A 134,866-nucleotide genomic window follows, 5' to 3' on the forward strand; every position below is an offset into this window, starting at 1 on the left:
TTTTCCTGACTTGCTAGTAGAATGAGACATCCAGTGGTTAGCTACAACACAGAGAAATGAGATGTTTTATTTCCCCCAACATTGCTTACTTGGGGCTTCAAAATAAAATACTTATCAGAGTTACAGGGTTGTGTGTGTGTGTGTGTGTGTGTGTGTGTGTGTGTTTTAGCTCCCTTTCCTAACCTATTTTTGTTTTGTTCTTTCCTCATTTGTGTCCCCAAGATATAGAGAACCATTGGGAATACATTTATTTACTTCACAGTGGTTTTTTTTCTGTTTTTCTTTTTTTTTTTAACTTTTTGTGAATGTTTTCACATCTTCTCCCATTGGATTTTGTCAATCTTACAGATTCTGTTAACTGTGACAATAAACAAAGTCTGAAACTCAATTTTGTCTACTCTCAATGGAACATCAATTTGTGTTCTAATTAGATTTTATTCCACGTAGTATTCTTCTGCATGTTTTACAAAATCATATTATAACCTTTCACTTAGATGTACTCTTCCTTTAAATTTAGAACAATTTTTTAAATTAAAGAAGATGGAAACTATTTTGAATATAAGACAAGTCCAAAAGTTGCTAAACCTACAATTAGGTAATTGTGAGCACAATTAGCTACCAGCTGTTCATTCTAAAGTAACAAGAATTTGCCTGTGTCACTAATTATTTATACATAAAATTTTGCACTTTTGCATTTTGGTAGTTAATTAAATCATGCAGTTAAACTATGCATGATAATTGGGCATGAAAGAACAAAATGCAAATAGAAAAAACTTAGAAAAAATAGACCTCATGAAGAATATATTTTCTAGCCACATAAGAGGAGGAATCTATTGAGTAGTCATCTGAAGGGCCTTTTTAATGGAACTAGTTTTGCAGTTAAGGTGAGAGATTTGTTGAGAACTCTTTACGCCTATGGTACATACCCTGGCATTCTCTAGGAATTCCTGGAGGTCACAGGGCAGATTTGGGGCTCTCTGAATACTCATATGTTTTTCTCTGCCTGCCAAAACCTCCCCCTTTCTGCTTCAAATTAGAGCAGTCTCTGGGAAGTGACTTGTCATCTCTTCTAATACCCCTTTCCTCATCTAGCTATAGGTGCCAGGCACTGGAGATATAGTAGCAAACAAAACAAAGTCCCTGCCTTCATGGAACTGACCTAGAGGGAGGAGACAGAACAAATACACAAGTAAGTGCATGCAGTTGTAGATGATGATAAGTCCTATTACAATAAGGTATACAGAATGGAATAGACTGAGACTTGAAACCTACTTTAGTGATTGTCAGGAAAGACCTCTTTGAGGAGGTGATGTTCGATTAAAGAACTGAAGGAAGGGAGGTAGTGAGTCTTGCAGATGTTTTGGGGGAAGAAATTTCTAAATGTAAAAAGCAAAGGGTAAAGCCCCCAGAATGAAAACATACTTGATTCAGTGACCAGAAAGAATACTAGTGTGGTCAGAGCAGAGAGGGTGAAGGGGAGAGAGAGTAGGATGAGTCCGAAAGGGCAGCATGGAGCAGATCATGGAGGGTCTTGTAGGCTACAGTAAGAACTTATTTTGAATTTTACCCTGAAATTATTGGAAAGTCAAGGGAGAGTTTTGAACTATAAAAACAAATAACCAAATTAATTTTTTATGGGACCAGACACCTAGCCCCACCCAACTACAAGGGAAGTTTGGTTCCAAAGTTCTGGTGACAGGGAAAAAGCATGTTTAACATGTCTTATCCTTTGGATTAGTTATAACTGCTCTGCTATGGCATAACAAATTACTCCAAAACTTAATGGCCTAACACATTTATTATCTCACAGTTTTCATGGATCAGGTGTTCTGGCATGGCTTAGATGCATTCTCTGCTATAGATTCCCTACCAAGACTATCTCAATCAAGGTGTTAGCTGGGGCTACAGTCTAATATAAAGGCTCAACTGAGGAAAGATCCTCTTCCAAGATCACTCACATGGTAGGGACCAAAATTCCATTCCTTCCAGATTGTTTGAGTGAAGCCTGAGTTCCTCATAACCTGTTGACTAGATGCATCTCTTGGTTACTTGCCATCTCACAACATGGTAGTAAGTGCAATGGCGAGAGATAGTACCAATGAGAAAGAGAAAGAGAGAGAGAGAGAGAAAAGAGCTAGCAAGATGAAATTCACAAATCACAGGTTTTTAAAAAAAGTTTTTAATGTCTACTTATTTTTGAGAGAGAGAGAGAGACAGAGACAGAGACAGAGTGTGAGTGCGGGAGGAACAGAGAGGGAGAGACAGAATCCTAAGCAGGCTCCAGGCTCTGAGCTGTCAGCACAGAGCTCCAGGCAGGGCTGGATCCCACAAACCAGGAGATCATGACCTGAGCCAAAGTTGGACATTTAACTGTTGACTGAGCAACCCAGGTGCCCCAAGTCACAGTCTTTTGTAATCTAATCATGTGTCATCCCATAACTTCTGCCATATTCTATTGGATATAAGGAAGTTCCTAGGCCCAGCCCATACTCAAAGGGGAGAAGATTACATGAAATCATGAATACCAGGAAGTGAGGAGCATCGAAATTCATGTCAGAAGTTGTCTACCACTTCCTCTACTTGCAAGAGGCTCTGATTGGCCTACAGGATCTGCAGGGTGGTTCAGACCAAGGTCAAACCCAGGCCCAGCATGTGAATGGGAGCAAGTCAAAGGAGAAGATAATATGCTCAAAAGATCTACAACATCCAGGAAGATTAGCAGCCAGAGAAAAGGAGGCAGATACCCCTGGCAGAAGATTGAGTTAATCACCCTCTTCTGGGCACATTCTTATCATAAGTCCATACAAAGCCCTGCTTATAGTTTTATTTATTTATCTATTTCATGTATTCATGCATCCATTCATTCTTTCTTTTTTTAAATAACAGATTTATCATTAATATAATTCACATACCACAAGCTCACTCGTTTAAAGCACATAATTCAATGGTTTTAATATACTCACAGAGTTGCATAACCATCACTATAATCTACGTTTAGAACATTTTCATCACTCAAAAAAGAAATTCCATACCCATTATCAACGAGGTACCATCTCCCCCTACCTGTAGCACTAAATAATCATTAATTTACTTTCTTTCTCTGTGGCTTTGCCTCTTCTAGATATTCATATAAATAGAATCATACAGTATTTGTCCTTTTGTGTCTGGCTTATTTCACTTAGCATAATGTTGTCAAAGTTCATTCAGGTTGTAGCATGAATCAGTACTTTATTTTTATGGCTAAATAATATTACATTGTATGGATATACAATAACTTTGTTTATTCATCAGCTGATGGGCATTTAGATTGTTTCCACCTTTTTAGCTATTATGAATAATGCTGCTATGAACATGTGTATAAGTTAAAATTTTATATGTATGTGTATGAATACACATATACATACACAAATACCTACATACAAACATATATACAAAAGCAAAATAGCCAGGTCACTGTGTAGACTTAATTTAACTGAGTAGTGCTGGACTGTTCTCCAAATGGCTGGCCCCGTCTATGCTACCACAGCAAAGCATGAAGATTCCTGTAATACCTCAGTTCTGCCAACACTTGGTAATCTATAGCTTCCTAATTTTTCCAGGCCAACAGGTGTAAGCTGATATCACATAGATGTTTTAATTTGCATTAATTAATGACTTGGAGCATTTCATATGCTTGCTTTTTGGGTTTCATTTTTAATAAATGTTTTGTTCATTTATCCTTTGCCCATTTTTCTTTTAGGCTTTGCATATTTTTTGTGATACTTTTAAAATATTAATTTTTGTTGGCTTTAGATATTGTACTTTTTTCTCCCATCTCACCATCTGTCTTTAATTTTATCGATGGTGCCTTTCATTAAACAGAAATCTTTAATTTGAATGTAATCAAATGTATTAATTTTCACTTGACATCTTTAGGTTTAGAGAAAACAAATATTTTCTTCTATAAGAAATTCTTCCCTACTCCAAGATAAAAAACATTTTTGTAATTTCCTTTTTGATGTTATTATTGTTTCCTTTCATAATGATTCCTGAAACCATTGGGAATCCACCTCCATACAGATTGTTAGATGGGAACCTAGTTTGATTTTTCTTCCATAATGAGACAATTTTTCCAGCACCAGCCACCAAATCATTTATCCTTTCCTATAATCTGTGGCATCACTTTTTATCATATTTTGTGATCCCATATATACCCGAGACTCCCTCTGAACTCTATTTTGTTCCATGGTCTACTTAACTTTTTTTTATGGTCTACTTAAATTTAATAGTATCTCTAGTACAAATTTAGCTTGACTTTGTACGCATTCACCTTGGTTATTTTCTTCAGTGCTAGAAAAGTAATAACTCTCCTCAAAACAAAAAAGAAAAAGCCAAGCTTGCAAGACAAATCTAAGGAGTGGCTTACCTGTTGGATTTGGTATAGGTAGCACCTTTTCGTGATAATTAGCTACACCATGAAGAGCATTGACTTCAGTGTTCCATTAAGTGCCAAGGGCTCATTGCAAGTTGAAAGCTCAGTTCAGTTTCCAACAGTCTCCTTACCTTTCTTCATTCTATTTTTTAAAGTTTATTTATTTATTTTTGAGAGAGAGAGAGAGAGAGAGAGAGAGAGAGAGAGAGTGAGCGGAGGAAGGGCACAGAGAGAGGAAGAGAGAGGATCCCAAGCAGGCCCCACACTGTCAGCACAGAGCCTGATGTGGGGCTTGAACTCACAAACCATAAGATCATGACCTGAGCTGAAATCAAGAGTCGGATGCTCAACAAAGTGAGCCACCCAGGAGCCCACTTTTCTTCATTCTAAAAAGTTTGTGGCAATTCCTTGTCCCATGAGACAGCCAGGAACTTATGCCATAAATTGCTGTAAATCAAGAACTTCGATGAACTTGTAACGAATCCAATAGGCAGCAGACTTTCTCAAATAGCTTAATTAATGATGCTTATTGTTAATTTACCCTAGTATCCTGTTAGCTATCCACAGAGATTTCTATTATCCAATATCAGTAGTGAAAATGAGGCACAATTTACTCAAAAGACATGGGGTTGGAATATATAATTACCTCCAGGTTGTATTCAAATACAGTATTAACATTTATTCATAATGTAATTATTTCTTATATCCTCTAGTTAGCCACTGACCAGTTAGCCATTATGGCTAGTTATCAACTGTGTTTTATAGTGATTTTTCTGTCACGTTTAAAATAATCATAAGGATGTACACATATTTTACTCAAATATTTGCTCTCCAGCCATGAAGCCCATCCTTGGTTTGAGCTAAGTGTGGCATGTGATTGTGTGCAACCACGGTACAAGGAGCTGTTTGTGGCCAAGCAGGTTGGTACATTGCCTTTGCATGGATTCTCATAATTATCAATTTCCTCTCCTTCCTCTCCCTTTCATTTCTGACATAGACACGAGCTCTCACACCTAGATTCTTCTTTTCTTACATCAAATTTTTAATTGATATATAATTTACATATCTCAAAAATTTGCCCTTTAGAAGAGTACAATTCAGTGGTTTAACAGTGTATTCACAAGATTGTACAAACATCACACAACCTGGAATTATGTAATTCCAGAACATTTCATCACCCCCCCCCAAAAGAAACCCTATCCCCTTTAGTAGGCATTGCCCCCATTCTCCCTCCCCCCACCTCCTGGAACCACTAATCTGCTTTCTGAATCTCTGGATTTGCCTATTCTGGATATTTCATTCTAAATGGAATCTTTTTTATTATGGTTAAACACATGTAACATAAAACTTTCTATCTTAACCATTTTAAAGTATACAGTTCAATAATATTAAGTACATTCACATTGCTGTGCAACAAATCTCCAGAATTCTTTTCATCTTGCAAAACTGAAATTCTGTCCCCATAGAGGATGACTTTCTTTTTAAATTTTTTTTAATGTTTATTTATTTTTGAGGGGGTGGTGGGGAAGGGCAGAGAGAGAGAGGGAGGCAGAGAATCTGAAACATGCCCCAGGCTCTGAGCTGTCAGCACAGAGCCCGATGAAGGGCTCAAACTCAGGAACAGTGAAACCATGACCTGAGCTGAAGTCGACGTCTAACCGACTGAGCCACCCAGGCACCCCTAGATGATGACTTTCCATTTCCTCTTTCCTCTAGCTCCTGGCATTCTATTCTACTTTCTGTCTCTATGAATCTGACAACTCTAGGTACTCATATAGGTGGAATCATACAGCATATGTCTCTTAGTGACCAGATTATTGCATTTAGCATAATGTTTTCAAGCTTCATCCCTACTGTATCATCAGTCAATACTCCACTCATTTTTATGGCTGAGTAATATTCCACGGCATGGATAGACTATATTTTATTTATCCAGCCACCATTTAATTGACAGTTGGGTTATTTCCACTTTTTGGCTATTATGAAGAATGCTATATAAGCATTTCTGTATAATTTTTGATGTGGACATATATTTTCAATTCTTCTGGGGACACACCTAGGAGTGAAATTGCTGAGTCCTGTGGTAACTCTATGTTTAACCTTTAAGGAACTGCCAGACTGTTTTCCAATGTGGCTGTACTACTCTGCTTTCTCACCAGCAGTGTATGAGGGTTCCAATTCCTTCACATCCTCAACGCTACTTATTATCTGTCATTTTGATAGCCATATTAGGGAGTTTCAGCAAGAATTCCCAACGCACTGCCTAACCTCATCATTTCTTGTCTGACCTGAGGCAGAGGGAGCCAGATAAGAGGGGACTGTAGCTATTCCTAGGGTATACTGAGAAGAAGGCCAGTGATTGGATTGATTTTGAAAAAAAAAGGACTATTTGTTTTCTATATTTTTTAACCCAAATTCATTCTGAACCTTCAGTTTTGGGTTGATCAAAATAATCAGGTGACTAGACTGCTTGAATAAACAATGTATGGTGGGCTGGGTGGAGCCAGCTCACCCCGAGTTTGAATCCTGGTTCTGTCTCTCTGGACTAGTTATTTCACTTTTCTGGGTCTGTCTCTTCTGTAAAATGAGGTACAATCACAATCAGATGAAATGTATGTAAAAGAATCTACACACTTCTAGTGCAGAATAGGTACACAGTAAATCATCATTTATTTGTTCTTTGATTCTTAGGAACCTGTTTTTGAAATCAATTTTTACTAAAATATCCTTTGATTTCAGCCCTTGGGCATTCCTTGTTGAGGTATGCTGGCTTTTCATGACAGATATCATAGACAAAGTGAACACTCAGGTGGCTTTTCTGGGAAGGTCATTTGATTGATTTTTTTTAAGGAAGGATATTAAAGCCCTACACATTTCAGTGTTTTTGAAGCTTCATAGTCTGAGACAAACTGCGTACCTTAAGTTATTACTGTTGTCATGGCAAGTAGTGTTTGCTTTCCATAGCAACTGAAGCTACAGATAATTATACAAATACTGGGAAAAAAATGGCCAGAGAACAAAACCATGTCTTGCTCATAGTCTTTGGGTAAAGATGTTTTCTAGTATAAAAGCAACTTAAGGTTCTGTGCTGTGGGGGCCAAGGGCAGGTTGCCCAAAATGTACTACAACGGTATACTGATTATTTTGAATTGGAGCTACTTGTGAAGCAACTGGTGCGAAGACACTCACACACTCCTCTGTCCCCCTGAAAGCAGGAAACACATTTCTCATATGAAAAATACCGCCCCTGTACTAGGAAGTAAGAAGACATCTTTACCAGACATAGAGACTTTTTGTGGGTGCAAAATACATGTGGGCATGATACGGTGGGTACAGCCAGGCTTTCTCACCTGGGCACAACTGATCTCTTGCTCTAAGATTCTAGACAATCCTTCCCAAAGGAAGGATTCCTTCCCAAGGAAGCCACTGGGCTTCATTGTCCTTAATTAGAAAATGAGGGGCTTGGGCCAAACCATCGATAAGGATCCACTTGGCTATGCCAGCATCACTAAGGCAAAACCCTCAGCAAGTTCCATGTTGCTACCCTACTCCCATCCTTGTGAGAGACCCTTAGGGGTTCGCTCACAGTCTGTAGGTTGGAGAGCATAGGTAATTTCAGTGTTCCAAACTTACTCCTGCTAAGTTGAGAATAGAAGCATAAAGGAATAGGCATTTAGGCCCTCTGGGAATGTATTTTAACAATTGGTTTTTCTTTTTAGTTAATTATCTCCCAGAAAAAAAAATTATCTTTTTTTCTGGGTTTCAATGCCAGACCATGTCTCTTCCACAGTTTGTTACATTAAAATTTTTAGTAAAAGCTATAGCAAGGTTCTAATTGTTGTGCAGTGAGGAGAGAAGAGCAGCCATTACGATGGGGGGGGGTGGTATTAGAGGCCTTGAGAATGGGAGCAGGTTTTCCTCAACAGCCAATAAGTGCTTGTGGCATGGAGCAGACAGCATTCCCACTGCGGGAATGGAATGGTGTGGCATGAACTTTTTTAGAGATCATGTTGGCTGCTGGGTGGAGAACAGTTTGGAGGGGATAAGACTGAGAGTGGGAAGGACTTGAGTGAGGAGTGCAGGCCAGGACTGATGGGGATGTGGACTAAAAGGGTGGAACCTTGCAGAATTCACTGGTTGTTTTTTTTTTTTTTTTTTAGTAGGCTTCATGTCCAACACAGAGACCAATGTGAGGCTTGAACTCACAACACTCAGATCAAGACCTGAGCTGAGATCAAGAGTCAGTCGCTTAACTGACTGAGCCACCCAGGTGCCCCTCACTGATTTTTTTTATTTTTTTTAATTCAAGATGGATTAAAATAGCACTGCTTAAATTCCCTTCATGTATTTATCATTGAATTTTCCCACAAGTAAAACAGATCATACCTCATTAAAGTATACCACAATATATTAGTATCATACCAGGAAAAATGGGGGACTTTTAATGGAAACTGAAATCACACATTGATCCATGTATTCCAGATGTAGTGAAATATTACATTTTTGCAAAATGGTATCTGACTGAACCAGGGATGAACAAAGGTGTGGGTGTTCTTATAAGCCAGGAGTGGCTTGATGTCGATTTTGTGCGAATGTGTTCTCTTTTCCCTCAAGAGATGTAAAAATGGGATACTTATCTCCTTTGAGTATGAAGCAAACAACCAGCAGTTTGATGCCCACATAGAGATAAAACCTTACATCATTTGTTTTTTTGTTTTGTTTTGTTTTTGTCATCCAAGGAATTCCTTTGGAAATTTCCATGGAATTTTGGGGGCTTGCTGTAGAGACTACTCATGGCTGTCCTTTCTTTGCAGAGGAATGCCTAGTCTCTGATACTGGCAGGTCCCCTGTGAGAAAAACCAGAGGTAAAGCAAAACCAGAAGAAGCTCAGGTAGAAGTCTCCCAAATCCTGCATGCTGTGTTCCAAAGGGATGGACATCTGGAAGCCCTGCCCACCTTTGGTGAGTATTTTATTGTTCTTCCTGATGGTAATTACAGCCCCACTGACCAGGGCCTTCTTCTTGCCTGGCTCTGTGCCGGGCAAGTTGCATGCATCATCCCATCAAATCCTCCCCCCTATATGAGCAGGTACTATTTATTACTGGTCCCATTGGTGAGAGGACACGGTGGCTTCAGAGAAGTTAATTACAGTCTCCAAGACTAGCCAGGATTTATACTTAAGCCCAAACTCTTCCTGCTTTGCTCTGCTGCTGCTAATCTTTCTGCTTTTGGGGGCGAGTCATGGTTGTTTCTGAGGAAGATTGGTTGATCATTATTAGGATTAATGCTTTTAGTAATCCCTCTGTTTTGAATGTTGTCTTTGACAACTCAATACTAATTGTATAATCAAAGTTAATTAATGCTGATGATATGCTCTACAAATGACAAGTAATACATACCTACATGCTGTCCTTACCCCCTTGCATGTAATCTGGCACTAAAAGAATTGATTTGTTTTAGGATGAGAAGAACATGACAGTCGGAAGATGGGACTTGGCTCTTCTGCCCCTGATGCAACATTGTGCTTTAGGATTTAGGGAATTGTTATGTAAATACCTACCTTACTAAACAACTTTCTGTTTTACCATTTCCTGGTTATTTCAGATGTCTTGCCAAGGTGAAGCTTTTAAGCTTCATAATTAGAGTTTGTGGTGCCTGAAGGCTGTACTGTAGCTACAAATCCAAACGGTCTATTTAAAATGCACTTTGGGAAGACTCATGATGTTTTAAAATGAGTCCCTCTTGAAAATGAGTTTAGGAGCTTCTTTCTAAACTCTGTAAAAGTTTAGGATTTTAACTTTTTTTTTTTTTAATGGAAGTATAGTGGACACACGATGCTATGTTAGTTTCAGGGGTACTAGAATTTTAACTTTAATTTTATAGTGGGGAAAGAATATATCCAAAGACTCCCCTCATAGTGATGCACTGCCCCAGCATTTATTAAGATATGATTGACAAATTTAAAAAAGACATATTTGAAGTGTACAACATGCTGTTTTGATATATTTTTACATCATACATATACATATATTTTATGCAATGATCGAGTAGTCAGTTTAGAAATCCAAAACGTTGCATTGGAGAGGGAAAGTTCTGGAGCCCTTTCTGTGGCATGTCCTTCTTGTTTTGAGGGACAAAGTTTGTCACTATTATGAAAAAAAGTTTAATATTAATGATGTGACATTAATATTTACTTTGTTCATCCCATACTGTATGCTGGATTAGAACTAAAGTTGGTTTTTAATCTTTCAACTAATTGAAGGTCTTTTTTTTTTTTAATTTTTTTTCAACGTTTTTATTTATTTTTGGGACAGAGAGAGACAGAGCATGAACGGGGGAGGGGCAGAGAGAGAGGGAGACACAGAATCGGAAACAGGCTCCAGGCTCTGAGCCATCAGCCCAGAGCCTGACGCGGGCCTCGAACTCCCGGACCGCGAGATCGTGACCTGGCTGAAGTCGGACGCTTAACCGACTGCGCCACCCAGGCGCCCCCCTAATTGAAGGTCTTTTTAACTTGTCATAAAATTGGCCAGCTTGAGAAAACAACATGTCATGTTAAATCTCCTTTCTCAATTCTGTGATGGGTGGCTGAGGGAAGTGGTGGAATTGCCTTCTCTGAGAATCTTTAAAACAGACTTGAGAAGTCCAATTGCATGGCGCAGGGCAACCCTGCAAAGCCCTGGTGGATGTCTCTGTGGGAAAGGCTGGCCAGGAGGGCAGACTGGGAAGTATGAAAGAAAGCTGTCTTGCAGTTGGGATCACTGTCATGCTTAAAAAGATGACAAGTCAAGGAGAACGCCTACAGTTGTCCTCCCTTTCACCTCTGGGGCTCCAAGCATCACTGAAGCTGCCCCTGTTGAGTAGCATTGACCCGGCAGGACTTCATGCTCAGCTTGATACTCAACTTGCTCCTCAACCATGGATGAAATTTTGGTTCCCCTCAGGCTATAAGGGCCCTTTTGATTAGCAGGAGATCTGAGCTTCTTTAGCTCCACTATGGAGCCCAGATTGGACCCAAAAGACCCCCATCTCTGGGCTCCACAGACCTCAGCAGGTGCTGCTCGCCAGTGCCCTATGCTGAAGCGGAACCTTGGCGGTCGGAAGCCAGGAGCCGAGCGGAAGGAGCTTCCTGCATCCCAGTTCCGGAGGCGTTCTACGCAACCCCAATAGCTTAAGTCAAAGCGGAAATGCACTTGCCCCTTCTTCCCCCGCTAGGTACTCTGGGAGCATAGCCGGTTTAGGTGTTTCATCATCTGAGGAATCTGAGGCTGCTCTTCGTTGACCAACCCTCACGGCTTTCCGTGAGGGCTGGAGGCCAAGGAGGAGCTTCCAGGCTCTCATCTGGCCCCTGCCAGCTCCTCCGCGCCCCTGGGCCCCGGGCACTGGCTCCTCAAAGTGGACGCCTCTGAGAGGGAAGAAGGTGAACGCAGGCTGGTGAGGGCTTCTGTGAGGTAACAGGCCTTCGGTGGCCCGCTGCCATTTTCTTATCACCGCGGGCTTGCTGCCATTTTCTTATCACCGCGGGCTCGCTGCCATTTTCTCATCACTGCAGGCTCGCTGTCATTTTCTCATCACCGCGGGTTCAGAAAGATGTCTTCTAGAACACCCTGGGAGGGATGCCTGGTTGGGAGGATGGTTGGGTGCACAGGTGGTTTGCTGGTGTTTTGAGGCCTCCATAGGGATACCATCGCAGGTAGCACTGCAGGAGGCATTCTTTGACTCTTCTTTGAAAATTCTAGAAAGTTCCCAGTATCAGCCTAAACCTCAGAAACAGATTTGTGAGGAAAGTGAGCAAGTAACAAAGCCAGAGGCTGTCCAAGGCACATTAGCACAATTGAGGGGAGAAGGAAAGCAAGAGATTTACCTGGCTTTAGTAGGCTGAGCAGCTGATGAACTGTGACACTGCAGACTTTTCCAAGTTTGAAGGCCATGTTGCAATAGTGGATTTTTAAAGGATCCACTTGAGGTATCATTTGGTTTTGTGTTTAAAAGATAAGGAGTTTGCATTAGGACTCCTATCTGAGCCCATCCAGACTGAGCATAGAACTCTCAGCTACTCCAGAAAATCCATCTTTTAAGATGGAATAATGCCAACGTAAAAGCTGAACCCCCTGTATGAATCTAAAAAGCTGTAGTATGTATAACTGAAGCCTAGATAAATATAAATAAATGCCCCTACAGCAATAAGTAAATAGGACCCCCCAAAGTAAATAAAGTAAACAGGAACAAATTAAAGTGAACAACTCAGGTTGAGGAGAAGCTTTTATGGTTGGCAGAACAACATGTGTTAAAATAGTTCTATTGTGTTTAAATTGATGTTTCTGAAACTGTTCTTTCTTTGACAAATATAGCCAAATTGGGTGTGAGAGGGAAGGGAACTCTAGCAGTTTTGAATAATTTTTCTATCAATAAAAGGAAGAATAGCATGTTCTGCATTGCATTAGGGGTGGAGGCTGCTGTAGCTTTTAAGTCTCCTATGAATTAAGGAAATGGAATTTTTATTTAATAACCAACCAGATGAACTAAGTGTATTGCTAGAGAAACTCAATGAATTATTTTATCAGTGGTCCCAAATTTTACTTTGTGACCGACACTTACTACCTTCATTCTATAAAGTCAAATTTTGCTTGTAAATAGTGGCACCGTTTATAACTCTGAAAGTAAAGCTACCATGAAGCCATGTGATAGGGGTTTGAAAGTAGAAATATCCAAAAGAAAAAAAGTGGCCATGAGATGTGATCAATTCTTAAATCAATTCTTTATATCAAATTCTAAAACATGAATGTGTAAATACCGTTGCACGTGGGAAGCACAGTTAACGCACCAAGTGACTCAGAGGTTTTGAGCAAACTAGAAGCTAGTATTTTTAAGATTTCAAGGAATTTTGCTCTTTCCCAGGTGGAAACAAAACGTGAAAGATAAGAGAATAGATAGCTGTAAATCTGGCAAGGCCAGGAGAAAGAAATGAGGAAAAAAAGGACAGGGCAAGGTCTGTATGGTCCCTGCTGTTCCTCTGGGGGTATAGTCGTCAGTAGATTACTATTTTCTCTGACCCCACACATGAAGAAGGAATCTTAAAGCAAGAATAATGTTAATTATACTAATTAAGGGAATTTTGAATTATTATTTTTTGACTTATTTTTTTAAAGAAATAAGAGGATCAATTTTTTATATAGTGACTAACCCCTCAGAGAAGTATGTTTTTTCCTTTTCTAATTTAAAATGGCAGATGAGGAGCGCTGGAGTTCTCATTACTTGATACTGGGAAAACAGTGTGAGCAAGCAGGCCAGTGAATCATCCATGGCTCTGGCTTGGTTGGCTGAGGTCATTACATTTGTAATGGATTAAAATGCAGATAGCTCTTTATTTATATAGCTCAGTGGCTTGAAGTGTGGTTTGCTGTGACAGGGGACCTTGGGTGACGGGTGAGGCCATTACAGATGGTGGTGTTTGCAGGGAGGAACACTTGGGTTTTCTCATGTTGGCTGGTTATTTTACTACTAAATGGTTCTCTTTTGGGTCCTTACCTTGTGAATGTTGTTATTTATATCAGGAAAATATATTTTTAAGCAGTTCTGAGAAAGGTTTTTATGTATGGTGTATCTCCATAGGTAAATAAAATAGTACGGTAATAAATTTCTCCTTGTTCTTCATAATGGAATGAACTCCTGTTTTGATCCTATGTATTCTCTCCTATTTTGAGGTTAGTTGCTTGACTCTGAATATCAGGGCAGAGGGTGATTCTCAGGCTGAAAGCCCATCCCAGGCGATGACAGAACTTCTTAACAGAGTCCTTCTCTTACCCAGAGCTGCACCTGTATAAGGGAGAAAATGTAATTTCTGGAGGAATAATAAATTCCTCCTGTTTTATAAAATTAAGCATTTAATTCTGCAGTCAAATAGGTAGCCAATTTATTTTACTCACTCCAAAAGGTATTCACAATGATCACATTCAGAAACAAATACTGCCAACTGAAGTGCTTGCTCTAAAAAATAAAATAGTCCAGTTGTGTCTGAAGTACATAGCTTTGTTTTTGCTTATTTCTCTGTATGTTCCAAAAGAAAGGGGAGCATTGAGGTGTGACTACACCAAGGCATCGAAAGGTGATTTTTTCCATTAAACTCCAGGGAATAGCTGGAAAGCATTTGACTCATGACTTTGAATGTACGTGGACCAAAATGGACAGATTGGAGAGGTTTGGGCTTAGTGATGAGAAGGCCTGGGTACCTCTGCCCCAACATCAGTCAGTCATTGCATAGAGAAATCTATGCCTCTGAGTATGAGGAGCATGGCCTGGCACTTTTGGGGAGGGGAGAGAATTGGACCCTTCTATCTGCCAGGAGCAGGTATAGGATCTCCTCCCCCTCCCCCAACCAAGCCAGGACCATTGTGTGCAAATTGGTTTTCAAATCAATTCACAGGTACCCAGATTCTTGAATGATTAGAATGAATTGGACAAAAAAAATGTTCCTACTCCTCTTAAATTAACTGAAAGCTGTTTAGGTTAATGTAATTATGTTGTGGGGAAAGCACTTGGTTAATGGTGGTAAAACAAAAAAAAAAATTGTGATAAAAGTACAGCTTAACTCTTCTGGTTTTAGCCTCAATTAAAATGTCATTCAACACGCTCACATTCTTGGAATTGGGAACTGGTGAAAAGCTGATGGAGTAAGACACAGGTACTGCTTTCAGAGATCCCATAGGCTAGTGAGGAGATTATATCACAAAGTGCTTGTATTATGCTTGAATATGTGACAGCATCCTTGGAACAAGAGAGGAGGGAGTGACTGACTTCCCCTGGGGGGCCAATTGGACCTTAGCACATCTTTCTCAAAGAAGAGGATTTAGATTAGGCTTTGAAGGATGAATTCCATATCCTTAGAAAGAGAAGCAGAGGGAAGGGCATAGATGAACAAAATCAAGGAGGACTGAAGAAGCATGGTATGTTCCAAAGCAGGAGGTGGCCAAGTGAGGGTGGTTGTTCTGAAGCCATAGAAGGAGGGTTGGGGAACCACAATCAGGTGGGTCAGTTTGAAGAGTTGTCTTTCATTTCTTGGACAGTAGGGAACAATGACAGGATTTTAACAAAGAGTATGATTCTAGATACTGTGGGGTGACCTGATCAGGTGGAGGCTGATGGTGCAGGTGGCAAAAGAATTCACTCAAGGAAGAACAAAGGAGATAGCAGTTTAGTGAATACAGTGCAAGGGGGCAGCCGACAGGACAGCAAAGGAGAGATTATGTACCAGGAGGCAGTGGTGGGGGTCGTAGTGAAGGTGGGGAGGTGAGGAGGTATGAGAAAGTATGGAGTTTTCCTTTTTTGGTACTTGTGCCTGGTTGTAAGTAGCCCATTAGTCAGTTAGGGCTTATGGGTATTTTGAGGTGGATCACCTGATGGGCCTGTTTGCATTCAGCCTACTGGTCACCGAGGGCCCTTTTACCTTACTCCAGTTTCCATTGTTCAAGCCTGTTGCCTAAAAGTGACCTTTACAGATAGTACATCTGATTCAGAGATAGACCATCGGGACTTTCTGTGATGGATTGGATTTGGGTGAGGGTTATGCAGAGCAGGCTGCTAAGAATGACTACACAGCTTTCTGTCTTATATGACTAGTTCCACTTACTGAGATGGGGAGTGCCGAAGCACGAGCAGTTTGGGCAAATTTAGAACCTGAGTGTGAGGTATTATTGATGGAACATCTAGGAAGCAAGCATCCAGGGTCAGAGCTCAAGGGAACCGTCTGGGCTGGAAATAAAGACCCAGAGTCATGGAGGTTTCCCTTTGGCAGAGGCTTCTGTGGACTATTGGCACCTCTTTATGGCTCTGGTGTGGGGAAATTGAGGCATGCCTTCCCACTCCAGCCATAAAAAGCTGCTCTGTCCCCTGTCATGCCCATGTAACTTATGCTGGATCTGAATGTTGATAAGAGCAAGCTATGTGTGACAAAGGTTCCCACTGGGTTTTCAAGGTGATGATCCCAGAACATCAGTCCCTTGAAAGACAAGAGTTAAATAGTTCTCAGGTTTTTTTAAATAGGGTATGTAAACTGCCTTTGAAGTAGGCCTCCCAGTTCACACTCTGCAGAGAAACTACCTTTTCCCTTTGTCCTTTATCAAGAGTGTAAGATCTCTATAAGGCTTTTCCCAAACACTGCATCAACATTAAATTGACTTACAAATGTTGTTTATGAGGAATAGAATATTGTTCTTATTATTTGATGCGCATTTGTGGAGTATGTGTCCTGACTTGAGTTTAGCTAATGTCACACTAGGGAAGGATGCTTTGGAGGTTGATGAGTTTTTCTTCTGATTCTATTTCTCACAATTAAGCACACTGTTTAAGTAACAGGTTGTTCTTTGATTATAGAGTGTTCATGGCCACTAATACATGTACCTCTGGGTACATAATAAGTTGTACCTCTGGGAGGACAGGGAGCTAAGGGTCAGCGTTTTATATGCTAATACCTGAGATCAAAGCACACTAGATATTACTCAAATCAAACTAATATTTAGCTTTGGAAATTAAAGCATAAATTCATGAATTTGATTAGTATTCTCTCTGCATTGATATTTAACCATAATATATGTATGCACACAGTCTTCCAAGATTTTTTCTTTTTTGACCATGTTCATTTTACTTGCTGCAGTATTTCTTGAATTCATGAATTCAAAAATTCAAAAGCAATAGCGTTTTTCAGGAGAAAGCCATCCAAGAGGTATTGTACTCTCAGTGTATCTTTATGCTACTTGTATCCTTGTTTAAGTGAACTTTAACTTTCAAGGTTAAGGCGAACCTTATCATTTGGAGCACTCACCAAATACATGGGTGTGCAGTGCAACTTAGACTTTTCATGGAACTTGCCCTCCATTATGGTATCTGATCTTCCTGAAAGGACCTTATGGGGTCAGGAATTCAGGGCTTAGCACCATTTCACAGGTGATCAGAGAGGCCATATGACTTGCTTAAAGTCACATGGCTAGCACAGAACCGGGACTAGGTCCCAAGCATTCTGACTTCAAAAATACCATTGATTTCCACTCGTTTTGCAACCTCCCCTAGTCAAGCCATTGGATTAATAATTTTTAGGGGCGCCTGGGTGGCGCAGTCGGTTAAGCGTCCGACTTCAGCCAGGTCACGATCTCGCGGTCCGTGAGTTCGAGCCCCGCGTCGGGCTCTGGGCTGATGGCTCAGAGCCTGGAGCCTGTTTCCGATTCTGTGTCTCCCTCTCTCTCTGCCCCTCCCCCGTTCATGCTCTGTCTCTCTCTGTCCCAAAAATAAATAAACGTTGAAAAAAAAATAATTTTTAAAGTGTGAATTAAAGCAAGTATTTTTTTTTTAGCTTGCTAGCCTCTAACTTAAGGTATCCCATTTAGGAGAATGAACTTGTAAGTCAGCTGTTTCCTCATAGGAAGCAATAAGTGTCTCCCTTAATATTGGTGAAAAGTTGTGGAAGCTTCACTGTCCTCCTCAGGATGTGTCAAACCTACTTTGAAACATTCATGGGTACTCTGCAGATAAGACTTCATAAAGGCTGCTTACTGTTTGCCTTTTCTAGTATGAGCTCCATTTGCATTGATCTCAAGAAACCTAGGTGTGAGCTGTGCTGTATGGTGTGGACCACACAGTGCTTGGAAATGAGAAAGCTGATTTATTTATTTATTTATTTATTTATTTATTTATTTATTTATTTATTTTAAATATATGAAATTTATTGTCCAATTGGTTTCCATACAACACCCAGTGCTCATCCCAAAAGATGCCCTCTTCAATACCCATCACCCACCCTCCCCTCCCTCCCACCCCCCACAGCCCTCAGTTTGTTCTCAGGAAATGAGAAAGCTTTAAAGTAACAGGCAGGACTTTGGGAAATTGAGATGTTTGCACTAAACGATTACACTTTGAGGTGAAATTCACAAACAAAGTCAATCAATGTGAAAAATCTGGAAATTCAGTGAAAGCTGTTTCATCTTTCTCTATATTCCATAACAAACAAGTTGGAACCTTTGGTAGGAAGTTCCAACATATGTGATCACAGAAAGCATTTGAAGTATATCAAACAGATAGGCTTTTGTAGTTTTCAGTAAGGGCATTTGCAGAGCCTCACTTTAATGTGGCTGTGTCTTAACCATCAGCATTAAGAAAAGGAACTGGGCGGGAGTGGGGGCTGGGAGTGAGGTTTGCAGGAGGGGCCTTTGGCATTGGTGAAGCCAAGAGTCAGCAACAATTAGGGATATCATTTAAGTGAGTAGGTCTGCAATCTTTCATTCGGGAAATGGAGGGTTTCTTTGGCCCCTCTTCTAATTTGAGAACCATGTGGCTAACAAATTGGGAAACTTTTTACCAAAATGGTGTGTGTGTGTGTGTGTGTGTGTGTATAATATACATATTTACATATGTATATTATATATACTTTATATATTTATATAAATATATATTTGATCATTCATGTGATATTGGCACATAATTCATATATTAATCTTAAATTATTTTTGTTGCATGTGGGTTTTCATTCATGGAAATGGCCCCCTTAAAAAATTATTCAACAGATTCTTGGAGACAACTTCCCTATTTTTTTTGATAAGGCAGTCTAAGGTCTATGGAAGAGTGGAATAAGGTTGAGGAGAACTGGAGGTTAGGTTGGGAAATACCTTAAGATAAGGGGGTTAAAATAAGTTAGGAGAAACCATCTAACTTCTAAAGGGCTTGTTCCTTAGTTGGAAAATAGGGATCAGTTAGACTTGCCTTGGGAAAAAACTGTATTTACAGAGTTCTCACAGTTACATAAAAAAGATTGGGAAGAAATCATACAAAATGGCAATATTTGTCCCGGGGTGGTAGAATTGTGTTTGCATAGTTTGTTCCATTTTGTAAATTTAATACTCTTAAAAATAAGAGAAATAAACTGAATTTCTTTTTAAAAAGGAAATCTCAGAAGGAACAAGAAGGCTGGCTCTTTCTCAGCATTCTAATGGGAAATGATTATAGTGTTCTACAAAGCTAGTGAAGGGGCTACATGTGACGAAAGGTTTTGGATGTCTTTTGGAAGGATTGTAGGGAAGGACTTTGCTGGTGCTTCTGGATCCCATAGCTCCTTTCTGATGTGAAGGTGGCCTGGGGAACTTTGTCTTGAGTGGTGAACACCCAGCATGCAGCCAGGAGCACTAGCAGTGGGCACTCCGTTATAGAGCACCTTTTGGGTCTGGGGCTAACAATTGTCCTGCCTCTTATTCAGTAAGCTGTGGGGCTTGTGGGCTGCCAGCTGCCTTGGCTTTACCAAAAGGAGGCTGTTCATTCGTTCTTTTACTGTGGATTGTCAGCTGAATAAAGCAGCCTACCACAGCCTCTGGAACAAAAGCTCTCCATTAGGATTACACTGCCAGGTTGGAGAATGGCCTTTTCAACACTGTATAGCCTCACATAGGGCCTGTGCTCAGCTAACCACCTTTATGCAAATCCATTTTCTTTGTCCAAACCCCCCCCCCCTCCGTGACAGAGACCAGCTAAGCCTTTCTGGGCAGATAGGCTTTGTGCAGGGCTGGGTGGGAGATCTCCCAGGTTAGGTGCTCCTAGGAAAAAAAGCTAATTGAAATGGTTTTGTAAATGCCATTGCTAATACATTGACCACTGGCAAAAACTTCTTATGATTAAGATACTGACAAAGAACAAATTATTCCTCAAGTGGAACAGATTAAAGTGGCATAGAGTTTGGCAGTGCTGAAATTGTTGTTCTTTGACGTTATGCAAAATATATTATGTCTTTATCTCTTGTTTCTAGTTCTCTTCGTTCCTTTTCTGATCCTGGCCTTCCTTGTTTTTGTCTGGAGTAAAGAAGCTACTGCTTACTCCCTCCATCTTTCTAGTTGAATATTTTTGAGATTTTATCTTCTCCTTAAATCACTTCCTTAGGGCACTCCAATGATTAGTCAGATTTTAAATACTCTCTCCAGACATGTCTTGTAGAATTGTGGACTCTCCCAAGCTGGAAGAGATCTCTAAGTCATCTGTCCAAATATCTCTCATGTCTGTGTGGTCAAATTGATCATTCTTGTCAAAAAGAAGTGGGTTTTCTTGCATGTTTCATTGATGCCTAAACCTGCAAGAGAACCTGGTGAATTTTCTCTCTAGACTCTTCTCTAACCCAGTTTCCCTTTAGTAAAAGACAACTCTGACCTTGTGACCTTCAACCACTCCAACCTGCACTGCCCCCAGGCCCATTATGATAGATAGTATCACATCTTCCTCTTAGCTTACCCTTTGTCCCTTCTCTTATTAGTCTGCCTCTGCTAAAGTATGTCTGAAATCCACCCTTTTGCAATTTTCTTCTCTTCCTTCCACAACTGCCTTCTAAACTCCAGCTTTTCCTCAGTCTGCCTGCTTGAGTCCCCTGCATCATCTCACTTAGAGTTGATTTGATCTTGGTAGTCACTTTCTCAGAAATTTGCAGTAGTGTCCAGCTATCTTACAAATTAAATAAAAATGTTAATGTCTTCAGGTAGACAACCCAGCCTGTCTGATCACATTGATTTTCTCGTTTGATTCTTAGACTCTTCAGCATTCCAACTACTTAATTTTTAGAGAATTCTTTTGACAGTTATGTAGCTCTTCTTTGAAATAATAATAATTGTGATTTTCTGTAGTTCTTTTAGCTTTAAGGGCTGATAACAGCAACAGCAGCAGTAGCAGTGACACTAACTGGCACAGTGCCTTGCCCATAGTGGATAACTATTTGGGACCTGAACAACTGAGCAAATAAATGGAAGCACTGGAAATCACTGTAGACACCCTGATTTGCCCAGAAACTAGAAGTGTAGGACTCAGATATCTGAAAACACAATTCTTGCTCCCTTGGTAGCTTCCTATGTAGTCAAGTAGAATGGACCTTACCAAATATGGACTAAGAATGGCCTAAAATATTCCAATATAATCTGTAAGTAATACTTTCATGTTCTTGTCTCAAATTTGGTATTTCTGTAATTTTATGTATGTTAATCTTCCAGTTTAGAAAGTTCTGCTATGAAGTGTTCCAGTATCATATTCTTTGTTTTCTTTCACCAGTTGGCTGTTTTATCTTATTTTTATGAGAGAGAGAGAGAGAGAGAGAGAGAGAGAGAGAGAGAATCCCAAGCAGATCCCAAGCAGGTTCCATGAGTGTGGAGCCTGCCACGGGGCTCTATCCCATGACCCTGAGATCATGATCTGAGCTGAAATCAAGAGTTAGACTCTCAACTGACTGAGCCACCTAGGCGCCCCACCTATTAGATTCTTAATTAAAGGATTCACTAAGACCTCTTTCAATGGTTCACTTAAAATATACTTTTATGTAAAGAGAGGGCTCCACATATGAAGTCATCTCTCCTACTTTCTTTCCTACGTATTTTTCTATATCCTTAGTCATACTTTTCTTGAACTCTAGGGTCTCTGGAGAAAGAGCAAGCTCTTGCCACAATCCTCACCCAGCTGAATGTGATTTATTATTCACAGTTTTACAGGCTAGGTTCAGACAGCCATGAGTTGTTGAGAGGAACTAATCCTGTTCCCCCATGGAGGGGAGAGACTGGCAACACATGACTTTCATACAGTGCCAACTAGGGCAGGTGCCATCAGGGGTACTGGAGAGAGGATCAGAAAATCAGTCTTGGAGAAGGTGCTTTGGGGAATGTGTCTTTGAAAGATAGATGCGGCTTCAATCAGTGAAGACACAGGGAAGGGCATTCCAGGAAGGGAGACTGTCGTTGAGCAAAGGGTGGGTGTCAGGCAATGAAGAGCGTGTGTCTGGGTAGTGGCAAGTACTTCCTGGCACTCAGAAGATGTAAATAGTGGTGTGGCTCATGGTTCCTTCAGTGCATGCTTTTAGCACTTCTACTCTGTGCCAGATGCTGGGTACAGGGAGGAGTGAGACCAGATTCTAGCCTTGTGCTCATACTCCAGTGTTGGGGGGGACCAACAAGAGCTCAAATAGCAATTAGGCACCCTAGAAAGTGGCCAGTGCCCTGAGAGAGTAGTGGACAGTGAACTCCTTGGGGCTCATGGAGGAGGAATCTGAGAAGAACATGCATAAGAGAGCATTCTACATGATTCTGGGAAAATGATATCTTTTTGGATCCAAACTTATATATCCAGATATCCAGATGCCTTCAAGTCTCATAAAGGCTGTGGAGTATGTTTGCCAAACATCAGAAACAGATTTCTATTTTGGGAACATACTGTTTGGCTGCAGCGTTGGTACTGCCCAAATGGTGCAAGGATTGTGTGTCCCTCAGAGAAGGTGGGAATACTGCTTGCTTAACATGAAGCAAGTCCATAACACCAGTTAGAAGAAATCCTTGAACATCAACACTTCATTATCTATGAACCAAGTTAAGAATTACACGTAATTTTTTTTTAATTGTACACGAAGGAGAGTTTGCATAGAAACAAATCTTAATATCACCTCTAGAGGTCATATCAGGGTCACTGGACGAGATAGCATCAGAAAGCTCAGTCCCTTTGGTCAAGCAGGCTGCCATGGTGATTGAAGAGGGCTGGAATTAGGAGGAAGGAAATTTTACTTTATGTGGAAGCTAGAAACAGTTTAAGAACCTTCTTGAGTGAGGAACAATCCTACTTTCTCCACCCCAAAGCATTGTTATGAGAATCATAACACTGTATGGAAAAGTCAGTTCTAACCTGGAAAGTCTTGGTAGTTGAAAAAGGCTCTCTGTATTTTAAAAGTGCAGTTACATAATAATTGACTTCCCTTGTGTTGCTAGAAGGACTATTTTTGATCTAGAAACATTTCTTTCTTTGCAGGTCATCTGGATAGACCATCCACTGTCCATAAACAACATCCATCAGTTTCTTCACTTCTTGTTCTTGGGTAAGAAAACAGTTTTTATCTTTTAGACTTTTCTTTTTAGACTTACCTTTTATATTTTACAGTGCACTTGTAATCCAGTGGAAGTAAGAGTCCTCTGTGCTTTGAAACTGATCTGCAAGTCATAAGTGATTGGGAAAAAATCTAAGTAATGAGTTGCATTTTTAAATAATAATAACACCTGAATTAATCAATAATTCATACAATCAAGACATGCTCAGTCAGGATTAAAGCACAGGTCAAGATGTAACATCATGTAATCACAGTGGATGCTTTTTTTGTTTTCATATGGAATGCTTCACGAATTTTCATGTCACCCTTGTACAGGGGACATGCTAATCTCTGTAATTGTTCCAGTTTTAGCATATGTGTTGCTGAAGTAAGCACCACAGTCCAATTCTTAACACTAGTGAATTGAATGCATGTGAAATTGGATAGCACAAAAAAAATCTGTTTATAGATGTCCTTGATTTTCACCAGCTACAGATTTAAACTCAACTCATATTTTATCTTAAGAGATTCTACTTGGTCACTCTAAATGTAGCACTCTACCCATTTCCCTGAGAGAATTGTAAAGTGAAGTGAAGGAAAGAAAATATATTTTTGGTTTTGATAAATTGTAGGTTTTAGATTGAGGGGTGTGTGTGTGTGTGTCTGTGTGTGTGTGTGTGTGTGTGTGTGCGCTCACACATATGCACATGCAAACTCAGTTGGAGAACAAATACAAACAGAACTGAACTTGAATGTTAATTTTTTTGCATCTGATTTTATATTTATATAGGTATGTATATGATCATATTCTCTCATAAATGAAAACTCAACCTACATATTTTCCTTGCGCTGTGTGATTATATAAAATAAAATGTAATATATATTTATTGCAATGAATGTAATTTGGTGTTTAGGTTCTCTGGGAACTTTGATACTTCTGTAATGAAAAAGTGAACAGATATAGAAAGTCTATTTATAAATCTTAGAATGTAACCATTATACTCATTCTCACCCATTTATTTCAGAAGGGGTATTTCCCCAGGCATGCAGATGGTTAGTTCCACAAATATATTTTCAAAAATTGCATGGAACTTACATGTCTCATATGCCAAATTGTTCATTTTATAAAAACATCCCAATAGAAACACAAATTGTCCTTTGGAGTCTTGAAATTCCACAATGGAAATATTTCCTTAGTATAGGAATTCCACTGTGGTGGTACACCTGGTGAACAGATTTTACCTTGTTTCTGGCTTCAAAATTACGTAGATGTTAGAGATTAAGGGCATATTAATTTGTGGCTCATACTGTTTGCATGAAAGAGAACATTTTCTTAATAGGTAATTCTGAGAGTGACACATTTGTAATGAATAATAATTGTGATTCTTGTTTTTTTCCTGTTAGAAGAACGTCTTTTCTGTTTTCCTTCTTTAAAATTTCAGCTTTATTGAAATATATTTGACCTATAAAAATTATGGAGTGCTTCGTGAAGTTGGCTGTCATCCTTGCATAAGGGCCATGCCAATCCTCTCTGTATCAGTTCAATTTTACTGTGTGTGCTGCCAAAGTGAGCACTGCTTTCCACTCTTCTTTAAGAGAAAGGTTAGGTGTGAGCCCTTTATCCCTAGACTTGTGCCCAGGTTTTTGGGCAGGCTGTGTTGGGGACATTTGGGGGAGAATTTCAGACTAAAACCCATGAACCAGCTAGAAATGACCTCTGTAGTTAACCACATTCGTTTTCCCCTGGACCCTTCATAACAGTTTGGGGGGGGGGTGGATCCCAGACTGTTATTTATATCCCAGATATCATTCAACATTTATTGTTAAGTTTTCAAAGTTTCCTTTCTGTCATTTGTAAGCTAAAATGCATCTTGTCATTGAAGGTGCTTGAGGATGGAAAGTAAAGCAAACCAAAGACTCAGTGAAGTCATCTTGGCGATTCCCAGTGCTCCTAAAACCTATGGAAAGCCCTGAGATGTCTTGTAGTAAAAAAATCAGTTTCACTATATTTAACTCAGCATTTTCCAAATGTACACAACCAAGTAACACTTCATTTTTGTATTTGCTTCATACTTATTAACATCCTTTGGTGTTGTGTTCTGTGGGAGCAATGACCTTTATAGGAAGGTCTGGGTTACTCGTATTAGGCCATTTAACAGATGTGAGCAATGGCATCTGAACCTTGTATTCTTGAACTCCCCAGGAATAAGATTTACTTGCCATCTCTAAGCAAGAAGATTAGTAGCAATTAATTGCAACTTCAAACTTCCTAGGACAACTGGCCATGAATGTTTGCATTGATTTAGGATCCAGCAGGTTTGAAAGTAACAAAAACTCCTGTGGTATCTCTAGTAGGTTCAGAAACTGGGCTTCTAGGCTTAGCACTTTCTCTGCTTCAGAGGTGATAGAAAAATATGACCAGCCCCTAAAACAAAGAATGACATTTGTTGGCACAGTCCCCTCTACTCTTAGGTGCTATTGCACAGGGATGACAGTTGCCAGAGATTTCTCCTCCTCTCCCTCTGCACTGCATGGCTTAAAGAGGGTTGACTTTGGTAATCATGTCCATGTCCTTGGGAGAGGAAGTGTGGGGAACAGCATCACACCTGTGACAACAAAGAGTTTATTTCCCTCCCAAGGAAGCTTGGAGGATATGTTACTTCAGAGAAGAGTTAAAGAAAAGAGTTTCAGAATACATTATTTGATTTTTTTTTTCTTTTTGAAGAATCATCTATTGAGCCATTAGGGTCACAGACTAAATCCAATTCCATGTTTCTGAGAACCCATCTTTTTCCATGGTAGAAAATTGAGTTTGCATGTGGTTTGACAAATTCACTTTTCTTTAAAGAAACAGTAAAAAGTAATCTTCCCATTCTGCAAAAATTTTGAAATCCTTGGTATCAGGTTTCAGTTAGTTTTCTTTTCAATGAATATGATTGGAATTTTATTTAATATATAATTTTAAAAGGTCACTGTTTTTATAGCATATAAGGTAGATCTAACATGGATAGTTTCATAGCAAATATTTATTTTATGAGCCAGTAAAGGCTCACAATTAAAAACCTTGAAAGTTTGGGGTGCCTGAGTGGCTCAGTCAGGCATCCAGCTCTTGATTTCAGTTCAGGTCGTGATCTCATGGAACTGAGATCGAGCCCCATCCTGGGATTCTCTGGATTCTTTCTTTCCCTCTCCCTCTGCTCCTCTGCCTGCACACACACACTTTCTCTCTCTCTCTCTCTCTCTCTCTCTGTCTTTCTGTCTGTCTCTCTATCAAAAAAAAAAGAAAAAAAAAGAAAGAAACTTGAAAGTTCAACATAAGCCTCTTACTTAGGTGTGTTGTATCTTGGTCATTTTAATAACATTTTTGAATTAGTGGAGTGACTAGATTAACCTTTAGTTTCTGTAAGTTCTAATATAACGTGCAATGAAATTTTATCCCTACATGACTAATAATGAAGAGTAAAGCATTATGCAGATCTATAGAATCTAAGTCAAATGATAAGTTATTACTCAGCTTTTGTAAGTAGCAAAAGAATAACTCTGTAGGAACCCCACAAACCTCAGATGTTTTTGGGAAGGAGGCATATGAAATAATCATGAGAGTAGCATAGGGATAATCTTGATTTGATTCTAAAATTTTACATAATAATTTGCAAATTCCAGTGTTTTAGCCAATATTAAAGCACGGTTACTTCATTTATTTATTTACACATTCAGTAACAATTTTGGGGCAAAAATGAGGATGGGAGGTCAAGAGGAGATGTGCAGACAAGAAGGAGCTTCTTAGCAGCCCAGTTTAGGAGCAAGAGTGGCAGCCTGGCAGCCTGGCAGCCTGACCTGTCTCCAAGAAGTGCCTGCTTATGGCTCTGCCTATCCCTATATTCCCAGGACCCAGATACAATCCCAACGAACCTGGGTGCTGAGTCATGAAGCATGCAAAGTTGCTTCCTTGCACCGGAATTCAGGCATCTAGGACCTCTAGACATATGTGGCCATTATTCTGGGACTAGTGGTTCCTTGCACAGAAAAAGAACAGAAAGGAGGAAGGAAGGAAGAAAGGAAAGGAAGGGAAGGGGAAGGAAGGGGAAAGAGAAGGGGAAGGGAAGAGAAAGGGAAGGGAAAGGAAAGAAAAGGAAAGTAAAGAAAAGAAAAGAGAAAAGAAAGGGAGGAAGGAAGGGAAGGATCTAAGGTAGGGAGTGAGGAAGGGAGGGAGGGAGGAAGAAAAAAGAAGAAAGAAAGAAAAACAAAGAAAGAAAAAAGAAGGAAAGAAAGAACAAGCTTATCTTCTAGAGTCTTGGAGACTATACTTTAGTGCTTTACATTATTTTAATTGTTAGACACGATTATACACATGGATTTTCCTCAATGGAAATTGAAGTTCTCTTGAAATATAATGGATCAAAATAGTTTTTTTTGATAATGATTTGTTTTTTCTTCTGTAGGAGTTTCAGGTCTGCTTTCTCAGTGGCTCTCAGAATGATTGCCCAAGCTTTCACTAGCTAGGGAACCGTGAGCTTCACTATGGCAGAGCTCAGGAGGTTGCATTTATGAAAAAGTATGATTACTTTAACCCAGATGTTCCCTGCTACCTATAACATCAGATTCCAGCTTCTGTGCCTCTGTTCCTGTGTTCTCTCTGTGCCCCTAATCTCTGTTCCTTCTCCTCAGCTTCCAAAGCACTTTATGTGAATTTAAATTTCAGCAGTTTCAACCTTGTATTCTTAGTTATCTATTTACAAGTCCGGTCTCTCAAAGAGCAGTCCATATCAACTTAATCTCTTTATCCCCCAGGGTCTGCCATAGAGTCCTCACTTTGAAAATGTTGGGGCGCCTGGGTGGAGCAGTCGGTTAAGCGTCCGACTTCAGCCAGGTCACGATCTCGCGATCTCGCGGTCCGCGGTCCGGGAGTTCGAGCCCCGTGTCAGGCTCTGGGCTGATGGCTCAGAGCCTAGAGCCTGTTTCCGATTCTGTGTCTCCCTCTCTCTCTGCCCCTCCCCCGTTCATGCTCTGTCTCTCTCTGTCCCAAAAATAAATAAACGTTGAAAAAAAAAATGTCTAACAAATGTCTAATGAATAAATGGGATTTAACTTGTACACAGCCCTTCAGGAAAGATGTGTTGTCTGATGAGGGGAAGCATTCCTTTACTTCCACTATTGAGTGTCTACCTTTTCCTAAGAGTTATATGGGAAAGAGAACCAGGATATTGGGATATAGGAGTTTCTCCTGTTGCCCTTCCCCATTAACACCTTTCTTATACTCCTTCCTTTACAGATAAACTATCAATTACGCTTCGTGAGTTTCTCGTTCTTAATTTTTGGTAAATTCTTGGGTTGATTCTTTTACAAGTAAACCAATATTGGAATACAGGGGCTAAGTAAGGGGAGAGAAAAAGAACAGGGTAGAGGAAGAATGTGTCCATTGACTAAGCCTGGAAGGAGAGGCAATGCACAGCCAGCTCTGTTAGCTCAGTTTTCTGCAGTATCAACGAGTAGTTGGCATAGATAGGACAGAGTTATGATGTGTGAAGGATAGACAGGGAAACTTTTCTGTGTAAATAGCTGACTAGGAGATTTCTCAACAATGTGTTCTTGGGTCTTGAGTGAATCTAAGAGTATTAGCCTTGGTTTGATGCCATCATCCAGTTGGATAATGACAGCAAAAAAACATGCAGGGGGGCTTTGGGAGAACTCTTGAGTGGGAAAGAAGTGTAGCAGAGGCTTGGAACCCATCATCTCCAACCACTGGAGGGAGCCGAGGGAGGAAGGAGTAGATGGAACGCACTGCAAGATTCTTGCTGTTTACAAAGACTGAGTACTGCTGCACTTCAGCCTTGATGCTGTCTAGAGTCTTGAAGTTCACCAGGCTGTCACTCTTTGCTATAGACCAGAGATTCTCAAATACTCAAATCTTGTGTCTCACAAATCATTGTCAAGGGACTGGGCTCTCACCTAGATAGAAACCAAACTCCCCTATGTTTTTCAGCAAAGGACATTGATGTGTTTAGACAGTTTGTCAGCATATTTATGATTTTTGGTGAGTTTCAAGGACATGATCATTTGCAGAAAGGTATTGGACATAAATGTGATTGCTACATAACTTCAAAGTAACTTGTTGATAGGCTGGGAAACCAAAATTAGGAGAAACATGAGATGTTCGTGATTACTCCTAGTTGGCTAGAAGGTCATGGGTGGAGGATGGAGTGTGGGAGGGTGGGAGGAGGGTAGGTGGGAGATGACATGTGACATTTGCAGATGGACAAGAGTGTTGAAAGAGGGCCCATGCCAAGTCCCTAAGAGGCAGTGCATTAGTGAATGAATGCTCAAGCACTGCCACTGACTGTCAGGGTGGTCTTGGAAAAGTTAGCTAACCTATCCAAACTCCATTTTCCTCATGTGTAAAATGGGGAAGATAATAATAGAGCCTTGGATGTAGCAAGTGTTTAATAAATGTCACCTAATATTATTACTGTGTTCAACTTTTTTGAAAAATTTTCAGTTGTCGTACTGCTATAAAGCTAAATTCAGTAGATATGGCTGAGTCTGGGCCCCATCCCAAAGGAACTTTATTGCTTAAATATAAAAATAACATTGTAAGGAGGTTGTTTTCATCTTCTGGGAACTCTTATAGCAAGAGGCCTGAAGACAGATTCTCAGCAAGTTCTATCCCAGTCTCTGTGATTTCAAAGAGAAGAGATAGAAACAAACTCTTGGTAATTAAATTGAAAAGTTTGCAACATTTTTCAGTTCTGTGTGTTCCTTGGGAGTTCAGACTGTCTTAACATGATGAAATCCTTTTTTAATTGAAGGGTTATAACTATTGGTCTAAATGCCTCTTCCTTTATTGACTGTCAACTACATGAGGGCAGAGACTGTACCATCCTTGTCCCTGGACTCCCACGTTCAACATTGCCAAGCCTGGCACAAAGTAGGCGCTCCATGAATGCAAATAAGTGCAGTGCTTTAGCTTTTCAAGTTAAGGTGCTTTCGTATATCCGAGTCCTAAAAGAATTCAGACTAAGTCTAAGGGAAATCAAAGGAAGATCTAAAAGAGATAGGATAAAAATCTACTGGTGCTTCCCTGTTAGTTCTTGCTAGATTTAAAAAAAAATGTCAATTAGGAGAATATTATACATTTCATGGATTATTAGAAAATCAAGGTTGGTGTAGAGTGGCATATATAGAAATGTAGGGATTATGAGCAATACTTTTAAAAGTACAAACTTTATAAGATGACTAAGTTTGGAGATATAATATACAGTAATGTCAGTGTCGTTAAGAGTACTGCATTTTGTACTTGAAATTTGCTGAGAGTAGATCTTAAGTGTTCTCACCACACAAAAACGATAATTAGGTGAGTTGATAAATGTGTTAATTAACTTGATCGTGGTAATCATTTCACAGTGTATGATGTATATCAGGTCATCATTTTGTGCACTTTAAGTCAAACTAATGTTGAACTTGAGTGGAGATAACCCTGGACAATTAAAGAAGGTGTGGAACTGAACTTTAGCCATTAGATATGAGAGACTTGGAATCCATTTATCTTGTTTAAATGCTTCCATAGGCTATTACCCATCCTCTGACCCTTTGAAATAGCTTAAAATATGATAGGGTTGGTAAACCGTATACAAAATTTGCTTTGGACATTGGCCAGGCTGGATTTCTCTGAAAACATTTCTGCTCTAAAATCCTAGGACTCTTAAGGACCACATCCTTTTGATTTTTGGCATTCTAAATTCCCATTTCCTTTCTTCTATCATCTGGGTGTATAGGACCATATTCTGCCATTGTGAACTTTGCAAAGAGAAAGGAGAGCTGTGAAGGTGAAGCAGTTGGCACTAGCTCTGTCACAAGAGATAACATGAATTCTCTCTATCATCTTTTGTGCTTATACACATTTAATTGGATTAAACAAATATCCAGTAATTTGTACATATAGAGACAGAAAATCTGCCCTGAGGAAGCTTACGTTCTAATGCACACAGGGCACAATGTATGTATGTATGTATGTATGTATGTATGTATGTATGTATGTATTTTTATTTGTTTATTTTTCAGAGAGACAGAGACAGCACAAGGGAGGAAAGGGCAGAGAGAGAGGGAGACACAGAATCTGAAGCAGGCTGCAGGCTCCAAGCTGTCAATATAGAGCCCGATGCAGGGCTTGAACCCATGAACCATGAGATCATGACCTGAGCCAAAGTTGGATGCTTAACTGACTGAGCCATGCAGGCACCCTGGCACAGTTTATATAGGGGTCTTTGAAGGAAAGACTTAGGGGGAAATCTGGGAAGACTTCTTGGAAACAGTGACCGAAGGATGGAAGGCAGTCTAGTGTAGTTTTTATTTTTTTTATTTTTTGTTTTAATATTTTTATTGTTTTAAATTTATTTGAGAGAGAGAGACAGAGACAGAGACAGAGAGTGTGCAGGGAAGGGGAAGAGAGAGAAGGAGAGAGAGAATCTCAAGCAGGATCTGCGCTGTCAACTCAGAGCCTGATGTGGGGCTAAGACTCATGAACCGTGAGATCATGACCTGAATGGAAATCAGGTGGTGAACACTTAACCAACTGAGCCACCCAGGCACCCCTAAGTATAGTTTTTAACTCCCAACAACAGACTCCTTATATTCAAATCTCAGATGGATCACCTGCTAGCTGGGTGATCTTGGGCCACCCTACTGTGCCTCAGTTTCTTGATAAACTGAGATGACAACATCAGAGCCTACCTCATAGAGCTGATGTGAGAATTGAATAAGTTACTTGTTGGAGAGATCAGGGCCACTTTGTAAGTCTGGGATATTGGGAGATCAAAGGGAGAACTTCAGGAAGAGAGGCAAGATTAGGTTGGTGTATTGGATTGTATCGGCCACTACGTGAGGATGGTCCGAAGCAGAGTAAGAGTGGAGACTGATGAGAACAGGGTGGTTGCAGGAACTGAACTGAAGGGCCTGAGTCTGAGAGGTCTGACATGGAGGAAAGGCAGGAGCAGGCAAATGTGAGCCACAGTGCAGAGGTGGGCTCCAGAGTCAGGCCACGGATGCTGATCAGATGGGCCCAAACGAGAGCAGACAAGGAAGAGAGAGGTATGAAAGGTAATAACTTGACAACTTTTGTTTGTAGGAATAGAGTGTTGATGCTCATGCTTGAGGAGTATTGACATATAACTGGGTAAAGATGAAGAATTTGACTTTATACTCCTTTTAAATGGTTGTTGTACAATATGGTAGAAACTTAATTCTGGAGAACTTCTGTTGTTGAAACCAAGGGAAATAAATGTTGGGTTTTCTTCATAAATAAGGAAAGGAAAAGAACAAACATTAAATGCCTCCCTGTTGCTGATCACCCAAATTCTTGCATAGCCTTGGGATTCTGAATGGGACAGGCTTGTGGAAGGGACATTCAGTTTGATCCCCGACTAGGAAGCAGATTACTTAGGGGATTCATGTATAACCCAGGCAAAGGTGGGAGACAAGATGTAGAAGATTGCACCTGAGTGGGTAGCTAGATAGCTCAGAAGTTTCCCATTTATTCATATGCTGTCGTCCATATCAATTGGGCTTCCAAAATAGTTTAGAGATCTGTCAGAGTAATCATCTCAGAGTTTAATAACAGAGAAAGAAAGTGGGTAGTGGAACAAGACAGGGCAAACTCATTTTCCCTGAGGTTTGAAAAGAAGTACAGAGGAGATGATGAAACAAATGTTTACAGACTGATTCAAATCCCAGTTCTGTCAGGTACTAGCTATGTAACCTCAGAGAAGTTATTTAAACCCTAATTGAAAAAAATTTTTCCAGTATTATTGACTCATATGGAATTTAAGAAACAAAACAAAGGGAAAAAAAACCTCAAAATGGACTCTTAAATACAGAGAACAAACTGATGGTTGCCAGAGGGGAGTAGGGGGATGTGAAATAGATAAAGGGGATCAAGACTCCACTTATCTTGATGAGCACTGAGAAATGTATAGAATTATTGAATCATTATATTGTACAACTGATGCTAATAGAATTTCAATAAAAAACAATGGAGAGAACTTGGTCATTAGGTAAAAAAAAAAAAGTTTTTTTGAGATATAATTGACACATAACCATGTTTAAGTTTAAGGTGCACAACATAATGATTTATGTATATATTGCAAAACGATTACCACAATAAGTTAACATCCATCACATTACATAGTCACAATTTTTTTCTTTGTACTGACAACTTTTAAGATCTACTCTCATGGCACCTTTTAAATATACAATACAGTATTGTTAATTTTAGCTACCAGGCTGTAAATTACACCTCCAGAGCTCATTTATTTTATAACTGGAAGTTTGTACCTTTTGACCATCTTCTCCCATATCCCCCACCCCCATCCACAACCTATAGAAACCACCAATCTGTTCTCTGTTGCTATGTGGTATATATTTTTAAGATTCCACATGTAAGTGAGATCATACACTATTTGTCTTTCTCTGTCTTTTTAAATTTTTAAAAACTATTTATTTTTGAGAGAGAGGGAGAGAATGAGAGAGAGTGCAAACAGGGGGTGGGGGGCAGAAAGAGAGGGAGACAGAATCTGAGGCAGGCTCCAGGTTCTGAGCTGTCAGCACAGAGCTCTATGTGGGGCTCAAACTCAAGAACCGTGAGATCATGACCTGAGCCAAAGTCAGAAGCTTAACCGACTGAGCCACCCAGGCTCCCCTCTCTGTCTCAATTCATTTAGCATAATGCTCTCAAGTTCCATCTATGTTGTTGCAAGTGGCAGAATGTCCCTCCTTTTTATGACTTGGTATTCCATGTGAGAAATGGAAGTAATAGCACCTGTCACATGGTGCTATTGTGAGGATTAAATGGTAGTTTTTGCAATACACAGAACCTAGCATGTATGTACTAAATTCCATAAATCTTGGTGATTATGGCTCCATCTCTGCTGCCACTGTCCCACTGCAAGTCTTCAACGTCTACCGGCTGAACTCAGGTCTTCTAACCCCATGCTTCTCAAAGGTTAGTGTGTGTAGGCATTACCAGAGGTCTTGTAGCATGAGGATTCTGATTCAGCAGATCTGGAGCAGCTTGAGAATTTGCTTTCAGGCAAGACCAACCATGCTGGGGGTGGGGGGCACACTTTAAAATGCAGAAGTCTAATTGGCATCCCTTCTTTCAGCCTCAACTTCTTTGTAATCATCTAACTCATTCCCAGGGTGATCTTTGTAAAATACCAATGTCGATTATGTCTTTACAAAATATCAATTCAAGTAATAGCACTTCCAAGTGTTCCCACAGGATACTAGGGTAGATCAAATTCATACTTCTCCTCAGCCTATTACTCAAAACTCTTTGCTTCTGGCCCCAACTACTTTCCTAGTGCTCTTGGTTTCACTTACACTGTGTTGCTTGCCGAGCAAGCCTGGCACTTTATTTTTGGTTTTGTTTTGCATTTTTTTATTGTGGTAGTAGAATACACATAACATAAAATTTATCATTTTAACCATTTTTAAAGCATGCAGCCGAGTGGCGTTAAATGCATTTTACATTGCTGTGCAGCTATCGCCACTCTCCATCTCCACAGCCTTTCCATCATCCCCAAATGAAACTCTGTACCTGTTAAACGGTACCTCCCATTTCTCCTCCCCCCAGCCCCTGGTAACCACCATTTGGCTTTCTGTTTCTTATCATACTTTGCTGTCCATTATTTCAGTGAATCTTCACAACAGCCCTGTGAAGTGGTGCTATTATTATTCCCATTTTGTAGATGAGGAAACTGGGGCCCAGAAAGGTCAAGGTAATTTGCCTGGGTTCACATGCTAGGCATCAGTGAGAACAGTTTGATGTCACTATACCATGATGTTTCACCTTGGTACCTTTACTCAGACTCTGTTTTCTGCCTGTGATGTCCTCTCCTCTCCATTTAGCAGTTGAGGTCTTTTGGATCCATTCCATAATTGTCTCAGATGCCTTCTGTGAAGCTTCTAGCCCAGTAGTGATAATTCCCTTGCCTTGAATCCATGGATTTATGTAGATGTCAGTCTTTCCCATAAACCTATGCACTGCCAAGGTATAGTGGGCACAGGGATTGAATGAATTGCTGAAATTTCAGAAATGGCAGGATCATGGAAAGGTTTTATAGAACATCAAGAAACTTAATTGGAATAAGATTAGAAATTTAATGGATTGCTGATTTCTTTCAGGAACATGTTTAGTTTTTCCAGCACCATATAAAAACTGGAAATATCCTGCAGGAATGTTGAAGAATGTACGAAACTTTTGCTTCTTAGTATTGCCTCAGACTAAGAGAACATACAGAATTCGTAAAACTGTAAAACCAATAAGAGATACACTTGTAGATCCAACTTTGTTTTTCTAGATTGGGGTTTGACTGCCTGCCTTCCTTCCTTCCTTCCTTCCTTCCTTCCTTCCTTCCTTCCTTTCCTTCCCTCTTTCCCTCACCGCCCCCCCCCCCCACCTCTTTCTCTCTTTCTCTCTTTCTTTCCCTCTCTGATTTTTAGGAACAGAATTAGCAGGATGAGAGTTGTTTGGCAACCTTTGGCTGTTCATCAGCATTTTGCCAAGTAGGACTCAGTGTTTGTTTATTTATTTTTTTGGTTAACTTATTCATTCACCAAACATTTATTCAGCATATATATTCTTCCAGGAACAGGTTGGGGTGCTGAGAATGCAACAGTAAGCACAAATAACCTGACCCTGTCCTCAGAAGGGACCACAGAAGGGACACAAAATGAACATCTGCTTTGGTCTAGGAACGAGCGGACATTTTACTTGTGGAGGTGTATATGCTCCTATGTAAATAGGCTCATTTTCTCCAGTGCCTGGCTTCCCCACCACCTCATCCAGACCAAGGCCCATGACTGTGCATTGAGAGCTTGCTGAAAGAACTCAGGTTTGAGAAAGAAAAGTCACCCTGATCCTGTTTCTGGGTCTCTTTTGGAGCATGAGTTTGCCACTTGCCCTTTCCTGGCTTATTTGGTATGGTATTTGGCACCCATATTACATAATCCAGTTGAGATTAATTTCCATTCTTAATTTTATCCATTGGAAAATCATGTTCCCTTAAGATGGATGAGTAACTGATGAAATATAGTCTTATGAGATGTAATTTCTGAAGAAAGTTTTGATTGAAAATAAATTGGAAAATTCCACTGACTTGGTTGATATATTTATGCCATACACATTTGACATCATTACTGTCTACATGAAAATTGTAAATATTTCATTCTTTCTCACTGATTAAATATCTTTAATAAACCTTATATGAGTAAGAGACAATGACTTCATTCAAATTTATGAAGCATGCCATCATGCATTTTCCCCTATACACTTAAAAAAAAATCCCCAGAATCATATTGATATTTGAAAGACCACTTTACTTGAGCAATTGTTTATTTAAAAATGTGTGTGTGTGTGTGTGTGTGTGTGTGTGTGTGTGTGTCAGTCTGTATAAAGGAAGAGTTGGTCCCTGATAATGCACAGCAAATTTTATAACTACAAATATATGGCATGATTATCTTCCACAATGGTATTTTAAATACTCTGAGGTTTTTATTTTAAATAAACAAATATTGTAACCAGAGTAATACCCTAAGATGGATTCACTGTTACATTCTGCTTTTCTTCAGACCCTATCTGGTTTTCTTTAGAATTCCACATAAACATTTTAAATGATGTTTACGTGAGCCAAACACTTTCTGGCCATTATTGGTCTGTGAAGGCTGCAAGGATTTCCTTCTCTGTCAGTGGGGCCAGGCTAACTGACAGATAGATTGGTGGGGCTGAAGCAGGGGGTGGGGGGCAAATTTATCAGCAGAGCACAGTTAGGGCTGTGGTGAGCTAGGACTAAATCTGCTGACTGGCTCATTAGGCCTCCTGGTGATGGCCTGTGATTAGGCAGCCCTACAGAGAAGGGAGTTGTTCCTTGGTTACGGAGCACTAACTAGTTAACCTCAGCCTCTTCAGATGTGGCAGGGTGAAGATGTGCTCTGTTTCTTGCTAGACCTCTCTCTTTATGAAAGAGAATATTTTTCATGATTGCATTTGTTATCACCAGAAACTACTGCTGGCATTTTCAACTGAATTCTCCCCATTTATGCTGGAACCCCTATTTGTCTATTGCTCTTTCTGTGGCACTTTTAGTAGCCCTGCTCTTTGCCCTTTTCAGATTTATTCCAGTCCCTTGACTGCTGTACTTTTTCTTGTTGAACCTCCCCTATTTCTGCCTGCAACTTCTTACTCAATCTTTACATTAGGGCCCAACATTTCAAGCACTTTCTCTGGCCAATATCAGTGCATCTTTTCTTCCTTGGTGCTCAGGAAAACTCTAAGCAGAGATCAATCTGACCATTCCCCTCCTCCATTCCTGCGTGTGGGCTGTTTGTTGCTTTGGAGAAAATCTTGCTTCCGTGCAGCTTAGTACCACTATAGAGTCATGCTCTGCCACCACATGTTGTTCATGATAAGGATACACATTAAGTGGCACCATAGCCTGACTCCGTCACTGGGCTGAAACACCACTTACTCACGACATGTTAGATTTATCCATCTGGCCCACTGCATGGTGATTGACCTCCTCAGGGTTCTCTCTTGTCTCAAGTGGCATCAAGAAACCTCTGCATGGCCAGTTGTTTGCCCTTGATTCACTCCCTGAGAAGACTGCATCTCCCTCACAGTCCTTTAGATTGTATACTGCTAGTAATACTAACATCTCTAATTAAAACTAAAATTTATTGGGTGGCTACTATGTGCTAGACACAGTGCTAGCCACTTTTATGTCCATTAGCTTAATTATCACAGAAACCTTGGCATGTAGGTATGATAATTCAGACTTTACAGTTGAGATGATTGATAGACATAAGGGTTAAAGAACTCACCGATGCCACACAACTATAAAGGGATAGAGTTGGGATTTGAACCCAAGTCCAGTTGATTCGAAGCCCACACTCTTCACTGTTCAGCACTGGCTCTATATTATTTTTGAGAGGTGTTTCTTAATTTTGAATGTTACACATATAGCAAACTTAAGAAATGCAAAAAGCTGGAAAAAATAAAATAATTTAAATAAAAATAGTTTTAATCACACATTATTCCATCACTCAGAGACACTTCTGAATGTTTTCTTTTCCGAGTCCTGTTTTCTACACCACATTTTATTTGTTCGTGTATGTATCATATTTTACATGGTTGGGATAATATAACATATACTATTTTATGACCTTCTTTTTCACCAATAACAAGTATTTTTTCATAATACAGATTCACTACAAAATGCTTTTCAGTGGCCTCTGCACTGATTAAAAACACATAAAAAATCCACCAGGGAATGTTGCAAATGCTGATACTTTCCATGAAATAAGAAATGTAATTTTAGGAGAAAGGATAAAGAAAGCTGGACTCCTAGTGGTGGGCCAATGCAACAAGTGTAGACATTTCACATGGAGCTTCATTAAAATTCAGCTTTATAAATCCTCAAGCACAACAAGCAAAGGTGGATGAGTCCAAGTATTTATCTGAAATTGTGGAGATTTATTGGAAAGGTCATCATCAGCCCTAAGATATGTAAGTAAATCCCTTGAATTACATTGCTATAGTCTTTATTCTGGTTTGCATCCAAAGAAAGTCATGACCTTGCTACTCAGCCTTATTTTCTCCCTTCCACAGCTGCATAGTGTAATCACTATGAGCCTAGCTTGAGTCCTCGAGTTGGTCTCAGGATGTGTTCGCTTTGATTCTAATAAGATTAAACCTTTAGTGGCATTTAGTCCTGATCTGTTTCTACTGGGAGCTGATGGCGCATGTTATGCATGTCACACAGGCCCCAGATATGGCCCCTGCAAAATGTTCCAAGAATATTAGCAGCAGGAGCCCAGATGTGATCAGCAAGTCCCTTGTCTCCAGAGAAGACTGATATTGCCATGGAAGAGTCTGGTAACTTATTTGGCTCTGGCAGTTTAAAGACTGAGAGATAAAGTAGAGATTCCTTCAACTGTGGATCTTATCCCAAATGAACACTGATAACCTGTGTCATCACAATTTTCACACTAGGAAGTATCTGCATAAATGATTCTCAACTACAGAGAGCAAATGATTAATTACAGAAATTAGTTCATGGTATATTCCCATTATCCATCGATTCAGTGTGTTTTCTTGTGAACTAAAAGAAAAAGTATGTGTATGTGCATGTACACACACACACATACACCCACTCCATGGTAGAAATTTCAAAATTATAATGCTTCTTTTGTCATAAACCAGATTTTAATTTATGCATAGAGCTGTTCCTTAATGGGTGTCTTTTGTCTCATTATTCCATACCTGTGTTTTGCACCATTATTCATTTACTGAAATACTATAGCTTTATAGTAAGCCTCAGTGTCTAGTAGGACACATCCTTTTACACTGTTGTTGTTCTTCAAGATTATTGTGGGTCTTTCTGATTCATTGCTTTCCATAGGAATTTTGTAATAAACTTGTCAAGTTATATAGAAAAGCAAACTTAAGCAAAAAATCTACTGAACTTTGATCAGAATTACATTAGTTTGTAGATTAGTTGGGGAGATCTGATATTTTTATGATATTGGGACTTCCTGTCCAGGGATATGGCATATCTTTCCATTTATTTAGGTCTTATTTTGTCTGCTTTAACAAAGACATTTTCTGTATAGTGTTTTAGTACCTTTTTGTTAAATTAACTACTGAGCACTGTATAGTTTCTTTTCTTTTTTTTAATTTTTTAATCTTTATTTTTATTTTTGAGAGAGGGACAGAGTGTGAGCAGGGGAGGAGCAGAGAGAGAGGGAGACACAGAATCTGAAGCAGGCTCCAGGCCCTGAGCTGTCAGCACAGAGCCCGACACGGAGCTCGAACTCATGAACTGTGAGATCATTACCTGAGCTGAAATCGGACGCTCAACCAACTGAGCCACCCAGGCGCTCCTCTTTTCTTTTTTTTAAGCAGGGTAATAGTTTTTAAAAATATTTTTATTATTGAAGTATACTTGATATACAATGTTATATTCGTCAAGTGCACAACATAGTGATTTGACATTTATATACATTATGAAATTCTCACCACAGTAAGTGTACTCCCCATCTGTCACCATACAAGGATATTACAATATTATTGACTATATTACATATGCTGTAGTTTTCATCTCCATGATTTATTCATTTTATAACTGGAAATTGGTACCTCTTCATCCCCTTCACCTATTTTACCCATCCCCTACCCCCTCTCCTCTGGCAACCACAAGTTTTATGATTTCTATATGAGGAAACCTATAAATTTATTTAAAAACATGAAAAATGATTTGTGTAATTAAGGAGATATAACTTTTCTTGGAAATACATAATACCATAAGTATGTATAATGCAATTTTAATAAATTACAATCCGATTATTGAAGTTTGGGGAATTAAAACACAATTTTCATAATCATTCAGTTATAGAAATGTCTAATTTCCTTTGTTTAGATCTTTTTCAAAGGTTTCTTCTGTGACCCACAAATTATTTACAAGTATGTTATTTAGGGGCGCCTGGGTTGCTCAGTCGGTTAAGCATCCAACTTCGGCTCAGGTCATGATCTCACAGTCTGTGAGTTCGAGCTCCGCGTCGGGCTCTGTGCTGACAGCTTGGAGCCTGGAGCCTGCTTCAGATTCTGTGTCTTCCTCTCTCTGACCCTCCACCATTCATGCTCTGTCTCTCTCTCTCTGTCTCAAAAATAAATAAACATTAAAAAAATTAAAAAAAAAAGAAGTATGTTATTTAACTTCCAAGTGTTCAGGGGTTTTCCTGAGATTTTTTTATTTATTATTGATTTATAATTTATTTATTTATTTATTAATGTTTCTTTATTTTTTGAGAGAGAGCAAGCTGGGGAGGGGCAGAGAGAGAGAGAAAGAGAGAGAGAGAGAGAGAGAGAGAGAGAGAGAGAGAAAGAATCCCTAGCAGGTTGTGTACTGTCAGAGCCTCATGCAAGACTCGAACTCACAAACCGTGAGATCATCACCTGAGCTAAAACCAAGAGTCAGAAGCTTAATTGACTGAACCACTCAGGTGCCCCTTGATTTCTAATTTAATTCTGTTTTGATAAGAGAACATAATCTGTATGGTTTTAATGCTTTAAACTTAGTTAAACTGGTTTTATGACCCAGCATATTTTGGATCTTTATAAGCGTTATACATAGAAATGTACATTCTATAGTTGCTAGGCGTCATGTTCTGTAAACATATGGGGCCAAGTTTGTTGGCACTATGGTAAGTCTTTGACACTCTTACTTATTTTCTGTTTACTTTCTCTATTGATTACTGGTAGAGAAGTATTGAACTCACCAACTATAATTGTGGATTTATTTCTTATTTCAGTTCTTACTCTATTTTGAAGCTTTGTAATTAGGTGCATATCTATTTAGGATTCTTAATGTTTCCTTGTTTGACTCCTTTATCATTGTGAAATGTCCCTCTTTTTCCTTAGTACTATTCCTTACCTAAAGTCTTGTCTGATATTAATTAGCCATTCAAGCTTTTTGTCATTGGGATTACATAGTATATGCTTCTATTCTTTTACTTGTAACCTAGCTGTGTCTTTATAACTAAGGTATCTTGTAGACACTAGAATAGTTGACCCTTGAACAATACTGGTTTGAACTGCATCAGTCCACTTATGTGGATTTTTTTAAAAAAAAAATACAGTACAGGACTATAAATGTATGTTCTCTTCCTTATGATTTTTTTAAAACATTTTCTTTTCTCTAGCTTACTTTATTATAAGAATGTAATATGTAAAACATATAACGTCCAAAATATGTGTTAATCAATTCTGTATGCTATCAGTAAGGCTTCCAGTCAACAGTAGTTAAGTTTTAGGGGAGTCAGAAGTTAAATGTGCATTTTCAACTGTGTGTGTGTGGGGGGGGTCAGTGCCCTAACCCCCCATATTGTTCAAGGGTAGTTTGGCCTTACTTTTCTATCCAACTTTAGCAGTCCCAGACTTTATATTTGTGTAAAATTAATATAATTATTTTTATGGTTAAGTTTAAGTCTACCTTCTTGCTATATGTTTTCTGTTTTTCCCATTTGATCTTCATTCTCTTTGTCTTCTTTTTCTGCTTTTTTTTTGATTAAATGAGTATTGAATTAGTATTCCATTTTCTCTCTTGATTTATAATTTGTATCACATGTGCATTTTATTTGTTGCTCTAGGCAGTTTGTAGTATACATCTTTAATTTATTACTGTGTGCTGTGAACTGATACTGTGCCACTTCACATATCATGTAAGAACCTGACAATAATACATTGTTATTCTCTAATCTCCTGTCTTTTGCGTTGCTATTCTCATAGGTTTGACTTCTACTTATATTATAACATTGAATTTTATTTGAATTATCTTGGCAATAGAGATGAAAAAAGTTCTTTTGTATTTATCTACATATATATTACTGCCAGTGCTTTTCATGTATTCATGTAAATCTGAGTTTCCATCTGGTATCCTTTTCCTTTTACCTGAAGTACTTCCTTTAACATATCTGGTAGTGCTAGTATATTGGCCTTGACTTCTTTCAGATTTTGTTAATCTAAAGATGTCTTTATTTTACCCTCAGTTTATTTGAAGGGTGTATCTTTGTTGGATATAAAATTCTAGTTTGATTCCAACTCCCCCGAGCACTTTAAAGATGTTTCACTTTCTTGCTTGAGTTGTTTGGTAAGAAGTCAGGCAGAGGTCATTCTTTTTTCTCTTATATTAAATGTGTTTTTTATTTCTGTTTGCTTTTAAGATTTTCTCTTTATAATTGTTTTTCAGCAGTTTGTTTATGATATGCCTTGGTGAGTTTTCTGTTGTGTTTATATTCTTGGATTCATTGAGCTTCTTGAATAAATGAGTTTATATTTTCATCCAGTATGGAAAAACATGGCCATTCAAATTTTTTTGCCTCCCCCTTCTGGGAATTCAGTTACATATATTTTAGATTTTCTGATATTATCCCACAGTGAGTTTCTGTGCATTTTCTCAGTCTTTTTTCTCCACTCTGCTGGATAAAACTCCAGAGTCTTCCAGCCATGTGTAAGCTGTGATTGTTTAGTTTTGAATTCACCGGATTTGTTCTTTCCCTGGTAGTTGTTCCTTGACTGGTCTTTTAGAGTGTTACCTTGCACAGGCACAGGTTAAGTATTCAGCCAAAGATTCAAGAGAACCTATATTCAGATTTCTGGAATTTGTTTGTCTCACCATAACTTTTCTCTTTCTAGTATTCTGCTTTACAAATTCCACCATCTTGGCTTTGGTAAGATTACTGTACTCTCCTTGGGATTGTGCTTCCAGAACTGTGGTCTGGAAGTATCTTTAGGTAGAAACTTGGGATTATTGTAGGGTTCATCTCATTTTTGCTCTTACCTCAGGGATCACAGGCATGTGTTGCCTGCTGTCCAGTGTTTCCAAATAGGTATTTCCTCTAATTTGTCCAGTTTCTTGGTTGTTCATGGGCTCTTCCCATATCAGTTATTCCATGGCCATAAGCAGTAGCCCCTATAAATTTTTGTTTCTATTGTATCGTAAAAAAATATTTTCTAAAGGTGGTTGCTGCTATATAGGAACAAAATTAACTTTTACATATTAATCTGGTATACAGCAATCTTTCTGAACTATTTTATTATTTTCATAAATTGCAGAATCTCTTAAATTTTCTATGTAGATAATCATAGTGTTCATGAATGAGGACTTTTATTTTTCCTTTCCAAGAGTTACTCATTTTATTTCTTTTTCTTACCTTAATGCATTGGTTAGTACCTTTAGCACTATATGTTAAGTGTCTTAGTAGCCGCATTTATTTTTTTCCTGAATCTAAAAAATTTCTTTAATGCTCCACCTTTAAGTATGATCTTTGTATGTTTTTGGTTTTTTCCCTTTATCAGGTTAAGGAAGCTTCTGTCTATACCTAGTATGTTAAAAATATTTACGTCTGACTCTTGATCTCAGCTCCGGTCATGATCTCATGGGTTTGTGGGTTCAGGCCCCACATTGGGCTCTGTGCTAACAGCACAGCACAGATCCTGCCTGGGATTCTGTTTCTCCCTCTTTCTGCCTCTTTCCCACTTGTGCTCTCTCTAGCTCTCTCAAAATAAATAAACTTTTAACAAATACTTTTAAAAATTATATATATATATATATTGAATGATATCAAATGAGTTTTCTGCATCGACCAAGATGATCTTATTCATTTTTTCTTTTTGTCTGATATGTTGAATTATATTTTTCTAATGTGAAATTATCTTAGTATTTCTAGAATTAGCCCAAATTTTAAAATACTCTCTTTGTTTGGGTTTGATAATTTTAAGTAGTATTTTTCTTCTTTATCATAAATAAAATTAGCTTATAAAATATCCCCTTTTGATGCTGCCTTTTTCTGGCTTGGTATAAAGAAGTACTAGGATTATAAAATGAGTCGGATGAGTGACTTTTCTGTCTGTTTTCTGGAATAATTTGCATGAAATATGAGATACCCATTATTTAAGTGTTTATAAGTGTCAGTTTGTGAAACCATTGGGACTGTTTGTTTATATTAGGTTAGATTGTTTTTCTGTGAATAGATTTTTAATTATTACATTAATTTATTTACATTTATATGATTTCTTCACATTTTCTTTGTATTATTAAATAGGTTTAATAGGTGAAAATACATTTTTTCTAGAAAATACTCCATTTCATATCTGTTTTCAAATTTATGGACATAGAATTGATCATACTGCTTTTTATCATCTCAAGTTCATACATATGCACTTTTCATTCCAGAATGTGTCTTCTCTTTTATTTCTTGATCGATCTGGTATAACAATGTTTTTTTTATTGTCTTTTTTTTAAGAAACAGATTTTTTTTACCTGTTCTAGTATATCCTTTTATCATGTTGTTTTCTCATCTTACCTTTATTATTTCCTTATATTCCCTTTATTTGGCTTTACTCTTTTTTTACAATTTGCTTTGTTGACTACTTAGCTCATTTATTTTCATTTTTTTCTCATGAGCATTTAAGGATATAAATTCTTTGGTGTTGCTTTACCTGCATTTTACAGTTTTTAATATGTAGTATTTTATAATACTTAAGTTCTAAATATTTTCTGATTTCCAGAGCTATTTAGGAAATTTTGTTTTTGTTGTTGCTATTGTTTTAAATATACAGATCTACAGGGTTTATATTATCTTTTTGTTCTTGATTTCTAATTAAATGGCATTGGGGGGGAGCATATGGTTCTTTGGTGTTTGTTGATCTGTTTTATGGCCTAGAATGACCTAGCTATCTTTCATGTTCTGAAATTTCACTATGATGTTTCTAGATGTGGTTTTATTTTAATTTATCTAGATTGGATGACATTTTCCATTTTGGAAAAATTTTAGCTATTATCTCTTTACTGACTTTCTCTCATTCTTGCTATTCTCTTCATCTGGAACTGAGATCTATATTAGGCCTTCCCATTCTCTCTTGCATGTTTCATAACCTCTTGTTTCATATTTTCACTTTACTGTCTCTCTGTAAAGGCAATATGATAAATTTCTTCATATCTGTATTCTGTTTACTAATTTTCTCATCCGGTTTTTCATAATACATGATTAATCCTTTTGAAATGAATTCCATTGAATATGATTTTATTTATTGAAACTCACTTTTGTTCTTTTTCATGTCTACCTGGCTTTTCTCATATTTTCACTTCCATCTATTTTGTTTTTCATATTTCTAAACACAATTATTTTTTATAATGGCTTTCAGATCTTTTAATGATTTGAAGTTCTTGGAGGTCTCATACTGCTTGGGTGTGGGTCCTAATTCTGGTAAATGGTGGATTGTTTCCTTATACATCTTCCCATTCTGGATGGTGAGCTCATCTTCAGTGGTGCCTTATCTGTGGAGATTTGGTAGAACTTGGCTTTAGAGAGTATCTGTCCAAAATGGGTTTGCTTTTCCATTCTCCTGGAACCCTATTAAGTCTAACGGCACCCTTTTTTTTCCTACCCAAGAGAACATGCTGAGATAGCCAAACTTCCTTCTTTTCTTCCTTTGCTGCCGAGAGAGCTTTTTAAATTAAACTGTAGTCTCTGAGAGTCATGCCTATGTGTAGGGAGAAGTTGGTGGGTTTTAGTTTCAATGATCTGCTTGAATTCTCCTTTACCTAGCAGGGCCTTAATACTCGAGGTCTTTTGTTGCATGGCTATGCTTCTCTGACCTCACAATAGCACAGGTTGGTATACTAACCAGCTTTGGTTTTCAGCGTCTTCTCACTGTGTTACTCCTAAGCTTTCCTTACTTTCTTGAGAGATTTTAAAGGATGTTTGTTATATTTTAGCTGCTACTTCTTACTTAACAGACATGTATTTGAATGTCATTGACTTCTACTCTGAGATTTTGACCTTGAGGTGATATGTGAGTCTAATTATACAATTCAAAGCAGAGGACTTTGGTGATTTCAGTGCCACTTTTATATGCCCAGGATTTCTGTGATAGCAGCAATAAATGCAGATTTTGTCTATTGTGGCATGGTATTGTATATAGATGTGAAACCTAACCCACATCAATCTTTGTTTCATTAAGTGTTCTTCAGGTTAATAGAAGTTAAAAGAATTTTAAGGGTATGGAATTAAGCTTACAGATACTTACTTTTGGATTCAGTTGTGTAACTTCACAGAATGTTTTTGTAACTTTTTTAAATATATTCATTTGTAATGTTATTGTGACATTCATTGGGGATCAGACAATAAAGCAAATCTTCAACATATACATAACATATGAGAGGGTTATTGGTACTTAATGAAATTCTATCTTTAAAAGAAATAGGCATTCCTTAAGGGAAAGGTGCTATGCAATAGAGAATTTTGATTAGTCTTATTGCTTTATTGTGATTCATCATAGACTGATTTCTTAGTAAAATGTTGTTCCACTTTGATTTCAGAGTTCTTTGTTACATCACTGAATAATGGATGAGTCTGAGAGAGAAAAAGAGAAGAGGTATGAATTCATAACCGACTGATATTTCTGTCAAAGCCCTCTCCCCTGTCTTCTGTTCCTATTTCACATCTAGCAAAATCCTACTTCCTCGGGGGAAGCCTGACTCAGGGAAATTTGGTATCTCCAGTGGGTTTTCCATAACCCATAGCCCCAACTCTGTTATAATACTAAGTGGATTACCTATGTAATGCATAGGTAAAGCAAATATTCCTTGAAAACCTCCCTCTTCAAACTGTGTCCTCCACCTTACACAGTGGTTGCCCAGAGCTGACACTACATAAATGATTTACACTCCCTGATAGGTTTAGAAGCCTGTTTTGGGTCCATGGCTTGCCTAGAGCTTAAATTCATACATGTTTGGAAAGATAAATTACCTTATTTTTCCAATTCAAGCATCTAAAATAAATTCCAGTGCACTGATCAAAAAGTTTTTGTCCAAATTTTTCAGTATGATCTGTTTTTCAAAGGTAAAAAACAATCTCAATTAGCATTTTATTGCTCAGCCTTCTCTCTGAGAAGGAGCAATGGTTTTGCAAGAGCCTCTTGAGTAATTACAGATCATTTAGAGATATTTTTCTTTAATGAGAAGTACTCTTGTAAAAGCAGGTAAGAATATATGGTGGAACAAAGGTCCACCATTTAAATTCAAGTTAATTTGGATTGAATTTATTTTATATAATTCATAGGTCACCATGCCAGACACTGTGCTGGGCTTTGCTATGGAAGACACTGAGACAGATCTGGTCCCTACTCTCATGGGCCTCACAGTCTAAATGAAATTGGCTTTCATTTCCTCATTTTTTTTAATTTATTTTATTTTTTATTTAAAAAATATTTTTTAATGTTTATTTATTCTTGAGACAGAGACAGAGCGTGAACAGGGGAGGGACAGAGAGAGAGGGAGGCGTAGAATCTGAAACAGGCTCCAGGTTCTGATCTGTCAGCACAGAGCCCAACAGGGGGCTTGAACCCACAAACTGTGAGATCATGACCTGAGCCAAAGTCAGACACTTAACTGACTGAGCCACCCAGGCGCCCCTCATTTCCTAATTTTAATATTGGCAGTTATTGTTGTCATATGAATGATCAATGGACTGGAGTTTTGCTCAGATGTTGACATTAACAACTCCCTTTCTCTCTTCTTATTTCTCCTCCATCCATTGTTCCACCATCTGAATTCTTAGACCTACCCTTACCATTAACAACCTTGACTGTTTTTTGTCACTTAAGGATGTATCTAATGTATCTGAAAATAAAAAGAAGGACTGGTACAATTCCTTTTTCAGAGAACTGAATGCCATAATTCAAGCTCATGGATATCCTGTAAAAGGAGACAGATGTAAAACATCACAGTGCACTACTGACCCTTCACAGAAGAAGGAAGGTTTGGTCTGAGCACCCTAACCCATTCGTATAGCTTTTTGATTAGCCATATTGAAAACTAGTTGTGGGTGGGACAGCTGGATCTCTTCCTTTACTTCAAACATCTTTGGGAGAGATTAATGAATAGAGTATCTCCAGAAACACCTTCTTTTTAAAAAAAAGTTTACTTATTTTGAGAGAGGGCGTGAGTGGGGGAGGGCCAGAGAGAGAAAGGGAGAGAGAGAATCCCAACCAGGCTGAGGAGTCCAACTTGGGGCTTGAACTCACGAACCGTGAGATCATGATCTGAGCCAAAATCAAGAGTTGGATGCTTAACTGACTGAGCCACCCAGGCACCCCCCTGAAGCATCTTCTAATACACAGATACTTAGTTTCTCTTCATTCATAAGTTTATTAATAGCCAATGCTGAAAATGTTATTAAGGTTCGTGGAAAAGTAGAATAAAGAAATGAGAATTAATAGAAGTATACCAGGCAATAATAATGCAGATTTATGTATCTTAGGCAATTGAAGCATATTGTAAATGTGGCTAAGGGGAACATGGCCCTGATGGTATAAAATAGTACCTATGATACCTAAGTAGGCTTAATTCAAAACATCTGAACAGGTTATACCCATATGCATATAATCATACTATAAAAATATCTTACCTTAAAAAAATATTTTCTTGACCCCATGATACTTCTGTTACTCTGTTTCTGTGTCCTCTTCACAGTACAACTTTTTGAAATGACTATAAGACCTTGTCCCCGCATCTTCATCCTTCATTCTTTTCCTCAATCCACTCACTGAGGCTGCAGCTCTCACAACTCCACTACAGCTACTTTTGTCAGGGATAACAGTGACCTGCACATTGCTGATTGTTTGGCCCTTAACTCTCCTCATCTTCCGTGGCCTTTCAAAAACATTGGACAGGCGTCCACTCCTTTCTTCTTGAAGTACTTTTTTCTTGGCTTCCAGGATAACACACTCACTTCGTTTTTCTCTTAGCTCATCTGCTGCTCCTTCCCGTTTTTTCTTTCTACTTTTCTACTTCCCCTTTCAACTTCTGAACACTGGTGTGGCCTAGAACTCAGTCCTTGGACCTTTTTTCTTCTATGTCTACACTCATTTCCTGGGTAATCTCATCCAGTATCCTAACTGGAAGTGCTACCTGGATGTCAGTGACCTCTGCTTTATAAGTCTATCTCTAGCCCTGACCTACCTGAACTCCATACTCGAGAATCATACACGTTATTAAATCAGCAAGAGTTTCCCATGTGATTTCTTCACTTGGATATCTAATAGAAAGGTTATTATGGTCATAAAGGAACTTGTGGTCCTTCTCCACTTCATTGCCTCTCACACCCACCTACCCCCTCCCGGTTCTCCTTATTCCAGTAACTGGTACCACCAGTCATTCTTCCAGTGGCTCAAGCTAAAAATCTATAAATCATTCTTGTGTCCTCTATTTCTTCCACCTCCTCACCCAATCCATCAGCAAGTCCTTTTGGTTTTGCCTCTAAAATATATCTCAAATTTATTCACTTCTCCCCATTTCCATAGCCTTGGTATACCAACTTAATCCAGGCCACCATCATCTGTTACTTTTGTAGAAGCTTTCTGACTAGACTCTGCTTCCACTCTTGTTCCCCAATTTGATCTATTTTGCACAAACAGCCATAGTAGTCTTTTAAAAACGTATGTCACCCTCCTGCTTGAAAGTATTTCATATTCCATTCAGAGTAATGCTAACTCCTTAACATATACCCTACATGATTTGGCCCTGCCTTTCAGAATTCATTTCCTACTACTCTATCCTTTGGTCACCCTACTGTAGCCACTTTCGCCTCCTGTCTGTAATTTAAATAGGACAAATTCTTTCATGCTTCACTTAACTTACTGCTTCCTCTGCTCAGGATGCTTTGCTCCCAGGTTTTGCTGTGGCTGTCTTCCTGTCACTCAGAGCTTGGCTCAGATGGTACCTTCAGTCAAGCTTTCCTTGATCACCCAGTCTAAATTATTGTACTTAAAGGTATATGAAATTATTGGTTCCATTGTCCATGTGTTCATTATCTGTCTACCCCTCCATCAGTCTATAAGATACAAAAGGATAGTTACCTCACTTGTCTTGTTCATACTATATCCTGAGCCTCTAGAACAAAGTAGGATACATAGTTGGAGCTCAGTAAATATCAGTTAAATGAATGAGTGAATGAATGAGGTTTAATTTAACAAGAATTACCAAGTTCCATATTATTAATTAAATACTGGACACTGGGGTGTTTGTGAAGAATTGGATACAGTGCCTGTCCTGCAAGTAAAACAAGAATAAATTTATGGACAATAGTAATGTAGATAAGCCTTTTATGGTTGATTGATAAAATACATTGGTTTTATTTTCTTGGAAATACGTAGACTCTTTTCAATCTCATTTATTTCTTTGGAGGGAGTATAGGAGATGAAAGTCACTAGGCAAAGCTGAAATACAGTGGGGAAATGACTTCAGAAATCAGCTGTTGGAGAGTGTCATGGGTTGTTTCCTGAGCTTGAGGAGCTCTGACCAGAATTGAATTTCCAGGCTGGGACAGTGGTCGGAAACACTGATCTTGAGGCATTTGTGCAATTGGCATGGTTTATTTTTATATTCTGTCATTTCCCATGCAGTTACACACCCTCTTCATTTCTTCTTTAGTGAGGGTTCTGGAACTTCTCTGCTCATGCTTGGTCTGCTTCTTACCTACATCTACTGATAGGAAAGGATCTGAGACTCATACTCTCTAAGAAAACAAACTCTGCTATCAGAATTATCCTTGTCAGGAGATTTAACATTTTTAATACGGTAAAAGTTGTATTCCATGGGTCTCTAAGTTATTTGTGAGGAGAAGAAACTAACAGTTAATTGACATGCATTAAAATAACTGGAGATTGGAGATTTGTGTTAGGGAAATCCCTGAGTTAGTGAAGTTAGTAGAGTAGATGGGATTGGGGGGGTGAAGGGAGCAGCTGTTGATGGCAAAAGCTCTGAGTGAGCACAGCAGCAGAAGAAACAGGGCTCACTGGGAAAACCAGAAAACCTTGAAGAGTGAAGAAGGATAGATGGGAGATAGAACATTGTTAACAGCTTCGAAGAGATATGAGATAGGGCTTAAAGATTTTCTAGTTAGGTGCTTGGATCTACCTAGAGCCCTTGACACAGCCTGTACCTTATCTTTCTATTAAAATTACCAGGTTTTGGTAGAATGCAGAAGACTTAAAGAAGTCAACAAAAGGAAAGAACTGGAGGTTGAAAATCATAAAATCTTTGGAGAAGTGTGTACAAGTGGAAATTGAGCTGGATGATCTTCAAGGCCTTTTTCAATTCCAAACACTTCTCTGTTTCTGATCATTTATAAGCAATTAGTTAGTCTACATCAGCTCCTTCATTAGCACTCAGCATTTTCTCATGAGAGTCTTTTCTATAAAATTAATTATAACTTTGAAAAATCTAATACCCATATCTAATCATTTTAATGTGACAGTTTTCTATCCTTTCTTTGTTTTCCTAAAAAGGCAAAGTCAATCCGGAAACCTCCAGAGACATATCTAATTGGATTCCATCATTTCAGAGCTATGAAGACTTCAAGTGTAAGACACTACAAGTAAGAGGGCATTCTTTCTTGGATTATTTTATATGTAGAATACATGCAATAGAAGATAAAGAATAGTGTTTTTCACAGTGTGGCTTGGAGACCATACATATCAGAATTACCTAGGGAGCTTGGTGAAAACACAGATTCTTGGGACCCACTTTGAACTGTCTGAATCAGAGTCTCAATCCTGGTAGAGCCAGGAGCCTGCATTTCTAACAGGCTCTACAGATGCTTCTTTGCTAACTGAGTTTTGAGAACCACTCATCTTGAGTGACAACAAACACAAACAAGTCTTTTCATGGGTTAGTGGCAAATTAAGTAATATCTGGTAGACCCTTCAACATAGATTGTTAGCCTCTATAAAACAGGCCTTCAAGTCTTATTTTTTTTCTGTCAAGGACATGAGGTGTTTATGGTTTCTATCTCCAAGGAAACTGGTTAGTTTTACTAAATTCAAAGGCCACAACTAAAACCTGAATTACCATGGACTTTTTCTTTTCTTTTTTTTAATGTTTATTTATGTATTTATTTTGAAAGAGAAAAAGAGTGAATATGAGCTGGGGAGGGGCAGAGAGAGGGAGAGAGAGAATCCCAAGCAGGCTCTGGCTGTCAGTGCAGATCCTGATGCAGGGTCCCATGAACCACAAAATCACAATCTGAACCTAAATCAAGAATCTGCCGCTAAACTGACCTAGCCATCCAGGTGTCCCAGACCATGGTCTTTTGAGTCAGACAGATAAGGCTATGAATTATGCCTTTGTCATTTATTTGCTGTGTGTCCTTGAGAAAGTTATTATCTCTGATCCTTGATTTCTTCCTCTATATAATGGGTATTGAAAAATTGCTTTCACTGAGTTGTGAGAATAAAGTGGACATACTGTAAAATATCTAGCACACTTCCTCACTCCCTTCTCTGTGTCATTCAGTTTCCCATATTTTCCATCCCCATGTCTTTCTGTGTTGCAGTCTGAGTCATTTCTTTAGCTCTGTTTTCTTTCCAGCTATGTTCTAGCATACTATTTAACTGTACATTGTGTTTTTATTTTTGATAATAATATAATTTCTAGACATTTGTTTACTTTTTATGTCTTCCTGGTCAGTTATGAGTCTCTTGTTCTTTCATCATATTTACCCTTTATTATTTATTTAAGCAATTTAAGCAAACTTCTTTTATATTCTATCTTCAGTAATTTTGGTATCTGCTGTTTTTTATTTTGATTCTGCATTTTGTTATTTATTCTGCCCATTGTTCATGTTTTATTTCTTCTTGTGTTTTCAATATCTTATTATGAGCTCATGTCATTTGGAACTTTATCCACATGAATTCTTTGAGCTCTGGTTGTAAATTGCTTAAAGTTTATTTATTTATTTTTGAGAGAGAGAGAGAACCCACTCAAGTGAGTGGGGGAGGGGGAGAGAGGGAGAGAGAGAAAATCACAAGCAGGTTCTACATAGTCAGTGTGGAGCCTGATATGGGGCTCAAGCACATGAACTCATGAATTCACGAACCATGAGATCATGACCTGAGCTGAAATTAAGAGTCAGCCACCTTGGGGCGCCTGGGTGGCGCAGTCGGTTAAGCGTCCGACTTCAGCCAGGTCACGATCTCGCGGTCCCTGAGTTCGAGCCCCGCGTCGGGCTCTGGGCTGATGGCTCAGAGCCTGGAGCCTGTTTCCGATTCTGTGTCTCCCTCTCTCTCTGCCCCTCCCCCGTTCATGCTCTGTCTCTCTCTGTCCCCAAAATAAATAAACGTTGAAAAAATTAAAAAAAAAAAAAAAAAGAGTCAGCCACCTAACTGACTGAGCCACCCAGGTGCCTCAAGCCCTGTTTTTAAAATGATTTCTCTAGAAATGATTTCAGTTTCTTTTTACTAGATGCCCAGAGTGAGAAGCACTTTATTTATTTAAACAATTTTTTAAAGTTTGTTTTATTTATTTTTGAGAGAAAGAGAGAGCATGAGCAAACGTGAGCGGGGGAGGGGCAGAGAGAGGGAGAGAGAGAATCCCAAGCAGGCTCTATGCTGTCAGCACAGAGCCTGATGCAGGGGTGGGCCCAATCTCACAGTCTGCAAAATCACGACCTGAGCTGAGATTAAGAGTCAGATGCTCCAGAGTTGGCCACCCAGGTGCCCCAAGACCACTTTAAACTAAATAATGGGCTTGGGGTCTGGAAAGTTACACAGGTAGTTTGTGAATTCCAGCTCCAAATCTGTGTGAGTGAGAGCTTCTGTTTAGTGATTCTCAGATGAGACTAGTTTTTCTTTTCCTTCTCTAGCCAGAGCTGAGCCTGAGGCAGACATGTGCATTCACTCTCTCCCTTTGCTGGATAAGATCTATTTTGTCTGCTGAGAGTGTTACCCTTTGGGAAGCCTGGTTTTATGCAGAAGTCTCTGATTTCACTTCCCACCTTGTGTATGCCTGGTTTTGCTTTCTCTCTCCCAATCTCTATGCCATCAGTGTTATGCAGATATTTACAAGGCAAATTCAGGCTCCAATATCCCCTTACCTGTTAATTCTCATGTTATAGTAATTTCTGATACCAGATTGTTTCCTTTACTTTACAATAAGCTTGGTTTTGTTTTGAAATATACGTTTTTATATACTTTATTCATAATTTTAGGGGTTCTCGACCAGGAGGCACTTGTCTGGATATCAAATCCATTATATAGCAGGAAAGTGATGGTAATCTCCATATGTATAAGTAGGTGACTAACCACAAATAAAAATGCCCTGCAAAATATTCTTAGCATTTTTGAAATTAATTTTGAATAAATGTGAAACAACCTACACATGGAAATGAATCTTCCTAGCTTGTGTTGGAGAGCTTTGTGTTAATTGAGTATACATTAAAATTTGTTTGTCTAAGTGACACATCATTTGATAAACATCTCATGCTTAAGGTTAAGTAGATTCTGTGTAGGAGGCAGAATAATGGAATTTTAATTAAGTCTGTGCCTGCTTTATTGATATTTAAGGCCCACAATACATTTTCAGTGTGCTATTATAATTATTTATGCATTTAGAAATAAAGCTATCATTTTATTATTGTTCCACTATTTAATTACATTATTATTCTCTCTTCATTAGTCATTAGATGGCTTTATGATAATACTGAGCCTAGATGGAGTGATAATTTATGTCGGTGGAAGCATCACTTGTCTCCTTGGCCATTTACCAGTAAGTTTTTCCAGTTTTGGGGAAGGATCATTCTGGTTTATTGTTTAGGGGTTCATTATCTGTTTTCAGGAGCATATAACTCATCAGAGAAGATGTTCTCTCAATGTTGTCAAAATGTGCAATTATTTTATTGTCATGTTTATTGGTTTCAGTTTTAAATCTATAAAAACAAATTGTGATATGAGGTAATGAAATAGTGTGTGTGTATGTGTGTTTTGTAAAGGGCCCCTAAGGCAATCTCCAAAGAAGAATGTGCTTTTTAAAATGGAAGTCTCCTCAAAATCCATCAGTAACCCCCAAGGTGACTACTTTGTGAAGCAGCCCTCACCGGGATGGAGGTGTTTGATTTTGTACATTTCCTTAGCGTCCACTACATACTAATTAAACAAAGAATGTCATGATTTGTTTATGCTGGCTCATGGTATCCATTTCCAGATCTGATTTGCTTTTTGTTTCTTTATATTAAAGAACAAATTATGATCTAATTTAGAAAAAAATATAGATATGATGGCATAGTTTAGCAGTATTGTAAGTCTTGCTGGAGACATTTACATAGGAGTTGTAGTCAGGATCTGTGCTGTCCCAAAAGGTCACTCATTCCCGAGCTCTTTGGTATTATTATGCCCCTCTTCATGAAAGCTTTCTCTATCTTCATAAGATCATTGACTTAGAATATGTGATTACCTAAAATTTTTCTGGATCTTCAGGTTGAGCATCTAAAAAATATACCACTCAAATATGAAAGTACTACATACCTTCCTGTTCCACTAATGCATGTGTGCGGAGTGAGGATAGGTAGAATACATCCACCTCCACTCTTGAAATCTCAGTCATTTGGCTAGTTGTGTGAATCTTATTTGGATTGTTGCTTTCATTGTATATTCCTCATTCTACACAGTTGAGTAAAGAACTTGACACACCCTGGCCCTGAGATCTATAGCACTCAAGTTTGGAACATATAAATTAATAGAAGTCATGTTACATTATTCTTTAATTAAGTTAAAAGTGGATTTGAAGCTTATTCCACTAGTTATGCTATTCCAGCCAACATGTGGCAAGGCCCGGTTGGAAGCTTAGAGAACTTTTCTACTCTTTTATCTTTATTTGAAGATACTATGATCAATATCTTTTTTTCTCATTCTGTTTTATTTCTTTTAGAGAACAGTTCACATTTCCAAATTCAGCTTATATGTGTAGGATGCCAAAACAGCTGAATAAAATACAAATATTAGAGATTTTCATTGAATTACACTTTAGAGCACTTATATCATGGAAGAATGGTCTTATTAAATCTATATTAAAAGTAAGATTGTATGAGTATGATCCATGACAGATTGAGTTTTGTTATAGTGAAGACTAGAAATCTTCCCAAAGTCTTATATTAGATATTACTTAAACCAAATTGGTCATTGTGAAAGGAAAGGTGAACTTTTCCTATTGTGAGGATTTTGCACAGTGAATGTCTTTGTCATGCTATCCTTGTTTCTTTTTTTTTATGTTTTTTTTCTTTTTTTTTTCAATATATGAAATTTATTGTCAAATTGATTTCCATACAACACCCAGTGCTCATCCCAAAAGGTGCCCTCCTCAATACCCATCTCCCACCCCCCATCAACCCTCAGTTTGTTCTCAGTTTTTAAGAGTCTCTTATGCTTTGGCTCTCTCCCACTCTAACCTCTTTTTTTTTTTTTCCTTCCCCTCCCCCATGGGTTTCTGTTAAGTTTCTCAGGATCCACATAAGAGTGAAACCATATGGTATCTGTCTTTCTCTGTATGGCTTATTTCACTTAGCATCACACTCTCCAGTTCCATCCACGTTGCTACAAAGGGCCATATTTCGTTCTTTCTCATTGCCATGTAGTACTCCATTGTGTATATAAACCACAATTTCTTTATCCATTCATCAGTTGATGGGCATTTAGGCTCTTTCCATAATTTGGCTATTGTTGAGAGTGCTGCTATAAACATTGGGGTACAAGTGCCCCTATGCATCAGTACTCCTGTATCCCTTGGGTAAATTCCTCGCAGTGCTATTGCTGGGTCATAGGGTATGTCTATTTTTAATTTTCTGAGGAACCTCCACACTGCTTTCCAGAGAGGCTGCACCAATTTGCATTCCCACCAACAGTGCAAGAGGGTTCCTGTTTCTCCACATCCTCTCCAGCATCTATAGTCTCCTGATTTGTTCATTTTGGCCACTCTGACTGGCGTAAGGTGATATCTGAGTGTGGTTTTGATTTGTATTTCCCTGATGAGGAGCGACATTGAGCATCTTTTCATGTGCCTGTTGGCCATCTGGATGTCTTCTTTAGAGAAGTGTCTATTCATGTTTTCTGCCCATTTCTTCACTGGGTTATTTGTTTTTCGGGTGTGGAGTTTGGTGAGCTCTTTATAGATTTTGGATACTAGCCCTTTGTCCGAGATGTCATTTGCGAATATCTTTTCCCATTCCGTTGGTTGCCTTTTAGTTTTGTTGGTTGTTTCCTTTTCTGTGCAGAAGCTTTTTATCTTCACAAGGTCCCAGTAATTCACTTTTGCTTTTAATTCCCTTGCCTTTGGGGATGTGTCGAGTAAGAGATTGCTACGGCTGAGGTCAGAGAGGTCTTTTCCTGCTTTCTCCTCTAAGGTTTTGATGGTTTCCTGTCTCACATTCAGGTCCTTTATCCATTTTGAGTTTATTTTTGTGAATGGTGTGAGAAAGTGGTCTAGTTTCAACCTTCTGCATGTTGCTGTCCAGTTCTCCCAGCACCGTTTGTTAAAGAGACTGTCTTTTTTTCACTGGATGTTCTTTCCTGCTTTGTCAAAGATGAGTTGGCCATACATTTGTGGGTCTAGTTCTGGGGTTTCTATTCTATTCCATTGGTCTATGTGTCTGTGTTTGTGGCAATACCATGCTGTCTTGATGATGACAGCTTTGTAGTAGAGGCTAAAGTCTGGGATTGTGATGCCTCCTGCTTTGGTCTTCTTCTTCAGAATTACTTTGGCTATTCGGGGCCTTTTGTGGTTCCATATGAATTTTAGGATGGCTTGTTCTAGTTTCGAGAAGAATGCTGGTGCAATTTTGATTGGGATTGCATTGAATGTGTAGATAGCTTTGGGTAGTATTGACATTTTGACAATATTTATTCTTCCAATCCATGAGCAGGGAATGTCTTTCCATTTCTTTATATCTTCTTCAATTACCTTCATAAGCTTTCTATAGTTTTCAGCATACAGATCTTTTACATCTTTGGTTAGATTTATTCCTAGGTATTTTATGCTTCTTGGTGCAATTGTGAATGGGATCAGTTTCTTTATTTGTCTTTCTGTTGCTTCATTGTTAGTGTATAAGAATGCAACTGATTTCTGTACATTGATTTTGTATCCTGCAACTTTGCTGAATTCATGTATCAGTTCTAGCAGACTTTTGGTGGAGTCTATCGGATTTTCCATGTATAATATCATGTCATCTGCAAAAAGCGAAAGCTTGACTTCATCTTTGCCAATTTTGATGCCTTTGATTTCCTTTTGTTGTCTGATTGCTGATGCTAGCACTTCCAACACTATATTAAACAACAGCGGTGAGAGTGGGCATCCCTGTCGTGTTCCTGATCTCAGGGAAAAAGCTCTCAGTTTTTCCCCATTAAGGATGATGTTAGCTGTGGGCTTTTCATAAATGGCTTTTATGATCTTTAAGTATGTTCCTTCTATCCCGACTTTCTCAAGGGATTTTATTAAGAAAGGGTGCTGGATTTTGTCAAAGGCCTTTTCTGCATCGATTGACAGGATCATATGGTTCTTCCCTTTTTTTTTTATTAATGTGATGTATCACGTTGATTGATTTGCGAATGTTGAACCAGCCCTGCATCCCAGGAATGAATCCCACTTGATCATGGTGAATAATTCTTTTTATATGCTGTTGAATTCGATTTGCTAGTATCTTATTGAGAATTTTTGCATCCATATTCATCAGGGATATTGGCCTGTAGTTCTCTTTTTTTACTGGGTCTCTGTCTGGTTTAGGAATCAAAGTAATACTGGCTTCATAGAATGAGTCTGGAAGTTTTCCTTCCCTTTCTATTTCTTGGAATAGCTTGAGAAGGATAGGTATTATCTCTGCTTTAAATGTCTGGTAGAACTCCCCTGGGAAGCCATCTGGTCCCGGACTCTTATTTGTTGGGAGATTTTTGATAACCGATTCAATTTCTTCGCTGGTTATGGGTCTGTTCAAGCTTTCTATTTCCTCCTGATTGAGTTTTGGAAGAGTGTGGGTGTTTAGGAATTTTTCCATTTCTTCCAGGTTGTCCAAATTGTTGGCATATAATTTTTCATAGTATTCCCTGATAATTGTTTGTATCTCTGAGGGATTGGTTGTAATAATCCCATTTTCATTCATGATTTTATCTATTTGGGTCATCTCCCTTTTCTTTTTGAGAAGCCTGGCTAGAGGTTTGTCAATTTTGTTAATTTTTTCAAAAAACCAACTCTTGGTTTCGTTGATCTGCTCTACAGTTTTTTTAGATTCTATATTGTTTATTTCTGCTCTGATCTTTATTATTTCTCTTCTTCTGCTGGGTTTAGGCTGCCTTTGCTGTTCTGCTTCTATTTCCTTTAGGTGTGCTGTTAGATTTTGTATTTGGGATTTTTCTTGTTTCTTGAGATAGGCCTGGATTGCAATGTATTTTCCTCTCAGGACTGCCTTCGCTGCGTCCCAAAGCGTTTGGATTGTTGTATTTTCATTTTCGTTTGTTTCCATATATTTTTTAATTTCTTCTCTAATTGCCTGGTTGACCCACTCATTCTTTAGTAGGGTGTTCTTTAACCTCCCATGCTTTTGGAGGTTTTCCAGACTTTTTTCTGTGGTTTATTTCAAGCTTCATAGCATTGTGGTCTGAAAGTATGCATGGTTTGATCTCAATTCTTGTATACTTCTGAAGGGCTGTTTTGTGACCCAGTATATGATCTATCTTGGAGAATGTTCCATGTGCACTTGAGAAGAAAGTATATTCTGTTGCTTTGGGATGCAGAGTTCTAAATATATCTGTCAAGTCCATCTGATCCAATGTCTCATTCAGGGCCCTTGTTTCTTTATTGACCGTGTATCTAGATGATCTATCCATTTCTGTAAGTGGGGTGTTAAAGTCCCCTGCAATTTCCACATTCTTATCAATAAGGTTGCTTATGTTTATGAGTAATTGTTTTATATATTTGGGGGCTCCGGTATTTGGCGCATAGACATTTATAATTATTAGCTCTTCCTGATGGATAGACCCTGTAACTACTATATAATGCCCTTCTTCATCTCTTGTTACAGCCTTTAATTTAAAGTCTAGTTTGTCTGATATAAGTATGGCTACTCCAGCTTTCTTTTGGCTTCCAGTAGCATGATAAATAGTTCTCCATCCCCTCACTCTCAATCTAAAGGTGTCCTCAGGTCTAAAATGAGTCTCTTGTAGACAGCAAATAGATGGGTCTTGTTTTTTTATCCATTCTGATACCCTATGACTTTTGGTTGGCACATTTAATCCATTTACATTCAGTGTTATTATAGAAAGATACAGGTTTAGAGTCATTGTGATGTCTGTAGGTTTCATGCTTGTAGTGATGTCTCTGGTACTTTGTCTCACAGGATCCCCCTTAGGATCTCTTGTAGGCCTGGTTTAGTGGTGACAAATTCCTTCAGTTTTTGTTTGTTTGGGAAGACCTTTATCTCTCCTTCGATTCTAAATGACAGACTTCCTGGATAAAGGATTCTCGGCTGCATATTTTTTCTGTTTAGCACACTGAAAATCTCGTGCCAATTCTTTCTGGCCTGCCAAGTTTCAAAAGAGAGATCAGTCACCAGTCTTATAGGTCTCCCTTTATATGTGAGGGCACGTTTATCCCTTGGTGCTTTCAGAATTTTCTCTTTATCCTTGTATTTTGCCAGTTTCACTATGATATGTCGTGCAGAAGATCGATTCACGTTACGTCTGAAGGGAGTTCTCTGTGCCTCTTGGATTTCAATGCCTTTTTTCTTCCCCAGTTCAGGGAAGTTCTCAGCTATTATTTCTTCAAGTACCCCTTCAGCACCTTTCCCTCTCTCTTCCTCCTCTGGGATACCAATTATGCGTATATTATTTCTTTTTAGTGTATCACTTAGTTCTCTAATTTTCCCCTAATACTCCTGGAATTTTTTCTCTCCCTCTCTCTCAGCTTCCTCTTTTTCCATAACTTTATCTTCTAGTTTACCTATTCTTTCCTCTGCCTCTTCAATCCGAGCCGTCGTGGTTTCCGTTTTGTTTTGCATTTCATTTAAAGCGTTTTTCAGCTCCTCGTGAGTGTTCCTTAGTCCCTTGATCTCTGTAGCAAGAGATTCTCTGCTGTCCTCTATACTGTTTTCAAGCCCAGCGATTAATTTTATGACTATTCTTCTAAATTCACTTTCTGTTATATTATTTAAATCCTTTTTGATCAGTTCATTAGCTGTTGTTATTTCCTGGAGATTCTTCTGAGGGGAATTCTTCCACTTGGTCATTTTGGATAGTCCCTGGCGTGGTGAGGACCTGCAGGGCACTTCCCCTGTGCTGTCGTGTATAACTGGAGTTGGTGGGCGGGGCTGCAGTCAGACCTGATGTCTGCCCCTGGCCCACCGCTGGGGGCCACAGTCAGACTGGTGTGTGCCTTCTCTTCCCCTCTCCTAGGGGCGGGATTCACTGTGGGGTGGCGTGGCCCGTCTGGGCTACTTGCACACTGCCAGGCTTGTGGTGCTGGGGATCTGGCGTATTAGCTGGGGTCGGTAGGCAAGGTGCACGGGGGCAGGAGGGGCAGGATTAGCTCGCTTCTCCTTAGGTGATCCACTTCAGGAGGGGCCCTGTGGCAGCGGGAGGGAGTCAGATCCGCTGCGGGAGGTTTGGCTCCGCAAAAGCACAGAGTTGGGTGTTTGCGCGGAGCGAGCAAGTTCCCTGGCAGGAACTGGTTCCCTTTGGGATTTTGGCTGGGGGATGGGTGAGGGAGATGGCGCTGGCGAGCGCCTTTGTTCCCCACCAAGCTGAGCTCTGTTGTCCGGGGGCTCAGCAACTCTCCCTCCCTTTGTCCTCCAGCCTTCCGCTTTCCAAGCAGAGCTGTTAACTTATGACCTCCCAGAGGCTAAGTCGTGCTTGCTGTCGGAACACACTCCGTCCGGCCCCTCAGCTTTTGCAAGCCAGACTCAGGGGCTCTGCTTGGCCGGCAGGCTGCCCCTCCGCCCCGGCTCCCTCCCGCCAGCCCATGGAGCGCGCACTGCCTCGCCGCCCTTCCTACCCTCTTCCGTGGGCCTCTCGTCTGCGCTTGGCTCCAGAGACTCCGTTCTGCTAATCCTCTGGCGGTTTTCTGGGTTAGTTAGGCAGGTGAAGGTGGAATCTAAGTGATCAGCAGGATGCGCGGTGAGCCCAGCGTCCTCCTAGGCCGCCATCTTCCCTCTAAAAGCTATCCTTGTTTCTTTATGTAGTTTGGTTCAAACTTTTCACTCTCTAGAGAATATTTCAACTTTAAGCATTTTAGGTAACATGCACACACACAGACTTACCCTAAGGTAGAGGTATCTGGGACATGGGGTTGAATGACTAATCTTAAGCCGTTGATTTGATTACCCGAGATGGGTATACTTAAAAATAAAGCTATTAATATTAGGTCTGTACATAAACATGAAATGAGAATGGAGTTTTATAATCTCGTTAAAAAGGACTTATACCTGGGGCATAAGTTCACACTTTTCTTCATTAAATCCTAACTCTTCTTAATTTGTAACAACATGAAATTTTTCCCAGGCTTTGATTAAAAATTTCATTTTTATAAGTCACCCATCTTATATTAATGTAGAGACAAAACCATTTCTAAAGGATCTTCCTGGCTCCAGGAAGCTACAATTTCATTAAATATCAAGACACCTCTGTCTCTTGGGCAACTGTAAACTGCTAGCATGGTGGATGGAAAGAACTTGTTCTCTGAAATCAGACAATCTGAAGATTAAAATTTAGCTCTATCATTTAATAACTACATGCGCTTTAGTTTCTCATCTGTGAATGTGGAAAAAATATTCCTTGAGGTGGGTTTTTGCAAATGTGGGGTTAGTGAAGACCTGCCTTATCAGGGGACATTTGAACAGAGACCTGAATGGAATGAGTATGTGAGTCATGCAGATAACTGGAGCAAATATGTTCCAGGCAGAATCAAAAGCAAGTGACAAGGCACTAAGACAAGAATGTGCTTGGTATGGAAAAGGCACAATAGAGAGACTGTTGTGCCTGGAGTGCTGTGATCAAAAGGAAAAGTACTAGGAGGTGATGAGGTCAGAGCAATAGCAGAGGTCTACCCTGTTTTAGGCCATTGTAATGACTTTGTCTTTTCCTCCGAGATGGGAGAAAGCCATTGTGGGGGTTGGAGCAGATGAAGGAAATTATGAGCTTTTTTTTTGGGAGGGGGTCACTCTGGCTCCTGTGTTAAAAAATAGGCTATGGGTCATTTATTTTGTTTCTTAAATCTCACATATGAGCAAAGGGAAAATAAAAGAGAAGCAAAGCAAGAAACAGACTTTTTAAAAAATATTTAGTTTTGAGAGAGAGACAGAGAGTGAGCAGAGGAGGGGCAGAGAAAGAGAGAGAGAGAGAGAGAGAGAGACAGAATCTGAAGCAGGCTCCACGCTCTGAGCTGTCAGCACAGAACCCGATGCGGGTCTCGAATGCACAAACTGTGAGATCATGACCTGAGCCAAAGTCAGAAGCTTAACTGACTGAGCCACCCAGGTGCCCCAAGAAACAGACTCTTAACTCTAGAGAACACACTAGAGAGGAGGGAGGAAGTAGGTGATGGGGATTAAGGAGTGTACTTGTTGAGATGAGGACTGGGTGATGTATGGAAGTGTTGGATCACTATATTGTACACCTGAAGCTAAAATTACACTGTATGTTAAGTATACTGCAACTAAAAAAAAGAATAAGCTATGGAGGCAGACATGAAAGTAGGGAGTCCACTTGGAAAGCTATTGCATTAATCCAGGCTATTAGATAGTGATGAATTGCAGTAAGGTGGATGTGGAAGCCATCAGTGTTTTGTAGGTAAAATAAGTTTTGCTGATGGATTGGATGGGGGTGTGAGAAAGAGATATGAGGAGTCCAAGATATGGTGTTGTAACACATACCATTGTGACCAAAATGAGGTCTACTATCATCATCATGGTATTAAATTTATATCGGAAATCTGCCATTGCATTTTCCCACTCATTTATTTCCTTGATAGTTTTTCCTTTGGAAAAACTTGCAGTCACTTGTAGTAGTAACTTGTACTTCCTAGCAGCCTGCTCTCCTACTCACCCTACTTCATCACTACCCCCCTCCCAAAAAAAATTAAAACTGGGAATTTACATGTAGTTGTTCTCTTTTACAATTCTTAAAGAAATTGTAAACACATTTCCTCTGGAAAGAGTTTCTCAGCATTGAATTATTAAGAAACTTTAGCAAGTTTTGAATATAGGTATATGGTTAGTTCATGATAATTGTGATGAATTTTCCTCTCTTCTCCCTGTGAAGCTTACAGCATAGTAGAGAATTACTCGTGATGAGTCTTGTTTGATTCAAAATGCAGTCTGAATTTCATGCAGAGGCTCTTATACTTCCCTGTGCCCTGTATAGTTGAACAGTTTTCTAATGCATGTTTAATGTGAATGTCTCTGCCAACAAAAAGATACTTCTTGCCTGGATCCTCAATAAATGTCATGGAGTGGAGAAAATTCCTTTACTTTGTTTTTTTTTTTTTTTTTTGACATCACTGAGACTCACCACACTAATGTTTGTGGGACAACTAATAAGTATTTGCAAACTTGGCTTTTGAAAAACCTTTTTAATTTTTGACTGGTATTTATCTTTGCTTATTTAAGCTTTAAGTGCCTTGATCTTTCTGCCTTGTGTAATAAGAAGAGCAAATGCTAAAGATTTATAAAAATAACATGGTGTTGATAATGTTTTCAGATCTCTGCCCTTTAACTATGGAGTAGTTACACTGAAATGATTGTTACATTCACCTTTTTTAGTTGGTGGTCAGTTCTAAGGCATTCATTGTGACTATCACTGTCCTTAAAGAATGTAGTTAATTAATAAGAAAATCTTTGCCAGTATTTCCATCTAAGGGGATGTACACTATCAAAAGTCTGCTCACTTTGAATTCTTTGATGCGACAGTGCTGTCCTTTATTCTTCTACTGATGAAAGAACTGGTGAGCCGTGACACTTTGTACCTCTTGTTACAGTCTTATTTTATACTTTGCATCATAATTTTGTGCCTGTCTCATCTGCTCTACTGAATTATGTATTCATTAAAATTAGAATTCATATCAGGATCATCATGTTTAACCCTCATAAGTACTCAATAAAAAAAAAGAAATTGATAAATTGCTTCATGTAGAGTGTCCAAAATGCAGAAACTGTCCCAGTAGCAAATCAGCTGCCCTTGGTATAAATTGGACTTGAAGCAGCTATGGTAGAGTGGAGGGAAAAATGGGTATACAGTTATTTGGATGGACTTGGGGATGAAATTTAGCACTGAACTTCTGATCTCTCAATAATTGGACAAGCCTTAATTTCTTCATCAACAAAATAGGAGATAATTTTTCCTCTCACAGGGTGTTATGATAGCTTATTTGTGTGAATATACCTAGCACAGTGTCTGGCATGGAGCAGTTGTTAATCATGTGTTAGATAAATGAATGAATGAGTGGTTTCCACTGACCAGAGGTAACTTGGTTTGGTACCTATAGTTTGTTTCATAACTAAACTAATAAAATAATTTTTATTGAAAAAGTGAAGTTTAATGAAAAATATCTATATTTCTTTTGGGAGGTAAATTTCTTATTGAATGACTTTCATTGTCAAAATTTATTGCTTGTTAATTTAATAATGTTTTGTTTGCTAAATTAAGGTAATATTTCTGCCCTCAATCAAGCCATGCTTTTTTTTTTTTTTAATTTTTTTTTTCAACGTTTATTTATTTTTGGGACAGAGAGAGACAGAGCATGAATGGGGGAGGGGCAGAGAGAGAGGGAGACACAGAATCGGAAACAGGCTCCAGGCTCTGAGCCATCAGCCCAGAGCCTGACGCGGGGCTCGAACTCCCGGACCGCGAGATCGTGACCTGGCCGAAGTCGGACGCTTAACCGACTGCGCCACCCAGGCGCCCCAAGCCATGCTTTTTTTTTGATTGAGTCAGGATCAATCTGCTAATTTGAACATTGGCTAACTCATAGGCTAGCTTCTACAAATGGACCATAAAATATATTTCTGAATTTGACTGTACATTATTAATATTATTCATTTAAAAATTATTTGAATCTGTGGTTCATCACCCAAAACCATTATTCAGCTACAAAGAATACTTTGTTTATTACTTTGTTCCTATCACATTAAAAACTCATTACTTAACTTAATGTCTGATATTCAATTTATCCATGTGTCACCATATTTCAGCTACATGGTACAGCATTATTCATTCAACTAACATTTACTGAATGCTCACTTGTGCCAAGCCGAGTTCTAGGTGGTGAGGATTTAATAGTGAATAAGTCAGCAAAGGTCTCTGTTCTAATGTTATTTACATTTTACTGAGGGAGACAGATAATAAACAGATAAACATATACATGTGACTATAATGTCAGGTGGTAATGAATGTGTTATGAAAAAAAAAAGGCAGGAAGAGAATGTCAAGAAATCAGTTCTGTTTAAAATACTTTTGAGTGGAGACTTGAATGAAGTAAGGGAGAACATCATTGTAAATATCTAGAAAACAATGTTTCACATTGAATGAAGAGCATTTTAGGGCCCCAAGGTGACTATTTGCTTGGTGTATTTGGATATGAACAAGGAGTTTAGTGTACCTGGAATGCAGTGAGCAAGCATAAAAAATGGGAGGGACTAAAGTCAATGAACAGCAAGGGACGAGAACATAGAACTATATAAGCCATTGAAATTACTTTGGCTTTTGCTCTGAATCACTTGGGTAGCTGGTGGAAAATGTTAAGTAGAGGAAAACTTGACTTATGTTTTAAATGAAACATTGTAGCTGTTCTGTGAAGAATGGAGTGGGAGCAGGGACGCTTCAAAAATAAATACAGGGAGAGGAGGTAAGGCTGTTGCAGTAATCCAATCTAGAGATTATGGTTTAGCCCATGTGGTGAAAAGTGGACCGATTCTGCATCCATTTTGACTGTTTTACCAACAGAGTTTGCTGATTGACTGGGTTTGGGGTTTAGGAGGAAAAAGGCAAGTCAAGGACAAGCATGAGGGTAAATGATGGTGTCATTTACTGAAATGTGGAAGACTGAGGGAGTAGCATGCTTTGTGAGGGAAAAATTCAGGTGCACTATTTTGAACATCTTAAAATTGAAATCCTATTAGACATCTAAGATGAGTTATCTAGAAGACTTCAGGGAGAAGTCTGGACTGGAGGTACAAAGATAGTTGGTATTGGATGAGCTACAACAGAAAGAGACTGCCCACAAAAGACAGCATAGTAAAAGAGGTCTAATGACTAGGCCCTACGAACCCCAGTGTCAAGTAGACAGAGAAAGATCCAGCTAAGAAAACAATGAGGGAGTAGCCTTCAAAGCAGAAGGATAGCCATATTTGTATGGTATTCTGGAAGCCGAGTATAAATAAAGTGTGTCAAGAAGAAGGAGGGATTTGTTGTATCAAATGCTGAGATGTTAGTGAGGGTTGAGAATTGACGATTGGATTTGGCAATGTGTGGAGATCACTGGTGACCTTGACAAAAGTGGAGTGGTTAGGGTAAAAATCTGGTTAGTGTGGTTTCAAGGCAGAGTGAAAGCTAAAGAAATGAGAGGCAGCAAGTATAGTTCTTTTCGAAGATTTTTGTTCCAAAGTATGCCAAAGAAGAGCCAGAGGAGAGAATGTAGGGTCAAGGAAAGTTTTGGATTTTTGGAATTCTGTGTTGTTTTTGTTTTTAAGATAACTGATATTATAGCATCCCTGATATAGCATTTACATGCTATGGGAAAGACCTGGTAGAGAGGGAAAGTTTAATGATGTGGGAGGTAGGGGGAAATTTCTGGAATGATGTCCTTGAATAGTTGAGAGAGGATGAAAGGCAGTGCACTAGACTTCAGTGGAAGCTTATTCCTTGGAATAGGAGAAAAAATAGGTCTCTAGCCACAGAAACAAATGGGTTGGTAGATTAGATGGCAGGAAGATATTGACATTTTCTTTCCCCTTTGTTTTATATTTCAATAAAAAATGAGATCCCCAGCTGAATATAAGGATGAGGAAGGCTTGGAGGTTTTAAGAAGGAAGAAAAGGCAAGAAAGAGTCACACTGAAGAGTGGGAGAGTGAATTGTCTAAGGAAATGAAGAATGATTTCCATACAGATCTGTGTGCCCATTTAAAATAATACATGGCATGGTTGCCATAGACATGCGGTTGCTTGGGTGAAGGTATAAGGTATATGAAGAGTTGAAATTAACCAGAGTTGGGATTTTCCCAGACATATATGTCAGAAGTTGAACATGGGAGTGCTTATAGTGATTCATGGTGGAATCTGAACTGAGCAAAGTGGGATATGACAATTTACAGGAGATAATGCACAGTAAAAATGCGATGGGAATGAACTGGAGGTCTCAGCGTGTGGAGTAGTTTTTGGAGAGGTAGGGTACTTGCGTGCGTGCACTGGAAAGGTAGGAGGTGATGGACATAGAGTGGAGTAATTTGAACTGGGACTTGTAGAGGTATAATAGGTATGACCATGAGATGGCTGAGGGGGAGCAGATGATAAGTTTACTGGAGTAAGGAGGTAGAGGAAGTGAACAGTAATAGCACATGTAACAAAACGTATTCTCTCTGTATTTCTTAAGGATGAGGTTGTGGGTAAACAATTATTAACTCTTCTGCCTGATCATGAGAAAAGTGAAGTCCACCGAAAGATTGCTCTCAAACTTCCTTCATCAAGCTCAGGTATGGATTGTGTCTCCTAAATTGTAAGTTCTTAGATTTTAAGACCCAAGTAACAACTACTCAAAGGAGTAATAAAAATAAAGACCTTAGAGCCAATATAGCTGCTGATTATATATTAACTTAATACAATTACGCAAATTATATTTCTAGTATTAAAATATTTCTTCTCCATTAAGTCTTGTTCTTTGTCATGAACCCTGATTATTTGAGCTTTTGTATAATTGTATTAGTGTTATATAATGTTCTAGCTGGTACTCCACTCTACAGCTACAACATAGATAGCTATGCCAGTGCTAATGTTCATGGAAAGAAAATGATATTTTTTAAAAATCTGTTCTAAGTAAGACAATGGTCCTATGAAATAATCCTGCAAAATATGGTAACATACAATTGTAAATGTGTTTTGTATCTTTTTTTTTTTCTTAGTGGGAAAACATATTGACTTTTGCTGTCACATAAAAAGAGGAAATGATAAACGTGGTAGTAACCCTACATATGAATATGTGAAATTAATTCTGACTTTAAAAGATATTGCAAATGGTAAGCAATTCAGTTTTCAGTCTAATTTAGATAAAGTTAATGTGTTTCATAGCCCTTCGTTGCTAACATAAATGCCTTTCCACTGCCGGCGCCCTCAGATTCTCTTATATCCCTGTTACCATAGCGGTTTGGTTGTAGACACTGATCAGACTTTTGAAAAAGAATTCCATGATAAAAACAAAGGGAAAGTAGATTATGAATGATGATATAAATGGATTACCAAAAGAAGGACCAACAGAAATCTCTGACAAAAAGAAAGACTAAAGTTATTGTTCCAAAGGATCTTATTGTTTTAAAAATGGACCTGATAATATGAAACACCTTGTTTGTAAATGTCTCTGACCTTTTTCTCTGAGATCAGAATTTCGGGATAGATAGCTTATATACTTACCTGACACTAATCAGAAAATAGATAATATTTATATTTAAAATATGTTTAGTTATATTTAATGATCTTATTCCTGAGTTGCTTGTTCATTGAAGTAGTTTTCATTTCTATTGCAGTTAGGAATAAATAGGTTTGTGCCAGTAGACACTGCTACTAAATTGGTATCCAAAAATGCTTGGGTCTCTAGCTTTTGTTCAGACTCTATGAATTTTAGCAGAGTGCAATGTTTTTGTGAAACAGTGCAGTGAGACTGTGCAGTAAAAGGAGGAGGGGGTTTGGAGATGATGAAGACTTGAAACATATAAATATAATTACTGTCCAATACAACAGAGCAGCTTACTTATGAGAGTTGTAATTACTGTTTATTGCTCTGAGGAAGATAGAAAAGACAGGGAAATAGGGGAAACTCCTTTGAAAAATGGAATACCTTTTACAGAAATATCTAGCGCCTATTATAAACAACTAATCCTTGTTTCATCCCTTTTATTATTAAAAATTATATTAAATATTCAGTTTAAAAAATACTGAAATTCACAAGATAGTGTCACTTGGTAATATGGTGGATTGAACTAGTAAGAATGACTCTTTCCTTCTACAAAAACAAGGAAACAATTTTTAAAACATAACAAAAGAAGTTTGATGCATACCCAAGCTTAAAGGAAAGTTAAGTCCTTGGGTGACAGGAATTAGAGTATAAAGTACAAGACTATAATGATAAGAGGAAGCCTAGGTGGTGGCCTAGGTGGGTTATGCATCATCCATGGGCTTCGCTGGCTGGGGTCTGGAGTGCTAACATTCATTCAAGGACCAATACATAAAACCTAGAAACTTAACATGATCAGTAAAATCCTGTCCACTGGCCTAGAGGAATAATGTTTGCCATCTCCCTCAGAATTTGAATGGAAAAAAATGTGTCATTTACAAGAAATCAAACCTCAAATCAGTGTTGTGTGGATATGGAGTCCAAATTTACAATTTTCAAGGTTTCAGGATCTATTGGCTGAGAAATTAACATAAACACTGATATGGGGCCATTAAAACATCTAGGGCTTGAACCATAGGTAAATAGCCCAACGAATATGTGAAAAGATGCTTGAACTCACTAGTAAGCAAAGAATGAAAGATTTAAAAACCAGTGAGATAGCACTGTACACCCATCTGAATGACAGCAATCAGGAAGTGTGAATAATAAACAAATATTGGTGAGGAGGTGAGAAATAAAACACTAATACAGTGTTGAGAGGAATGTAAACTCATGAAGCATTCCTGAAAAACAGAGTGAAGTTAAATTATGTTAATTAACCTGTGACTCAGCAGTCTCATCACTGGGTGGAGATATACCAGAGGCAAACTTACAGAGAGATCTGTGCCTAAGGGGACATGTGCTATATATGCCATAGTGTTTTTTATGGTTGGAGGGAGTTGGAGACAGCCTAGGTGTGCATCATTAGGGAAATGGGCAAATAAAATGAGAAAAATGTGCAATATGGAAAACTTTGAAAGCAGTGACCTCGGATATACATACTACAACATGGTTAAATCTTTTTTTTAAGTTTATTTATTTTGAGAGAGAGAGAGAGAGAGAGAGAGAGAGAGGAAGAGAGAGAGAGTATGAGTGGGCAAGGGGCAGAGAGAGAGGGAGAGAGAGAATTCCAAGCAGGCTGCACAGTGCATAGCTCTAATCCATGGACTGCAAGATCACAACCTGAGCCAAAGTCAGATGTTTAACCGACTGAGCCACTCAGGCACTCCAGTTAAATCTTAAAACCATAATGTTGATTGAAAAAAGTAAGAAACAGAATGAGATCTATAGCACAATGCCACCTTTGTAAGTGGTAAGCACATACACATAAAACCAGACTACATATTTTGCAAGTTTAGATATTAAAAGTGGTAGATGGCAATGGGTGTCTGTGGGTGCAGAAGGATCAGAAAAATCAAGAGTAGAGACTTTATCTGTGTTCATTCTATTCCATGGACTAAGAGTGTAATTAACTCGGTTCTTTGATACTGAGGTCTAAAAATATAGCGAATGAATGAATGAGTAAATAAACAATCAAAATTAGTTCACACAATGGTTGTCTGATGTTTGTCATATGTGTTGAAAATTAAGGGTCGTATACTTTTAAAACATTCAGTTGACTACATATGCACACAAATTACACACATATTTAATACCCCTGTGCCCTATATAAAAGAGGGGAGCTAAATTTCTTTTGAAGACTATAAAATCCATCCATAGAGTAAGAACACAAGGTTGAATATCACCCTGAACTTGCAACAATTATTTCTCAGTAATGGCTTCTTCATGTTTTGGTGGAGACCAGGGTAAGGAGGATAGCTGGAACAGAAGGAAGGCAGGAAAAATCTGTGACTCAGAATTCTGAAAATTATCAGTGGGCTGGCAAATAGTGCACTGATGTGTCAGGTGTTCATTTTCTTGTGTAGACAGCCTGCCTTTCTATTTGATTGTCACATGTGTGTCTCTGTCTCCCTTAGAGCCTTTGGTGCTCTTCAGTAGCTTCTTCCCCAGTCCCTCTTTTGCTGAATCGTGTGGTACATATGTTCCTCTGGAGGATCGGTTTTATCTGGTCGGGTCCATTTGTATCCTCAGGACTCAGATTCTACGGGTGAGTATGTTGTGTGTGTGCCTTCCCAACTGGGGAATTGCGGGCTTCCTTTGAAAGGCCATGTCCCCTTTGGTCCATCAGCTACTGGACAGAATTTCTAAGGAACCCAATGTGTGCAGGGGGTTGTGCTAAGATATGTGAATGAGGACAGATCAGCTCCTGCATTTCAGAAGGTGAGCATGTGAGTGGAGATCTCAACACACTCAAAAGAGATACACAATCACTTACAAGTGGTTTTATTTTATTTTTTTTTAAATTTTTTAACGTTTATTTATTTTTGAGACAATGTGAGAAACAGAGTGCAAGCAGCGGAGGGGCAGACAGAGGGAGACACAGAATCTGAAGTGGGCTCCAGGCTCTGAGCTGTCAGCCCAGAGCTGGACGTGGGGCTCGAACTCACGAACCGTGAGATCATGACCTGAACTGAAGTCAGATGCTCAACTGACTGAGCCACTCAGGCGCCCCAGTAACAAGTGGTTTTAATGTAATATGAAAGAGGTATACAGGGGCTGAGGGCTGGAACATATTAAGAGAAGTGGCCATTTTGACAGGTGAACAAAGGAAGGTTTCTGTCATGAGGTGAGTTTTGAGGCAGCTCTCTCCCACATCCACCACCAATTCTCGCTTAGTGTTCTACTAATGTAGCACTCACAGATTCTCTAAAAAGGAAAATCAGCCTTTAGAATTATTTGGATAGATTCAGGTTCAATGAATATTTATTCACTAAGTAACATATTTATTAAGCACCTACTATGTGCCAGACACTATGCTAGGTCCTGGGGATGCATTAGAAGAAATAAACAATAGACATGTAATGTTGAAAAGTGTCATGTAGATGATAAAACAATCATATGTTAATAGCTGGTGGGAAGAAGGAGTTCAGACAGTGTGGTCAGGGAAGGTCTTTCTCTGATGACCTGTCTTTTGAACTGAGACCCTCAGTTATGAGGTCAACCCAGCAAAGAAAGGAAGGCAATCCAGGTAAAGGGTTCAGCAGCTGTAAACATCTTGAAGTAGTAACTAGCTTAGAGAGTTCCAAGGCACAAGTACTGTTATGTGACTAGAAGAAGGTGAAAGAGGGAAGGAGTAGTAGAAAATTAGGTACAAGAAGTGGGCAGAAGCCAGATTATGGAGAACTTTGAGAATCATGATCATGAGTTTGACTTTTACTTCAGCTATAGTGGAAAGCAGCATGACATGATCTGATTTCATTGTTTTTGAGAGATTAGACTGGTTCCTGGGTGGGAAATGGAATCTGGGAAACAAGAGCACAGGCAAGAGGAGTGGCATGAGAGATGGTAGAGCTTGGACTAGGATTGGAGTCATGGAGATAGAAGTACATTAGTTTGGGTTATTGTTGGGAGATGGGGCACAAAGTCCTTGCTGATGTGTTGAAAGTGGGTGGGAGAAGAGAAATGACTCCTAGCTTTTAAGCCTGAGAAGCTCAGTAAATGGAAGTGCCACGAACTGACTTGAGTCAGACGGCGACACTATGGATTGGGTGATGTGGGAGTGGGGGGCAAATCAAGAGCCATGCTAACATTATGATGACATTGTGACATACAACACATCCAACTGCCTTACAAGAGAGGCCTCTGGATCCAGACCAGCTGCAAGACCTCATCCAAGTTGCTTAAATCTTTTAGCTTCAGTTTCTTTTTCTATACATGGCAATAATAAAACCTTCTTTTAGAGTTGTGGTGAAGAGTAAATAAGACAGCACCTTATGCATGGCAAGCACTTGGTAAGTGTGAGCTATTACAGCCATCATACTCATCATTATCATTATGATAATTGTTATCATTAGGATCCAGAGAGAGCAAAAGATCTGCTTTACTTTTGTCTCCGGTTTAGAATGTGGACTTTAACTGACCACATTTCAGAAACTGTGAAAGACCCTGTTACATTCCATTTTAGAGTAGATATGTGTCACCTTTTTTTTTTTCCCCAGATTTAAGACCATAAGAAAAGTGTCAGAAAAGCAATTGAAGGAAGTTGCTTGGTCTGATTGCCCCAATCATTATGCCTCTCTGGCAGCTGAGATTTGAGCTTTCATATTTGCCACATGAAGACAGACATCCCATTGTGGAAGTCACCCCCAAAATATACTACTCCCTCCTCTGAGAAAGGAAAATCTCATTTGGCACACGTCCTTCACTCTAGAGTCCCTCATGGCACAAGGATCTCTATTTGTGATCTTTCGCAATTTTCCTCTGGGTTTCTAGGATATTTGTTCCATATTAATGGTCACTTCGGAGAATAAATCTTGTGAGAACAGAGGGCTTTTTGGAGGAAGATTTTTTTCACAGTGTTGACTATGTAGCACAGTGGATGGTGCAGCAAACTCAGAGTGCAACTGTGAGATGATGGATCTACTTTGTTTTGTGTCTACCAGCCGTGTATCTTGGGCCAAATCATTACTTCTCTATAACCCTCAGTTTTCATGACTATAAAATCAAGTGCCTTTCTCACATTGATATACAGATGAGCTGTGGCATTGGATATGTGATTGCTTCCAAATTTACTACATGCTATACTAATGTGTCAGGTATTTTTACTATATAAGTTCATTTTAAGTATCTAAAATGCCAGTTTCTCTGCAGGACCTTTTCACTGTGGAGGAAGCTGGGGAAGATATTCAGCTGATAAATGACTCAGATGAGGAACATCTATCTACAGAATGCAGGTGAGAGACTACTGCTGAAGTAAGTGATGGAGACCTAGGGCATATTTTTATTCAACAAAACTAAAACGAGAAATAATATGTACAAATATTTTCCCATTAAAATGAAAAGACAAACAATTGAATCCAGAAGAGCAATCTACTAGTCTGAATTCCTTTGCCCAGCTAATATAATTCTTATTTCTCCAACTGAATGTAAATACAAGTGATTGGCTTTTTATTAAAAAAAAAAAAAGCTATAGGGGGTGCCTGGGTGACTCAGTCAGTTGAACGTCCAACTTCAGCTCAGGTCATGATCTCGCTGTCCATGAGTTCAAGCTCCACATCAGGCTCTGTGCTGACAGCTTGGAGCCTGGAATCTGTTTCAGATTCTGTGTCTCCCTCTCTCTCTGCCCCCCCCACTCATTCTCTCTCTCTCTCTCTCTCTCTCTCTGTCAAAAATAAATAAACATTAAAAAAAACTATAGAGCACACTTAACTGATGCAGACATTTAATGACTTTCAAATTAAGACAATGCATTTAAAATAGTATTTGATTACTTTTTCTAGAAATACTTTTAAATGGTGGAACAATAAGGGCACATTGTGGTAACTGCTATTATACAGGTGTCCCTCTTTTTGTTAATATAATTTATTTTATGACATTTGCTAACAAAGTTTCAAAGAACGGAGGCAGTGTTCCATGAGTTTCAGTGGAAAAAAAATAAAAATGCAGTCCCAACTCACAAGAAAATGCCAGTTTACCAGATATCATTAAACCCCCTCATGTATCTGCTTAACAATCCACCAAGGATTTCTGCAAAATAGAAATTGTATGTAATACTATCTAGTTATTTAATACTTGTTAAACTCATTAGTCTGTATGTAAAAAAACATAATACTAGATACTGCACAGTATAGATTATTGAGAGTGGGTTAAATATTCCTTCTATATCACAGTAGATATGCATGTGTAAATAAATAATAAAATAATATATTAAAGATGTGCACCACATGCCAATAATACTTAGCAAAAAAGAAAATAAACCAGATAATTTTTCAAGAGGTTTCTTATGATTAAAGACATGTTTATGTGAGGCCTGATGGTGGGAGAGGAGAGAGTTGGAGGCTGTGGTCACTGTTACTATTTGATGGTGGGGGGCGGTAAGGAAGAAAGAGCTGGTGAAGAAATGAGTTAAACAGGAAATGTCTGACATTCATCTGTGTCTGGATCTAAGGAATGGGGGGAGAATCTTCCCTTCCTGGCAGGAGAGTTCAGAGGTGCTTGGCTGCAAACCATTGTCTGAAGCTACACACAAAGCAATGGGATGGAAAACAGAGCTCACAGTGGCAGTCTGTTTGCATTCCACATGTTTGGTGTCCTACAACTCTTGCTAACATGAGATTGCATTTGTAATTGTGTGAATGTGATAAGTCCGCTCATGCCAAGATCACACTCATTTGCACCAGAAAGCTTTTTTCTTTTTTTTCAGGATCTCAATTTTCTTGTAAATATTCAGCATTGTATCTGTGATTCCTAGGTGTTGGGGACAGGACAAGTGCATGGCCAAGCTTAAGACTAATAATCATTCAGCTCTCTTAATGTGCTTTATCACCCCCAGTTTTTCTTGTTGCACATGTGCTTATTTACACTTTTTAGGCTTGACCATTTCCTTCATTAGTTACTCAACTTTATTAGACTGTTTACTGAATAATGTGGGGAAGAGGATATCTGCAAAACATGGCATGTTTAAACAATGTGAACTCAAGACACTCTCCTATCAGGAGAGTACCTGAGATACAACAGCAGCAAACCACATGGATAATTCAGTCAGCAGATCATTGTAGCAAATATTCAGATAGTAAGAGTTCAGAGAGTGAGGAGACCTGTGTTTTACTATTAAGCAGAGTTTAATTGGATGAAAAATATTCTGATGCAGAAACGAGCCAGTTACCACGTCTATGCCAGTGATCTACTTAGATATAAAACAAATGTTTTCTTTTTTTATTTTTATTTTTTTTATAATTTTTTTAACGTTTATTTTTGAGACAGAGAGAGACAGAGCATGAACGGGGGAGGGGCAGAGAGAGAGAGGGAGACACAGAATCCGAAGCAGGCTCCAGGCTCTGAGCCATCAGCCCAGAGCCCAATGCGGGGCTCAAACTCATGGACCATGAGATCATGACCTGAGTTGAAGTCGGACGCTTAACCGACTGAGCCACCCAGGTTCCCCTAAAAGAAATGTTTTCCTGAGGCTTAAAACCCCTTCTAATATTGTAAGATATTATCACTCCAGTGTGGATGAATGCACTATAGTTTTATATGTTCTGTACTTCCATAAAATATTACTAAAGTTCTTTCAAAATTATGCAATGGATTATTATTTATCATATAGAAAGTAAGATGGAAAATGACACTTAGGACAGAGTTGATAGATCTGATGAAGAAATTCTGTTTAATTCCACCTCCCATGTCTCACATCCCTCCCCTCTCCTTCAATACCATGGTCACTGCTGTGCTCTCAGACACCTCAGCTCTCACACGATAGGTTGTTTGTGGGCCTGGCTTGTCCACTATCTTGAGGTCTATAAAGGCGGACCTGCCAGCCTTGTCCCTGTCTGGCACAGAGCTTCACATCAAGTAGGCAGAAATGAACATCTACTCAGGGACTGATTGATTGGTTGATCCTATCAAAATGGTAATCCATTCCATGCCATGAGACCTCTCAAAGGTAATGCAGTATTATTATAAATCAGTGCAAACTAGTATTGCCTTGTTTTTGTCATAGACTCTTTCCTTGTTCTCAGGATATTTTTAAATAAAAATAAGGAGAAGAAATCATGGCATGTCAGAGTCACGGTTTTGTATGTTTCATAGACACCCTGAGCAGATTGGTAATCTGGCTTTCATTTTATAGACTGAGGGACAGTTAGGAAAGTAATCAGGCACAGAGGCCATAGGGACCTGGAGCTCCCAAAGTGATTTGGGAATTTCTCTTGGTAATTCTACATGTTCTTTGAAAGGCAAGAATCATTTTGCTAAAAGGCTTGAAAGCATTGCCTATGCTTATGAAAGAAACACAAAGAGGGGAATTTGAGATGTTTAGAAGAAAGGGTCTGTTTCCATGGAGGGTGTATTGTCCTTGCATGTTTCAGATTTGAGGCTAAAGAACCTTTCATTTCAGGAGAGGGACTCAGTGGTTGGGTTATTTTCCATTAAAGCTACAGATGCAATGGAGTGCAAGGTCTTGTTTGCTTGGACCACTGAAGATACAAAGAAGTAAGGGGTACTTGAAAGTACGTAAGGGGCAGACCAAAACTGGAATACTGTTAGCCCTCTCCTATCTGGCTCCTGCTAGAGCCAGAATGAAGTACCTAGCTACTCTTTTAGTTTGGCCAGATGAACATAGAGGTAAGACCCAAATTCCCATCACAGCGTCATCTCAGTAGAAATGCATTCTGTTCTTTAGCCTTCACGATAGGATTTCATGTTTATTAACCTAGTTGAAAACAAATCTATAAGGTAGATTTTAGACTTGTCATAATGTAGTCATAGAGGATTATGATATGCCCAACTCACACAATTTGTTCCACAGTAGAGTGGAATTGGGACCCAGATTTTCCTGGGCTCATTCCTGTCAGGACTTCAGTTCCAGCAGCTGTGGCTAGTATGGGATTCCAAGGAGAAAACTCGAGGAGCCTTTGGGAAGTACTTGATTGAGAATGTTTTCGAGAGAAAATCTTTTTTTCCCCTTTAATTTCTCCTTAAATGTAGAGGAGAGAAAAATTAATAGGGACAGGACTATGACGATTAACCCAGTGTTGATGAAGATAGCATCTTCTCACCTTCAGGTAGAGTAAAGAACACTGGAATATCAAATAGCAAGCATTTCCAAGGGTTCTAATAGCTCTTACACTTGCTTTCAGTCTTCAGAAACTGCTACAGTGCTGGAATTGGTCCCTGGGAGACTCCAGCTGTCAGCAGCTTCACCAAAAAGAATGTTCCTGCCTAATTCCCCTTTCAGCTTGTGTCAGTGAAGAGTTATTTTGTACAAAGGTGTGAAGAGAATTTTGTAAAAATGTATGGTAATTCTCATTAGAACAGTTTTGTTTTATGGAGCCTTGGTACTATTCTATACAGACTTCATTACTTGTGTCCACCCCATCTTGAGCAGGGGAAGGGGTGCATCACTGTAGCACATTTGATTGTGTTTCTTTACCACTAAGGAGCTAGCTCACAGGTTCCATCATTCCAGTCCCAGTGAAACGTATTCATACAGCAAGTATTTAGCACCTACTATAGGGGAAGTTCTGTTCTAGGCTCTGAGGACACAGCAGTGAACAAAAATCCTTAACTTCTAAAGCTCCATTCTAGTGGAAGAGAAAGACAATACATAAATCAATAGACCAGAGTGGGTTACATGGTGAGGAGGGCCAATGGAAAACGGTAAGCAATGAAGAGGGATAGGGAAGGTTGTGAGGGGAGGATAAATTTGATTTAAGTTTTACCATATGCAGTTGACATTTTTATAGGTTAAAAGATGGTGCAATATTGGCAATTCTGAATGGTGTGATATAATAGGTAAGGTGGCCAGCTTGTGTCTCCAGAAGCGACATTTTCACTGCCTCTTGAAGCCTCAGTCAAGGCTCTCTACTCTCCCTCTGCAAGTTACTTGGCTAATTCTACTCCACATTGCCTGCCATCATCTTTGGCAAATAGTGTGGAGGTCTTGTGGTATAGTGATGCTTTAAAAAACTCACAGTATTGGGATTTTTAAACAACTGAAGTATTCGGGTTTTATTTCTCAGATTGACCATTTACAAGTTGTGTGATCTTGGACAAGCCTCCTTGAGTCTCAGGTTTATTATCTATAAATGGTGAGGATAATTACTGCAGAATGTGCATCACAAATAAGATAAGGAAATGAGGCCTGACTGCTTTGATAAATAAATTATATCTATATGCTTTGTAAAATACTATACAAAATCAAGTTATTATCAATTAAGAAGTAATTTCAAAATGGAGTAGTTATAATTTAGATCTCCACTAAGTCGTTAACTGAGCTATAATGACATTATTAAGTGCAAAGGGTTACATGTAAACTTGGTTTATGGTCATGATCTGAAGTCTGAGTCTGGTGATTTCTTTAATACTTTTATTTTTCTGTTAATTTAAGGTTGTCCTCTTTTTCTGTTTAAACCCAGCCAACTTTAAACCCCTATCCTTATGAGATGATTCTATATCCATCAATACCCAAACTATTCTCTGCAAAGAGTGCACCTTGCCTTGCTGGGGTCGGGACAGGGTGTGTAGCCAAATCTGAACATGATGGAATTCATGGCATGGAGGCCCCATTGAGAGTCCAAGTTCAGTCTGTTTACTCCATGGTCTCACACCCACCTGAGAGACCATCACATGCTGACACCTGCCTCTAACAGATAAGAAAAGGAGTTGGGACCCATTCTCATGCAGCTGTAGTTGTTAGATCTGGAGCCAGTCTCTTGGTTTCCATTTAACTTGTCCTGTTGGTATGTATAGGACCTGGTTCTAAAAAGGCAAACATAAAAACAAAAACAAAAACAAAAACAGAAGAAGAAGAGAAAAGAAGGGAGAGCAGGGTCAGGTTTCTGGATTTTGTGTTTCATTGTGGTTTTTTTTTTTTTTTTAATTTTTTTCAACGTTTTTTATTTATTTTTGGGACAGAGAGAGACAGAGCATGAACGGGGGAGGGGCAGAGAAAGAGGGAGACACAGAATCGGAAACAGGCTCCAGGCTCTGAGCCATCAGCCCAGAGCCCAACGCGGGGCTCGAACTCACGGGCCGCGAGATCGTGACCTGGCTGAAGTCGGACGCTTAACCGACTACGCCACCCAGGCGCCCCTGTTTCATTGTGTTTATATGACCTCTAGCCCACCCATATTCCTTCTTTAGCTATATGACAAATTATTTTGGTCATCTCAAAGCATAAAGTTATTAGACTGTCTTATTAGATTTATAATTGATAAGAACAATTTGATTATTAATATTTTTGAAAAGCTCATAGTAAGTTTGTACTCAAAACTCGAAACTCTGAAATCACTGAGGGCGTAAACACTAATGAAAAGAAGTCTAATAAATATCAAACTTGTGAAAAATCTGGAACAAATTATCTGAGTATTAACCTATTTTATGAAAATTGGCTTTGGATAAATATACTGGCAGCTGCTTGTTCTACTCAGACAATTAAAATTGTAATATTTTCCCTCCTCATGCTATTCATTTGTCAGCCTATAGTGAAGATATCAGGCTGTGCCTTAGGATCTGAGGAAGTGGGACAGGATCTGGTTCTCTTTTGACTTAATGTTTTTTGCTTTACCTTTTTGTATCCCAGGGTATTCTTTTGCTTTAGCTCTGTTAATTTTTTTTTTAACTTTTAAACTTTTTATTTGAATATTGGCAGGAACTACTACTATAATTATCGTCCTCTACCTGTGCTTACAAGTATTAAAATTTTGCTACATTTGCTTTATCATTATTCTCTCCTCCTTTTCCCTTCCCTCTGTCTTTTTCTATCCTTTCTTCTCCACTTTTTCTCTCCCTCTTCTTTGCACGTTCATTATTTATTTATTCATTTGTCTATTCACTGGATTAAAATACCTTGCTGTTATTATTTATTTCAATGCTTGGATTGTCCCCAAATCGACCAGTGGCAGCCCTTTCAACCAAGCTCTTCTCTCTTTTTGATATTTCTCACCATTCTTGGATCATTCCTTACTTTCTGGCACTAATGATGTTCCAGGCTCATTTAGTTCTTTCTTTGCCTCATCCATGAAATCGGTTGGTTCTCCAAGCCTTAGTCAAAGGAACCCTGGCTTCTTAAATGCAGATATTTAGAAGCCAAGATCTGGGCACTAGTCATGCTCCTTGTCACTACTCTGTGTCTACTTCTAGTGCTTTCAGAAGTGGGAAACAAATCCACACACACATAGGCATAAAGGCCTATATCTATATTTATTTTCTTATCTACCCATCTCTGTGTATGTGTACTTAGGTGTATATGTGTATATAAAATAATACAAACCATGAATTCATATGGATACCTCCAAATCTAAACCAGTACCAGAGGGTTCATTCTAGTCCTCCCGTTTCCATTTGTGCAACACTTTTCTCCAATGGTTGGAGATGCTTGGCCCCATTATCCTCAATAGATTTCCTTATTTGCTCAAGTCTAGAACACACAGAGAGTAGTTTTAGGGTTGCCAGCTCACGTCATTGCAAAAAGCAGACTTCTTCATTTGAGCTGGTTATTGTTTATATTTTAAGGTAATGTTTACATAGAATAAAATGCACAGATCCATTTTTAATATTCTGTGAGCTTTCACAAATGCATAAACACATGTGACCCATATTCCTATCAAGACATACAATATTTTCAACACACTAGAAAGCCTTTTTGTGCCCCTTCCCTGTTAACCCTTGACCTAGAGGCAACCACTATTCTGATGTGTTTTGCTATAGATTTCTTTGCTTTATTAGAATTTCATAAAAATGAAGCTATATAACATATACTCTGTTGAATCTGCTCTCTTAAAACTCAGTATAATACATCTGAGATTCATCCTGTCATATGTATCAGTCGTTTATTCCTTTTTGTTGCCGAGGAGTATTCTGGTCTATGCATCTACCACAATTTGTCAGGCATTTTCCTTTGATGGACATTTATTTCTAATTTTTGGTTACTGCAAATAGAGCTGCGATGAACATTCTTTTACAAGTCTTTTTTTGTGGACATATATATTTAAATTATTAAGCAATGCATATATTAAATTATATGGTAAAATTGATTTGTTTTTTCTTGGTGTACAGTTCTGTGGTTTTAATACAGGCATGGATTCATGTAACCATGACCATAATCAGGATAAAGAACAGTTCCATCACTCCCTAAAAACCATCTTTGTGCTGTCCATTTATAGTCACCCTTACTTCCCATGATTGGCTCCTACTGGTCGTCTAGATCCACTTTTGGTTCTGTACCATGGCACCATGCTCTTTTTCCTTAGTCATGCTTTTTGAAGTTCATAAATTTATAGTTATCTTGGGGCTATTCATTCATTGAGTTCCACAAAAAAACTATGTACTCTTTTAGACTCTGTTCTCAGTGCCCAACCTGTGCCTGTCCTCATCGTACTTACTGCCTAGTGTGGAGATGGACAAGTAAAGAAGAAACTCTAATAAAGTCACCATTCCATGTCTACGATCTTTCACTGTACCTTTGGTTCTGTTTTTCTGAATTGATAAAAATGGCCTTCTCTTCTGTATTTTGTATGTCCAGATACTCCTCACCACTCCAGAAATTCCTCTCAGAAGTCCTTCCTGCCACCTGGGCTGGAAGAGCTTACCCCTTCCTGCTTTCCCATTTACACTCTCCACTTTGCCTTGGGATTACACAGAGTATTGAAGCTCTTCTAGAGAATCAAAATCTCCAAGAAGGAAGTGTCCAAATTGCATTCAACTTGTGCCTCCCTCAATACAGAAAATAGTTTGTCTTATTAACTTAACTTGCTTTCTGATTTCTAAGATACAAGCATGTGAGTAGCCACGTGATACTTTACCATTAAAAACTAATGGGGTTGATATGGAGAATGAAAAAAAATAAGGCCAAATTTAAAATTATTTCTCATATCTACACACCTAACACTTAGGTTATCAGTGCTTTAATACACAGTGCAGACATATCAGAAAAGGTTTTTCTTTTAACGTATGCTGGATTTTGATCTCTGTTGTTTTATTTCCCTAACTGGCTCAGTAGTAGTCCTATGAAAGTGACAGAAAAAACACATAGAATATCACCTTCAGGAAATGATTGACAGAGTGTATTATAAAGTAGGGAGACTAAGATGCCAAATGAAACATGGGCTGTTTGGTAAAACCTTACCATGAACATATGTACCCAGTCCAGGCCCTGTGAAGCCACCGACTATATTAAAAAGAAGTTGGTTCTGCTTAGTTTTTTCTGTGTAAAAATGTCGTGTGTGTTTCCTTTTTTTGAAGTGCTATGTCAAGGGAATAATTTTGACTGAACAATGATGAACTGTAATTCATAAAAAAGTTTTCAAACCATTTCATAATGGAAAAATATTTGATAATAGATCTAAATATGAAAATAATGAAGTATGCAAGTAAATACAGGACGAGATGAATTATAAAAACATGTCTCAGGTATCAGTTCCAATCCTTCAAAGACTCCATTCTCTTGGAGTAGGAGATGCATCCTTCTAGAACCCTGTCCTGTGCTAGAAGGCTTGGCATAAAAGCCTTCCTAGTTAGCAGGAAAAGAGCAAACTCTCTTTATATCTTCCCACACAGTGCTGGTCTTACTATAGTTTCTTGTTTGATTTATGAATTTCTCCTGGAGTGAATTTTCCACAAATATATGATGGAGAACTGTGTAGCTCTGACATTCAGTCTGCCTATGAATGTTGGTAGTGTTAGCAGCTGGTATCCAGGCTGAGGTCCAGGCATGTTCCAGTGATTCACCAATCAACACTATATGTTGCCTTTTCTATGTTTGAGAAAGGGGCAGACCTCAAAACACTAATCAGATTCTAAAGGTGCCTTCTTGTTTACTTAATATTTTCATGTTGTTCAGAAGAGGCCAATAATAGCAATAATCTTTTAAAGATGATAAAACTTTGATTTGTTTTTTTTTTTTTTTTGGTTATTGATGACTGACCATATTTTCATAGCAATAGGGTTTTTGTTTACTTGGTGTTTTCTTTCTTTTCATTCTTTGACATCAGGGCACCGCTTAGTTACTTGTCCTTTGAGGTATAGGGAACACAAGGCTGTGGCTTTTACCATGTTGATGATTTGTATGTACTTTCTAAATGTTATGAATATTGTGCATTCTTTGTTTTTCTGTTTTAGTGAGGAAATACCACTGAGTGCTGTTAGATGTTTTTCCTCTTTTGATGTGTTTGTGGAAAACTGGTGTAACCAAAAAAGCACATTACAGAAGTTCAGACTGGCCCTTTAGAGAGTTATGTTTTCTCTGAAATGGTTGGTGTAAGCCTTTGGTGGAAATTTTCCCATTTGGACTCCATCCTATGTAAAACACTGAAATATATGAGGATTGGAACATTTGAGTTTGGTTCCTTTATAGTTGTGTATTAGTAGTGATTGGAAACAAGTCCGTTAACATATCACTAAAACAAAGATTGGGTTTTCTTAGCTATGTGATAAAAGTAATTACCTGCCAGGTAGTTTTAAAAGGAACCCCATATTTTATTTTATTTTATTTTATTTTTTATTTTATTTTATTTTATTTTATTTCATTTTATATTTTGTTTTAATTTTCATTTTATAAAGGGAGAGAGAGAGAGTAAACAGGGGAAGGGCAGAGAGAGAGAGAATCCCAAGCAGGCTCCATGCTCAGCACAGAGCCTGAAATGGGGCTCCAACCCACAACCCTGGGACCTGAGCTGAAATCAAGAGTTTGATGCTCAACTGACTGAACAACCCAGGTGCCCCCAAGGGACCCCATATTTTAAATATTTGAAACTCAACATTTTGTTTTAAATCTTCATATTCTAATATGTAAAATCATCTGAACTTCCCATATGATGTAGGTTTGGTTACATATCAGCTTAGATATATTAGCTTCAGATTTTTCCATGATATATCAAATACATATCAGCACGCACAAAGAATATGATTTTAAAAGCCACAAAAAATCGATTTCTGTGACTTGAGCAGGAAGAAAGGAAGATGCATTTGCTACATTCATCTTAGAGACCTTAAGTCTTCCTCTCGTGAGCACCAATTCTCTTGGCACTTTGGCCAAGGAACAGTGAGGGGTATAGTGCCCAGAGTAGGGAATCTGAGAGGAGAAGATCCAAGTATTTCCCAAGCCATCTTATTTCACTTTCTGCCTATCTCCTAGCTCACACACAGTCACATACAAACACACACACCGTAAGCATTTCCCTGCTCTATTCCTTTTTGGCCCTGTAGTAATGGGTCAGAAAATAAATACTCTTTTTGCCAGAATTTAGACCTAAAAACTGCCAAGGTCTTCAATATAGGATAGTCAATAGTATAAATTGGATTGGAAAGTCTACTGGAGAAAACTGGTACATTCAAAGCACACTACTTTTATCCAGAATATCTGAAATATCATACTTTACCTCTTCCATAAAAAAGGAAAGAAAAAAAATTTGAGACTGAAAATGATCATTTAAGCCAAAAAAACATTTTTGGAAGCACTCATAAAGTATTTTCATATTTAAATGCTAAAATGTTTTTTTAAAGAGGGGCATGGGATTTGCTGTCCCTTTGTTAGCAGGAGACTCTGACCTTAAACAACTTCAAGTCCATCAAGATCTTTCCCAAGTGAGAAAAGATTGGGTTTCTCTGGTAGGACTCGGTTTTTCATTGGCTTCTATAGTCATTGGGAGAAATGAAATTTTTCACCTGCCTATGTTTTTTGTCAAATTTTGACATATCTATTTATTCCATAGTCTTGCATTTGAGAGAAGGCATGATGAGCTCCAGGTGAATTCACAAAAAACAATTCTTGGAAATCTTTCTACCAAATGATCAATTTTTCCAGTGCCCAAATTGCCAAAAACCAATTCATTCCAAACCAATCCATCAAATGACCAATTTACAAAATTTACCCAAATGTATTGCTTCATCAAAAAGCATGTCTTAAGAAATGTGCTTTTTGAATATATTCCAAGGGTTGATAAACAGTTTTCTGAAAAGGACCAGATATTAAATATTTTAGGCTTTACAGGCTGTATAAAGTCTCCATAGCATATTATTTTCTTTCTTTATAACTTTTTAAAAAAGCAAAAATCATTCCTACCTCACACAAAAGCATGCTGCTTCCAGTTTTGGCTCAAAGGTTGTAGTTTGGACCCCTTATATATTAAAATAATTGATATATTTTCATATGAATACATTATTATTGATTATATGCAGTGGTTACATTCTTAAATATAGTGAGTGGATATATTCTTGTTATCAACATTTTAAGGAGTGTGCAATTTGTTAGAAGTTAAAAGTCACAAAAAGTTTACCATTCTTATGAATAGCAACAATATTTATTCTGGGATTTCATATGAAAAACTTCTAGGTTATTTTAGTGTAGTATTAATTCTATTAAGAATTCATTTTCTATTTTTTTCAATGCTCTAGCATGTTTTCAGATTTTATCACCACAGACTCATTTGCCAAGTTTGCCAATTTTCCCAAAATGTGTGTCTTTTAAGTGTCAAAGTTCAGTGATTCTAGAGTAAATTGAAAGTTTTTTTTAACAGTTTTTGAAGATACCTGGAATATTTTGCTTGGTCAGTTTTTTAATTAGCATTTTAATGAAGGTTCCATGTGTCTGTACCCCAGCTCGATACTGCTGTAGCCGGATGGAGCAGGCAATAAGGGGAAATTTTGTATTAGGAAAAGAAATGAAGGAGAGCCAACAGTCCAGCACAGCCTCATGTTGGGTTGAGCAGGAACTTATGTCCATGAGAGAAAGACATTGGGAACCAAGTTGGTATCTGAAGGTCCCAGAATTCTGAAATCCTTACCTTCTACTACATACAGGCTTGAGCTCTGGCAATCCATTGCACTATAAATTTTATGAATAGTTTGAAAAAACAGGTTTTTATTACATCAGTATATTTGACCAATTTGCAAATAGATCCCTTTGATTTATTGGTCATTTAGCCAAAGGGTCTGTTGGCAAGTTGGCTTTTGGCAAATTTGATGTTAAATTGATTTGGTGAATCAGTCTGCTCCTGTCCTGGAAAGCAGAGGCTTTCCAAAAGAAAAACCAAGAAGGAGCCAGAAGTGAGGTAAATTCATACCCTTTTTGGAAAGAATGGAGAGCATAGTAGTGTGTACAGACTATTGGGCAGAGTTGGTAAAAACACATACTCATTTGTGGTTCATTCTGTGGAAGATGTTCATAGGTTAGCTTGTGGTGTGACTATAAAGGAATGGAACTGATTTTAACATGTGGTCAATTAATTTACAGGGCATACATGCTATAATAATAAAAACAAAGTCATACCAAACATGTGGTATCACTTGGCATGGCAAAGTCAAGACATTTCCAGCTGGAGCTGAGCAAAACTAAAGATTATTTAATTTCTACTACTCCCTTGTAGAGGAGGAAAAGTAAGTTTTCCTCCCTTCCCAGGTTCTTGGCTGAGATGTCCTATAATAAAAGACAAATTGACAGGAGAGAAATAGAAGTTTAACAGCATATATACCTCCTGTATACACACATAGGGAGAGACCCAGGAAAACCGAGAAATTTCCTGAAATTGCCCAAGCCACTACCTTAAAAGTCATACCCAGGTAAAGATAAAAGATGTTGGTATGGGGAAAAAGCCATTTATGGAGGATATCAGGAAAAGTACAGTAAAAAAAAAAAAGGTATAGTAGTTGTGCAGGTTTAAGTCCTTGCCCTCTCCATTGATAAGAGTTTCTAGAAAGGGAGATACACTTATAAATGGAGATTTACCATTTATAAATGGAGACTTACCACTTATAAATGGAGATTTACCATTTATATGTAAGTTTCTCTTACAAAAGCGTAACTTCTACCCAGTTTTCAGAGGTTGACCTGTGTCTCTTAAGAATAACCAGTTCACTGCTGACAGAGTTCAAGAGGTGGAAGACAGATTTAGGAAAATTAACCACACCTCCCCTGAAGCCCAGTTGAAGCAGACAGGCAGAGTATTAAAGACACCATTGCCTTTCAGATCAGTCTTTTTCCAGTGGCAACTCTGTCTATGCTTCCTGCCCTGCAGAGACCAACTGAGCCACAGGTTCCTGTGAGTACAACGTCTCGTTTCCCTGTTCTGTCCCAGCAGGATTCCCCACTGCAAGGCAGTGGACAGCAAAATAGCCAAGCAGGTCAAAGAAACTTCACCAGCAGTATTGAGCCCAGGCTGCTGTATGAGAGAGTGGAGAAACTGGTGCCCAGGCCTGGTAGTGGCAGTTCCTGGGGGCCCAGCAACTCAAGATCCCAGCCTGGGTCCCACCCTGGGTCTCAGAGCGATTCTGGGGAGCTCTTCAGAGTGAAATTGTCATCCAAATCCGATGACTATCCATCTCAGTGCCTCAAAAATGCAGTGAAAAAACCTGAAGATAAGAAAGAAGTTTTTAGAACTCTCAAGCCTGCTGATTTGGCTGTACTGGCCAAAGCACTTCAAGAAGTGGAAGATGTGAGACCCCCACACAAAATGGCAGACTATTTCTTACCCAGTGAGGAGTCAGGGATGACAGATGAGGAAGGCAATGATGTAGAACAAGAAGGGGTGAGGAACCCGCCTCTGGACCAGAGGACACCAGAGTAGCATCATCTCTGAATCTGAGCAATGGTGAAACAGAATCCATGAAAACCATGATTGTCCATGATGATGTAGAAGGTGAACCAGCAGTGACCCCATCCAAGGAGGACACTCTAATTGTCCACCAGACTCAAGCTGCTGGTAGCACATTCTAGAAACACAACTCTTCCTCCTCCTTTACACCTTTTATAACCCCCAGATTAGTACAGATTTCTCCATCTAGTGGGACAACAGTGACTTCTGTGGTTGGATTTTCCTGTGATGGAATGACACCGGAAGCCATAAGGCAAGATCCTACCCAGAAGGGCTCTGTAGTCGGTATGAATCCCAACACTAGGCAACAAAATGACACCCCAGAGATTCATAAATGTAAGAAGAGAATTAACTCCAAGATTCTGTGTGTTGCCTTATAAGGAGTGAATTTGCCAGTGGGTACAGAGTGGCCTGATGCTCCTGGACAGAAGTGGCCAAGGGAAGGTATATTCTCTGATCAACCAAAGGCGACTTCAGCAAATGGATGTCCTTGTAGGCTTGAATGTCTTCATGACAATATCTGGCAGAAAGGAAAAGTTACATGGCTACCATTTGTCCTGGTTAAGAAATAAAATATTTCACAATGATTCAGAAGTTGAGAAGAAGCAGGGATGGACAGCTGTATAGGATTTGGAAGGATGCGTACAGTACAAAGTTGTAAAATATGAAAGAATAAAATTTCTGGTAATTGCTTTGAAGAGTTCTGTGGAGGTCTATGTGTGGCCACCCAAACCATATCACAAATTTATGGCCTTTAAGTCATTTGGAGAATTGCTACATAAGCCATTACTAGCGGATCTCACTGTTGAGGAAGACCAGAGTTTGAAAGTGGTGTATGGATCCTGCGCTGGTTTCCATGCTGTTGATGTGGATTCAGGATCAGTTTATGACATTTATCTACCAACACACATGAGTCCACACTCTGTGATCCAGTGTGTTATCCAGCCCCATGCAATCATTATCCTCCCCAACACAGATGGCATGGAGTTTCTGGTGTTCTATGAAGATGAAGGGGTTTATGTGAATGTTGTTGGAAGAATCACCAAGGATGTGGCTCTGTAGGGAGAGATGCCAACATCTGTAACATATATTTGATCCAATTAGATGATGGGCTGGGGAGAAAAGGGTGTAGATATCCGATCTGTGGGAACTGGTCACCTGGATGATGTGCTTATGCACAAAAGGGCTCAAAGATGAAAATTCTTATCTGACAACGACAAGGTCTTCTTTACCTCTGTTCAGTCTGGTTGCACAGTCAGGTTTATTTCATGATGTTAGGCAGGACTTCTGAGCTGGTAGAAGCAGTGCGATAAGGATTGCTGGCCCCAAGTTTTCAAGATCCTGAGAACTTGGAATTCCTTGCAACTGAAGCTCAGAACTACACTGCTGTAGTCCAGGAGAGGTGTGTGTGCAGACACAATTTGTGGAGTTTTGTTTTGTTTTGTTTGCCACTTCCTTTCTGTACCTCTAACCAGCTTATCGCCTGTCTCTTCTTTTTTCTATTCAAAAATAAATCAAGGCTACAATGCATCTGGTGCTGTTCACATTCTAAAAAATAAAAATGAAAAAATAAACAGCTCAAGATAATCCTTGTGACAAAGAGGCATATTTTGAGATGGCAAATTGTTCCTTTTAACCCGAATGGTGGTGACATAACTATTGCCCTCACTGGTATAAGGATTTAGCAGACCAGGTTTATATTCAGACTTTGTCATTTGTCATGACCTTCTATATTATTCACCTTGTGGAGCCTTATCTCCCTCATCTGTAAAGTGGGGATGATAATAGAACACATGCTATTGAGTTATTTTAGGATCCAAAGAGATAATATGTGTAAGATACCTACCACATGGTAGGAACTCAGTAAATAATAGTGTCTCCCCTACCGTCAGAGGTGAGATCGGTGGTGGGTAAGGAGTAAGATTAGTTAGCAATTGCCTTATAACTGAGGGTGGTGATGGAGTACTCACTTCAAATTACTGATTCCATGAACTGATCAAAATCATCCCCTTTGCCTATCTGCCTTTGGGTGAGTTTCTCAAAACAAACTAATTCTATCTTCAAATAATGTAAATCTATTAAGATGATGTTCTCCAATAATTTATTTACTAAAAGGTGTTACAGTGAAAGAAAAGAAATATTTAAAAAGCAGGGTATTTTGTGTTAGTAGGGATCAGTTTGTGCGTTCATTCAGGGGCTATTTACAAGTGCGCATTCTATGGAGAGCTGCATAGCCATACAGCACCTCTCTTCCTCCCTGACCCCTTGCCCAAAGGAGTAAGGGTTTAGGTGATCGATAGCAATAGCAACTGTTGACCTCCCAGTCTGCTTAACACTGGAGAATCTGCTTCTTGGATCTGAAGGAATAGAGCAATAACATATGCAGAACTCATCTTTGTGAAGCACATTTTTAGGAGAGAGAATTAAAATCACAAAAGAACCATTTTAGAGCAAATTACAGTCTTATACATCCTAAATCATATATTTAAGTGGAGAAGAACTTAAAGGAATGGAGCAATCAAAGGGAGAATGACTAATGAGGGCATTTGAGATGATCACATTGGACTGTACCGATTACAAAGCACTTTGTCTAAATGTTAATTTATCTTTACAAAAATGATACAAGGTACATACTATGAGTCTCACTTTAAACATTCAGAAGCTGGGGCTCAGGGAAGTTAAAATACTTGCTCTAAGACTCAAAGTTAGGAAGTATAAGCTAAGGTTTGAGCCCAAGTCTGTGCAACTTCAAATTCTGTCACCTGGCAGCTCTGGAATGTTGGACACAATGGTGAAAATAGGGAAATGGGAAAAATAGGAGGCTGTGTTAGGCATAATGCCTAGGGAACCACCTAAAGTATAGTGACTTGGGAAGAGGTAGTCTCTGGTGATGCCAGTACCAATCCAGTTGTCAAGGATGGCTGAGATGCAGTTGGGCCTGAAGCAAAAGTGGCTGCCTGCACCTTGACCTAAGATTTCCCATTTCAGACAGGGAGTGATAGCGGGTTTCTTCTATGAACCTATGGACTAGCTTTTGTTAAACTAACCTTGAAAATTATTTTCTTAAACTTTGGTCACAGCCTGCAACCAAGAAGGGAAACCTGGTTTTCCTTTCTTCCATCACTTCATATTAAATCATCTCAGCTGTTAAGTTAAAGGAGAGACATTTAAGATTATATTTTACTGTCATCAGTTTTCCTGTCTGCCACAACTGTTCAAAATCCACCTTAGTGTATACTGCATTGATTTATGAAAGGACAATATTCATTGGACATGTTTTTCATATCTATAGTTTCATTTATATAGTAAGTAGAAGTAGATTTTTTTGAGCCAAGAACAACCTTCCATTAAAGTAATTCAGTAGCATTGAGTTCTTTAGCAATGAACATCAAACCTTGGTAAAGATTTAAAGTAGAATAAGAAACATTAAGGGCCCAATTTAGGAATAACATTTTGAGGTTTTACATAATAATACAGAGGTACTTTTCTTCATAATATTAGAAAGTATTTTTTCCATGTAAATACATCTAGCAGAGTTTTCTTTGATCATTTTCTTTCCTTTTGAAAATTAACTGATATGATTTGAAAAATGAAAGTTCTGTTTATATTAACTGCACCTAACCAAAGGCCAGCAGTGTTTTATGGCTACAAACCCTCCGTTATGCCTCCTATGCTGAGCCTGAATTCACTATTTACATGTACAGACTAGTTAGGTATAAAATATTCCTTAATACTTTTTTTTTTTAAGCAATGTATGTGCTTATGTGTTACTTTTACATTCTGATTATAAGTCAGAAATTTGCCATCTATACTGATGTAGAGAGAAGTGTGAAATATACATTCATGGAAGAATTTGGAAAACTATTATATTCTTGATATCCAAGCCAGTGGACTTAAAGCAAATCATAATCACCTCACGACGTTTTGTTGTCAAAGTCAGTGTCTTGTCCAGTATAACTCACTGCATCCTTTGATATAGCACTGTCCAATAGAACTTTTTGTCATAACAGAAATGCTGTTTAATATGCTGTAATACCATAGCCATTACTCACATGTGCCTACTGCACACTGGAAATGTGGCTGCTGTGACTGAAGGCATAAATTTTAAATTTTCTTTAATTTTGATTTTAATTGAGCCACATGTGGTAAATGGCTGCCATATTGGACAGTGCAGCAATATATTCATTCACATACTGTTTGTCTCACATATAAAGATATTTACTGTTGGGGAGCCTGAGTGGCTCAGTTTGTTGAGCATCCCACTCTTGATTTCAGCTCAATTCATGATCCCAGGGTCGTGGAATTGAGCCCTACGTTGAGCTCTGTGCTGAGCATGGAGCCTGCTTGGGATTCTTTCTCTCTCTCTCTCTCTCTCTCTCTCTCTCTCCCCTGACTCTCTCCTCTGACCCTCTTCCCTGCTCACGTGATCACTCTCTCAAAATTAAAAAAGATACTATTTAGAAGCCAATATAGTGGCCTTTAATTGCTTTTAAGGAACAGATGGAAGCCTCAGTTTGTTCTTGAAAGTAATTGCTTCAAGCCAAGCAGATCTGGGGTGGGAAATGTGCAAATATTTCAACTGAGTTCGCTACTCAGATTGTTTATTTCTTTATTCACTCAGAAAATATTCATGAAGCACCTAGTAAGTGCTCTGCATTGTGCTAGGTGCTAAGAATGCAAGAGGTTCAATGTATGTGCACTGCCTTCAAGAAATTGCCAAGTAGAAAAAGTGGACAGAAAGTTAGTAACAAACTTTCATACAGAAGACAGAGAATGAGTCAAAGATGACTGGAGGTTTTAGTCTTGAGTGACTGCTAGAGGGTGGATATTGTCACCAATAGAGGAGACACTGGAGGAGAAGAAGGAGGATGAGGAAGAGGAAGAGTAGTCTAATTGGACCACCTGGGGTTAAGGTGTCTAATGTTAGACATCCAGACTGCATGTCCTAAAGGCAGTTGGATATTTGGGTCTATATCTAAGGGAGATATCTTGAGATGCAGATGTCAGAGTTGCTCCTAGTTGAAGCCAAGAGACAAAATGCAGTGCGCAAGGAGGTAATATAAATAAAGAGCAGAAAGTGAACAACCTTGAAGAAGTACCCACAGTTACAAAGAAAACATTCAGTTAGAGTAAACTGGCTTATAAATTTGGTCAAAGACTGAAAAAATTTAAAAATATAGATGATAATCTTCTAGGAATTTTATTTTTAAATGATGTCAGGGCAAATTTGTAATTAACTCTATGTGACTTGATGCTGAAAGTCAAGCCATTAAGAAATACATAGTAAGTATTTTATAGCCCCATCATATGACTGAATTTACTCATTAAGTAGTTGTTTTATGCAATTTAAATCAATACTTCCTAAATGGTATATATTTTGATATCCAAAATATAATTTTTTCAAACTTTTCTTAGTTTTCTACCATTAAAAATAAATGATGTAAGTAAATTGATTTTTTTGCTGGGTCCTGTGAAATATGAGTGGAAAAATTTTAGCCATTGGATCAGTATTGACTTTTTGAAACCTTGCAGAAAAATCCAGTTATTCTGTTAATTTCTTGTCTTTTGAATAAATTGAGAGGGCTTCACAGGTACCATTTTGTCACTGCATTGCTTTTCTAAGGACATGCTTTTTATCATATCTGTTATCAGACTCCAGTTTCTCATTTTGTGGACTGATGGGGCCTGTAAAAGAAAAACTCTTGAAAACAAAATACATTTCTATAACAGATCCTCAGGAAATTTTTAAGGCTGAAAAAGTAATTTCAATATTAAAACCCAGATTCTCATTCACTCATATTCTGTCCTCCCCCTCCCCTTCTCTCTCACCGTCCACTCATTTGTTAAAAAATAAACTAGTACTTAGACTTCAGTGCCAGGAAGCTGCATTCTCACCTTGGGCATCGAAATTCTAATTTTGACAGAAATGAATCGTTAATGAGCCAAAGAATGCAGAGTTTCTCTAATTACAGGAAACAAAATTAAATTTGGCCTGAAGGCATTTCATTTTGTAATTGCAGTTGGTTTAAAAATTAAGATTCACTCATACACGTTGGCAGGTTTTGTTTTGTTTTGTTTAGTTTTGTTTTGTTTTTTAGCTTGCTTTGCTCACCACTGTTCACCAGAGGCATTGAAACCTGAAACAAACTTCATTCTAATGAGGGTCCAGATTATTTATTTTATAGATACTGTGCAGAGCAACTTTCTCTGTAGGAATAACAGCACCTCAAAGATTGATGATGTTATATATTAAGAAAAATAGATATTTGTTCTGTTTTGAACCTTATTTTTACTGTGTAATAGAAAACTTAGATTTAAATGGAAAATAAGATGTGCATACCATTTCTCTTTTCATCTCTTTATAGAAGTGTTCAAGGCCAAATAAGAGTTTCTAGAATGGAATCCCTGTGTGCTGAACCTGCTGCTCCTGCCTCAGATGTACGTACATAAGAGAGCCGTAGGGCAAATGGATGGATCCTTATCCTTGTAACATTGATTCTTTCATTAATGTATGTTGCCAACATAAAAAAAGACTTTAATTTTGAGAAGTATCCCATCTAGGCATAGCACTTGAGTGGTGTTCCACAGCTGCCATTTTGTAGCCATTTCTTATTGGGAGCCAGCAACCACCGTACTTGTGTTGGGGAGCCATAAGGTCTTGTCCCCTTCAGGGTCCTTCTAACCACACTAAGAATCAAATCAACATGAGACAGATTAATGGAAGAGAATCAAATTTATGAATGTACATACAGGGAACCCACACAGACATGGAAACTTCAAAGAAGTCAAGCAAAATGAGGTATATATGTCATTATATATGTCATCTGAACTAAGAAAAAGGGGGTGGGGATCTGGGACTTCAAAGGGAAGGAATGAAATCCTTAAGAAGAATGAAAAAGAGTAAATGTTTGGTAAACAAATATTTTCTGGGCCACTCAGAAACAATGGGACACACAGAGGACTTTGATCAAACAGGCATTGCTAGGTTCCTCCCTATACCCCATTCCTAGCTCATGGTATACTGTAGTTATCTATGGAGATAGCTCTCTTTCTGTGGTATACTGTAGTTATCTATGGAGATAGCTCTTTCTGGAGCAGGGCCTCTATCTAATTTTTTTTAAGCAGTTGTCGAGGAGGTAAAGAGTTTTTCCTGAATCTGCTGGATTTTGATTGCTTTTTAACTCAAAATAGTCTTCATGTCAAGGTGGCCCATCTTGGGGCAGCCTGCCCTTGGCCCCCAGCACTTAGGATGGTCCTTGTAGTACCTTTAAAAAATAAGCTAAGCTCTATGCCATTGCTCAAGATCTTTTAGACTTGTGAGTACATTTCAAAAATAATGTGAGTAGGCTCATGAGACTGCATCATCCCATCATGGGCAGCATCCAGCTCCTAATTAGCCTAGATTGTCCCCATCTTTTTCCTAAGCCACGGAATGTGTCGTTCATTTATCCATTCACCAGATGTTAGTAGAGAGAATCTTAGGGATGCACATTAATAGAAATATTTATTAGAATCTTAAGGATGCACATTAATAGAAATATGAAATCTGGACCTGCTCTCAGTGATCTAAAACTGTAGTCTGGCAGATAAGGTCAAACTTCAAGAAAAAAGGCATACAACAGAAAAAGCCTACCAGAAAGCCTTCCCTGTGGATGGTGTTCCACCTTACCTGCCACTCCATGGGTGCCCATGGCACAGCTTCTTGGCTGGATCACTGCAGTGGTGGTTGTGCTGCAGAGAGAAAAATGGCCTAGGCTTCAGAAGATAAGGGTCAATTCCTGAATGATTCTGGCATGTACCAATTTTGTGACCTGGAGAAAGTTATTTCCCCATGGAAAGTCTCCATCTCCCCATCAGTAAAAGAGAAGTGGTCATCTGCCAGGCTTTCTCATCTGAATGTGACGAAGGAATGTTCAAAGGAACCTCATTTATCAGTGTATTTTTTGTATCCCTGCAATAGAATGAAGCTTCTATGAAAGCAGGACTGTCTTGTTTATCAGCATATCCCCAAATATCTTGAACAAGGCTTACCACACGTAGTAGGAACTTATAAATATTAGATGCACAAACGAATATTGTATGTCACAGCACTGTATTATTTTTATAGCATTCTTCAAATGTACAGTAAAGGGATTCCAAGAGCAGTATAGATAAGCTGGATGGGTGGACTCTCACTTTGGTTTTCAGGCCTGTATGTGATTTTGTCTGAAAGGATTTGTGTGTTTCTGGGACTATGCAGACAGCAAGTCATTTTACTATTTAAGCTTTTCTGTAACATGGGAGATACTGTGAGCACATATTTTAAATATAAAGTGCTGATTTTGGACTGCATTTTCCAACTATTGCTCATTGTAGGGGAGGAGAATTTACCATTCCAAAATATGTCTCTGGCATAAGGATTATTTTAGGCTGAATATTTTTAAGAAAGTGCAAGCACAGGAGAAGCTCAGAAAATTGAGTAGAAGTTACCCTTTTGTAAGAGACATTTACATTTATAAGGAAAATCTCCATTTGTAAGGGTGTCTCCCTCCTTGTACCAGGAAGAGGAGGAAGAGTCTAAATCACTAGAAACTCATCAATGGAGCAAACGACCATTTAGATCTGCACAAGACTCGTACCGTTATTACTGTGCTTTTCCTGCTCACCTCCTATAACTGACTCCCCCAGTCCCAGCATCTTCTTTTGTCTTTACCTGGAGATGGTATTTAAGATGATGACTTCAGTCATCTTGGGGAATCACTCAGTTTTCCTGGGTCTCTCCTATGTATGTATGTAAGATATATCCGTGTTTAATTTTCTCCTGTTAATCTGTCTGATGCAAATTTAATTCTTAGACTAGTCAGAAGAACCTTGAAGGATAACAAGCTACTTGTACGTAGGTAAAACTTTCTGAACACAATACCTCTGCTTAACCTAACATTCTGTTCAAGAAAGTATGAAATGGAGGAAATTACATAGAAAAAGGCTAATTTAAACAGAGCAGTGTTCTGTTTACACGCAAACTAATTGCAATTATGCTAGGAAAAGAGGCCAAGACATCCATATAGCTCTGGCTATCAGTCTGGCATCTATGCAGTTGCCAGCCTTGCCTCATCAGTCAGTCAACAGATATTTACCCAGGACCTGCAGTGTGTAATGTGTGAACAATCCAGAGTCCTTCGACTTACTGTGTTTTGAGGAACTTAGTGTGTTTTGAGGAAAGCTGGATTTAAAAATTCTCACTTTATAAAACTTATAAAACCTAAGTAATTATAGCATTTAAAGGTACATTTTTTAAAGAAACCCATAATCCCACCACCATGGCACAATTGCTATTTACTTTGCTTATTCCCATTCAGTCTTAGTCTACCAGCATATGTGTTTTTCACTTAGTGATAATGATAGTTTACATGCTACTCCACAGCTTTGGCTTTCACTTGTAACCCTGTTTCATCTTTCTCTAATCCTAATTATAATTATTTCAATAACTGTATAGTATTCCATGGAATTGAAAAACTTCTTCTTCTAATGAATATGGAGTGCTTGGGACCAGATTTAACGTTCCTGCCCCAAATGACAAAATGTATGAAATAACAGTTTTCAGGATAGTGTACATCAGGCAACAAAGGACAGGGACTCTTAAGAGATGGGAAACAATCAAATGAGCCCTACAGTTGCCACAGCTTACTACAGGTGACACATCTGCTCCTCTTCACTGGTATCTTTTTGCTTCTAAAATCGTTTTTTGCTTTGTTTTTTTCCAGGCCAGTTACCATTGCTGCACATGATTCTGTCATTTTAAGTTTGAGTTTAGTGACTTTATATTGATAGACTAAATAAAATATATGAACACATAAAAATGGACATCTTAATCAACACCCAAGTATCCACATTTCTATTGAAACTCGTCCAGGAAGCAGAAAGCTAGTGATTAAATTGATAAATGACTGTGATGAAAAGCAGAAGGAAGAGGACAGGGAAAGAAAGGTCATATCGCATCTCAGTGAATACCACCCACCAGCATATCTTTCTAAATATTGAAAAGATTGTCACATCCCCAGCAACATATTGCTTATCTTAAGGAGTACAAAACACACTGCCCTTGAACAGGGAGGTTGTACAATTTCCTGAATTTCAAATGCTGGGATTTGATCTGGATCAGTGTGTTTCAACAAGCAGGTTCCTTATACAAAAATTGGCATAGAACTCTGTCTTAATCCAGTCCAAAAGCAACAACAACAACAACAACCAAATAACAAAACAAAACAAAACAAAACAAAAAAACCCAAACACTAAAATTTTCAGCAGGGATGTAAAAGATTCCACTGCTAACCTAGGCACTTACATTTCATATGAGCAGTGGGCTGCAGACTATTCAAAAAGGACCCAGTTGTTAAGGAAGTTGAAGTGGATCACTAAAATAGGAATATAATGTATGCAGCTTAAAGCAGGAAATGGTTTAAAAGAGCGCTGGGTTTGGAGTCATTGGATTCTTGTTTTTAAATTTTTTTAAGTTTATTTATTTATTTATTTATTTAGAGAGAGAGAGAGAGAGAGAATGTGCAAGCAAGGGAGGGGCAGAGAGAGAAGGAGAGAGAGAATCCCAAGCAGGCTCCGTGCTGTTCAGCCTAGAGCCTGTTGTGGGGATCAATATCAGGAACCTTGAGATCACCATGACCTGAACTGAGATCAAAAGTCAGACGTTTAACCAACTGGGTCACCCAGGTGCCCTAGTATTAATTCTTCTTTAAATGGTTATAATTCTCCAGTGCAACCATCTGGGCTTCCAGATTTCTTTCGGGGGAAGTTTTTCATTACAAATTCAATTACTTTAATAAAGGACTACTCAAATTATTTATTTCATATTGGATGAACATAGTGGTTTGTGTTTTTTGAGAAATTGGTCCATTTCATCTAAGTCGTGAAATTTGTGTGTACAATTGTTTATAGTATTCTCTTATCATATTGATGACTGCTTGGCCTGTAGTGATAGCCTCTGTTTCCTTCTTGATATAGGTTATTTGTGTCCTCTTTTTAATTTTAATAGTCTTGGTAGAGAGTTATCAATTTTATTGAACTTTCAAAGCTCAAGCTCTTTGTTTCATTGATTTTCTTGTCTATTTTCAATTTCATTGATCTCTGCTCTTATATAATTTCCTTCTTTCTATTTGATTTGGGTTTATTTTGCTCTTCTTTTTCTAGGTTCTTTAGGTAGGAGCTTAGATTACTGAAACTCTTTGTCATTTCCAACATGTGCGATCAGCGCTATACATCTCCCTCTAAGTGCTCCAGCTAAGCCCCACAAGTTTTCATATCTTCCATTCAGCTCAATGTACTTCTTTCATTTTCTTTAAGATTTCCTTTATGATTATTTCGAAGTGTGGTGTTTAATTAGCATGTGTTTTTTAGTTTCCAAGTGTTTTGAGAAACTCCTGTGCAAATGTCCTCTTCTTATAGGGATACCAATAAAACTGGATTTAGGGTCTTCTCTAATCTAGTATAATCTCATTTTAACTTGATTACATATGCAAAGACCATATTTCCAAATAAGATTACATTTACAAGTTTCGAGGACTAGGATCTTGATATCTTTGGGGGCCATTATTCAACCTACTACAGGGATGTGTTTTTTTAAATTATAGAACAAAGTATTGGGAAAAGATCCTCCTTTTTCTTTAATTTTTTTTTTGAGGTGGGTCTTATATTCCCTTTATTTTTTTTAATTTAATTTTTTATTTTTTTAAATTTACATTCAAATTAGCATATAGTGCAACAATGATTTCAGGAGTAGATTCCTTAGTGCCTCTTACCCATTTAGCCCATCCCCCCTCCCACAACGCCTCTAGTAGCCCTCAGTTTTTTCTCCATATTTATGAGTCTCTTCTGTGTTGTCCCCCTCCCTGTTTATATATTATTTTTGTTTCCCTTCCCTTATGTTCATCTGTTTTGTCTCTTAAAGTCCTCATATGAGTGAAGTCATATGCTTTTTGTCTTTCTCTGACTAATGTCACTTAGCATAATGCCCTCCAAATAATGCCCAAAGCAGCCGGGCAGCAGTCTTAACTTCCAGTTTAATGGAATCAGTGTTGTGCTTCTGTTGGAGATAAGACTTTCCTCCCGTTAGAAATAAGCCCATCGAAACAATCAAAGGAGGGACGCAGGGACTTGGAGCACAGTGAAGCAAGGCTTTAATCCACGTTCTTGCACGAGTGGGCGTGTGATGGACAGGCACACTGGGGCAGCTACAGAAGACAATTTATCATGTTCTTTATATGTTCAAGATACCTGTCCTTTCTCAGGTATGTGGCTTGTTACTATTTTCTACCAGACTGTAACTTGCGTTTTTATCCCCTTACTTAACACAGTCTTTCAGAAAGCAAAAGCTTTTAATTCTAATGAAGTCTGATTTATCAATCTTTCCTTGTATGGATCATGTTTTTGTGTCATATGTATGAGCTTTTTTGCCTGGCCCTAGGTCCTGAGAGATTTCTCTTCTATTTTTTTTTTCCTAAGAGTTTTACATTTATGCCTATGATCCATTGTGAGTTAATTTTTGTATAAGGTGTCAGACTTTGGCCAAGTTTCATTTTTTGGCCTATGGATGTCCAGTTGCTCCAGTGGTTCCTTGGAAGTCCATCCTTACTCCATGGAATTACTTCTGCGTCTTGGTCAAAAATCAGTTTGGGTATATTTGTGAGGGTCTATTTCTGGGTTCTCTATTCTGTTTCATTGATTTGTGTGCCTTTCCTCTACCAATAACCACACCATCTCAGTTACTATAACCATATAATAAGTCTTAAAGTTGGGAAAAGTGATTCTTCCCACTTTACTCTTTCTTTTTTTTCAATTTAATTAATTAATTTATAAATTTACATCCAAGTTAGTTAGCATATAGTGCAACAATGATTTCAGGAGTAGATTCCTTAATGCCCCTTACCCATTTAGCCCATCCCCCCTCCCACAACCCCTCCAGCAACCCTCTGCTTGTTCTCCATATTTAAGAGTCTCTTATGTTTTGTCCCCCTCCTTGTTTTCATATTATTTTTGCTTCCCTTCCCTTATGTTCATGTTTTATATGAGTGCAGTACTCATATGAGTGAAGTCATATGATACTTGTCTTTCTCTGACTAATTTCACTTAGCACAATACCCTCCAGTTCCATCCACGTTGTTGCAAATGGCAAGATTTCATTCTTTTTGATTGCCGAGAAATACTCCATTATATATATATATATATATATATATATATATATATATATATACACACACACACACACACCCCATCTTCTTTCTCCATTCATCCATCGATGGACATTTGGCCTCTTTCCATACTTTGGCTATTGTCGATAGTGCTGCTATAAACATTGGGGTGCATGTCTCCTTTTGAAACAGCACACCTGTATCCCTTGAATAAATACCTAGTAGTGCAATTGCTGGGTTGTAGGGTAGTTCTACTTTTAACTTTTTGAGGAACCTCCATACTGTTTTCCAGGGTGGCTGCACCAGCTTGCATTCCCACCAACAATGCAAAAGAGATCCTCTTTCTCTGCATCCTCGCCAACATCTTTTGTTGCCTGAGTTGTTAATGTTAGCCATTCTGACAGGTGTCAGGTGGTATCTCATTGTGGTTTTGATTTGTATTTCCCTGAAGAGGAGTGATGTTGAGCATTTTTTCATGTGTTGGTTGGCCACCTGGATGTCTTCTTTGGAGAAGTGTCTAGTCATGTCTTTTGCCCATTTCTTCACTGGATTCTTTGTTTTTTGGGGTGTTGAATTTGACGAGTTCTTTGTACATTTTGGATACTAACCCTTTATCTGATATGTCATTTGCAAATATCATCTCCCATTCCATTGGTTGCCTTTTAAAAGTTTTGCTGATTATTTCCTTCGCTGTGCTGAAATTTCTTATTTTGATGAGGTCCCAGTAGTTCATTTTTGCTTTGGTTTCCCTTGCCTCTGGAGACGTGTTGAGTAAGAAGTTGCTGAGGCCCAGGTCAAAGAGGTTCTTGCCTGCTTTCTCCTCGAGGATTTTGATGGCTTCTTGTCTTACATTGAGGCCTTTCATCCATTTTTAGTTTATTTTTGTGTCTGGTGTAAGAAAGTGGTCCAGGTTCATTCTTCTGCATGTCGCTGTCCAGTTTTCCCAGCACCACTTGCTGAAGAGACTGTCTTGATTCCATTGGATATTCATTCCTGCTTTGTCAAAGATTAGTTGGCCATACGTTTGTGGGTCCATTTCTGGGTTCTCTATTCTGTTCCATTGATCTGAGTGTCTGTTCTTGTGCCAAGGAGTCATTGGATTCTACCTCTCACTCTGCTACTAACTTGCTGTATGACCTTCTCCTCTTTGACACTATCAAATGGGGAGGTTGCACTAGAAGCTCTCCAGGGCCATTTCCATCTCTGTGCTACTAGTGCACAGAGTAAAGATGTTTTTGCTAATAATACTTCCAAGTGTAATGTGCATTTAAGCCTACTTCATGGCTTAAATGCAGATTAGAAGTAGTCGTTAATCAGCCTCAACTGACCTTTCCTTGCAGTCAGTACAGGCTGCATGTGCAGGACCTCTGGAGAAATGGCCCTGCTAGTGGTGGTGGTGCCCTTCTCCCACAGTCACATCAGCATCCTACCAACACCTCTGAGAGGTGTGTATTTTTTTTGCCATGGCCTTTGATGGCACACATTTCTCTTATGCTTGTGCTTTAAGCACATCTGTACTGTGTTTATTTTCTCAGTTTTGACAATGTATAGCATGTTGCACCCATAATCTCTGCTCGTTATTACCTTCCAGCAGTGTTTTTCAAGAACATGTTTAATGATGGTTTTGTTTAGGTATTTAATTGATAGAAGCAATGTTGGAAATTGTGATGTGAAATGCATCCAAGTTTGTGTTCTGCCAGTGTCTCCTATTGTTTATATATCTCTTTCTCCAAATTGAAATGTCATCTTCTCTTTTGGAAATTCCCAGGATCAAGTTGATCTTATAACAGTCAAGCAGTATGGACTGCAGGAATCTGTTCATGAAAGTGGGATAGAGTCTGCTACATGTTATGACTCCAGCATATCTTCCATGGAAAGCATACCTGAATCATCAGGTAGGTACATTTGGACACTTGGATGGAGATTACCAGAAGAAAAACAGTGGCCCACAGGGTAGTTATGGCTTTTCAAAGGAAGAGAGTGTTCTGTTTATAATGGTGTGAAATCTCAAGAGTGAACTTTCTTCATCTTCTGTAAGTTTTTTGAGATGATGATTTGAGAGCAGTGAAAGTGAATATCTCATCAGTGGTTTGAGTGCTGGAGAATGGTATTATTGTGTCCCATTAAAATTTAATATTCTAAAGATTGGTGCTAGATCCCAGTCCTTGGAGGAGTAGCATCTTATCTCTTATGCACTTAGTGAAGACTGTGCCATAGGGATTGCAATCCAAAGAAACCTCTTGTTTTAAAAAAATGTACTATAAGAAGAACTTTTAGTAAAGACCAAAAAGGATAGTCTCTCAGAAACAGTAATATTTATAATGTAAGTTTTGGTATTAAAGAAATTTCATAAATATAATTGTATAAAAAGTACAAAACTTAAAGCAGTGCTGGATGCATAATACAGATCATGTCTAATTTGCTGAGCTTAGCATAGAGTATTTGAATTTGGGAATCTTCACATATAGAACTAATACATATATTTTTAAAATATTCTAATTAATGACTTTGACATTATTGCTGCCAATTTCAAACTTTGTTTAAAAAGTCCTTTAAAAAATTGATTTAGAGAAGGGGAAGACCATGAACCCATGATTGTGATTTCTAAAACATATAAGAGCAAATTTAGTTTTAAATTTGCACACACTCTTTGAGATGTTTGCTTCTATGGGTTTGACAAAGGCAAGGAGTCCTGTATCTGCTACCACATTACCCAACAGAACAGTTCTGTCATCCCCAAATTCCTTAGTGTTGTCTCTTTGAACTCCAGCTCTGTCCTCCTCCTCTGGCAACCATTGATCCGTATTCCTTCTCTGTTTTCCTTTTTCCAGAATGTCCTGTAAATGGAATCATATAGTGCCTTACCTTTTTGGTCTGGCTTTGTTAACAAAATGCATATAAGATTCATCCATGTTTCATGAATCAATGGTTCAATCCTCTTTCCTTGCTTAGTAGTACTGAATCTTATGCATGCACCATAGTTATTTGTTTAAAAATCCATTAATCTGCAGAAAGACATCTGGGTTATTTCCACGTTTTCAGTGATTATAAGTAAAACTACTATAAACATTTGCATAGAGGGTTTTTTGTGGAAATACAAATGTTCAATTGACTTCATTAAATTCCTAGGAGTGGGACAGCTGGGTCATATGGAAAATGTGTGTAAAAGAAACTACCAAACTATATCCCAAAATGATTGCCATTTTGCATTCTTCAAATAATATTCTCCACTTTGCTTTGGGGGCTGTTGAAGGAGAATCTTTCTCAACACCTCCACCGGCAATTCAAGCACTCCTGAGATCCCCACATTCTGGAGAACATACCTTTTTGAAGTTGTTGTTCATTACGTTTAATTTGGTATTATCAGTTGGAAGGTACGAATTTTCAGAAGCACAGCCAAAAAAATTTTTATAATGAAAAGACACTCAACACGAATGGTTTGGGTACCTACCCACTTATGCATGGGTGGGTAGAGGAAAAGTCAGACACTACTTCCTTTTTATTTATTTTCAAATATGAACAGATTTTTTTGTTTTTTTAAAATTTTAACTTGTTTTATTATTATTTTTTTAATTTACAACCAGATTAGCATCTAGTGCAACAATGATTTCAGGAGTAGATTCCTTAGTGCCCCTTACCCATTTAGCCCATCCCCCCTTCCACACCCCTCCCGTAACCCTCAGTTTGTTCTCCATATTTATGAGTCTCTTCTGTTTTGTCCCCCCTCCCTGTTTTTATATTATTTTTGTTTCCCTTCCCTTATATTCATCTGTTTTGTCTCTTAAAGTCTTCATATGAGTGAAGTCATATGCTTTTTGTCTTTCTCTAGTTTCACTTAGCATAATGCCCTCCAGTTCCATCCATGTGGTTGCAAATGGCAAGATTTCATTCTTTTTGATTGCCAAGTAATACTCTATTGTATATATATACTACATCTTCTTTATCCATTCATCCATCCATGGACATTTGGGCTCTTCCCATAGTTTGGCTATTGTTTATAGTGCTGCTATAAACATGGGGGTGCATGTGCCCCTTCAAAACAGCACATCTGTATCCCTTGGATAAATGCCTAATAGTGCGATTGCTGGGTCGTAGGGTAGTTCTATTTTTAGTTTTTTGAGGAACCTCCATACTGTTTTCCAGAGTGGCTGCACCAGCTTGCATTGCCACCAACAATGCAAAAGAGATCCTCTTTCTCCACATCCTTGCCAACATCTGTTGTTGCCTGAGTTGTCAATGTTAGCCATTCTGACAGGTGTGAGGTGGCATCTCATTGTGGTTTTGATTTGTATTTCCCTGATGATGAGTGAAGTTGAGCATTTTTTCATGTGTAGGTTGGCCATCTGGATGTGTTCTTTGGAGAAGTGTCTATTCATGTCTTTTGCCCATTTCTTCACTGGATTATTTGTTTTTTGGGTGTTGAGTTTGATAAGTTCTTTATAGATTTTGGATACTAACCCTTTATCTGATACGTCATTTGCAAATATCTTCTCCCATTCTGTCGGTTGCCTTTTAGTTTTGCTGATTGTTTCCTTCGCTGTGCAGAAGCTTTTTATTTTGATGAGGTCCCAGTAGTTCATTTTTTGCTTTTGTTTCCCTTGCCTCCGGAGACGTGTTGAGTAAGAAGTCGCTGTGGCCAAGATCAAAGAGTTTTTGCCTGCTTTCTCCTCGAGGATTTTGATGGCTTCCTGTCTTACATTGAGGTCTTTCATCCATTTTGAGTTTGTTTTTGTGTATGGGGTAGGAAAGTGGTCCAGGTTCATTCTTCTGCACGTCGCTGTCCAGTTTTCCCAGCACCACTTGCTGAAGAGACTGTCTTGATTCCATTGGATATTCATTCCTGCTTTGTCAAAGATTAGTTGGCCATAAGTTTGTGGGTCCATTTCTGGGTTCTTTATTCTTTTCCATTGATCTGAGTGTCTGTTCTTGTGGCAGTACCATACTGTCTTGATGATTACAGCTTTGCACTATAGCTTGAAGTCTGGGATTGTGATGCCTCCTGCTTTCATTTTCTTTTTCAAGATTGCTTTGGCTATTCGGGGTCTTTTCTGGTTCCATACAAATTTTAGGATTGTTTGTTCTACCTCTGTGAAGAATGCTGGTGTTATTTTGATAGGGATTGCATTGAATATGTAGATTGCTTTGGGTAGTATCGACATTTTAATAATATTTGTTCTTCGTATCCAGGAGCATGGGATCTTTTTCTATTTTTTTCTTTTTTGTGTCTTCTTCTATTTCTTTCATAACCTTTCTATAGTTTTCAGTGTATAGATTTTTCACCTGTTTGGTTAGATTTATTCCTAGGTATTTTATGGGTTTTTTTTTTTTTTTTTGTGCGACTGTAAATGGGATTGATTCCTTGATTTCTCTGTCACTTCATTATTGGTGTATAGGAGTGCATCTGATTTCTGTGCATTGATTTTATATCCTGCAACTTTGCTGAATTCATCAATAAATTCTAGCAGTTTTTTGGTGGAATCTTTTGGGTTTCCATATAGAGTATCATGTCATGTGCTAAGAGTGAAAGTTTGACCTCCTCCTGGCCAATTTGGATGGCTTTTATTTCTTTGTGTTGTCTGGTTGCAGAGGATAAGACTTCCAATAGTATGTTGAGCAACAGTGGTGAGAGTGGACATCCCTGTCTTGTTCCTGACCTTAGGGGGAAAGCTCTCAGTTTTTCCATTGAGGATGATATTAGTGTTCAGTTGTTCATACATGGCTTTTATGATCTCGAGGTACGCTCCTTCTGTCCCTACCTTCTTGAGGGTTTTTATCAAGAAAGGATGCTGTATTTTGTCAAATGCTTTCTCTGCATCTATTGAGAGGATCATATGGTTCTTGTCCTTTCTTTTATTGATGTGGTGAATCACGTTAATTGTTTTGTGGATATTGAACCAGCCCTGTATCCCAGGTATAAATCTCACTTGGTCGTGGTGAATAATTTTTTAATGTATTGTTGGAGCCAATTGGCTAATATCTTGTGGAGGATTTTTGCATCCATGTTCATCAGGGAAATTGGTCTATAGTTCTCCTTTTTAGTGGTGTCTCTGTCTGGTTTTGGAATCAAGGTAATGGTGGCTTCATAGGAAGAGTTTGGAAGTTTTCCTTCCATTTCTATTTTTTGGAAAAGCTTCAAGAGAATAGGTGTTAACTCTTCCTTAAATGTTTGGTAGAATTCCCCTGGAAAGCCATCTGGCCCTGGACTCTTGTTTTTTGGCAGATTTGTGATTACTAATTCAATTTCCTTACTGGTTATGGGTCTGTTCAAATTTTCTATTTCTTCCTGTTTCCATTTTGGTAGTGTATATGTTTCTAGGAATTTGTTCATTTCTTCCAGATTGCCCATTTTATTGGCATATAATTGCTCATAATATTCTCTTATTATTGTTTTTATTTCTGCTGTGTTGGTTGTGATCTCTCCTCTTTCATTATTGATTTTATTTATTTGGGTCCTTTCCTTTTTCCTTTTGATCAAACTGGCTAATGGTTTATCAATTTTGTTAATTCTTTGAAAAACCAGCTTCTGGTTTCATTAATCTGTTCTACTGTGTTTTCTTGGTTTCGATTTCTGCTCTAATCTTTATTATTTCCTGTCTTCTGCTGGTTTTGGGTTTTATTTGCTGTTCTTTTTCCAGCTTCTTAAGGTGTAAGGTTAGGTTGTGTATCTGAGCTCTTTCTTCCTTCTTTAGGAAGGCCTGGATTGCTATATACTTTCCTCTTATGACCGCCTTTGCTGCGTCCCAGAGGTTTTGGGTTGTGGTGTTATCATTTTCATTGACTTCCACATACTTTTTAATTTCCTCTTTAACTTCTTGGTTAGCCCATTCGTTCTTTAGTAGGATGATCTTCAGTCTCCAAGTATTTGTTACCTTTCCAGATTTTTTCTTGTGGTTGATTTTGAGTTTCATAGCATTGTGGTCTGAAAATATGCACAGTATGATCTTGATCTTTTTGTACTTACTTAGGGATGATTTGTGCTCCAGTATATGGTCTATTCTGGAGAGCGTTCCATGTATATTCTTCTGCTTTAGGATGAAATATTCTGAATATATCTGTTAAGTCCATCTGGTCCAGTGTGTCATTCAAAGCCCTTGTTTCCTTGTTGATTTTTTGGTTAGATGATCTGTCCATTGCTGTGAGTGGGGTGTTGAAGTCTCCTACTATTATGCTATTACTGTTGATGAGTTTCTTTATGTTTGTGATTAATTGATTTATGTATTTGGGTGCTTCCACATTTGGCGCATAAATGTTTACAATTTTTAGGTCTTCTTCATGGATAGACCCCTTGATTATGATATAATGCCCTTCTGCATCTCCTGATACAGTCTTTATTTTGAAGTCTAAATCGTCTGATATAAGTTATGGCTACTCCGGCTTTCTTTTTTTGGCCATTAGCATGATAGATGGTTTTCCATCCCTTTATCAAATATGAACAGATTTTTAAGTAATGCTCTGACTTACTCCTGGTACCTGGCACATCTGATCCTTAACATAGAATAAAACTGGACACTCCTGTTTTTATGACTTAAAAGGGGAAATAAAGAGAAATCAGTAAATCTTTGATAATGTTGGTACTTCTGCTTTCTTGGTCATGAATGCCACTGTGCTTTCTTTCAGCTACATCATCTTTGCAGAGCTTTGAATTCGAACCTGAGGTGGAACAGGCGGATGATATGGATGAGGTGCAACAGGTGGACGAGGTGGAAAAGATGGGTCAGATTGATGAGATGGAAGAGGTGGAACAAGTAGATAAAGAAGAAGAGGTGGAGCAAGCGGAGGAGGTGGAGGAGGAGGACCAGCTAGACCAGGTGGAGCAGGAGGCCCTCTCATCCTTCAGTGTGGCTGGTGGCATCAGTGATGAGGTACCTGTGGGAGTCTTGCTCCATGTATTTGTCTGGACCACTAACCCTGAAAAACCCTGAATTTCCACTCTTGTGCTCAGGTTCATTTTGCAGAAAGCATATTATTATTTTTTAACTGTATCACCATTTCTGTCATACTGGATTTTCCTATTCTGCTGAGAATCCAGTAGACCCTAGAAAATAGGGAGATTGAAGATTCTCTAAGTAAAACCAAATCTCCGTTCCTTTCTTAATGTGAAATATGCAAAGACACCTTGTGCTTGAGAGAAAGTTTGGGCCAAATGGGAAGGTTATCCACTAAGAAAAGGCAGTATTTTATTTTATTTTACTTTATTACATTTTATTTTATTTTTAAACATTCTTAAAATATAATTTATTGTCAAATTGGTTTCCATACAACACCCATTGCTCATCCCAACAAGTGCCCTCCTCCCTGCCCATAACCCACTTTCCCTTATCCCCCACCCCCATCTACCCTTAGTTTGTTCTCAGTCCTTAAGAGTCTCTTACGGTTTGCCTCCCTTCCTCTCTGTAACTTTTTCCCCCCTTCCTCTCCCCCCTGGTCTTCTGTTATGTTTCTCAAGATCCACATATGAGTGAAAACATATGGTATCTGTCTTACTCTGCCTGGCTTATTTCACTTAGCATAATACCCTCCAGTTCCATCCACATTGCTGCGAATGGCCAGATTTCATTCTTTCTCATTGCCAAGTAGTATTCCATTGTATATATAAACCACATCTTCTTTATCCATTCATCCATCGATGGACATTTGGGCTCTTTCCATAATTTGGCTATTGTTGAAAGTGCTGCTATAAGCATTGGGGTACATGTGCCCCTATGCATCAGCACTCCTGTATCTTTTGGGTAGATTTCTAGCAGTGCTATTGCTGGGTCATAGGGTAGTTCTATTTTTAATTTTTTAGGAACCTCCACACTGTTTTCCAGAGTGGCTGCATCATTTTGCATTCCCACCAGCAGTGCAAGAGGGTTCCCATTTCTCCACATCCTCGCCAGCATCTATAGTCTCCTGATTTGTTCATTTTAGCCACTCTGACTGACACGAAATGGCATCTGAGTGTGGTTTTGATTTGTATTTCCCTGATGAGGAGTGACATTGAGCATCTTTTCATGTGTCTGTTGGCCATCCGGATGTCTTCTTTGGAAAAGTTTCTATTCATGTCTTCTACCCATTTCTTCACTGGATTATTTGTTTTTCAGGTGTGAAGTTTGGTGAGTTCTTTATAGATTTTAGATACTAGCCTTTTATCTGATATGTCATTTGCAAATATCTTTTCCCATTCCATCGGTTGCCTTTTAGTTTTATTGATTGTTTCCTTTGCTGTACAGAAGCTTTTTATCTTGATGAGGTCCCAATAGTTCACTTTTGATTTTAATTCCCTTGGGAAAGGCAGTACTTTAAAGCACTGTTCCTTATCACCTGTGAGGGGATGCTAACCATCTCCAAGAAAGATGACTTTCCTGCTTACCATAGCAGCACCTCCCCACCACAAGCTAGGTTTCTCCAATGGAATTTTTGTTAGGTTAGAAGCATGCCTTTCAGAATGTTAGATGTAGCCAACCTTCAAATGTCAACATTGATGTATGGTCTGAGGCCAAATCAATACATTTGGATTAACTACTCTGTTGCTCTTCTGTCCTCAAATTTGTGTACATAATGACAGATTTGGACAATCATCTTTTATAATAGACAAGATTATTAAAATCAGGATTGGTAGGCAAGGTAATGAGTTTATGGTTTGTTACATGGAATTGTGTGCATTAATTATGAAGCCTAAGATGAGTCACTCCCTATTGTAATGAGAAGAACTGAGGGATAGAAGACAGTGTGCAGTGACTTTGGCACATCCCTGCATATCAGTTTCTCCATCTTGAAATGGTCTGCTTGCCTTGCAGGGATTTTTGGACTGCTATGAAAAATTTTTGAACAATTTAAAAGAAAATTTCTGTATAAATCCATTTTGTCCTTATTTATGTCTTTATTATGCCAAAATGCTGTGGTTCCCCTTCCACTGTTGACGTTTCTCTTCTGCTTTGAATGAATTTATAACTAAACTTTCAATATAATATTTGTTTAAAATAGTCAAAATAACCAGCCTTGAGTGTGAATAATACAGTTCTGCATGTGGTACATGGGCTTATTGGGCTTATTTTGGGGTTCCATGGATTGACAGGCTGGAATGTAGCCAGAAGATGGAGACAGGATGGAGGAAGGCTGAAAAATGTCATATTGTCAGTAGTGGGAGGTAGTCACAGTGGAAGGCATTGGAGAAGGGAAGCTGGGAAGGGACAGGACAGACTGATCCAAGTAGCTGCATAGCCATCATGTTCCTGAAGTAGAAGACAAGTCTCCAGTGGATCAAACTAGGGTGGAGAGCTAGCAGCTCAGGACTGGCAACTTTCCATTCCTCTCAAGAAAGCCTTTCTTAGATGAGTTAGGTTACCTCCCCAGGTGGTGAGCTTCCTCACCTTCAACAGAAAAGTTTGAGACAGGCTTGGTAGCTCATCTACCAAAGACAGCAGAGAAAAGATTCCTGCTTGGAGAATGGGAGTGTGGATGTGATAACCTATAAGGTTTGTCGCTTCCAGTCTTGAGTTTAGACTTTTTATTTTATTTTATTTTATTTCATTTCATTTCATTTCATTTCATTTCATTTGTTTGTTGAAAGCCTGCTTTCTTTTTTTAAAATATTTATTTATTTTTGAAAGAGAATTAGAACATGTGTGGCGGGGGGGGGGGGTGGTGGTGAGAGAGAGGGAGACACAGAATCTGAAGCAGGCTCCAGGCTCTGAGCTGTCAGCACAGAGCCCAACATGGGGCTAGAACCCATGAACCATGAGATCATGACCTGAGTCAAAGTTGGATGCTTAGCTGACTGAACCACCCAGGTGTACTGAATGCCTGATTTCTTATATGAAGATCTATATACTATATAACAAAAAAAGGACAATTGGACAATTTTCAATGGCTTAAAAATACATATATGATTTTTTATTCCAAGTGAGAAAAACAACTTGCATGTATTTTCCTCTGTCTCTCTTTAATAATTCAGCTGTGTGCTTCCATTAGCCATAAAGGGGTTTAAGGCCACAGTATAGAATAGAAGGCCACAGAACAGACTTTTGTTTTTGTTTTCTAGTAGTCGCATGCTTATGTACCTTCTCATCATTAATACTGACACTGTGGCTCTCTCATCTTGTTTATACACACAATATATAGCCCAGATCAGGCGAATGATAGCTTTCACAGATAGCTTTTTTCCAAGAACCCCGCCTCTTTCCTGCCCCCTTAGCTAGCCAGTTGAGAAGCCATGTCCACTTTATTAAATTCTCTCAAATATGTCCCTTCATTTGTATGTGTCCTTCCTCTAGTCTGTTTCAGGCCCCTGTTACCTCTACTATAACTGTATGGACAGCACTTACTTTAGAGGACATTGTGAAGGTCAGATCTGTGGATTTCTTTGTAGTGCTTATAAGAGCACCTGGAACAAAGGAAGTGCAAGTTGACCGTTCCTCTTACCACATTGCCAACAGGGGCATCTGATAGATGTTTCCCACATGCCTCATCTGTGATATGACTCACTGCATTCTGAGTCTTCCACTAAGGACTTCGGGCAGGTTGCTTCACACTTTGGGGCCAATTCCACAGCTTTATGTTTTGAGGCAAAAAATCTGACTAAATGATTCCCATGATCCATTTCTGATCTAGAAATCCTGGATTCTGTAACCATTTCTTCAGACTTTCTAGTAACGAATGAAATTGGGAGTGGAGTGACATCATTCACATTCTCAGTCTTTAAAAACTTGGAAATAAAGCAATATGGTAGGATTTGGAGAACCTGGTGTCCCTATCTATGAACCACAAGCAATTCCTCTCCACAGCTATTAGAACCACTACCGTCAATTGCATTGTACATCAACAAACGGGAGCTGGGGCTGATGAGGAAGTTTAGGGAGCAGCTGGAAGAAAAGACTCGGATGCTGCAGGCTGAGATCAAAAGCCTGCAAGACACACTGGAAATGATGAAGGAGCAGCTTCGGAGAATAGAGGATTCTGGCTTTCAGATCAGAGGCCAGTTCCATGTAAGTAAGAGGCAAAAGGGAGAGGAGAAAGGGACCTTGATAGTTTTCAAGGAGTTAGTAGGGCCTGCTAGTAGTGACAGCAGCTGCTCCAGGATGGCATGGGACATTTGGAGTAGTATTCAGCAGTGACATTTGGCTTTGCTCTTTGTCTCTTGGCTGCAGTGGCTGAAATGGGCCCAGCTGGGCTCTGGCAGTGGCAGACGGCCTTATATACAACCAGGGCTTCCTGTGAGCCTACCTGAAGGCACTGTCACTCCATGCCCTGAGGAAAGGTGTGGCTCCTGAATAAGACCTTTGTGATACTGTGTCCTTACAGATGCAGCCAACCACCTCACACCACCTTCACTGTCCTGAGCCCCAGTCTTTGGAGCCAGTGCCCAAGAAACCGCGCACTGAGCAAATGGAGGGGCCCTTCCCAGATTTCAAGGACACCAAATTCCCTGAGGAGCTTGAGGAGCCTTGTGATGCCTCCAACCAGGTAGGGAAAGGCTGTTTTAACTACGTAGCTGAAAGGAGATTTGACTTTCATGAAAATTGGGGCTCACCTGGTTCTCCTGAGGGTGTAGTGGCTACTTGGTTGCAGTTCATTTACCTGAGATAAAAAAAAAAAATCTTGACTAACTAGACCTGGACACACATCCACACATACACGTACATATGTTCTGAATTGTAGCTTATTTAGCCAAGAGCATGACTGCAACTAGTGCCTTAGCAAACAAGTAAGATAGCACCCAGACCAAGCCCAGAGATGCAGGGCCAGTCATCTTCTGCTTCAGGAGAACAGAGGGGGAGCATTCCAGCAATCTCCAGGGGGCTCTTGCAGACACTGAGGTACTGTCATCTCTTTCCTTTGGATGCAACATGTGCAGGGGCAGGAACAATACCTGTAGCAGCAGATCCTGTGGGAAACTAGATGCTGCAAATACGCCTGCTAAACCAGGCTGGCATGGCTGTGCCCCTCTGTGATGACCTTGTTACATTTATGCAGAACCAGCCTGTCGTTGTTCCTGTCCAGTTAATGGCTGGACAACATCCCTGTGACAACTGTCAAGATGAAAACCTTGGGGGGGGGCCTCAAAGATGACAGTCAGAGGGAAGAAGTGCATGGGATGGTGGCAGTGGCTAAGATCCCTGCTTTCCCCTCGTGACTGGGCGCCATGCCTAAAACCATGAGTGACTTGTCCACGGGACACCAAAAGCGCCCTCATCAAAAGCAGCATGCTCCCACCCATCTTGCTCTGTGGCCACTGGTTCCCTACCTCTGTGTTCACAGTGTGTGGCCAAGCATGCATTGATGGAACAGAGGAGTCTCCATGAAAATAGAAGGCCTAGATGAGTACACCCCCAAGCTAGGGAATTAGCATGCAAATCTCGAAATCTCTTGGCTTCATCCACACAAGCCCAGACTCATGGCACAGGGTATCTTATAGGGAAGTCTTGAGTGCCCATATCTGAATAACTTCTGGGCTCTCAGTTTTCTTCTCCCACTTCACTGGGATCTGGTGATCACAACAGACCAGATGAAGGGGTCCCCATGGATTGGCAATCTGTGGGAGAGGAGTGGGTATGAAACATTTGTTTGATGGCCAATGGATTCCAAAGAGCTAACATCACAGAAGGACTAAGCCCTGGAGGCAGTATGAGGACATGAACACATTTTTTGTTCAGTGATAGTTTGTGGCCCCAAATTCCAGAAAGAGAAGGCTCTGCTCAGCAATGAAGGGGTTGTATATAGCACATGCTTGATGCCCAATAAATATTTTTGAATGAATGCCAGTTCTCTGTGTGAGCCTCCCAGAGCTCCAGATTTCCTTCTGGGCCTTCCTGTAGGATCAGTGACCCTGATATGTGGGGTAGGTGGGTTAGTGCCATGTTTTACACTGGCCTGATCATCAGAATCCACTTGAGGAAGTTGTGGAAAGTACAGATTCGGAAGTCCCTATTTATCCCAAGAGCCCCAGACATAGCGTTTTAGAGAGAGCGCTGGACTTGCAGTGAGGAACTGGCCTGGCACCCCCATCCAGCTACCAGCTCCTTCAGTGACAAAGGGCAAGGCACTGACTTTGGGTGGGTAAAGTAACTTGCATTAAGGCATGTGGCAGAGCCAGGACTGTCCAAGTAAAACAAATAAAACTACTTGAGACAAAAGACTAATTCATCTCAATCTTTACATTCACTTTAATGTGGCAAATGGAATCTTACTCAGGCAAAGTGAGAGTGCAAACCAGTGAATCCTGATTTAGCCACCAAAGCGAAATGTTCCATAAGCACCTACTGATGAGCAAGGCAGTGGCTCCTGGGTCATCATTGTTCCCTGATCCACGTCACTGTAACATGTTTCTTTCAGTTTTCTTTCTGAGGACCAGCAGGGGTCCCCCATCAATCTGCTGCCACTGCTGTATAGTCCCAGCTCTGAGACAGGTTCCTCTACCAGCTTTTCTGAGTCTCCCATAAATTCTGACTCAAATTGAGTCACCCTGGAGACCTCGCAGGATTACATTCAACTTTGGCAACAGCCACCAGATCCACAGTATCACATTTACTTCCAAGTGAATACTTATCCTTCCAGTGAGCAGGCCACTATGCAGGACCAAGCCACCTGGGCCCAGGTATACCATTCCTTTCTCCTCTCCTCCCCAGCCCAGGTCAGGGGTTCTGTATGGAGGCTGGGTCTTTTCCCCAAAAGGCACACACAACAGGAGTATGCTATCTGTGTGAAATCCAGGCTTCAAAGCTCAGTAAATTTGAGGGTGGTTACTCACATGGTGGTGGCAGGCACTGCTGAGTAAAAAGATTCTCTTCAGGGTTCCATGAAAAAGTGAGCTGTCCTCATGTATATTAAATGCAATATCACATGGAAACTTCTTAAACATATGTTACCTGGGCAAAGTGAGTCATGCCATATGCTGAAATCATTGCCAGAGGCCAGGCCCCTTTCTGAACTTGTGGATCTTTAGTTCCCTCGTACAAAGTCCAGAGCCTAGTGTGAGTATGTTTCCTTGTACTGAAAATAAACAAGGGTTCTTCTATGGAATGTACTTGGTATTCATCCACAGGGTGCTCCATATTTGGCAGGACAGACCCCACTTTGGGGACCGTCTGTAATAGTCATGTTTCCAGGGCAGTGTTAACAGCTGGTCCAGATGGCAGTCACATATTGGATTTTGCTCCCAGATACACTCCCAGCAAGCCCCTTGGGACCATAAATTCTCAATATGACTAAAAGCACTTATAAAGGTGTTTTGATTCTGGATTTAGAAACCTTGATGGAGTCTAACCTCTGATTTTCAAAACTATCAAGAACAAGAAGAGGAAAAAAACAGTAGGCCAAGGCAGGATGAGGGAGTTTGGTTATTTTAAATGGCTAAAGTGTGATTATTTTCACATACACACCTGGACCAACTGGACTGCCAGTCCTCGGAAAAGTTGATCCATGAGAGGGACTTCTCATGCAAAGAGACCAGATGCTCAGTGGACCCTGTAGTTGAGTTACCAAGCCAGACTCTGGTTAAACCCTTCATCATGTCTCCTTTTGAGGCACTGTTGTCTGGATGGGTCCTTAGAAGCAGAGCTGAGACAAAGCTGAACAGGTATCCCAGGGAAGTGGAGAAGGGAGGACCCCTGGGAGGTTGTTGGGAGAATGCAGTGGAATGGCCAAGGGCAGGACCATGTGGGAGCTTCCTTGTCCACAAGACTTCAGGGGCTCCCCACACCCTGCCTTGACTCATTTCCACTGTCCTCTGGGCACTCCCTGTCCCCAAGTCCCCAAGCATATCCATCTTTCTTCCCATAGCCCAGCCCTGCTCTGTCTGTTCTTCTGTATTCTCTTCCACCCCTTTGGTTGTACTTCTTGAAATCTTACATCACCCTCAAAACCCAACCCAAGGGATCCTTCCTCCTCAAACAGAAAAGGGTCCCCCAGCCTACTCTGTAATACGACTTTTGTGTCTGCCCCTCGTCCCCACTATACAACTTAGAGTGGGTTGTTGTTACCTTTCCCATCACATTGTTCAAGTGGGCCAAGTACCTCACTGGTAAGTGAGGCTTCGCAATGAGCAGAGTAATAGCAAGGTCCAAGGGTAGGGGCAGGAAGAGAGCTTCCAAGCCTTCAGCTAGCCATGACTGGCAGAGAAGCTGGGCTAGGGAGGGCCAGACACAGAACTCAGTAGCCTTAGGCATTAAGACAACTTTGGGAGAGCCCAGTGCTACTTCTGCTGGTCTTTCAGGCAAGATGCTGTTGAAACATGAAAGTGGAGAGGAACCCCGTTTTCCCCAGCTGCACTTTCTAGCAGCACCTTGTAGGCGTGTGTTCCAAAGATATTTCTCAGTAGCTTGCTGACTTGAACTAAAGGGAGCTTCTCACCTTGTCCCCCTTTTTCTTAGCAGGTGCTGGCTACTGAAGTAGGAAGCCAGGGATCTCCAGATTCAGAGGCTTTCCAGGACCATGATGAATTACCACCAGGCCAAATCAACGATTTCATGTCTGCAGAACAGTCCAGCTTGGATGAACACCAGTGGGATTTTCATACTGAACCTTGAGAGAAGAGGGACAGACAGGCCAATGAGGCCTGCATGGCCAGGGGAACTCCAAGGCTTACAGAATCCCCTGGAGTAGGGGTTGAAGAATGGGGTGGGTACTTTCTTTTTTTTCTTGATAAGTTCTGTTTGGGATTGTTGAGCACAACCTGTTTCTTGGAAGTTGTGTTTCAGCGGCAGCCTGTGATCCCTAGTGTGCTAATATGTGACAGTAGCCAGGCCACAGCAGGAGACCACTGTCCCCACCTACCCTGCTTGACCTTTCACACACCTATTCTACCATGGGCAGGCATGTTACAGAGGCTGCAAGTTAGAATACCTTTTTTTCTGCCAAGAAACATTTTCCAGAATTGTTTTCAATCTAGTAAGAAGCTGTTCTGTCTTAAGCCACAAGCCACAGCCTTGGCCTTGATGACCAGGCCCTGCATCTCCTCCACGGTCATGTTTGGGAAACCCAAGGGAATGGCATTCCAACTGTGGGAAGCTGCAATCAGATTAACACAGGCGCTTTGTACTGAAATAATCACAGTCCCAATACTTAATAAAAATTGTCTTTCGTTGCAACTCTGTGAACTTATGACTAATTTTTGGAACCTAAAAATGGTACTGACTTAATTGGTACCAGGATCCCGGTACCAGGCTCATTTCCTAGAGTTGGGTCCCTCATATATGCTTCAGCTCCCTGCCACATTTGCCAAGGCTGATGGCTCTTTCATTGATGCCAAGGGCATCCACAGGCCCACCAGGCCCAAAACAGTGGGCGTAGAGGTTACCCATTGCATGTAGCCCATGCTCTGCTTCACCTCAGGGGTCAGCCTGGATGCTCTGCATGCATGTTCCTTCTCTCTTGACTATAGCTTTTCTTCCAGGGATGACACCTTGGAGGAAAAGTGATTTGTTCACTGGCCAAACACCAAGGAGAGCATGTTCCCAGCTGTCTGCACAGAAGATGAGAGGAGAGGGGAGGGGGCACTTGGATAACCTTATCAGAAGTTATCCTGAGCCTTTAATATCTGTCTTAAGATAAAGAGTCATTGCTGGAGTAAGGCAAAGGAAACCCTCAGTCTTCAGTGACAAGTTAAAGGGGGCACATGAGGCCTCACACCCATAGGAAACCTGATCTCTACCAGGGTGCTATGGATTGAATGTATCCCCGTCAAATTCATATATTAACCCCCTACCCTCTCCCAAAGTGATAGTATTTGAAGGTGGTGCCCTTGGGAGGCACTTAGGTTCAGATGAGGTCATAAGATTGGGACCCCCATAATGGGAGTAATGCCTTAGTATGAAGGAAACAATCAGCAAAACTAAAAGGCAACCGACAGAATGGGAGAAGATATTTGCAAATGACATATCAGATAAAGTCAGAGAAAGACAAAACGCATATGACTTCACTCATATGAGGACTTTAAGAGACAAAACAGATGAACATAAGGGAAGGGAAACAAAAATAATATAAAAACAGGGAGGGGGAACAAAACAGAAGAGACTCATAAATATGGAGAACAAACTGAGGGTTACTGGAGGGGTTGTGGGAGGGGAGATGGGCTAAATGGGTAAGGGGCATTAAGGAATCTACTCCTGAAATCATTGTTGCACTATATGCTTAATTTGGATGTAAATTTAAAAAAATAAAAAAATTAAATTAAAAGAAAAGAAGAAGAGACACAGAGAGCTTGCTCCCTCTCTCACCTTGTGTGCATAAGGAAGAGGTCATATCAGTACAGAGCAAGATGGTGGCTACCTATAAGTGAAGAGAAGAGGTATCAGAATAAAATACCTTCCTGGGGTGCTTGGGTGGCTCAGTCAGTTGGGTGTCTGACTTCAGCTCAGGTCATGATCTCGTAGTTCATGAATTCAAGCCCCACATTAGGCTCTGTGCTGACGGCTTGGAGCCTGGACCCTGTTTCGGATTCTCTGTCTCCCTCTCCCTCTACCCTCCCCTGCCTGCTCTCAAAAATAAACAAACATTAAAAAAAAAAAAAAAAACTATCTTGCTGGAACCTTCATTTTGGACTTTCAGCCTTCAGAATGGTGAACAATAGAGATCTGTTGTTGAAGCCCCCCATCTGTAGTATTTTGTTATGGCAGCCTTAGATGACCAAGACATGGGGGCTCTTTGCTTTTTGGCATGTCCTTTTGTAGCCATTGGGAAGAAGCAGCTGAAGGCTTACTCACTTGTCAGTCACTCCTTAGCCCATTGTGTTCAGCAAATGCAGAACGTTTCCAAGAATCAGTTCTCTTGGGCTGCCCAGCAAAGACAGAAACAGAGCTCAGGGGCATTCTTGATATCCTGTTTGACTTTAGATAGGCAGAGTTAGAAGTGACTGGCACTCTGGGGTGTTGGCAATTACTCTGTTGTCTGCCTCCTCCATTGACAGTTGCTTCTCTTGGTCAGGGAGCCACCCTCCCCATCCTGTCACACAGTACAGAAAGGACTGTACATGTACAAACCAGGCCATGCTTGTTAGAGTGAGGAGAGATTGCAAGGGAGCAAGAGGCACTGCTCTCCTGGTGTGCAGAGTGGCCCGGGTTCAGAGGTCAAGAGCTGCCTTGTAGAACATGTGTGGGTGGGGGCTGGCATTTGGCTCCTCCGTAGCCTCCTTCAAGCTACTCAGTCAGCTGGTAACATTCTAACCATGGGAGAAGCTTGGTGCCTACTGTGCAGTAGCAGTAGTTCCCATAGCTGGACCTGAGGTTTCCGACAGGAAGAAAGTTTGGTCCTGCCCTGTTTCTCCGTTTACATGGTCAGGCAGGCCCTAAATGGTGCACTCCCATGAGATGCAACTGAGGCCCTGTTCTGCTTGGGCAGTCACTTAAACTCTCTGTGCCTTAGTTTCTCCATCTGAAAAATAGGAAAGAGGAAGAGATGATGCTTTTCCTTCCTAGTTCTCAGAGCAGATAAGGATAAATGGAATTACAGAGCTGGAAGAGGCTTTGGGAAAGGCACTGTAGAAGCGAAGGAGGCTGGAGGCATTTGTTTGGGGTTATAGTTTGAATTTAGTGTTTAGAGTATGCCTAGGCCAGGATTTGTCTGACCCAGCCCAATTTATTCAGGCTTCAGTACCCCCCTGGATTTCGGACAAGAACTCTGAACAAGGAAGGTTTGAGGTCATCTAAGGCTGTGCCTCAATCAACTGCTTAGCTCCTGGCTCAGCCCCAGGACTAGGTTGCCAGAGGGTCAGAGGGGCAGGTTGCCTGGGTCCACTCTTTCCTGGAGATCCCCACAGGAATAACTGCAAGGACATGACATTTTAGAGTGCTACAGGGGCCAAATTCCCGGAACCAGTGCTCACATGCAGGATTGTCCAGTTGTGATTTTGTTCTGTGTATTACTGAAGTCAAACCATGGTGAATAAGTTCTCTACACCTCTCCAGCAGTTTCAGGCCCAGTGTCTGCTCCAAGGCATTCCTGCTTCTCCTGGACTTGGCTTTAACTGGAGTCGGCTGGTACTTATCTTTTGGCATATTTTCCCAGGCATGAGAGCTAATTTCCCCAGATCCAGATGGTCTCCTGATGATTGTAGCCAGGGAAAAAGCTGTCCAATCTCAGGCTTTGGAGGGGGCAGGGCTGGCCAGGGCAGAAGAGGGCAGGACAGCACAAGGGCAAGGAGTGACTGGTATTCCTTTAGCAACAATGGAATCAGAAACAAGTATTACATGCACTCTGTGTCATGAACTAAGGGATGGGGACTGTACCAGCCTTACCAAGGGCAGGACAGAAATTTAGCTAAGGCTTGGGTCAAGAAGAGCGGTCACAGCACAAGCTTCTAAGGCCATGACTCAAACTGGAAATAGCTATGGTCATCTTCATGGTCTGTGCTAAACTAAACTGCTCCAGGAGGCTCTGGGGACTTTGCAGCCCACAGCACAAAGTTTCACCAGAGAAATCTTCCAATGGATGCCACACCTGGAACTGCTCCATCCCCTTCCCTCCGGCCCCACATGATGCATATGAGCCACCTTGTCTTCTCTCCCAGGCTCTTCTTGGGTGTGAGAAAGAGAGCAAGGGGAGATGAGCTGTTTCTCCAGCCGCCCAAGGGCAGGCAGGTCCCAGTGAAAGGTTAGAAGGAAGAATCCAAAGGCAAAGCAGGCCTTGCTGTCAGGATACCCAACCTCAGCTGCCTGGCTCTCCAGCTGGGTGGCTTCCAAGAGGCAGCAGCATTCAGCCTTGGCCCCTGAGCACAGTGGCCCATACTGTCCTCACTGGCTGGGATACAAGGGCTGCATGTTCTCAGAATTTCCTGGCCTTGATGTGTACCTCTGCTGGGATAGCTGTGGCCTCCTCCCTCACCCCAGTTGCCTGAACAGTAGATCCAGGAGCTGTAGGCCCTGGCCATCATTCTCACAACACAGCCATCAACAGTCACAAGATTCAAAGCAGGCAGCTTTCAGCAATGGTGACAGGAAGGTGGCCCCTGGCTGAGACTACTGTCACCATACCATGACCCTACAAGACTTGATGGTGGCTCAGTGTGGATTTGTTTACCTTTCCAGCATGAAGCCACATTTGCTTCCCTTGTGTGGGAAAGCATAGGAGTTGCATTTGTCTGAGGGTTAGTGGGCCAGGGGACACTGGAAGAACACAGCTGAAGCACCCCAGCTGCCACACATAGCAGAGCTTCCAGACACAGCTGCCATAACCCCCACATCAGTTCATTCCCAGGTGGGCACAATAGCCTCCTCACTGAGCAGACTCAGTCCAGACATAATAGAATAATCCACACACAGACTTAACAGGTCAATATTCATGTGTTTTCTGTGGCATCAAAAATTTATAAATGTTCCTGTTCCTGAATGCTTTTGATGAAGAAAGTAGACTATTCACATGAATAGCACAGTACTGGCTGATGCCCTCTGTAGCATCTCCAGTGTTCCAAGTATTCTGATGACAATGATGGTGAAGGTAGTGAACGAGAGTGAAAGAACATTCTTGTGTGCAAATGTTGTACATCTCTGCCAAAATCACTGGGAAGAAAAGGGTGAGGGAGAAAGATTGTGCAGAGGGGAGGAGGGTAAGGTGGGCATGGGACCTTAGAACTGCAGCTTCTCCCACCAGAGACCAGAATTTGCAGTCTCAGGAGACAGCACACCAGATCCCATTCCCAGCTCTCAAAATGGGCTACCACAACTATAATGAAAGCTGTCTGCTTTATACTAGGATCCAGTTACATGTTTCATAGGGGATATTAAATAATTGAGATGTGTTGTTTTCATGGGTAAGCAAAACAATGTTGAATGGTTCTCCATTGCTTATGAAACAAAATCCAAGTTCTCAGCCTGGTAAAGTCTGGCTTCACTCTTTTTCCACAGCTTCGTGTCCTTTATTGCTTCACATACTCTGCCCCCAGCCTCACTGAACCATCATGTTTGACACAAGCCCTGGTCTTTCTACCCTCATGGGTTTGACACTATTCCATATACCTGGCGTGTCCTTCCCTCCCATCTCTGCATTTCCAACCCTTGCTCATGATTCAGATCTTAGCCAGGAAGCCCTTGTCTATTCCATGTCCCCTTCGACCCCTGCCTGTGCCTCACTTGGAGCATTTATGTCTTTGTTCAGCTCCCACTGCACCTGTGGCATTGCCCCTTCTAGACCGAGTTACAGCAGGCAGAGATCAGAGCAGGTGTTGTTGGCCCCTAGAATATCATGCCTTATAGACTGAGCCTTCCCTGTGTTCCAGTGAACATCTTGGTGACTTAAGTCCCTAGCAGTTACCTGGAAAATTTTTCCTAAAAATCCCAGCTACTTGAGGCAGGAGCATCAAGTGGGAAGTCAAGCTGGTGAGGCCCTCAAACCTTGTTGGGCAACTTCCCAGCAGCCAAAATGTAACCCATTCCCCTAGCCATAGGCCCCAAAAGAGCCTTCCTCCTCCATTCACCTATTTAGTGCAGGTATATATGCTCATAAGCTTCTCAATGTTAGCCAATCAACTTGTAGCCCTTCCTCAGGGAGAGACTCAGAGATGAGGATGTGCAGAACATGCTGGAGTGCCCTGTAGAGGAGGTAGTGTCCTGACCTCTGAGTTGCCACTTTCCTATTGGACTGGAGGGAGGCTGGTGCTTAGTAGATGAGAAAACTGGGTAGAAGTTGAGGTGGCAAGTGTTCCTGGTAGCGGCTCCAGTGAACCCCTGCAAATGGCTCTGTGGCACACAAAAGGCAGGAACACTGCAGGGAGATGGGGGTGGGGGGTGGGCGGGGAGGAAGGGGAATTGGCAGTGACAACTGAATGCCAAGAGGCCCAAAACTTCCAGAGCCATGGATGTTTCCTGCTTAGATGGAGGCCTTGACCCTGAAGGTCAAAGGGTAATTAACCACATGGTCACCTTGTAGATGAAACAAAACCCACAACCCTGCAGAATCAAAACATGTCAAAGGCATGGAGGCAAAGGTCAACAGACAGGACAGACAAATTGCAGTATTTATAATCATGTGTTCAAGTGTTTGTGTAATCTATTTACAGCTTTAGCCCACCAGCTTGTGGGGAAGGTAGGTGGGAGAGGAGCTAGAAGTTCAGCTGAAGTGGGGTGTGACTTCAGCTGGGAACCAGGTTAAGGGGGAATTTACACCCAGAACCTTGGAGCAAGTGATCTTCTACGAAGGGCAGACTGCATGTTTAGAGGGGTGTTGTGGACAGCAAGTGACCTGGGAAGGAGGTGGGGCCACCTAGTTTAGTGCTGTTCCTGTATTCTCTTCCCCTCAGCTGCCTACAGACAAGGCGCCCCAGTTTCCATATAGTATATGGTGCTGAGGAAAGCAAGACATTGAATTTTATCTTAGATTTCTACCGTCTATCCACTCTCATGCTCTGAAACTTTGGGCAGATCACTTGACCTTCCTGTGCCTGTGCTGACTCTCTGAAACATGAGAGAAAAGATAAGAGACCTGTTCCAGAGTGGGGGCTAGACATAAGAGCCCTCATGGATGAAGGAAAGAATGAATGAATGAGCAAACACATGTCAATCTGCCCCCTGCCAGTCTGGCTCCCATGCTGGTTCTCAGTGCTAATGAAGACACAGAGGGGTACCTGGTCCCTGAGAGGATCAACATATTGCAGATACTTGCTGCATTCACACCCCCTCTCCTCTTGGTTCAACTGGGTCCTCTTTCTTGGTCCTTTCTGCTCAGCTTACAAGCATGCCCAGGACAGTGTCCACTCCAAGCCACCCTTCAACCTTTCAGACCCACTTTCTCTTTTGATGACTGCACTTTCCCCTTCAGCCCCCTGGCCCCCACCTGGGAAACGATCCGTGACTCCAAAACATCAGTAGCCTATCCCTGCTCTCCCTGCTGGCCTCTAGTCCTATAAATCCCACTGCACACTAGACATCTCCCCATGAATGTCCCCTAGACACTTCAAGTCAGCACAACCAAAAACTATCTCTCAGGGAACTTACACCTTCATCCTCTCAGCCACTCAAATTACTAGTCAGACATTGGCCTTGACTTCTCTCTTTCCCCAGTATATCCTCTTGGGCATAATTGTCTGTTTCCTCCACTGACACACAGTATGGGCAGGGAAAGTGTAAATGAATGAGGTAGTGATGAGTAAACAGATGGCTAGATGGTCTACATGGTCTCATATAGGTATCAGGGAAGATCTGTTGTGCAATGGGCTGTCTCCTTTCCAGCAGAGCTTTTCCAGGCTCCTGCTTGGTCACAAACACATTTTCAGGTTCTGGACACTTAGCTCTAGGGGTCCTCTAGATTGGGACCAGCCTATGAGGCTACATACCATGGTACCAGCCTCAAGAAGAAGGTTTGATGGCTCTTTAAGGGAGCACATAGGCTGGGCTTCTTGGTGTCAGCTTCCCATACCTTATGGTAACCAAGAACATTCAGAGTCTGTTCCTGTGGTTACTCAAGCCTGGGCCATTGGACAGAGCCCAGACATGGACCAGGAGTACAGGACTTATATGAATGAAGGATGTTTCCCTTATCTGTGTCTTGGAGCTCTTGGTTTCTTCTGTTCCTGCCCTACACACCCCACCAGCAGCTACCTGGTGGTACCAACAGTAGGCTCCAGGTTGGTAGGCAGCACCATTCACGCCCATGCATGAGGGAAGCTTAGAGCAGGCAGAAGTGTCACTGGAGTTCTGGCCACAGGCCCCCAAACTTGAGGCGGGCCTTGGTTGGACTCATTTCTTGTCGTCTCTTGCCCCCTGGCGTATAGTTGCAGTATTGCAGCTCTCCAGTGGCCTCCCTTGTGACCAAATCCACTAACATTTCCTGAACACCTACTTCAGGACCAGACCCTATGCCCAGCAAAATTCTATTCTCAAGACTTTGGTCCAGCCCTTAGCAACCTTGTATCTCTCACTTCTCTAGTATTCAAGTGCCTTCAAACCCATGGTCCATCATGTAGTCATTCCTATCCTTACTTTCCTTTGTCACAATCGCTGACAAATCTCCAACTTTGAATGAACCCTACTATTTGTCTTCTGTGTGCCTGCACTTAAGCGTCTCTGTGTCTCTAGACAGAATTACACAAGCTGGCAGATTGTGCAGTACTATAGATTTACAGTCTCCAGCTGCATCCAAGCACACTTCAATGCTCAGAAGGACGTCCATGTTTTGTGTTTGCCAATCTGATTCTCAGAATGGTGACTTGCCTCTCAAAGTCCTCAGATCTTCCCACTTCACTCTTTTCCTCAAGCTAAAATGATGGAAGTAGCCTTTCTCCTTTATAAGGGTGATGCCTTCTCTGCATTCTGAATGCCATCCCTTCCCATGTGACCCTTTCTCTGCATCATCGGATTACCCCTCTTTACTTGACCATCACCATGCTGTAATATTTCCTGTCTTGAACAAAACTCACCCCTTAACTTCCACATCCCTCCTCAGCAAGTACCACATTTCTCTGCTCCCTTTCCAAGCACTTGTCTATAGGTACTATCTCCACTTCCCCTCTCCCCCAGTGTATTATCAACATGCTCAGATCCAGCTTCAGCCCCTACCATTGAAATAGCTCTTACCATGTTTGCCTATGAACTCCATGTTGTCAAATTAGCTCTGCATTTCTATGCCATACTGTTGTTACTTTGCCTCTCAGCAGTATTGACCCACTGGACAACCCCTTTTTTCTGTTAACATGCCCTTCTCTAAGATGGTATACCTCTCTTCTGTTGCCTGCATCTCTTACTTCACTGGTTGTTCCTTCTCACTCTCCTTTGCTGGTTCTTCTGCCTGACTTCTAAATACTAGAGGGCACAGAACTTTGATTTTAAGTTTTTTCTCTACCTCCTTCCATGCCCTAGGTGATCACATCCAGTCCCATAGCTTTAAGTCACACACACACACACACACACACACACACACAAAACACTCTACCTTCCTTTACTGAATGAGACCCATATAAGCAACTTCCTAATTTATATCTCAAAACTTAGATACCTAATTGTCATTTCCAGTTTAATATGCCCCAAACAAAACCTTTGAGATCCTACAAGCCTGCCCCATAGTCTTCCTTCTTTCAGTAAATAGGACCCTCATTCACCTAAGTCTCTAAGCCATAAATCTAGTGTATGGATTGAATTGAGTCCCCCAAACATTCATATGGTGAAACCCTAACCACCCGGTATTTCACAATGTGACCTTATTTGGAAATAGGGTCATTGAAGATGTTATTAATCCAGATGAGGTCATACGGGAGTAGGGAAGGTCCCTAACCCAATAAAACTGCTATCCTTATGAAAAGGGGAAATTTGGACACAAGTGTTCACACAAGGATAGTCCCATGTGGACATAAAGGTAGAGATTGGGGGGATACTTCTATACTTCAAGTAAGGCCAAAAGTTTTCATCAAATCACCAGAAGCTAGCTGTGGGAAACACATTCTCTCTCACAGCCTCAGAAGAAACCAATCATGCCAACATCTTGATCTCGTACTTTTAGCTTCCAGAACTATGAGGCAATACATTTCTCTTGTATGAGCCACTGCTGTTGAATGAATTACATCCCCCCAAATTCATGTGTTGGAAGCCTAAACCCCAATGTGACTGTATTTGAGGAGATGGCTTTTAGGGAAATAAGGTTAAATGAAGTCAGAAGGGTGGGGAATCTAGTCCAATAGGACTGGTGTAATTATAAGAAGAAGAACACCAGAGATTCCTCTCTTACTGTGTGCACACAGAGGAATGGCCATGCGAGGACACAGTGAAAAGGCAGCCATGTGCAAGTCAAGAAGAGGGCCCTCACCAAGAACCACATTTGAAGCACACTGATCTTGGACTGATAGCCTGCAGGACTGTGAGAAATAGATATGTGTTGTTGAAGCCCCACCCCATTGTATGGCATTTTGTTATGGCAGCCCCAGTTTGTGGAACTCGAACCAACCAATGGACTCAGGGTAACTCTGAACTACTTCCATTTTCCAAATGCTGCACATCCACCCAATATACGTATCTTGTTTGGTCTACCTCCAAAATTGATCTGGAATCCATCTACCGCTCTCTGCCCCTAAGGCTCCCACCATCATCTCACACAGTACATAACATTTTGCTTTCTAAGCAGGCAACTATAGAATTTACCAATGATGATACATTTTTGCAATGTGTAATTTCCAATATCTATGACTTTTGTTTCTTATTCTAATCTTAGCACACTGTTTCAACTAAAATCCCCTCTCTTGTTATAAACTCTCATAACAATGCAAATCACCTCAGCTTCTACTCATATACTATTTTGTTGAATAAATAAGTAAATAGACCTACCCATATTGAATAAGTAATAATTTAGCTTCTGCTCTCACCTGTGAACTATATCGCAAAGTGGGGCACAGGCTGATTTCCCACTCTCTCCAGAGTCCGGGGAATAGGGTGGAAATGGAAGACGTACTCTAAAGGAAGCAAGTAGTGGTTTGTTAGGTAGAGGTAAAAATGATGGAGAGATCATTCTGAGCTAGAAGTGCAATGTCCACACAAGCTTCTACTGGGTCTCACCTCCAAATGGATGTCACCATTTAGAGACGATGGTGAGGAGGGTGGACATTACAAGGAAAGGAAACATCCACGGCAAAGGCTTGGGAGACATGAGTGCTATAACCCCACCTCACTCTATGAGCTCCCACCCCTTCTAGGCTTCTGGATTTACGTTTTTCTCTAACTGCAAAGCCATAAAAAAAGAGATAAAATGTATCAGGTATCTTTCAGATCCGTGTGTGGATGGAGCTATGTTTAAAAAAAGATAGAAGGAAATGCAAAGGAAAAACAAAATAATAGATTTATCTACATTAAAATAATAAATGTCTGTATGCCAAAAAGATAAGCAACAGGAAGGGGCAAGCAAGAGTGTAAATATGTGCTATAAATCAGTGTACCTAATGTGCAAAGAACATATGTGAATCAATAAGAAAAACACTAAGTTTGCAGCAGAGGAGTAAGAGCATAGATAATTCACAGAAAAGGAGTTTCATTGCTAGGGACTCATAAGTCTACTTTTAAGAAAGTCTCAGTCACATGAGGACATAGTGAAAGTAGAGGCTGGGTAGAATCTGTCTGTAATCCATATCACCCCTGATTTACAAGAGAAATTCAGTGGTTATATATGGAGTTTATGCTGAAAAATGAATAATGAAAATGAAATAATGAAAAATGAATAATTTGGGGGGTGGAAAAGGCCTTTTCAAGCATGAAACAACAAAGGGAGAAAATGGTCAAATGCCAAAGATGTGTGTACCACCGAGACCATACCAGCATTGCTTACAGTGGAAAAGAGAGCCGTAGGAGTAGGAAGCAGGAGAGAAGTCAGAAATAAGGACATATTGGTTCAGTCCTACTCTGTGTTTCAGTGACAGGGAGAGCTACCCATAAGATCACAAGATCTTGTTATGGGAAAAGAACTCACAATTCCTTTTTCTGTGTGTGAAAGAAAATACAAATGTGGAAGAAAACATCAGAGAGATAGATTCCAAATACTGAAGTGATTCTCACCAGGTGGTGGGATTAGGGGTGATTTTAACTTTCTATCTTATGTAAGTATGTTTTGCTGTAATATTTTAATAATGTGCATGCTACAGCTTTCATAATTAGATTTTAAAAAGGAAATAAAAAACGTCTTTACATCGTATGAACTAAATGATGTAAAATTGGATTTGTGGAGTGAAAAACAGGAAGGCAATATATACAAATTTTAATAATGATTTTACTGGCTAGTGGGATTTCTAAAATTGCCACAATGGGAGAATATTTTATGATCAGAATTGAAAAAAGTATAATTCCTGGGCTGTGTGGAAAGGAGATTATAAAAGGAGGAAGGAGTCTGGACTACAATCATGTAGGGGAGGCAGGCAGGCTGCAAGGAAACATGAATGAATCACAAAAATGGCAGGGAGTGGCAGGTGCTCTGAAGGAAAGCACCCCAGGACTAAGAGGTAACTGTAGGAGGGACGAGCAGAGGGAGAGTGATCTTCTCTTCTGATCTTCTCTTCTGCCACTCCTCCACACTGATCTCCCTTCCTCATGTCCCAAGTTTCACAATGATTAGTTGACAGGCGATACATGAGGCATGTGCTCTGGCACTTAGAAGCCAATTCTATACTTCAGCAAGGCACTGGTTTAGTTGGCGCTGTCCCCAAAGGTGGAGAAAGGGCACACTGGAAACTCTCACCCCTCACTGGAACCAGGGAAGTGGATGGGAAACTCCCTCATGGCAGCCTTGCACCAGACAGGCAGATGAGGAAGCGTCTTGCAACCTCAAAAAACCACCCATCTTTCAATTTCAATGCTCCTGGGAGGATCATGGGGCCTTCCACCAAGACTTGAGTCAGGCTGCAGTTGAACTTTGCCTACCTGGCCTGTGTGGAGGTGTGCAATATTGCCAAAATGCCATGGTTGAGCTCTTCCCTGATGCTCCTTGCTCCTCAGAGATGTGAAACACACTGCTGCCTCGGAGCCTTTGCATTTGCTGTTCTTGTTTCCAGAATACTCTGCTATCTGTACAGCTATCTGTATTTTAAATGCTGCTCAAATCTTACTAATCAGTGAGTTCTTCCTCAACCAGCCAATTGAAAATTGCAATTACCTTCACCCCCTAGCCATTCCCATCCCCCCTTTCTGCTTTGTTTTTCTCCATAGGCTTTACCACAATCCGACATGCCAAGAGGAACATTTTTTTTACATTTCACTTACATTTCAGCTTTTGAAATCAAGATGACCATCATTTACAATGCTGCCAGCCAAGCACCAATCAAAAGTGCCAACATAAAAACTTGAACAGTACATGTCGGTTTTTGAGAAGAAATCCCTGAGACAATAGGGACTCACTTCTTTCAACTCTAGGAACCAGTGGCTATGGCACAGGGTGGAGAGTGGTGCCTGACGTGGTAAATCAAATGGGATCAGTTACATTTCCTAAGCAGGAGTCCAAAGTGGACTAGCCCCTAGGAATTGCAAAGCATGACTTAGGGCCTGCAGGCTTAAAAAAAATACATTCTTTAAAGAAAGGACTCCTCCCCAACACTCCTGATGGTACAGAGGACAATACTGCCATCCAAAACTCTTGGTCAAAAAATGATTCAGGAGGGCTGGCCTCTGAATGGCAGCAAGTTTACTTTAACCAATTTATTTTGCTTTATTTTTCCTTTTTATGCAAGCACCAGAGACATCTATGATAAAGCTCAATGTCTGATAAAGTCTAAAAGAGTTCTTTTTTTAAAAAAAATGTTTATTTACTTTTGAGAAAGAGTGCAAGCAGAGGAGGGCAGAGAGAGGGAGACAGAGAGCCAGATGCAGGGCTCAGACTCATGAACAAGATCATGACCTGAGCTGAAGTCTGATGCTTAACCAACTGAGCCACCCAGGTGCCCCCAAAAGAGTTCTTTTAATAAGTACAAAATTAAAATTTTAGATGGTAAGGAAGTGTTGTATCATGGCTTAATTGGAAGCATGGCTTAATTGCTAGATCATGCAATTGATGACACCTTAGCTTTTATGGAACATTATCTATATTGTGCTTATTTATTTATTTATTTTTTTTACGTTTATTTATTTTTGGGACAGAGAGACACAGAGCATGAACGGGGGAGGGGCAGAGAGAGAGAGGGAGTCACAGAATCGGAAACAGGCTCCAGGCTCTGAGCCATCAGCCCAGAGCCTGACGCGGGGCTCGAACTCACGGACCGCGAGATCGTGACCTGGCTGAAGTCGGACGCTCAACCGACTGCGCCACCCAGGCGCCCCATATATTGTGCTTATTTATTAATGTGTTGTCTGTCTTCCCTCACTGGAACGTCCATGCATACAAGACCTTCCATTGACTTGGGTCACTGCTATGACCCCACCCTCTAGAACATACCTATGCATAGTGAGTGCTTCATAAACTCCATAATCTGACCTCTAATGTTTCATATCTTTCATCAGTGTCCTCTCGCTTAAGTGTCTGCTCCCAAAGAACAGAGGCTGGTGGTCAGTGGCACCTCTGCCCACTTGGTGAACATTCCAGTCAGGCAGTCGCTCTGGGGGGCTCAGTCCCTTTCTGAAAACTGGCATGATTCTGGTTCCCCACCCCCAAACATAAGAGCCATGGTCAAGGTATGTATTTAGACCTCAGTTTGGAGCACTCAAATATATTTTATGGATAATGGTATCCAGAGAGGCCTGGCATAGGAAAGAAATGCACCTGCAGGGGGTCATGGTCATAGCTACAGTGTCTACAGTATCCAGGAGGTGGCAGTAGGGAAAATGAAATGCACCAAGGTTGAGGTCCCTTATCTATTTAAGTATCTTTTCCTGGAGTAGTGTGTGTGTGTGTGTGTGTTGGGATAGAAGGGATGTGTGGTTGTGATGGGTTAGTTGATGGCCACTCAAACCCATCTTTGGTTCCCCAGTCCTTGTGCAGCATAATCTTTGAGAAGGAGACATTGTCTTTGAGGGTAGAGGTTCCTCTACCCTCCCATCACGGAAGGTGGCTAAAAGGATGATGACTGCCTAGAGAAAGGCAGAAAAATTTCACTGCCAGGGCAGAGTTTCCAGGAACCTTTAAGTCACTGAAGGAACTTTTCCTTACTCTTTAGAGAAAGACTAGTCTCCAATCTTAGGAAGTTCCTTGGCTGTCCTTAAACTTCCAGGACTCTGAACCCTCAGACCCTGTCTCCACAAGAACTTGCTGGACCATATGAAGGGGGATTCTCAGCACTTGAGCTGATTGCTGACAGTCAGTCCAATACCAGTTGGGAAGGCAGAAGCTAGAATAGGAGCGAGGGAGGAGGTATTGGGGCTCAGGAATAGAC

General features: G+C 39.7%; 1 protein-coding gene and 2 non-coding genes across 5 annotated transcripts; 1 reads left to right on the forward strand and 2 right to left on the reverse strand.

Annotated features, from left to right (window-relative positions):
* Positions 1–689: 689 nt before the first annotated feature.
* On the forward strand, positions 690–120,203 carry PASD1 (PAS domain containing repressor 1). 3 transcript variants are annotated; one of them, XM_045473287.1, is made up of 17 exons: positions 690–1,189; positions 5,247–5,331; positions 9,226–9,372; positions 23,204–23,270; positions 47,189–47,244; positions 48,474–48,628; positions 52,159–52,247; positions 55,325–55,414; positions 69,264–69,363; positions 69,790–69,903; positions 72,791–72,921; positions 75,525–75,607; positions 96,325–96,397; positions 104,906–105,032; positions 110,755–110,999; positions 114,903–115,103; positions 119,490–120,203. In XM_045473287.1, the coding sequence occupies exons 5-17, from the start codon at positions 47,213–47,215 to the stop codon at positions 119,640–119,642; spliced, it is 1,593 nt and encodes a 530-aa protein (XP_045329243.1). In that variant the 5' UTR covers positions 690–1,189; positions 5,247–5,331; positions 9,226–9,372; positions 23,204–23,270; positions 47,189–47,212; the 3' UTR covers positions 119,643–120,203. The 3 variants fall into 3 exon arrangements, with proteins under 3 accessions (XP_045329243.1, XP_045329241.1, XP_045329242.1); XM_045473285.1 differs by having other exon boundaries at positions 912–1,189; positions 119,487–120,203; XM_045473286.1 differs by lacking the exons at positions 690–1,189; positions 5,247–5,331; positions 9,226–9,372 and adding an exon at positions 11,477–11,862 and having other exon boundaries at positions 119,487–120,203.
* LOC123595519 lies at positions 23,550–23,654 on the reverse strand. Its single transcript, XR_006711218.1, has one exon. It is a non-coding gene; the product is annotated as a U6 spliceosomal RNA (small nuclear RNA).
* LOC123595499 lies at positions 24,727–24,833 on the reverse strand. The gene has a single exon (XR_006711201.1). It is a non-coding gene; the product is annotated as a U6 spliceosomal RNA (small nuclear RNA).
* Positions 120,204–134,866: the final 14,663 nt, after the last annotated feature.

Source organism: Leopardus geoffroyi, chromosome X, assembly GCF_018350155.1.
Source record: "Leopardus geoffroyi isolate Oge1 chromosome X, O.geoffroyi_Oge1_pat1.0, whole genome shotgun sequence".
Classification (NCBI taxonomy): Eukaryota; Metazoa; Chordata; class Mammalia; order Carnivora; family Felidae; genus Leopardus; species Leopardus geoffroyi.

Bases quoted from the DNA above. Each gene is read 5' to 3' on its own strand.
- PASD1 (XM_045473285.1), top strand. From the start codon at position 47,213: ATGGATGAGTCTGAGAGAGAAAAAGAGAAGAG. The intron at 47,245-48,473 runs GTATGAATTCAT...TTTGTCACTTAA, and splicing joins GAGAGAGAAAAAGAGAAGAG to GGATGTATCTAATGTATCTG. The intron at 52,248-55,324 runs GTAAGAGGGCAT...TCTCTTCATTAG, and splicing joins TCAAGTGTAAGACACTACAA to TCATTAGATGGCTTTATGAT.